The 143,485-nt window shown below is 39.3% G+C and overlaps 9 protein-coding genes across 18 annotated transcripts in view; 7 read left to right on the forward strand and 2 right to left on the reverse strand.

The window, feature by feature from the left end:
- Positions 1-8,837: 8,837 nt before the first annotated feature.
- Positions 8,838-19,643, forward strand: fermt1 (FERM domain containing kindlin 1). Of its 3 annotated transcripts, none has more exons than XM_088403257.1 (17): positions 8,838-8,992; positions 9,354-9,412; positions 10,557-10,711; positions 11,030-11,127; positions 11,999-12,134; positions 12,213-12,350; positions 13,026-13,209; positions 13,298-13,400; positions 14,436-14,543; positions 15,694-15,825; positions 15,967-16,016; positions 16,314-16,438; positions 16,518-16,624; positions 17,135-17,359; positions 17,618-17,742; positions 17,817-17,958; positions 19,174-19,643. In XM_088403257.1, exons 1-17 carry the CDS (start codon positions 8,897-8,899, stop codon positions 19,345-19,347), a joined length of 2,157 nt encoding a protein of 718 aa, XP_088259383.1. In that variant the 5' UTR covers positions 8,838-8,896; the 3' UTR covers positions 19,348-19,643. The 3 variants fall into 3 exon arrangements, with proteins under 3 accessions (XP_088259383.1, XP_088259385.1, XP_088259386.1); XM_088403259.1 differs by having other exon boundaries at positions 8,901-8,992; positions 9,313-9,412; XM_088403260.1 differs by lacking the exon at positions 8,838-8,992 and adding an exon at positions 9,096-9,138.
- A 393-nt stretch (positions 19,644-20,036) lies between these two features.
- trmt6 (tRNA methyltransferase 6 non-catalytic subunit) lies at positions 20,037-29,097 on the forward strand. 2 transcript variants are annotated; one of them, XM_088403498.1, is made up of 13 exons: positions 20,037-20,118; positions 20,203-20,320; positions 20,508-20,641; positions 20,800-20,909; positions 21,882-21,973; positions 22,055-22,138; positions 22,226-22,350; positions 22,694-22,858; positions 24,396-24,538; positions 25,393-25,478; positions 26,814-26,916; positions 28,378-28,464; positions 28,545-29,097. In XM_088403498.1, exons 2-13 carry the CDS (start codon positions 20,214-20,216, stop codon positions 28,689-28,691), a joined length of 1,383 nt encoding a protein of 460 aa, XP_088259624.1. In that variant the 5' UTR covers positions 20,037-20,118; positions 20,203-20,213; the 3' UTR covers positions 28,692-29,097. The 2 variants fall into 2 exon arrangements, with proteins under 2 accessions (XP_088259624.1, XP_088259625.1); XM_088403499.1 differs by having other exon boundaries at positions 20,071-20,320.
- chgb (chromogranin B) lies at positions 29,013-35,926 on the reverse strand. Its single transcript, XM_088403497.1, has 7 exons — positions 35,820-35,926; positions 35,677-35,723; positions 33,629-33,719; positions 31,596-33,555; positions 31,396-31,492; positions 31,205-31,297; positions 29,013-29,518 (listed from the first exon to the last, which is right to left on the reverse strand). The coding sequence occupies exons 1-7, from the start codon at positions 35,866-35,868 to the stop codon at positions 29,441-29,443; spliced, it is 2,415 nt and encodes an 804-aa protein (XP_088259623.1). The 5' UTR covers positions 35,869-35,926; the 3' UTR covers positions 29,013-29,440.
- A 3,694-nt stretch (positions 35,927-39,620) lies between these two features.
- LOC148407371 (solute carrier family 23 member 2-like) lies at positions 39,621-50,133 on the forward strand. Of its 3 annotated transcripts, XM_088403323.1 has the most exons (13): positions 39,673-39,750; positions 45,078-45,109; positions 45,258-45,407; positions 45,491-45,648; positions 45,763-45,922; positions 45,991-46,172; positions 46,909-47,029; positions 47,092-47,248; positions 47,391-47,644; positions 47,940-48,104; positions 48,185-48,293; positions 48,425-48,520; positions 48,604-50,133. In XM_088403323.1, exons 3-13 carry the CDS (start codon positions 45,258-45,260, stop codon positions 48,801-48,803), a joined length of 1,752 nt encoding a protein of 583 aa, XP_088259449.1. In that variant the 5' UTR covers positions 39,673-39,750; positions 45,078-45,109; the 3' UTR covers positions 48,804-50,133. The 3 variants fall into 3 exon arrangements, with proteins under 3 accessions (XP_088259447.1, XP_088259449.1, XP_088259448.1); XM_088403321.1 differs by lacking the exon at positions 45,078-45,109 and having other exon boundaries at positions 39,621-39,750; XM_088403322.1 differs by lacking the exons at positions 39,673-39,750; positions 45,078-45,109 and adding an exon at positions 44,041-44,083.
- Positions 50,134-53,698: 3,565 nt separating this feature from the next.
- Positions 53,699-68,027, forward strand: gpcpd1 (glycerophosphocholine phosphodiesterase 1). The gene is made up of 20 exons (XM_088403665.1): positions 53,699-53,937; positions 54,288-54,353; positions 54,458-54,548; positions 54,638-54,722; positions 55,678-55,753; positions 56,680-56,721; positions 57,426-57,549; positions 58,639-58,897; positions 58,967-59,129; positions 59,192-59,321; positions 60,252-60,306; positions 60,388-60,483; positions 60,742-60,816; positions 61,556-61,595; positions 61,673-61,731; positions 61,813-61,878; positions 61,957-62,093; positions 63,235-63,370; positions 63,466-63,626; positions 66,915-68,027. Exons 2-20 carry the CDS (start codon positions 54,296-54,298, stop codon positions 67,117-67,119), a joined length of 2,058 nt encoding a protein of 685 aa, XP_088259791.1. The 5' UTR covers positions 53,699-53,937; positions 54,288-54,295; the 3' UTR covers positions 67,120-68,027.
- Positions 68,028-68,482: 455 nt separating this feature from the next.
- napbb (N-ethylmaleimide-sensitive factor attachment protein, beta b) lies at positions 68,483-72,371 on the forward strand. Its single transcript, XM_088403671.1, has 11 exons — positions 68,483-68,710; positions 69,223-69,302; positions 69,493-69,609; positions 70,547-70,593; positions 70,753-70,830; positions 70,910-70,965; positions 71,196-71,280; positions 71,533-71,637; positions 71,715-71,783; positions 71,901-71,951; positions 72,114-72,371. The coding sequence occupies exons 1-11, from the start codon at positions 68,610-68,612 to the stop codon at positions 72,213-72,215; spliced, it is 891 nt and encodes a 296-aa protein (XP_088259797.1). The 5' UTR covers positions 68,483-68,609; the 3' UTR covers positions 72,216-72,371.
- A 793-nt stretch (positions 72,372-73,164) lies between these two features.
- gzf1 (GDNF-inducible zinc finger protein 1) lies at positions 73,165-78,600 on the reverse strand. The gene is made up of 8 exons (XM_088403664.1): positions 78,341-78,600; positions 77,008-77,825; positions 76,591-76,774; positions 76,180-76,343; positions 75,823-75,917; positions 75,592-75,759; positions 75,356-75,513; positions 73,165-73,927 (listed from the first exon to the last, which is right to left on the reverse strand). Exons 2-8 carry the CDS (start codon positions 77,814-77,816, stop codon positions 73,379-73,381), a joined length of 2,127 nt encoding a protein of 708 aa, XP_088259790.1. The 5' UTR covers positions 77,817-77,825; positions 78,341-78,600; the 3' UTR covers positions 73,165-73,378.
- Positions 77,787-121,225, forward strand: trib2 (tribbles pseudokinase 2). 5 transcript variants are annotated; one of them, XM_088403667.1, is made up of 8 exons: positions 77,787-77,819; positions 80,306-80,401; positions 81,482-81,569; positions 96,835-96,913; positions 98,929-99,089; positions 112,261-112,483; positions 114,176-114,468; positions 119,342-121,225. In XM_088403667.1, exons 5-8 carry the CDS (start codon positions 98,992-98,994, stop codon positions 119,793-119,795), a joined length of 1,068 nt encoding a protein of 355 aa, XP_088259793.1. In that variant the 5' UTR covers positions 77,787-77,819; positions 80,306-80,401; positions 81,482-81,569; positions 96,835-96,913; positions 98,929-98,991; the 3' UTR covers positions 119,796-121,225. The 5 variants fall into 5 exon arrangements, with proteins under 5 accessions (XP_088259793.1, XP_088259792.1, XP_088259794.1 ...); XM_088403666.1 differs by lacking the exon at positions 77,787-77,819 and adding an exon at positions 78,709-79,135; XM_088403668.1 differs by lacking the exons at positions 77,787-77,819; positions 96,835-96,913 and adding an exon at positions 78,709-79,135.
- Positions 121,226-128,545: 7,320 nt separating this feature from the next.
- klhl29 (kelch-like family member 29) overlaps positions 128,546-143,485 on the forward strand; it is a 222,498-nt gene continuing 207,558 nt past the window's right edge. The window contains exons 1-2 of the mRNA XM_088403994.1: positions 128,546-128,855; positions 142,646-142,718. The gene's annotated coding sequence lies outside the window, so the exon portion shown is untranslated. The remainder of the gene's footprint in view (positions 128,856-142,645; positions 142,719-143,485) is intronic.

The raw sequence follows: 143,485 nt of genomic DNA on the forward strand, positions 1-143,485 counted from the left end.
CACATTTAGAGATGCTTTTTTTTTTTTGAAGGCTTGTGTCTTTAAACCAGTGTTTCTCAAATAGTGTGGCGGGACCCTCTGGGGAGGGCGCGAGGCAATGCCAGGGGGGGGCACAGAGGACCTCAGGGAAAGGATTTGGTTTTGCCATGTGTCGTGTAATTATGATAAAATAAAGAGTGGCATCTTTATTTTCAGGCACTTTGATGCACTTGGGTTTTTTTCTGCTTAGACAACACTTTTACCTGTATAAATGATCTAAAAACATATTTAACAGTTACTTAAACGTTTATTTGATGAATACAGTACTGTATAATGTACTTTTTTGCTTTTTTCAATTTTTTTACATTTTTGCTCATTTTTTAAATGATTTTTTATTTTGAAATATTTTTAATGGTTCCTGGAAAAAAACGCAAAGTACTGAGACCCCAATATCTGAGACCGCAAAGTAGGAGGGATCACTGTATATATTTATATATATATATATATATATATATATATATATATATATATATATTAAAAAAAAAAAAATATATATATATATATATATATATATATATATATATATATATATATATATAAATATATATAAATATATATATATATATAATATATATATATATATATATATATATATATATATATATATATATATATATATATATATATATATATATATATATATATATGTACACACACACACACACACACACACACAAAATTTAGTTGTATAATTCAATTCTCATGTACTACGATTTAAATGGATATAATATGTCCCTAAATAGCTATTGTGTATACAATCAAATCGATCCGCTGCCTATCGGCTTCCGTACTATGTTGGAGGCGCACTGTGCCATGACGTTACCACGCAGCCCGTTCTGGAAAGTCAAGCCTGTGCGGCAGGAGGCAATAACACTAACAATAGAGGAAATTCAACTGCCAGACCTCATTGAAAGCTGTCTTGTTGCATTTTGCAAACTTGAGTGACGCACAAAAGCCACATGGCCGCAAATGTAAATGCAGCAATTCACTCCACTGCTAACTAATGGAGATCTGTTCTTCATGGATTTGGTGATTTGTAAGCATTAAAAGTGGCCTTTCCCTATCGCGGGTCCCAATCACTTTGAAGCAGTTATAAATATTTCTGCGCGGCTGTCGTTGTTGATCGATTTAATATTCAACAACTACACCATGACTATCCCCACTCTCTTGCACGCGCACATGAATTGAATGAGCTAACAGGAACAAATAATCACACAGAACAGACAGCAAACAGACTGTAATCAACACAATGTACCAGGCATGGGCAAAATAAAGCCCATGGTCCATATGTGGCATGTTAAGCTTTTTAATATGACCGCCGAATATGAGGAAATTATTAATCAGAAGGAGACTAATTTCAATAAATAGTTCAATACATCGGACTTGAATAACCCTGTTGTAATACTTTTGTTAATTTTCTTTTGAAATTAAAGATATCCCACATGTTTTTCTCTTATGAGGTGGATTATCAAAACACTTCATTCATCTGCTCCTGGTCCGGCTCTTTTGACAAATTTTAGAGCCCTTTGCGGCCCTCGAGTCAAAAAGTTTGCCCACCCTTGGTCTATACTGTATGAAATAATATGTTACAATAGTGACTGATAATGCTCCCGATATGCTCAGAGATAAACTGGCACACATTTCATACTTGGCCAATAATTCTCAATTTAGCTGCTCACTTGAAAAAGCCTACATTCATATGTTTTGGTACTGCAATTTCCTGTGAAATGACAATCTTATCTGAAATGAATGTTTTGTTCTAATCTACCGTGTTTCAGTTTGTTCATTATATATTATGCTGGAAAAGCTATACAATTTATAGGTAGCTTCAAAGACTAACAGTTGTCCACATGCTATTTTGTGGTAAAAGGTATGTTCCTTAAAAAAACAAAACTTAATACATTTTGTCTTCCTGCAGACTTGAGTAGGATAATGATTCACGCATTTATAGATTGATTCAAAAGTCATTTTTAATTTACTTTTTTGACTCCAAAACGACCATGCAGCATTGAAGAACAAATTGAAAATTTGCCTACTTTTATACAACGCTAGAGCGAGACTCGAACAGGCGAACCTTCGGTTACTGGAAGTGACGAAAGTGTTGTAACATTTGGCTGACTTACCGACGATTACAATTAGGGCTAAACTTCCAAAAACAACAGAGCGACGACAACGAAACTTCTGACTGGACTGCAAATTATGTAAAATGTGTGACGTGGTAGTGGCTTGGCTGTCGTGCTTGTGCAATCTACACTCATTATTTTGGTTATTATTATTATTATTTTGTCCAATCAGATTTCAGCTTCTATGTGTAGCTGTACCAGCATAAAATTCCCTTAGCATTCACACTGAGGTTTGCAGGCCCGATGTAAATGAAACAACATAATGGACATTTTTATTTTTGTAAGAATTTGAACATCAGCACTTTTGCATCCTCTGATTTGTTCAGAGAGACTCCAGTGAGATTTATTGCTTAAAGCGAGGAGCGGATGACCAGTCATGACGGCCATACACAACTGTATTATAAAATAGGTGGACTTTTCAAAAGAGGGAAGGAAAACTTGGACAGTGTTGTAATAATTCGGACAATGCTTGTAGCTAGCTGGCCGCTTGTTTATCGGGTAAAAGATTTATTTGCCACTTTTACTGTGACAACAACTAAAAAAGGGATGTACATAGTTTGTGGGCTGCGTCTTGGCACGGCACACCTCCAACGTAGTACAGAAGCCGATAGGAAGCATATTGATTTCTTTGTATCTATATAAATTTAGTGATGCTTTGAATTGATTTAAATCGTGCTAAATAAGAATCACGATTCTTATTGTGATAATTTTTTTTGGAACACCCCTTGCGTTTACTAGTGGAGCGTGCCCTCTGTTGGAAAATAAGCAACATTTTTATAGCAGTTCAAACTCAGAATAGATACCTCTAAAGAGTCTTCTTCCAGCTTCCCGTTTACCAGGAGATTGACCCCTCGTGGCTAGAGAAAAAAAATGCAGATATGCCACACTGGAGTAATATAAACTGCATTGTTCAGGGTGTGAGAAAAAGATAGCGGCTTATAGTCCAAAATTTACAGTATACAGCAGTGGTTCATTTTAGATATCAAATGAATAGCCAACTTCAAACAGTAAGCTAGGTGCTAATGAACTGGATCCTGACAGGGTTTGCTTTACGCCCCTACAATGGCTCCATTCACAGAAAGCCGGCTACGGAAAGTGTCGGTAAAGTTATCCCTGCTTGAGTTTATGCAACCTTTTCTAACCCTCAGTACATCTTTCTCCGCGCTCCCGACCCCCAGTTCTGGGCCTTTAAGGTCAGGCCAAAGACAACACTAACCAGCATCAGCTGATACAGGCAGAGGCTAGCCACATTTACATGATTCAAAATGGCACCCATTCATGGCCGGTCGGAAAAGTGGACGTGCAGCGGGAAGCAGCGTGAGGCCCCCACTTCCTCTTACACTCTACCTGCGAGATTGGTCACGGCATGTCCGAGGTGTTGTGGGGTGGACTTCGTCCACAGCACAGCAGGCGGTGGCACGGCATCAAATCGCTTCCACACCATTGCCTCTGAAATACAGGCCCTGCAGAGGAAAAGGTGGTATTTTAAAGCCATTAAAGGCGCAGTGTTTCCTTCTCTAGTCTCTTAGGACTTTGACAAAGCTAATAAAAGTCACAGGGGCGCATATGGCTTCATTCAGCACACCTGACGTTCACACGGGGACAAGAAAAAAAAAAAAAAAACGACAACAGACTTTCTCCTCATGCTGGCTGACAGTGACGACGTAAGAGAGCGAATTTGAAGGTCATTACGCGCAATTTGCGTCATGCAGTCAGCCAAGAACAGGACTAAGGTGGATGTTCATCATCTCTTACTTTTACTCAGAACTGGAGAATGGCACGGATCTGCCAGGGACAGGTAAAGTGATACTGGCGGTTTACGGTAGCTGCATTTCCCAAAGAGGCACCGTATTACATCCCTTGCCATAAACCCCGTCTCCAGAACAGCCTTATACATCGCTGACAAGCAGTATTTACGACAGCCCGAGCAGGCACTATGAAACTTTTATTTCCATCAGATGTTTCCATATGGAAAGCGTTGTGTAGAAACTACAGACATCAGGGGTGGCAGCTATAGCGTAAACCGTACAGTGATGTAATTCCCATCATACTCTTACCCCCCCCATCTTGCTAGCATTTGTTTGTCCTTTGACAGAAGCAGAAGGCCACCCTACATGTACAACTTTTCCAATATGCTGTACCGCAATGGTCTTGTGTGTTTACTTTTCAACTGAGTTTATCCAAAGGGAGATGGAGGGATACAAGATGCGGTGCCACAAGAAACTGAAAATGCGACCACTCCAAATGCGTTTATATACGGTCCACTTCCACAGAGAATGATAGCAATTATTTTATTATAATAGGAAACAATGAGAAGCATAGATAATATCGGGAATGAAGCTGTTCAGAGTTATTTTTTAGGTGTCACTAAGATGGATATGCTTAGAAAACAGTTCAGCCAAGGTGAGATGTTTTGGGGGGAAAGTTAGAGAAAGACAACTTGTCCAATGGACTCAACTAGGTTATAAGAACTAGTACATAACTCTTGCATTTACAGAGAGGACTGTGTAAATTGATTTTTTATTGTTTTTATTAATTTTTTTGTGAACTTAGCAGAGAAGAGAGGTTTTCACACCTTTGGACTTTCCATAGCATGGAGCTAACATTTTTATAAGGCGCAACGGAAACCTGTAGATGTTTCCATTAATAGAAGGGCCTGAGGCTCCACACTCATAAATAAACAATTAACCTGGAAATAGAGGAACCTTTATTCTGAACTTATGGTTGTAGGACAAACAGTCCATGTGAAGATACTGTGATATAGTCATTAATTAGTTGGCTTTAAGGCAATCTTTCTAAACTTACTTGCAAACCAAATAAACTAGTGTGCATGTTCTACTGTGCAGCAAGGGATTTTATGACCTCTAAAGAGGTCGAAGGCTTCCGAAAAAATAAATTAAGAAGCCGAGACTGGAAATGTATTTTCAGGAGAGCAATGAATCTGAGTTTTAACACTCGGCAGGGCCATAGGGCAGCGCCCCGTTCCAGTCCCCAGAGTCAGGTGCTGTCAAGAGTTTCTCTTTCCGTGCAACTTCTCAGGCCTCCTGACTGCCCCTCGTCCCCCTTTCTGCACTATTCCCACAGGAACGGGCCCGGCGGTCTCACCAGGCTAAAGAGGTGAGATCGTCCAAGGAATTGGGGGCGGGTTGGTAACGTTATGAAAACAACACTTTTGAGCTGTGTTTACCTCTGTACCCATATTGAGTCATGAAGTAGGCCTCCGCCGAGCCATCAAAGCGAGCGGTGAGGTAGTTCCTTGTTGCATTCATGACTCCCTCACGTCTATTCCCACCGCCCCACTAAGTCTCTGGAAGAACCCCCACCGCCACCCCCAAATCTTCCCCAAAGCACGAGCCCCGGCGGTATGAATGGGTCATTGTGATGCGTCTCCGTCACGGCAGCAAATGTTTTCACTTCCATTTGATCCATAGGCGAGGCTGCTAATTGGGTAAGCGTGTTCCCAGGTCACCAGGAGGTTTTCCCTTTCCGTAAATACGGAAAGTCGTCAAAAAAGGCCCCCACAGATGCCGTTTCCCACTGCCTTCCATTTAATTTATTGTGCCTCAAAAAGTGCACTTCATCATCAATATTCAGTGTTTCCCACCACTCACTGCAGGTGTCGTGGGGACGTGGACTCAGTCTGACTGGTTATTTTCCAAAGCTCGGGAGTTTACTTGTTTGTTTTTCATTCCCCTCCGTACAATTTACATTTCCTCTCACAAAGGCCCACTGCAATGATCTAATGTCCCAGCGTGACATACTCAGCATGTATGTTTTGGGCGTGGGGTATTGCAGCCTCATGGAGACTGTGGAGTCTAAATGGAGTGATCGGTTTTACACTTCCACATACTACCACCTGAGTACATCTATAAAAGTGTGAAAGCACTGCCACACTGAATGCAAGAAAACATGGTCTCCTGTATTCACTTTGGGACAAATATTATCTAAGAGGAGACTAAGGGCAGAAAGAAAATGGCCACTGCCCAAACTGGAAACTCTGGAGAACAATACTGCATCATCCAGTGATAAAACAAAGCAAAAGGGCAGGGCAATGTTAAACAAGGACTCAAATGGGCCTACAGGAAAAAACATCCACAGTGGAATTTATACACCCCGGTACTAATGATTTCAGGTTATTTTGTATCTGTATTTGTAAATAAAAATCAAATATGCTAAACAGGTGAGAGTAACAGAGTATTTATGACCACATATAAGAATTACAAAAACTATTGTCAAGTTGAAGCGTCAGCGCTGGGTTTTATCACCGTCTTCCATGGTATCAGGAAATCAGGCAACCCCACTCAGGAAATAATTATTTATTAATCTGTGTAGGTTCCTTCTTTCCTAGGAAACGCTGGTTATTACAAAATACTTTTGTATTCCTATGTGATTGTACGATTTAGTCTTATCAGCAAAATAATGAGGGGTTTCAAACCTCACATTAGCACAGTGTTAACCCCAACAAACATTAACTGCTCAGTGGTTTGGGCTTGAACTTCCAGTTCTTCTGTAGATAAAATATGTGTATTATTTCCCACTGATAAATGTACAATAAGCTCCCTAGCATTGTTCACTTAAAACGGATACGAATTGCTAGCCTCTAAAGCTGGGGTGGTGTGACATGTCCGCCCGTTTTCTTCCTTTTAGGACTACATAATTTGGTATTACTGTATTATTTATCAAATCCTTCTAGCGGGTTTGGGTTCTGCACTGACATGGTCTACTGGCGCCACCGTGTGGCTATAACAGTACTACCATTTTGGAAGCCCACGTAAATATAAATGTAAATTACTTTAATTTATATAGGCATTTGTTTTCCAATGTATTCTTTGTGCGTGTTGGATGCTTGAAAAGTGAACTTGTGATTTTAGTCATGCTCTTGTTACTCTGTGACTAATAAGTCACTGTCTCTTCTAGCCATGTAAATAATTAGTCAACTGTCTGCAAAGAGTCATAACTGAGTTTCCTGATAGCATTATGAAGAATTTAGTCGTGTCTTTACTATACCATAAATCGTCTTCGGATCCTGCCCTATAAAAATCCTAGTAAGTAAAAAAATAAAAAAATTCTAAGAAAACAGAAAAAAAAAAAAAAAAAGTTCCACAGGTTAAAAGTAAGATGACCATAAATCCTCTCTAAAGGTTGTCCAGGTAAAATAAAACTACACTATCAGGAAGTCCTCAAATACAGATTAAAGGAAAATTTAGTATAAAAATACTGTGCAGATTAAATTAAAATGATCAAAATGTTTCCAGATGTTTGCCAGGACAACATAACTATTGCGAAACCCAAAATGCGTATCAAAATGAAGCTCCAAGTATCGATTTACTAATTGTTTTAAACAGTAGGAACCAGGGAAATTCCTAGTGGCATAAAAATGATTGACTAATGCTCTTCTGAACTAAAATTATTTTAAAACTAGTGTTTAGAGGTTCCAATATAATCCAAAAGGCAGTGTTTCTTTCTACATGTGAAAAAAATGAATCCCGCAGAACCAACCTGTGGGTGCAGAAGAAAAATAGTGTTGATTGCCAGTCCCTCAATAAGCACATTAACTACTCAAATTAACACTACTTGTTAATCACCTTATCTTTTGAAATGGCCAAAAAACGTTTTCTCTACTGTTTATTGAGGATATTTAACTCACGTAAAATCTTTTCTATTGACACAACAAATTCAACTTAAGGGAAACAAGCTTTAATTATCATTCAGCCGTTTAATTTTCTCAACCACTCTGCCTCGGTCAAATGACGCATAAAATGTTGTGTACTAGCTTAGGTACAATATGTGAAGAAACACTGATGACGCAGGGGCCAATATATGTCAAATAACGGTTCTGCAATTGCGCTGACTGAGCTGACGGGGATGACCATTGGAGAAGTCCCCCCCCACACACACACTGAAGACGCAGTTGGAAAAACCCTATCACCTCCATTTTAATTTTGATAATCAGTTGGACACTTAATTGTCCTTGAAAATGAAATGGTAACAATAATGGATGGATTGATGGATTGAGTTAACACTTTACATATTAGTATTTTTTTCAACAAACAAACAATTCCGTGCACAAGAAGCATGAGAGACATTGATGTGATATCAGCTAGTGCCAAATTGACTTATTGTTTGATATTTGAATATGAATTGTGCAAACCTTCATGACATTTTAACAACCATGACACAAATTGACTCGTTTATGAGCGCGTCAAAACAGTAATTCACAGTCAGTTACTCACAACCTGGCGTACATTTGTGGCTGCTTGCAACAACTCCAAATATTATTTTCTGCCTTGTAATGCTCAATAAACAAAGATGTGAGAGTTATAAGTTATAAGATGAAAATATAAGGTATTTGTGAGTCAAATAATACTGCCAATAATCATCATGTTGTCAAGCAAGCTAGTAGAGGTCACAAACACCTCTCGGCACCATTTACCACTATATATGTTTGTGTTGTACTTATTACTCAATATTTCTTCAGACTTATGTCATTTTGAAGTGGTTTCCAAACCCATTTCCAGTGTAACTCATTTCTTGGACATTGGAGCAGCTATATTATTTTTATGACCTTTTGTTGCACATATAAAGTAGTAAAACATTTCACACACACAAAAAAAAACATGAGTCACCATGGCAAATAAACACTTAAAAAACATCCGTTGGGGAAAAGTGACTATGTTCTCCGTTGAACTGGCGATACCATTATGTGATTCATTCTGATTCACTCACTAGGAAGGATGTGGGCAGGAGACAGGAGCTTGATTCAGCTCAGGTTCCTTAGATTTGCGGGAATCTGGAAAACCAAAACAAAACACGAGAACACCTCACATTTGGTATGTTCATTTTTCATCCATTATCCCGAGGGCTGTAAATTAATCGCAGTGAAAATTTGGAGGTAAACGAGCTAAGATGCTAACTTAAAGCAGCCACCTGTATTGAAGCTAACCCGTTAAAGTTCATTTTATCACTCCTCAAACTGGTGAGTGTACGTTTTAAACCCTGGTGGTTGCGCGTTATGAATCAAAACGACGGTTGCTATAAACATAATTCTCACTTTTATTTCTCCGGCGGTTGAGCAAAGCGAAGACGGTTGTTATCTTTGTCAATAAAAAGACTACCACTTTCTGCTGACGTCACTTACCTGGCTGCAAAGGGGCGTGGCTTTCCTTTGAATCAAGCTCTCGTTGCCTTCAGCATCCTACCCCCACTTCTCACGAGAACTCCACCAAAGCGCTACAAGGTTCCAAATCCAGGTAGGACGTTTCTTAAACTGTTTTAAACAATAATAATATTGAATAAAATCTGATTATATTGCGTGTTTTGTCCTCTACGTCTGTGTTAAAGAAGTTAATGTTTAATTTACTCCTTTTCGCAACAACAAATCGAACCGTAGCACAAAAATGCAATATGTTAGGTTTTGTATTTATTTATATATTTTTTTAAGTTGTAGGTGACAGTGTCATGGTATTTTCTTTTTTCTTATACCGGAGTTGGCTGGAGCCGTTGTCCCCGATGTGCGTTAAAGCTTAGGAAAAATCAATTAAAAATAACAAGCGTACGCATGAGAGTAAAAACAAACAAACAAAAAACGATTATTCTTTCTGTGATCTTTTGGAGTTTGGGTTAATTAGAATAGAATTTTAGCATTAAGGCCAAAAGAGACGCAGGCTCACAATTCACAGTACTACACATTCGTTTTAAATCATTTGCCCATAGTTATCAGAACAAATGTATAATAATTATTATATTAGTCTATTTTGAGAGGATGATTGAGTTTTTAGCATTTTCCTGACTTCCAAACAACAGATTTGTGCCCCGTGAAGCACTTTCGTGTCCCTGCACGTCATGCATTCCAGAGCGGAATCCTCCCTGATCCTCCTCCTCCTTCTTGTTTCCCCTCATTACCTGCCTCCCCCCGAGTTTTTCATCTCTTGCTTAGAATATTAATAAATGTTCAGTAGCAGAGTAGACACATGAGGTTACAGTGACATTAAATGGACCAAGAAAAATCATAATAATACAGTACTGAGAAAAATTGTATTTATTTTTGCATTGGATTTAGTTTCTGTTTTTGTTCAGACTTTGTAAGTCTTTTTTTGTTCATTGTGGCCTCAAGGTTGTAATGTTTATGAGCTGACAGCCATATTAATATTGATGTTGTCACAGGAAGTTGGGAAACATCGTAGTGTTTTGTCCCAGCTGTTGCCCAATATTTCCATAGAATCAAAACACCGTAGTTTAGTGGAATTCCCCCAAGCAAGCACGTCATTGTCATTTTAATTGGCTTTACTGTATCTACATTTTTATTGACTTTGAGTATTTGTATATCATACACATCTAATTGTAATTTTTGTATGCATGTTTCATTTCATATCCTTGTCTCTGTTGTATGTTCAGAGCTATGATCACAGCAGCCGAGTACGGGGAGACGTCATGGGAGCTGCAGGTGCACGTGGACCAAAAAGAGAGCGATGAATCCATGCGCTTCAAGCTGCGTGTGAAGGGTGACCTGCACATCGGTGGCCTCATGTTGAAGCTGGTGGAGAAAATAAGTAGGTGTCAGATGCTTCTGCAGTTGAATGCCATCTGCTTATAAACCTTGTAGTACTGTTTGCCAGGCCGCACCTTTGTTTGGCCTGCATTGCTCCACACTCGAGTGCCATTGTTTTTAACCACAATTGCTCATGTTACCCCAGGGCACAAAGTTCATCCGGGATCTAATCTGCTACACGGGCTTTTCTTCACAGAATAGCTCATATGGAGAACACTATGCTGTTTTGGTTGTGTTCACATGTTTTAGCAATTATCTCCAAACATTTCTAACATATTTAGAAGCAAATCTCTTCAATGTGTGGTGCTTTTATTTGTAGAGGCTCCCCAGGACTGGTCAGATCACGCCCTGTGGTGGGAGCAGAGGAATTGCTGGCTGCTCAAGACCCACTGGACATTGGACAAGTATGGAATTCAGGTAGGACATGAAAGAAAATTAATAGGATTGTACATCCATGGAATATAGATATACCGCAATGTGTACTTTTTTTCTGTGTAATACCTTTAAAAGGACATGCAACATCTAAGCATTTGTCAGCAGAAAAATCAATCAGAATATAGTAATTTGGCATCAGTGCTATATTGCAAAAATAGAAGTCAAGTTAATCCAGAAAATAGTTTACAGGGGGAAAAGGATCACACATAAACACAAAAAATGCCATGAAAAAACATAACAACCAGTGTTTGGAAGAGTCATTTAAAAAATAATGATTTTTTTTTTTAAATTAAAAAAAAAATCTCCCAGAAAACATTTGATAATGGTACAATATGTGCAGTTTTATTTTTTCCATTCTGCCTCATTAGTTTTTTATTTATTTATTTAAATCCACCTTTATTTTATCCACCTAAATTATTCAATAGTCCCTCCAGGATTCCACAATTGTGGAATTTACCACTAATTTCAAAGCCCCCCATGGAATTCAAACCAGTTTGCGGAATATCGTGTGAGGTGCAGAATATACAGCACAGCACACCGTATTACATTTACAGCTTGATTTCAGTGAACTCAATTCACTGACCGATAGACTGGATAAAATGCTGTTGTACTATGTTCATTTTTAATCAAATCAAATTTTTTTCCCCACAAAATTCACATTGCATTTTATGAAACTGATTTGTGTAAACATTCACGATTCACTATAAGGAGTTAATCAAATTTGCAAACACTCACTACCATTGGCACCTTAGCTGAGTAAGACATGGATATTTCAGTTTCTGTGATTATGATTATGATTACTAGTACTTATTCAGGTTTTTATGTCATCCCATATACTCAACTCTCCACAAAGGCTGATGCGGACCTGCGCTACACCCCCCAACACAAAAGCCTGCTTTTGCAGCTGCCAAACATGAAAACCATTAAAATGACTGTAAGCTTCTCCTGCGTGGTCTTCAAAGCCGTGGCAGAGATCTGTCAAATCCTCAGTGAGTGTATCCTCCCTAATCTTTTTTTTCTCCTTCAAATTTGGTTGAATTCATCTTAAATTGTCTTCTTGTTGTCAGACATCAGGCGGTCTGAAGAACTCTCCCTCCTCCAGCCTCCTGATGATCCCTCCAAGAAGAAGAAAAAAAGAGGCAAAAACTCTCAAGTGGAGGATATCTGGGACATTGATTTAGTCAGCGGTGGGCCAGGGGGCTCAGGTACTGGAAAAATACACCTAAACGCTCTGGCCCAAATACAAAATCTTTTACTTTACACCCGAAACATTGCCACCAAATCCTTAACCTTGCACCCTACTGTCCTAACCTTAATGTCTCAAACCTAACCTCAACCCCCCATTCATAACCCTTAACCTTACTAGCCTAAACCAAAGTCCCAAACCTCTGGAGCCACATGAAGACACTTCAGGGGGTTTCTGCAGCCACCACTAAATCAGATGTAATACCTTTTATGCTGTGGCAGTAACAGTATTTTTTTTTTTTCAAATTAAGAGGAAAATAAAATGAAGCATGAAACAATTCATTGGTAAATTGTGTTATAGTGACTAATTTTTCTCATTTTTTTTCTCATTTTTCAAATGATTTGTATAAACTCGAAGACATCAGTTTCAAATTCTTCAACTTGATTAAACACGCTAAAATCAATCAAAATCAAATAATGATGTAGTAATTATATTCCTTTGTTAATGCTATATGCCACAACTTTCTGTCAAAGGGGATAGGACCAATAGTTTAGAACATTTTTCAAGATTCAAGACCCAACCATAACCCGAACATCCTAAGAGTAGCCCTAATTGCAACCCTAACATAATTAACTCAAGCTCAAGCCTGACTCACATTATGTACTGCATTGTGTATCCCTTCTCCTCAAACAAGGGCCCATGTGCAGCAAGACCATGACGGCCACTTACGACCCAGAGAACGGGATGCCAGTGTCGGCCACCAGCCTGTGGTTCGGGGAGAACCCCCTCGCCGACTGCCAGCCCAACCTGCCGCCCGCCGAGCTGGCCAAGCTCTACCAGCCTCTATCTTTGGAGGACAAAGCCATCAGAAATGCTGGGTAGAAGACCTCATATAGCATGACTGTATATGATTTTTGCTCTACCGCTATCCATTTTGAACTACAGTGCATGACGTGTCATTGACAGGTGGCTGGACTCTTCGCGTTCTCTCATGGAGCAGGACATTCAAGACAACGACAAGCTGCTGCTGCGCTTTAAGTACAACGTCTTCTTTGACCTCAATCCCAAAGTAAGTCAGATGCAGTGCTGAAGCCTGTTAAATTTGTTTTCAACCATTTGAACAGTCTGAATGATTATGCAAAAAAACAACAACAACAACAACAACAAAAACAAAGCCTTTTCCATGGGGTCATCCGCGCCCCCTCCCTAACATCACCTCACGCCCCTCTAGGGGGGGGACAGAAGGTATTAAATATTATTCAAAGAACACTTTGGTGTCTCAGACTTTTATTTTGTGGCACTTTGATCTAGTATCAAAAATAATGTAGCTAATTCTACTTAATTCATGCAACCTTGTTACCCTAATTTTAACCCGGTTACCATATTATTATAATTGAAAACAATCTTAAATTTCTTAGCTCTAAGGGGTTAGACTCCTTTTCCTTTAAAGGGTTTGTGCAGCCATATGCAAACGTTGTTTGAATAAATAGTGTACAATAAACGAAATTGGCAAAGTAAAACATACGTACTATTTTTTTTAATTTAGGTGAGACAGCTTTTGAAATACGTATAAATACATTTAAATCAAGTCATTTGTGAAATCAGTTTATTATCATGACAGAATGGTACTTTGGGTAATGGAAAAGGAATTATGTTTCGGAAATCAATTATGTACTTTTTTCAGGTTGCTCAGTGTTGGTAACGGTGTTGCATCAAGTACTGTAAACAACAAATAAAACATGTACTAAAAATTGCACGATTGATCTGAAAGTTGAGCTAATCAAGCCTATGGTAGTTTATTACCTATTATTGATGATTATATAGCAGAAAATCAGAAAAGTGAAGAAAAGTTATTTTTCAAGAATTATTTGAGCCTAAATGTCCTCCAATTCTGGAATGTCCCACATCATTAGTCTAATCATTAATAATGGGCTCAAAATTACCTGTGTATTTGATGACTTTATCATTTGGAATTAAGTAAAGAAAAATTCCGCCACAGGGCTGCACAAACCAACCTGGAGGGCTTGATTTGGCCAAAAGGCCTTAGGATTTGTATTACCGCCTTATCCTTTTGGTAAATGAATGCATGTTTGTTACGTTTCAGTACGATGCAGTGAGGATAACGCAGCTCTACGAGCAGGCTCGCTGGTCCATCCTGCTAGAGGAAATCGACTGTACTGAGGAGGAGATGCTCATGTTTGCGTCGTTACAGGTGAATGTTGACAGGATCGCACGTTGAAACGGGGTTCATATGATCGTAAGGCTCGAAAGAAGCAGTTTTACATTGCTGTTTGTGACCTGCATTTTTGCTAAAGCAAGAATCAAACACCTGCCTTTTGAACCACAGTTCATTTGTGGTCAGAAATGGCAGGTTTTTTCAAGGGAAAGAAGAAAAGAAGAAGTAAAAAAGAAGACACTATTTAATTAGAAAGTTGCTCCTCACATTGAGTCAATGATTCGCAAAACAGCTCTGCGAAAAAATAAGTATTTTGAGCCTTGTTATCGGAAATTTCTGTTTGTTCAGGGATGTTTCATTTTCAGTGAAGAAAAGTGTGTGACAATGACAGTGAGGAAAAAAAAGTATTGGGACGAACTACAATATCAATGCATAAGGGGTCGGTTAAAATTCCTTTTAATGTTATTTTTTACATTTTTGTCCATTTTGCTATTAGTGGAATGACAACTTGTCTGAATATTTTTTTGTGCATAGACTGCAAGGATTCTCTCCTATACCTTCTGGTTCCAAGGTCTCCTTTGCAGGGGAGAATTGTTAATGTGGTCCCATTCATAATCCTTCATCAAAGAAATTAACAAAACTCAAATGAATTTAACTATATTTCCCCATGGTCGCATGCACAGTGTCTTTTAACTGCATTTCTGTGAACAGAGAGAAGCGAGTTTCCAAAACTAAAGTTTGGTTGCTATTATTATGATCATTCAAGAATAAAAACAAATATATATGTATTAGTGGTTTTAATTGTGACTGAAATCAGACACCATGAGCCACGGTACTGTTTTTTTTGGAAAATTTAGCCAACCGGTGTTTCTTGCTCAACCTTTTTGTCTTTGATGACCTTCACGCGTCCTCATGAAATACGTCATTGGTGCTAACCATCTCTGCGTGACACCATGAAGGGAAATTATAATAAAGTGTCTTATCTGCCAGAAGCTGCTACCTCAGCACTCCTAAAACTGATGATATGTGTCGAAGAAGGAAAGGAATCAAACCTTCTCAGCTGGACACGTTTATATACACAATTCCATCATGCGTTACAAAGCTCATCAAATCAACTGAACGCAGAGTGAATTAGCATCCTTTTCCAAGCTTTCTGGACTTTTTTGTTTTTGTCTTGTCTTTGTAGTATCACATCTGTAAACTGACCATGTCCAGTGAGCCAGTGGACCACTCCAACGAGCAGGAAATTGATGAAGTCGAAGCCGCCCTCTCCAATCTGGAGGTGACGCTAGAAGGTGGCGTCTCGGACAGAATTCTGGTAAATGTATTTCAGAGCTGTCATTTAATCTTTTGGAGTAAAAAAACAGCAGTGGGGTTTTACCAATGGGCCTCTTTTGATTGCGTGTCTCAACTTGGCCAGGATATTAGATAATTGACACGTGTTTGTTTCAACCCCCAGGAAGACATTACAGACATTCCAGAGCTGGCAGATTACCTCCGCCTTTTCAGGTAAAAACCCACCTGGATAAGCACCTATTGTCTTTTTCTCTCTTATCACTGTCAAAATTCCATCTATGGCTGAAAACCACAGATTAAAAAAATCCCCAGATTAGACTGCCGACATTTATAACGGTCATACAAGTGGGGTACAAACTATATAAAGAAGAATATAAAGATACCCACTTTCAACAGTCATACGAGTACAAAAATATTAACGATTGTTTTAAAAAATATATATTAAACTGAAAATATATACAAATGGATATACAATTGTAAAAATTGATTAAGAAATCTTTCCCAACTCAGACCTAAACGACTGACATTGCGGCCTTACAAAGAATACTGGTTTGTATTCAAGGACACCACCATCTCCTACTACAAGAACAAGGAATCCGCCGTAGGAGAACCCATTGAGCAGTTTCACTTACGAGGTAACTTGTGATTTCAAGGATTCATTCCTGATAAATACGAATACGATATCTTAATCTAACGTTGCCACATTGTTCTCAGGCTGTGAGATCGTCCCTGATGTCAATGTCACGGACAAGAAGTTCGGCATCAAACTCCTTCTGCCAGTGGCGGATGGTATGAACGAGGTGTACATCCGATGTGACAATGTAAGCTCTTTTGCTAAATCAGGCTTATGTCACAGGAATAAGTTTTGAGTTATTGATGAAAATACTCTACATCATTATGACAAACATGTTCATTTTCAGGTTTCTTCAAAAATAACCTCCTTAATGTCCCTATTTTAATTTCCCAGCAGCACAAATCTTTGAATTGTAGTTGGAAGTTTATGAAACATGCATTTTAAGCACTTTCAAACAACCACGGCTGACCAAAGTCCTGTACAGAGAAATAAAAACATGGTAAAAACAGACACAACTGCTCAAGGACATAAAACGCTAACTCTGATAAGACAAATGAGTAAGGGTCAAAAATAGAATAAAATGAAGGATAAAAAGAATAACATAGCGAATAAAAATGATAGGGATAAAACAATTATATATATATATATATATATATATATATATATATATATATATATATATATATATATATATAAAAGACCTCCCTTTTCTACCATAATAAAAAGTTTATTATGAACCATGGTTTTGTGGCTACAGGAAACGCAGTACGCCAAGTGGAAAGCGGCATGCATTCTGGCTTCGAAAGGCAAGACCATGGCATACAGCTCATATAAGTCGGAGGTGCGCAGTATTCAGTCCTTCTTGCAAATGAAGAGCCTGGCACCCCCTCCGGGGCAGGCAGCGCCTGACCTGGACGCCATGGAAATGAACGCAGAGTGTTTCGTCTCGCCACGCTACGCCAAGAAGCACAAGACAAAGCAGGTTGGTGGGCGGGGCTAGCACTCACACTTACACATTCAATCAAAGATTTTGCATCAAGTGAAAGCAACTGATTCAACTCCTGCATAGCTAAAATTGAAAAACATACCGACTTTTACATGTGCTTGAATAAGATTTTGGAATAAGAATTGGCTAGAGTTGTGGTTTACTATCTAAAGGGTGACATTTATTATTCACAGGAAGTTTAAGTATAACCTTTATTTCCCAACACTGATAGACATTGATTGTTCTTGTATCAAGCTCACAGCACGTATCCTTGAGGCCCATCAGAACATAGCACGCCTGTCCCTCATGGACGCAAAGATGCGGTTCATCCAGGCTTGGCAATCCCTCCCGGAGTTTGGCATCAACTACTATATCGTCAGGTAATTTGTTAGGCAAATAAAAGAGAAATGTCACTCATGAGTCATCATTCAAGAAGCCCACATTATTGTAACAGGTTCAAGGGCAGCAGGAAGGACGAGATCCTCGGCATCTCGTACAATCGCCTGATCCGTTTTGACATGTCCACCTGCCTGCCTGTCACCACGTGGAGGTTTGCCAACATGAAGCAGTGGAACGTCAACTGGGAGATAAGACAAGTGAGTTTTGACAAAATAAGATTAGACAAGTGAGAGTTTGAAGTGACTGTTTTAGCGTTGTTTTTTTAGCAGTTCACAAGAGACGTTACATTGGAATTTATATAGATTTTGTCCAAAACTTTAACAAAGTCCATTACAAAGTCCATCCATCCATTTTCTATGTATGCTTATCCTCACTGGGTTCAGGCAGAAGGCGGGGGACACCCTTAATGTGTTGCCAGCCAATCGCAGGGCACACTGAGATTAACAACCATTCACGTGCCTATTCACAGCTAAGGACAATTTAGTATTTCCAATACATCTGCCATGCATGTTTTTGGAGTGTGGGAGGAAGCCGGAGTGCCTGAAGAGAACTCGTGGGCTCAGGGAGAACATGCAAACTCCACACAGGAAGGCTGGAGCCCGGTGGATTTCAACTCGGGTTCCTAAACTATGAGGCGGACGTGCTAACCACTGCGCCACTGAGCTGCCACTTTAACCAAATTCCATTCAGAAATTCAAACCCTGAGCTCAGTTTCATTTGGCACAATGAAATTTGGTAGGAGTATCTGTCTCGAGCAGACCCACAAAAAAGTCTCAAGGTATCCAAGCTATAAAACAAATTGGATATCTTTTTAGGCTCAATTTGCCAATTTTCCAGTACTGATTTATGATTATTATTTTTTTCAGGGTTCCCAAATTTGAATCACGTATACTAAACACAAGGACAATTCTAAAATGCAAGACAATATTTTGCCATACTTGAGCTTAGCACTGCAGCAAATGATGATTTGCTATGAAACATAGAACTCTAATGAGTTCTTTTAAATGCCAAGGTAAAATTTGTCTATAATGAGTGAACCCACAAGGACTTTTCAAGAAGCTATTCCATCCACAAACATAATATCTTCCATTTTGTTTAAAACTGATGATTTAAAGTGTCTCCCTCAGAGTTAAAAAAAAAAATCCAGTAGACCCACAAAAAGTCTAAAAAACCAATACTCTTAAAAAAAATCAGGAATTCTGATACCGTGGTCCGAAGAGGCGTTTTCATAGTTGATTTTATTTGAGGGGTTCAAATTCGTTGAGATGACTTCTGCATTTAACTCACTATACAAAATGGATTAGAACTCACAAGCATCCCCCACAAGAAAAGTCTACAATAGAAGAAACAGTGCAACTCGTCTGCCAAGGTACCCCGATTGAGAATAACAGCTCCATTTTGTATAAATGCAGGTGACCATTGAGTTCGACCAGAATGTGACCATAGCTTTCTGCTGCCTGAGTTGCGACTGCAAAGTGGTGCACGAGTTCATCGGTGGCTACATCTTCCTCTCGACGCGATCCAAGGATCAGAATGAGACCCTAGATGAAGAACTGTTCCACAAACTGACCGGAGGCCAAGAATGAGACAAGACAGATGACACAGTCATACAGGGCACAGCACATATGGAGCATTGATACATTTTTCATTTTTTAAACATTTTGATGAAACATAGTTGGTCCATGCCAGGGAATCAAAGAACTGAACAAATCAACAATGTCATGAATTTTCAAGTTGTTATTTATCTTTTTTATAAATCTCTTATCTTTTGTAGCGTTTTGATCTACAGTCAAGGCAAAACCTTGTTTATGTAAATAATCTCAAACTGTGTATGGAGGAAAAAAAACATTGTAAGATTAAATTTCTTTTGATGTCTTTATTACCTCTTTGTGACTTCCTTGTTGTCCTTAATTGTCTCTGCAGTGTATGGCCACATAAAATGTAAAAAGTGATGTTTGGTTTGTTTATGCACAGTTTAACCTTTAAATCTTAAATTTAAAACAAGATTTAAGGTCAAATTCATTTTCATTATTACGGGTCAAACCACTGAGAAATATACGTACTGTATTCCAGTAGCTATTTATTAAAATATTTGATGCTTTTGATTATTTTATCTGCCATCCAAAAAAAGTCGCAGTAAGTACTCTTGTACAGTAAGTGGCGGTATGTGTCTGATCGTTGCTTGCAATCCGCCAATGATTGAAAGAGAGAAACATTGCTTACGCACCCTATTGGATGACGAGAGTCAAATTGGACCAATCGCCACAGACAATGAGGAAAAATGCGGAAGTCCATTCTACGTTTTCTAGCGGCTGTCGCTGTCCTGACACGGAAAATGAAAGACAACACGTGGGAATGTGAGAATAACATACGATACAGATAATTTCATGAATCATTTTGATTTTTGTTTATCGAACTGGTTTTGATATTGAATATTCTAGCTTGATCGATAATGGCGAACGGCGGAGACGACGACTCCCAGTATAAAATCAACGAGGGAGACTACGTAATGCTGAAGCGTGGGGGGATCTACAAAGCCGTGCAAATACAGTCGAGGAAGTGAGTCTAAAATGTTTAATCCCCACCGTTGTAGTCAGAAGTCTTAAATTTCGAGCTCATGTGGTATGTCATTATTGAGTTTAGTCGTGGTTTAATTCAGTTTGGTTGTTTTCCTATTAGAGTATTGTCAACAAGAGAAATGACATAAGTTGCTATTAAACTTTATATCCCCATCTTGTGACAACAGGAAGGTGTTGTTTGAGAAGCAGTGGTTCTTCCTGGACAACGCTGTGGGTCACTTGTACAGCACTGCTTTTGAAATTGTATCCGGAGGACAGTTGCAGCCTGCGAAACCAAAAGATGCCCCAAGTGCTGCATCTGGTAGTTTTATTTGTGTATTTTTGGTTGTTTTTTTTTCCTTTCAGGGGGTTAAAAAACAATAATATCAAGAGCTGTTTGAAGAAGAGCTTGAACAACAAAGAATGTAAAACTTGTGCATTGAACCACATGCTGCTTCACAACCACACTTTCTCCAACAGAAATAAAGGAGGCAGGTACAGACAACCGGAACATCGTGGACGACGGCAAGTCACAGAAGCTGACCCGGGACGATATTGAGACGCTCAAAGAGCAAGGCCTGAAGGGTCAGGTAATGATGGAAACTCGATGATGTGCATGAAAACATTGTTTCCCTCCTCAACTTGTTTTACTTGATGTGTATGGTACATTGACAAGATAGGGTAATATTACCTCAACATTTAAATCTCAATTTATTTATATATTTTCAGAAAAATCAGGTTAAAGATGATTCAATCACTATTTTGGGATTTACTTTATTTTTCCTGATGCAAAACTAGATTTTTTTTCCCAAGTGGTAACATGCATTAACCAGACATATTTTTGGGGGCCAGATAAATTTATGGACAAAAAGAAACCGTAACAAACGTGATGCAAGCAGTTTTGGAAATGTTCTCGTGCCCAGCAGGGGTCTCTTACTTTTATTTATATATGATAGTATCTGTTAAAAGTTTGGAGATACCCTCTAATTCAGTTTTTTTCATCATTTAAAACATTCCCGTTGATTATTCTTTGTGTCATCAACACAGTGAAGAAATATTGATGGAACTATTTGGCAAAAAAAAAAAAAAGTTAATCAAAACAAAATGTTTTATTTAGGGCAGGCATGTCCAAACCCAGTCCTCGAGGGCCGCCTATCCGGCATGTTTTGGAGGTTTCTGTCCTCCTAACACACCTGATTCAAATGATCAGCTCATCAGCAAGCTCAGCGGAATCCTGACAACAAACCTGATCATTTGAATCAGCTGCATTGGATGACGGAAACATCAAAAACATGCAGGATAGGCGGCCCTCGAGGACCGGGTTTGGACATGCCTGATTTAGGGTCTTTGTCGAATAACGCTCCGTACTTGTTGGTATTTTATCAGTCAGTTTTATGATGTGAATAATTTTTGATGAGTTGTATGACATTTAAATTACAGCTGTGCATTATGAAGAGTTAATAAATGGAATTGCCTGACCTTAATGCGTTTGTAGAATCAGAAGGTGTTTCCAAACTTTTGACTTGTACTGTATTTCAGCATCTTGCTTGTTATCTTTGCAGGAAATCATCCAGCAGCTCATAGACAACAGCTCCACCTTCAGGGATAAAACAGAATACGCCCAGGACAAGTACATTAAAAAGAAAAAGAAGAAGTGAGCGTGAGCCATGTCACTCCCACATTATTTAAAACACGTTGTATGTTTAAGAGTGGGATCTGATGTTTTCTTTTTCAGATATGAAAACACAGTGACCATTCTCAAACCAACCTGCCGAATCATGGCGCTTATGTATCACGGTCGAGAGCCAGGAAAAATCTGGTATATTTATTTTGTTTGCTTCCATTCCATAGAATAGCACAGCGGGGAGAGTAATGTGTATGTTTGTGTGTGGTGTGCGTGATCCAGTCACTTGCGATACGACACACTGGCGCAGATGCTGACCTTGGCCAACATCCACGCTGGCAGCAAAGTGCTGGTGTTTGAGACATGTGCTGGGCTCGTGCTGGGGGCTATCATGGAAAGAATGGGAGGTGAGTATGTTTTTTTCATCAAAAACAGTGTTTCCCGAGGCACATATTTTGCATTAGATAACATTTCACGGTACACCAGCATCAACAATCTGATCCCCACTTCTGTTTTATGAAGGGTAATGAGTAACTTGAAAGCATTTCATTGTCATTCATGTCCAATTGCCTACAGAAATTGCTTTATTTTGTCCAACTTTGAACAAATTCACGGTCGCGTGATAAAAATGACATTGCAATAAAAATGTCGCCATCTGGTGGCTCTTAATGCAGAATAAGTGCTTTCTCATTTTATAACCTTCTCTGTGTGTTTAATGACCCAGTTTCTTTTCCTGCTCCTCCTGTTCAGGCTACGGATCAGTGATTCAAATGTACCCAGGAGGTGGGCCGGTCCGGGCAGGAGTGGAGAACTTTGGCTTCCCCGCTCACTTCCACGACACACTGCATGATTTTCCCATCTGTCACGTCAATGCTTTGCTCGCAGGCACGCTGGACACAAGCCTGAAAGACCCCGGTACTGGTAAAGGTGCACATTTTGTGCACATCATTATTTTGATATGCTAATTTTGCCACTTTGGTAGCCACATTCACGTTCCCCTTGAGCCACGATTCTCAAATGGGTACGAGTACCACCTCGGGTATGCAAAGGCCTTTCAGTGGGAATGTGAGATTTTTACAGAGCTACTGCACGGATTAGCAAATATAATTTATTGTCATGATAGGAACAGATGATTTTTCTTTTCAGATTAAGAGCAAATTGATTGGAAAACAACTTAATGCCAAATTGTGGTTCATGGCTTCTCTGAAAAACATTTTCTGCTATTTTGTTATTGTAATTTATTTGGATTTCCTTAGTTCCTTAGATCTCTGCGGTTTTTGCAGTTGCCAAATGCAGATGTAGTTCATTTTACCCAGTAGGAATGGGATGAAATCATATTCTAACCGTATTATAATCTTTAGCAAAAATATCACGGTGTCATAATATTCACATTACAGTTCTAAAATATGTCATTTTAAAATGTTTTTGTTAAATAGCCTTTTTCCCCTCCACTTTAAAATTTTTTTTTCTAAACAAACTATATAATGCACAATTTCTTACTATAACAAACATCTACCATGACATATGAAAAAGCTGTAACTTAAATCAAAACAAACCTTCAGTGACCAAAAGGGGGGTTTCGCGCAACAATTTCTCATCACATAAAACGCTCCGCGAAAGTAGCATATTATAGCATGTTCACCATGTTACCCGCAGCAGTAAGCTGGCGAAGATGAACATGGTTGACTGCAGCTGTAATGTGATTGGCTGCTGCGGATGAAAAGGACTAACGTATGATACTCAATGAGAGGAGGCTTCCGCTGCACAGTGCAGTTCCCCTTTAAGGCAGACGACACAGGAATAAAAAGAACGTATCTGGTTTTGACGAATTTGGATGGTTTGAAATTACCATGACTTTTAGGCTCACAATATATTGTCAATCTGGATATCGACACGTGCCAGTTTTAAGCCCCCCCCCCAAAAAAAAAGGCTTTGCAAACCACTGCCCTCAGGTAAAAGTATGCATTGCTTTTTTACAATGTATATTTACTTATGTAGCATTTAAGTAACAAGGGCACATATGTAGTAATGCACTAACTCCTTCAACAGAGATGTCTCACTCAATTTATGTACTTTCCCTCCAGTCTGTTGAAGCCATTTACACTATAGAAATATGTAGACTTTACAAGGTTGCAGACATTTTGACATGCCAACTTTTGCTTGGCTTACATTTTTCAGGTGTGTAATTAAAAGAAACGTAGCTGCTCACTCAATCAACTTTCACCTAGTCTGATTTAAAAATATGCATGTATCGGACAATTAACAGGAGAACGTGCAAATTTTTGACAGCTCAGGAGAAGCTTGCCCCATCCACTCTGCCAAAGCAAATGTCACTTGAGGAATAATTGCTAGTCACAGTCATACAGATGTATAAACTTTTACACCCTGGGCAATTTATACCATTTACTCTTTTTAGTTTGTGTTAAGTATGTCTGTGGATACAACTTTTCAGAGGCAGCTCATCCCAATGTGGCCGTGGAGGGGCGGTCCAAGGTGGGGGAAAATGACACCCCTGAGCAGACAGAGAACATGGAGACAAATGTCAGTGTGGAACAAAGCGCAGATGACGAACACGAACGTGGTAAAGAAGTGAAGGTATGTCAACCGACTGGGTATGAGTAAAAGGTTGATGGTCATAATGGTATTTTAAAGGACTTAGATCATGATAGTTTTACACTGTCAACAGTTAAATATTTGCATACAAATTGCTTTTGGCAGATTGGTGTTATAATTTCCGTATCTTATTAAATATTAGCGTTACGATCCTAACATTTCTAACCAGGAAGGTAAATGTCTCTTTGGCAAGTTGCGCTTCTTACCGGCTGCTACATCCTATTTCTGATGTTGTTCAATGCCGCCAGCCACGAAATATACATCCTGCCATCATCTTGACCGCTTAATCTCACGAGAGTCGCTGAGTGAATGAAGGAGCCAAATTCAGATATTAAAATGCAAAACAGTGTCTATAGATCACACTCACACATCCTCCTATCAAATTGGTCCCCATGGGAACCTAGTATTCATAACAAGCGTTCCGCTTGCGGGTGACTGACAATAATTGTCATGCTGTGTGCTTCCAAACACACATTTTCGCCACTTTGGCATTTTCTACTGTAAAACGTTGCAAATAATAAGTGAAACAATTCTGCTTACTTGACCGACTTGGTGCAAATATCTTTCCTCCTCAACTCAACGCAGAACCAAAACCAAAAGATGTGGATGTGGTCGGGTTGTATTTACTCTCGCGCGTGTGGTGTCGTTATAAGTTTTTGTTTATCTCCTTGGGCGGGGCCATTGTGAGAGTGCAGAATGCTTCGAATTAATAAATTGCATAAATAAATGCAGAAAAAAACACTTTGGGGTTGTTTAGGGTGAGAAATCCTTATTGTAACATGGTTGAAAGCCCCAAAAAGTTGACTTTTCACTTTAAGGCTCCTTAAATGTTTCAGGCTCAGCTCAAGAGAGTGAAGCAAGAGGAGAAGCGCAAGAAGCTAGAGGCGGCAGCGGCGCAGTTAGTGGGCAAGAATGCAGATGGGTAAGTGTCATTTTTAAACAATGGGTTTTGATTATTAATCTTCTTTTGTTTCTTATATCTGCAACAACTACTTACATTTTAATGTTACAGGACCAAAGATGTACCATAACTTTGCCAGCACAAATAACATCACTTCTTTTGTTTTCCTGAAATCTGTTGGGATCTAAACTTTTTGGAGTCAGGGACTCCTTTTAGAAAGCAAATTTTGCAAGGATCCCCCCCTGCAAATTTTTACAGAAACAAGACAAAAAAAAACATTTCAGCCAAAGCGCCCTTTTTATTCAGCAATATATTCAATTCGACCACGAATAGTTGACAACATATTTGTTACTTTTCAGCAATACTGAAGTTTAGAAATTGCAAATTGCATGCCTCCTTATTACAAACCGGTCAATCCCCCCCTGATGCTTTATTGACATCATGAGTATTTTCACAATGTAATATAAATAAAAGAAAATGTACAAAAATATATATATATTTTATTAATAACCCAATGTTCTATCCTTCCTAGATGTTCAATTGGCTTCTCCCTAGGTACTGTAAGCAGACACCAAGCAGCAGATGAATTTAACTCTTTAGTTTTGTCAGTAGAACAGCTCTCACTCATTTATATTGTAAAAATGACACCAAACATAACTCGGGTAAGTCCCTATTGCAAAAATGATATACACTGTATCTTACTGAAAGTACACAAATTGCATAGATTAAATCAATCATATAACTGAATTACCCTCAATTAATGACATATTTTAAAACCTTTTCAATCACCATATAATAATACTCAAAGTAATAACAATAATAACTCAAAACTCAATAGCATATTAACTCAATGTTAATATGAACAACCTTGTTCAACTGTAAACACACAAAAGAAACAGGTAACGCTTACTTTATCAGTTCATTCCCCATCTACCAACCCCAATGTCAATATTGATCCATACTGTATATTATGCGCACCATCAGCTTTTTAAAAAAAATTAAGGCTTTTAAGTGCGCCTGATAGTGCGGAAAATACGGTACTCTAGATGTATGCTAACCCCAGGAACCTAACTCCATCCACTTTCCCCAAGAGTGCAGTCTTGCTATATATACACAAAGACGGTTATTTGTGAGGCACAGGCTTCTGATGATTGATGAAATGTCACATGGGTGTTGACTTATTGAGTCTTCTTCTTCTTTATAGCGGCTATATCATCAACGTCTTTACACCGCTCCTACTGTGTCCCAACTAAATCACAAGCTTTTCGTATTAGGCAAAATGACGGCATTTCCAATAATGATGTATCGATGGCGCAATTCATCTTTTGCTTGGCTCATCTTGTTTTGCCTCCACAGATTGGTCATCGCCTCTCGCTTCCACCCATGTCCCGTCCTGTTGTGCCTGCTCAGGTTCTTGTCTCCCTCCAGGCCCTTTGTGGTTTACTCGCAGTATAAGGAGGTAAGCTCAAAACAAATTTTACGATAATTCCACTGAACAAGAGTCATTATTTAAGGCAGGTTTTATTACTGCTAGACCTTTTGGGAAATGAGCTTTCGGCAGCAGGAAAATAACAAAGAAAACGGCTTTAATCTGCAAGAAAATTAAATGGGAACAAATGTATTATCAATTCAATACTAATATGCTCTAGCTTTAAAACAGACATTAAGAAGAATAGTAGGCGGATCTTGAAAGCTCTTTATGTTCAAATACTCACAAGCCAAATGCAATGTAATGTGTTCTAAACAACTACTTGTTGACCATTGTGTCAGCGTCAACGCAACAATGTTAAATTTGCCAGCCTGGAGACTCTTACATCTTTCTCGCTTTATTTTTACATGCTATGCTTTATGGGGAGTTAGTGTTTATGTTTGAACATGCTACCTTTGTCAATTGTGAAAACCTTATGCCATTCACTTTGCCCCACAATACTTTTTTAAGTGTTGGGTTGCATGTCTTGGCACGCTAATTTCGTCAGCCTTGGGAACCTCACTCCGTTCACTTCGCCCTGCGTCTACATACAGTGATCCCTCGTTTATCGCGGGGGGTTTTGTTGCAAAAATACGCGCAAAGTGAAATCGGTGAATTAGTCAGCTTTATTTTTTAAAATATTTTACAATGCAATATACAATATATTTTATAGCCCAAAATGTATTTAAAACAATCATTTTAATATAGTAATACAAGGTTGGAAACATTGTCATTCACGTATTTCACAGTCCCAGCTGTGCCGCTCCGCTTTAGGGTCTCTTTCTACTGAAGGCGTATTGTTATGGGTAGTTGTTGGCGCTCTTTCTTTTTCTGAGCAAGAAGATTTTTATAAACGCATATGCCCAGACATCGAATTCATGTGAAGCCTAATACACTTTAAATTTTAATTTATGACAAAAGAAATCTAGGTAAAAGTCAGATTTCCAAAGCTGCGCATTTCTCCGTTACTGTCTGTGTGCCTACATTAGTGTGTGCGTTTGCTTTCAGCACGCCTACGAGTCACATGATCGGCTCCCAGAGACCAAGGTGTCAATCAATGTGCTTACTCGCACGTTCTTAACGTGTGCGCACACAGGCAGTTACTGGAGAGACACAAGAGAGACGAAAGTGAGCTTTTGGATCCTTTTGCCTTTTGTGATAAATTGACAAGTGAAAAACCAATACAGTACAGCGTCAATATTTCATTTCCAGACAACAGTAAAGCCCCTGAGCCAATCAGAATTCAGAGCACAATGCGCTGTAAAAAATATCCACACTGTAAAAAAATTTCGTGAAGCAGCGAAGCCGTGAAATATGAACCGCGATAGAGCGAGGGATCACTGTATATGTAAACTGTGGGATTTTTACCGCTTCGTGTTGCCGATATCTTGGCGTGCTAGCTTTGCCGGCTTCGGGAACCTCACTCCATCCATGTTGCCGTTTTCTCTGCAGCCGTTAGTCGAGTGCTTCACCAAACTAAAGGAGCAAGGCGGCACCGTCAACCTCCGCCTCACTGACACCTGGCTGCGGCATTATCAGGTCACATACTGCCGCGCAGCGTTACCCTCAAGATCTCGTCATACCCGTAATGCATCCTGACTGGAGTTTTGTCCCCTCAGGTACTGCCCAACAGGACGCATCCCATGCTGCTGATGAGTGGCGGAGGCGGCTATATCCTCTCAGGCATCACCGTGGAGACAGAGAGGTCGGAACGGACTAACTCAGAAGAACCAGAGCCAAAAAAACAGAAAGTAACAGAAAGCTGAAGGGCTCAAGACCTCGCCAATTGGGTTTCGGGTCACATCAGCCACAGGGATGACGGGAATGTCTGTTTGGATTCATCACAAACCCGTCTAGGCAGTTACACAAGGAAAAGTCTCAAAACAGACGCCCCCTTGTTTTTTTGTCTGACGTTTCGGTCAGCTTTTTGTTTTATTACTTTTTACTGTGTATATTTTAGTTTTTGCAAAATTATGACTGAATCTTCACAGAATTACAACACATTCTAACGTTCACATTCAAGCACCTCGTTTTTGCGGCCATGCGTGCACAAATGGCACAAAGACAAGGCAGAAGAGTCCAAAGTGTACAATTTAGAACACATTTATTTTCACTTAAATGAATTGAAAGACTTTTGCATTTAATTTGTCATAAAATGCTACTCCAACAGTATCACAATACTCCATCATTATTAAGCATTCTCATCCTTAGTAAATGTGTTGAAATGGGACTGCAAAGGATTAAAACTGTATTTGTTCCTAGAATAACTCTTTTATTGAGCACAAACACTTGAAAGGACAACTACATCATTCAATACTGGACGATTTCTATATATAAACATCAAAAAACATTCCCATGCGCGCGTTCAGAATGTCACATACAAATAGCACAAATAGAATAATAGGGTCATTAGTTATTTTAAGCAAGGCTTCACGGTTGGGATTTTACTTTTTATGCACTTTACCTTGGTACACGTAACAAACAACATTTTCGTTTCAATGTAATCTCTAATAGCTCATTCTTTATCATGCACCTTTCCAGCGATTTTCTTCATCTCCGCGTCCATTGCCGCCAGGTCTTCCAGTGCTTGTTCCTGCCAAAACACAGTTTGACAAGAGTAGTTATTGGATCTATAAATTTCTCAGGGCCTTGTTTGGTCTAGACATACACGCTTATATTTGATAGCGGTCAACAATTTTTTTTTTGTTTGTTTGTTTTTTTGTGGCTCTAATCGTTTCAGACAATCCTACCAAATTTCATGTTATGCTATGTGAAACATGCGTTTGATGGGTTGAATTACCAAATTATTCTTTAGGGGAGCAATCATGGGAAAAGCCCTCTAAAGTGTGACTAATCTGGCCTTTAAAAATAACAGCACTGCCAAAAAAAAAACAATCCAAGCAATTCCACAAGTCAGCGAATAAAATCAAGCCTACTATGTTTGGCATATGGTGGTACAAGCCATTTACTTTGGTTTTAAATGTTCGTTTTGCTCTGCATCGTGCATGGGAGCCACTGCTTGCGTTTTAATGGAGACGTGATGACTTTGATGGCCCCGGGAGGTCGTTACGGTGCGTCAAGCTTGGCAAGGAAAAAGCCGCGCCAGATAAAAAAAAAAAAAAAAAAACCTGCTCTGCCTGCAGCCATTGAAGGAATAATTTGCTGTGGAAAAAAAAGAAATAAAAAAAAAATGCAGGCTGCACTACGGTGCCTACGTTCTACTGTTGAATATTAGTAGTGTTGTTCGTCCTGAGCCAAGTTGTTGATGTGCACTCATACGGCAAGCTTCCAGCATGTCTGTATGGAATGGACATTTCCATAATGAGCTGCCCTCTCCCCCCAGCGAGTTTGTGGGGGAGCGACTGGGTGTGCTTTGCGGCTTTAGTGGGTCAACGAGCATGAGATGGAACATAGTTTACCCACAGAACATCACGTTATCAAACTCTGTCTGCTCATTTTCCCACTGTAGAATGTTGCAACAACACCCAGATAATCCAGTGCTCCTCAAATAGTATGGGGCACGGATGACCGCAGGCAAAAGGCTTTGTTTTTGTAATGTGAAGTGTAAATGCAATAAAGTCAGAATTTTTTTTTAAATGATAATTATTTTTAGTTACAGGCACTTTGATGCATTTGGTTATTTTTTTTCTGATTTAGACTAAGCTGTAACCCATATATATGCTGTAAAATTAACAGTTGTTGAAAGTTGATTTATATTGCTTTTTTACTTTTTTCTTTTGTAATGTTAAAAAGGATACAGGTTCAGGTATACTTATACAATTTTTATAGATAATCTATAGTCAATGGGGGGGCGTGAACGGTTTTCACTTTCTCTAGTCTAGGGGGTGTTTGGCAAAACATAATTGAGACGCACTAGCCTAACCACAGATGCTTAAAGGGATAGCGTGTAAGATTTAGACCGTTTTTCATTACGGACAGCAGAAGGTGCTGCATTTACCATTGTCCGTAGCTATAACAAACATGGCCGCCTCCGGAGAAGTTCCACCACCCCATGCAATATAATTTAATAACTAAACCTATACTTATATTTAAAACATTTTGTTGGTCATTGAGAACACATTCATTTGCAAGTTTTTAAAATTTACAATCATTTATGTATTCCTTTTCAATGAAAAACGAATCTAAATCTTACACACTGTCCCTTTAAACAAAGAAATTTACGTATTATTTCAGTTTTCAGCTACAACTTTTTCCTAACGCTGAATAATTTTAAAGTCCAATCAGTGTTTGTAATGTTTATAAACGGCCTTTGACGAACCTCATGCGGCGTGAGCTTCCTCGGTTTCATGTGTCCATCTTGATCGGCGAGCTGGTTGATCTTGTGACTCAGCAACTTGGCCGCCTCATCCATCTGCATACATTCAAAAGTTAAAACCGCATTCCAAAGTCTTGATCCTGGACATCTGGAACTGAACTGCTCTGACACTTCTCTGTGAACATCTGGTCTACCTTGTTTATGGCAACATGGTCTTCTGGATTCCTTTTGAACCAGGCGGGATGATAGTAGGCCCTGTAGATCCACGGGTTTCGTTTCTCAGCCAGAGACCTGTAAAAACAACCACCCAGTTAGACTTGAGCAGGACCAGTAAGCCTTCATGTCTACACCTTCTGAGAACTTTTCCTTGTGATCTGGTTGAAGGATTATATACCTCAGAACTTCACTTCTGTCCTCTGGATTGTCAGAATCATCCCTCAGGTCTTCATCGTCAAACAGCTCCTCACCCTGGTTTTGGTATTTATTCTTCTGGCTGTAATGATGTGATGGCTTGTCTTCATCATGTCTCTTGTCAAAGCTCCAGTACTCCTGACTGCGGTCTCCGTCTAATTCCTCTTTCTTCTGCGCTGGGAGTTCTTCGTCATGTTTGGGCTTCTTCTGATAGTATCTCCAAGGTTTCCAGGCTTTCTTCTCTTTATCAAAGTCCCAGGATTCCTGGCTACGTTCATCATAGGGTTCCTCCCGGGCTTCCTCTGAGAGTTCCTCGTCTCGCTTGTGTCTCCTCTGGTGGTATCTCCCAGGTCTCCAGTCCCTCTTGTATCTGTTGCCGTCAAAATCCCAAGATTCCTGGCTACGTTCCTCATCTGGATCCTCTGACGTTTCCTCATCTCTCTTGTGTCTCCTCTGGTGGTATCTACCCGGTCTCCAGTCTCTCTTGTATCTGTCAGTGACAAAATCCCAATATTCCTGGCTGCGTTCCTCATCTGGATTCTCAGAGAGTTCTTCGTCTCGCCTGTGTCTCCTCTGGTGATATCTCCCAGGTCTCCAGTCCCTCTTGTATCTGTCAGTGTCAAAATCCCAGTATTCCTGGCTGCGTTCCTCATCCGGATCCTCTGATAATTCCTCGTCACGTTTGTGCCTCCTCTGGTGGTATCTTCCTGGTCTCCAGTCCCTCTTGTATCTCTCAGTATCAAAATCCCAAGATTCCTGGCTACGTTCATCATCTGCATCATCTGTTTCCTCATCTCGTTTGTGTCTCCTTTGATGGAATCTCCCAGGCCTCCAGTCCTTTTTATCTCTCCCAGTGTCAAAATCCCAGGATTCCTGACTGCGTTCCTCATCTGGTTCTTCTGAGAGTTCTTCATCCCGCTTATGTCTTCTTTGGTGATATCTCCCTGGTCTCCATTCTCTCTTATATCTGTCGGTGTCAAAGTCCCAAGATTCCTGGCTACGTTCCCCATTCAGATCCTCTGAAAATTCTTCATCCTTCTTGTGTCTCCTTTGGTGGTATCTTCCAACCCTCCATTCCCTCTTGTCTTTCTCGTCGTCAAGCCCCCACGACTCCTGGCTACGTTCCCCATCCAGATCCTCTGAAAATTCTTCATCCCTCTTGTGTCTCCTTTGGTGGTATCTTCCAACCCTCCATTCCCTCTTGTCTTTCTCATCGTCAAGCCCCCACGACTCCTGGCTGCGTTGATCTTCTGGTTCCTCTCTAGGTTCGTCGGACAGTTCCTCATCACGCTTATGTCTCCTTTGATGATATCTCCCAGGCCTCCAGTCTTTCTTATCTCTACCAGTGTCAAAATCCCACGATTCTTGACTTCGTTCCTCATCTGGTTCTTCTTTGGGTTCCTCGGGTAGCTCTTCATCCCTCCTGTGTCTCCTCTGATGGTATCTCCCAGCCCTCCATTCCCTCTTGTCTCTCTCATTATTTAGCCCCCACGATTCCTGGCTTCGATCATAGTCCTCCTCCTCCCCATCTCCCCGTTTGTGGAATGTCTTCTCCTGGTGGTATTGATGTGAGGGCTTCCAAAAGCGCTTGTCGGGCTCCGCTTGGCCCAAATCCCAGGACTCCTGACTGCGTTCTTCATCCCCATCCTCCTCTTTGGACTCGCCTCGTTTGGGCTTCTGGTGGAACCTTCCCGTCCTCCAGTTGCTTCTCTTCTCCCGTTCCCCCTCTTCTTCCTCACCGCCGTTTTCCTGTTGTCTTTTCTCTAGACTCCAAGATTCTTGGTTGTCTTCGCTCTTTGGGGTCTCCTGGTTGGGTTCCACAGACCCCAGGAGTTCTTGAATGTCTTGTGTATCCTTGTCCTTGGATTCTTGTGGATGATCTGTGGCCTGCTCTTCAAAGGTCGCCTCGTTGCTCTTTTTGTCCGGCGGCGCATGTTTAATTCCTGCAACAAGACAAAATGTTCATGTTCTGTTTTTTTTTTTTTTTAACCTGAACTAATGTAACATGGCACAAACCTGCTTGGAGAATGTCCTTGCACTCTTGATCCAGATGGGCGTCCGGTTGAGAGAGCGCTTTGGAGAGAACCTCCACCAAACATCTTGTCACCTGAAGAAGAAATAAGGTTTGTTTTGATTTTATGCTATATGCTCAGTACTCTGCCAAGGAAGTTTTCTTAGCCCTTTGCATCTAGATACCTTTTGGAAGGATATGCCATTTATTATTAAAATTATAGTGTGATGATTTTTGAGGGAGAAACTATGACGATAATAAAGTGTTTCTTTTTTAGGAAGAACTTCTATTAGGTTTGTCACATTAAGATGAGTTGTATTTTTAAAGAAAAGTCATCATGATACAAATAAACATTTCCTTTACAAAAATCATCCTTTAATGTATGTTTAAAAAAAAACTCAAGGGAAAACATTTTTTTTCTTTGAAAAAAGCCTTTGCCACTTTCAATTGCTTTTTCCTCATATAGCCTTTTAATTGTTTTTCATTTTTGATCATTTTAAATGTTTTGCATAAGATTAGCGGATATTATTTTTGATATAATTCCTCAAGTGCGTTCTAATTGCTGAAATTTAGAGTTCATTATGGACACAGTGGGAGTAACAAAAGTCATTTTTATTAGGATGGCGCGCAAATGAATTTTTCTGGCATTAAGCCGATCTGACAGTTGATGTTAATAATCACAATTATTATCAGAAATTAATGCAGACTAAGAAATTATCCAGTACGAGCCTTTAGTCTTGGAGATAATCGACTCGGCTTCTTGGCGCATGCAATGATCTGCCTTTGGCTTGTGTGTCACTGTCATATACAGTAACAGGTATATTATACGTAGGTATATAGCAATATCAGAAAATGGAATCGTATAACACCATCGTTTTTATTTTTGTCTCATCTGATGGGAAATTGTGTCACTAATGACAATGCACATCTATATAGAAATGAACAAAATAAAGCCATACAAGATTTTGCAAAGTTGTCACTGTGACACATTTTAGCAATAAGTAGCTTCAGGTTACAGTTAAATTGCTCTTAATTTGAAAACAAAAATCGATTTTTTTTTCCTGTCACAAAACGCATTAAATTAGATTTACTCTGAAGTGCCTGGGGCGCTTGTGAACTGCAATATTGAACTCTTTCGGTGTCAGGAACGAGAATGTTCGTCATGTAAAATACTTTTTTTTTTTTTTTTAATGAATGGATACGACACTCGTGCCCAGCGCTCCTCTTAATTGTATACCAATCGAGCACTGTTAAAATGTAGTTAAATACATACGCATCAAAAACGCATTTTCATGTTTATGTTTTATCAAAGGCAAGGACTTTTTATATGTTTCAGATGCTACTAAAAAAATATTTGTGTCAAAGTGTCTCATTTTGTCCAAAATAGCTTGGTATGACTTCAAATTGATTTTCAGACCGTGATTACTAAAAAACGGAATAAGGTAGAATCTTATTTTCTTTTCCTATGTAAGGAATGGAATCCAATCTTTCATATGGTGTCATCAATGTCTACATGATCATACAATAAAGTATTCCGTCGGACTTGAAAAATGCGTCAAAATGCTCAAAATCGGCTGGCAGGTTGGTTGGCTATTGCTTGGCACTGAAAGAGTTAATAACATAGTCTCTCAGCTTCTTTAAATGTTTTCTCCAATAGACATCCTTTTACATTTGTAAGACAGTGAGGAATAGGCGCAATATCACTTTCTCCATTTTCTTAGGTGCCGCTCGAACGGACATGAACAGAGTGAGTGATGTTATTAGGTCGTCTTAACATCTTTTCGCACTTATATTAGTGATACAAATCTGTGTAGCCTGTTTCCTGAATAATGGTTCTTTTTTAACACTTTCACAACAACCATTTTTTTAAATAACATTAATTCCTTCAGAGGAACACATTGTTTCCTATGTGAGTTCCCTCATGCACAGTAATGTTATGTGCATAAACGATTATGATCGCATGTGGTTCTTTTCTGCACGCACAATAAAGTACAGTATATATATAACTGTGTCTTATGCATGCATAGTGATTTAATATAGTACAAAGACTTACCACATCCTCTCTTTGACCAGGCTTCCCTACTGGAAATGCTTCATTCCCTGCATGGGAGACAAACATTGCTCACGTATAAATGAAAAGAATACAACAAAGCAGAGAAAAGTGCAGAGAGTCACTGTCCATGGTGCTGAACTCACCTAAAATGACAGCGAACCCAAGTAGCAGAAAAAGAGTAGTAGTAGTCATCTTGTGGAGTCTGGTATGCCTCCCAATGCAGCGGGAGGGATGCGACTGCTGGATGGGGAGAAACACCTCCAATATAAAGGCGCTCGGAATGGAGGAGGATGGAGAGACAGCCAAAGAGCGTGGGAGGGGATGCTCGTGTCATGACTCATTAGACCTGCAGGGCTAAACAGCAACAACTCCTTTTCTATGTCTTCTCCCGTGGATGAAATTAACCATCACACAGGTGATGGTCTAAACATTATTGAAAGGAACAGGATGGTTGTCCCCGGGTGGGGGGTTAATGCTTCGAGCCGCCCAAAGGCGTGACGATGATTGGCAATCACACACTCTACAAACTTCATTATCAGACCCTCGTTTTAGCTCCGTTCCTATAAGATAGCGTTGGAACCGGAATGATTGCATACATTGTGAAGCTTACAGTATGACATTCACTTTAAAAGTGTTTTTATTCATGATTCAGGACCACGCTAAAATAAATAAAAAAACACAATCATCTTTTTACATCGACAAAACATTAGATAAGAGCAAAATTGCAAGTATTGGATGCATTTCAAATATACAGTGCAATCATAATATGTAAAGGTGTAAAATATGTGTGTATATATATATATATATATATATATATATATATATATATATATATATATATATATATATATATATATATATATATAGAGAGAGAGAGAGAGAGAGAGAGAGAGAGAGAGAGAGAGAGATAGATAGATAGATAGATAGATAGATAGATAGATAGATAGATAGATAGATAGATATTGAAAGAGTGTATTGATGAATTTATTCCATCCCTTTTCTATAGCCGCTTATCCTCACTAGGTGCTGGTGCCTATCCCACCTGTCTATGGGCAGTGGGTGGGGGACACCTTGGACACAGAGACTTACAACCATTAACACTCAAAATCATACCTAAGGGCAATTTGGAGTCTCCAATACACATACCATGCACATTTTCTGAATATGAGAGAAGACCCAGCTGGGGCAAGCTAGAATTGACCTCTGAAGTGTGAGGCAGACATGCTAACCAGGCTTCCACCGTGCCGCCCTGTTTCAATTTAATTACTTCAATATAATAATAGTATAATAATAGTTTTTCAAGTTAAATTCATTAAAGTTACGTACTGGGGGGGAGGGGGGGCACCATATAATACACAATGTCTACTGTATCTTTTTAAATAAATAACTTCACAAAATAAGGCCAAAAAAAACACCCCATTCCCATACCCTTTACAGATGACAGAAAAGTATGGATTTACATTTTTCATATCATTAGCACCCAGTTTATTATGCTTTGTTTGCTGTTTAATCGCCCATGTACTAGCTCTGGGTAAGCGAACTGCAATACTCAAAACAGATGTTAATTGTACAAATTACAACTGCTTTCATATTGGCACAGATGTAGCTAAAGAAGTTTCAGATAATTTTCAACCAAACATTAGCTTCCACGTCAATAATTCATCTGGGGGTTTTAACACAGGACGGTCTCTCCTGGAGGTTAATGAAACACCGGATCAATAGCACTGATATGAAATCACTGAACAATCACTTGACCTGTTTTCAACAGTACAACATATCAGTTTCAAAGCACGTCTCTCTGCTTAAAGCTTTTTTTTTTTTTTTTTTTTTTTTTTTTTACAAAAAATAAAGAGCGCAAAAGATGGAATGCAAAATAGCGAGTGAACAGTGTGTGTGAATATATATATATATATATATATATATATATATATATATATATATATATATATATATATATATATATATATATATATATATATCTATATATTAGTGCTCATTTAATCCAATAATCCATCCATTTTGCTGGAGAGAACCTACACGGGCACTGGGAGAACATGCAAACTCCACACAGGAAGGCCGTAGTGAACTGAACTTTGAATATAAACCAACCGGCCCGATCCCTACCCCTAGCAAATGAAGGCCCATTATGTTTACTTTCACTCTACGGGTACATTAATGTTGTCTTTCAGGGGCAAAATATCAACCCTTTGCCCTTTTAAAGTTCTTCATGATGGTGCTCCTCTAACACATATTGCATTAAGTGACCTTTTACGTATAGACCGCACTCACATTCAATCTTATCCGGACGCCAAAAAAAACAGCGCTGCGTCCCATGGGGCCTAACATGGCAGCCAGCCGTCAGGGGCCCCGGGTGAGCCGACGTCCATGTTTATTAGGAGAATTGTGCATGTAAGTAGTGGGCTGGATTTCAGTAGAAGAAAGAGGAGAAGGATAAAAAGGGGAGGTTGTAGCCTGGGGCACTCAATCATCCACGCCCGCCACACTCTCATCAACAGTGTGCGCTCATATGTGACGCCCCCTGATGATACTCTGTGGCCTTTTTCTATATTAAAGGAACGAAAAAGGGGAAAAAAATACAGCAAAAAGCACTACACTAAATCACACTTTATCCTTCACTGTAATAAATAAAGCCGGCAATGGATAAAACACGATGTGCTCTGCAAAAATTATTATTTTTTTTTTTGCAGTCAAAAATTGGATGTTTACGCTCGTGTTTAATGTTTTTGTGCTCTGAGCGTGACAAACAGCCGGGAGGCTATAAAAAACGGATGGATGAATCATCAATGGTGGAATTTGGAGAGCTAAATTTGGCTAAGTTTTTTTTTTTTTTTAAGGCGGGGGCATGATTTCAAAAAGCTCGAGAGCTTCTGAGATATATATATATATATATATATATATATATATATATATATATATATATATATAAAAAAAATAATTAAATATAAATATACATACATATATAAACCATAAACAATCCTTTTTTTTTGGTATTTTTTGTGTATTTTATTTCCTTTCTCATATTATTGAACATTACGTTATCCTTATTAACATTATTAACATTATTGTATATTCATGAAATAACTAATATTACTTAGTTTGTTGAGAATTTGTTCTCAGGACTGGTTATCTGCACCAAAACTCCGGTGAGAGAGTACGCAAGTCATCACGTTGAACTTCACATTTATTTTGGCTCATGTATGGTGTATCATGTATTACCTGTTGAATAATAAATAAACAACAATGTTAAAGTCAGTCAACTAACATATAAACACTTGCCGAACTTTAATCTATGAATTTACTGTAATTTTAGCCGACATTAGCGGGTTAGCAGCAACTAACAACAACTACTAACTATAAAGTGCAACCTCTACACAAACAAACACATAAACAGAATAAACACTCATCGCTTACTAAACATGGCAGTAGCGTGTGTTATCAACATAAATGATAATACTGTATATATATATATATATATATATATATATATATATATATATATATATATATATATATATATATATATATATATATATACTGTATATAGATAGATAGATAGATAGATAGATAGATAGATAGATAGATAGATAGATAGATAGATAGATAGATAGATAGATGGATAGATAGATAGATAGATAGATAGATAGATAGATAGATAGATAGATAGATAGATAGATAGATAGATAGATAGATAGATAGATATCACTGGATCTAGAGTATTCCATTCCTTTTTTCCTCTCTCCATTCACTACAGCCACGTGATGCAGGTGGGATGACTCAAAGTTGGACCTAACAGAGCAAACATTTGATGGGGTACAGTGCTTTCAATCATTAGCTGCCAGCAATGACAAACTGTGGTGCACTTAGCCAACATCATTTCACTAACCCAACAACGTGTTTGCAGTTGAAAAGTTGACAGTGCAAAGTGATTGCAAAGCTCAACCATCTCCTTTTTCTCCCTCTTCTTTTTCCTCTTCTGCTGCTGCAGGAATGTATAAACAAGGGAATTCGACCCGGAGACCGGACAGCTCCTCGCGCTGCCAGAAGTTTATTTGGGTAGGTAAAGCTGGAAAAACAATGGATTACAGCGGAGTATTTCAGTCACTGTATTGTATGCACAAGTGTGCATGAAAGCACCTGCAGGAACAAGTTCTTGTAACAAACTTTTTTTCAGATGTATGACCAATAAGTGAGGTGGAAAGGGAAAAAAAATAAGTTAAGGATCTTAATGAGCTCTTTGGGGAAATAAAAAATGCTGGGGAATAAGTACCATTGAGCGAAATTCTTTGTGGGTAAATAATTAATGCTCATTTTATGGATATTAAGTCGTACTTAGGCCCCTTGTTGCATTTAGGAGAAGAGAGTAAAATAAAGTCATTTTATGTGTGCATTCACTTGATGTGGCTTTCAGTTAAAAGTCAATTTTTGCGACTTCTGCAGGTTCTTGAAGCGTTCCTCCATATTGTAACCTTTTTGTTTTACGTGACATTGATGTTAAGTGGTGTTCACATGGGTTAAAGGTCAGCGAGACACAATCCAATTTTTGACGATCGTTTCTGACCTCGAGTGACAGCTGTCAATCAAGTCCGGGCCTGCTCTTATTGTTGACGCTTGATCGAAGAGGACGTTGACCTTTATTTCAATGGATAATTTTATTATTTCAATCAATTACAAAACTTGATCAGGACTGACGATGCTGCTGAATTTATCTTGATTTTTTTTTTGTACTTTTCTGCTGTGTATTCAAACTGTTAAGACTATGCAGAATGAACCCTTTATTGTTATCACAGCAAAAATGTGTTGAAAGACAAATCTTATTCCTTCTTTGAGCTAGTTAATTTATTAATTTGATTAAATGTGTGTTTCTATAGTTAATTAGTCAGTTTATTTTGGTTGAAAAAGTGATTATTTACGATGGTGACTATTATTTTTGTTATTGTTTAATTCTTGGTTAGTTACTACTACTAATAGTGGAGTTGTTTAGGTAGTTTGTTTATTGAAAAACAAAACTTATTTCTTACCTGAGCTAGTTATTTAGATTGATATTTATATTTTTGGAACATTGTTTGGCATAATCGGAGCATAATTTGATTAAATATGTGTTTTTATACTTAGTTAGTTAGTTAGTTAGTTAGTTAGTTAGTTAGTTAGTTAGTTAGTTAGTTAGTTAGTTAGTCAGTTAGTTAGTTAGTTTGTTTGTTTGTTGGTTGGTTAGTTTGTTTGTTAGTTAGTTGTTGGAAATGTGATTATTTCGATTATCATTATTAGTTAGTGTTAATTTTGAGGTTTGCTTGTTGGTTAGTTAGTTACTAATGGCGGAGTTTGTTAGGTAGATTGTTGGTTTAATAGTTACTTTGTTGTAAAACAAATCTTATTTCTTCTCTAAGCGAATTGATTTGATTTATACTTATGTTCTTGGATTGTTGTTTGGCATAATTTGAGCATAATTTGATTAAATGTGTGTTTTTGCAGTGAGTTAACAAGTAAAAATATTGTTTGTTAATGATCTAGTGTTTAGGTTTGTGTGTTTTTTAGTTACTAATGATAGAGTCTGTTGGTTAGTTAGTTACTTTTCTCAATAGGAATACGTTCATTTCACAAAGTAAATGAGGTTGTTTATTTCTTGTTTCGTAAAATAGCAATTTTGCACTTGACTAGGACAGAAAGATTACACAGGTAAAAAAATATGTGACTTTGTACAGTTGTTGGCTTGTTACTCTCTGCAGTTTATTTTTTTGCGAGTTAAAAGCTAGCTAGTTAGCTATCTGGTAAAGTAGCCGTTTGTTGTGTTATGTTCCTGGCCTGTGTTACTGTTTATTTGACATACTTATTTTTCAGTTTCTGTGGTTACCTTTTGTGGGCAAAGTCGGTAGCAATGGAAAGTTGTCAGGTTATTTTTTTTGCTCACTTCCCCCTTGTGAATTTTTCCAAATGTATTAAGGTTATTATAGGGTTATTATAGGGTTTTATTATATACACTACTTTATTAAAGTTGTATCCTCTTAATTTATAGAATTTGGCTATGCTGTTTGTGTAAATTAAAGACCAGTGTGTTTTGATATTGTGTTGTGGTCCGCTTTGGGATCCTTACTTTACGTGTACACACAAACATTCCTGACATTTTTTTTAATTTAATTATTTCTTGATTAGTTAGCTCCATCCATCCATTCAGCCATCCGTCTTACACAAAAACTATCTGACCAACTTGTGTAAACTTTCGCTTTTACCCTTTCACAATTTGTTTGTTGAGTAGTTGAATCGTTGTTTTACATATATTTTATAGGTTCATTGTTCATATTTAAGTAGTTACTTAGTCAGTTAATCAACACGGTGCTATAAAACTAATGTACAGCTGTTCTGTAGCATATGTGGTCCTGATGTTGTGATAAAAATCTTTTGGCTGTATTTTGTCCCACCTTTTATTTTATTGCCACATTGGGCGCATGCTGAAAAACAAAGAACGTTATGAGGTCTGGTGTGTGAGACTGTTGGGGTACAATAATAAAACGGCTCTATGCACAAATTACCTCTCTAATCTCCCAACATGAAAAATTAAACTCCAATATCATTAGTGGGCCGGCAGACTTTTAGTGTTATTATGCAAAGAGGCGTTTTGATATCATAACTCAGCTAAGAGTGGTGAGACACAGAGAGGCACACTATAGTAATTATAATTTTAAAATACATACAAATATGCTATATGTGTTCTACTGTAGATGTAAATATGTGACCTCAGAAAAAGCATGACCAATTTTCACATAATTGTCTAAAAAAAGATGTTTTATTTTTATGCATTTCACCCCCTTTACCTTTGCTTTACTTTTAGCTCACTGTGACTTTGCGAGAGAGAAAAAATAACGTAATTAGACTTACTCTACAATCATGGTATATTTATCATCCAATTCCATGCAAATATTGCATTACATTTTGAGCCTTGGCTGTTGAACTTTTCCTCATGACTTTTTTTCAGTTTTGTCATTGGCCAAAAGTACCACAAAAGCCACAAAAGCAGAGCCTACTTAATGTACCTTGCAAAATATTCTTATAATATTCACATTTAATTTGATGCTCATTAGATGTATTTTATATGAAAGACAAACATGAGGTAAGCATTAATCTACATAAACAATTACCAACCTATACCTTCAAATCATAATATACGCCAAACTCGTTTGTACATCCCACGAACACATTGTAATAAACATGTTTCTAGTAACTCATCAAACTTGTTTTACCAATAAAATTACATAACACTCAATGTACATGCAGGCGTTGTTTTTGAAGGAGTTTCACTCAGCTCGACTCCTTCTTCTTCTTCTTCAGCCCAAAGAAAGTCATGTCAAGTCATGGTTGGGTTTTGTCTTCAGAACTTTTCATTAAAAACGTCCGATCAAGAACCGTGATTGACAATTAATAGGGTTTATTTTTTTACACATCCTACCTGAAAGTATCCTTATTTTAAGCTTCATACGGTTGGTATACTGTACCATTTTCTCATCATTTTCTCTAGAATCACACATTATCGGAACATTTTGGGGGATAAAAATCCAACACAGCTTTTTGGGTTATTCATTCAAAACAAAATGTTATGTTAAATGTGTAATCCACAAAAGCCCCAAATTACACTCTAAAAACAATTGGGGTTAAAAATGATCCAGTTTTTGATCAAAAACGGACTGTATTTCTTTATACCTATAATGGGGTTATTTACCCAACTTACTGTAGGTTGTTTTTTGTGTTACTTATTCCTTTTGATTCTCAGGGAATACGAATAATCCCCAAACTCTTATTTAATGTAAATTACTTTCACGTAGCTATATTCCAAATGACCACACATTGATTGAAAACGAGACTGTAAACTTGTTGGGTTATTCATTTTTTCCAACAACTTGGGTCATTTTAACCCAAAATTTAGGCAATGAATAATTGGGTTGAACCCAAACTTGTGTTGTTTTGAAAAACAAATTTAATTTGTTGTTTTGTGTTGTTTTTTTATTTTGTTTTGTGTTGTTTCATTTGTCCCAAATTTTAGGGTTAACTATACGACTCCAAAAAATTGCATTGGTCTCTTTTCAACCCATTTATTTGGTTATTTTCGATCCAATTGTTTTCAGAGTTCATTTGAGCATCATCTTCTTATTTGCCCTGTGCCTCACACTTTGGCGCATGGAGAACTTAGTTTTGTCAGTGAAAGTTTGTTCCTCCTCCCTTCCGTGGTTTGCTGGGGGAGTAGTCTTAGTATAGGTGGAGGTGGAGAACTAAGGTGGGTCAGGGTGTTGTGTTAGTCGTACTCTGGATACATTAAAAGGACTTTTCAGTCCTTTACTAGTGTATGCTTGAGTTTTTTTTTTTTTTTTTTTTTTCCTGAGTCCATCAATTTTCTTTGCTGGTAGGTTTATAGTGGAGTTTGTTTGTATTTTAGTCCAGTCATTTCTGGTGAGCGGTTAATGGGTTCCTTGGGTGGTATGTGTAGCTATATAACTTTATATTCCAGATGTTTGTCTAGTTCAGAGGTTTTCAACCTTTTTTTAGAGATGCATCCCTTAGATTTTTTTGCAGCCTTTACAAGAGTGCTGTGTCATCCATGTCTGATTTTTAAAACTTTGGAACGGTATCTGTTGGCGTATTTTACTCAGAAACTCCAGAAGATAGATCGTGTAACTTGGTCTGTTTTTTCTCTGGCTCGTCTAACAGAAAATTGTATTACTAATGGCAATGTGCATCCCTGTAAAATTTAACAAAATAAAGGTATACACATTTTGCTAAGGGAACACTATAACACAATTAAGCAAGATTTTACTTCATGTTGTAGTTGCAATTGTGGTGTTCTTGTGACAGCATTAAAAAGAATTAGATTCCCAGAAGCCTTGTTAAAGGTTACATATCTACTGTCATGACATTAAATTAGACTTGCTTATCGCTGTAAAAGCCCTGTTAAAATCATGACCTCATGCTCTTTTGTTTTATAACTCCATCCCGCCTTTTCAATGTACTGTTACTGCTAAGATTTCAGTTCTTAACCTGAGCTAAAGAGCAAAATAAACCGAGCAAATGATGCATGAGATCAGGCAGCTTGAAAGTATGAAATAAAAAAATAAATAAAAAAAAACTGGATTAGTCACCACTAATATAGATAGGCACAGCAAGCCATATATTTAGGGCATATTTGAGGTAAAACAAAAACAAAACAAAAAATCTAATGATGGACACATTAGTTGTGCATAAACAGTGATCCACTAATCTCCAACTATTAACATATATCAAAAAGCTTCGACTTTTCACACACGTGTATCAAATAATTTCATGAAATCTTTCTTAAATGCACTTGAGCACATGTATTTACTTGAGAAATTTTATGATATGTGCCGTCATTGTTTCTGCAGGTCCCGTGCAAACTTTCATTCAGCATACAAGGGTTGGAAGCACTTTTTATTTATTTATTTATTTATATTTGAGTCTATGTGCTTGTGGGTAGCCAGAATAACAGCATGTATTGTTTGAGCGTTGGGGAAGGTTTTTTATTTGTCCGAGTGCTCTTTGCGTGTGTTTGTGCACACATTTAGATGGATGAGGACAAAGTGCAGCCCAGCGGCGAGCCCCTTAAGCCTTTTATCGGTGAGAACGATGGCGAAGTGGACCTTCGCAACAGGGTAACAGTGTACAGCGTGACAGAAACCCCGCCCTGGTACCTGTCCATTTTCTTGGCCTTTCAGGTGATTCAAAACTCTTTCCCTAAAAAAATTGCCTTTTGTGATATTTTGGTCCAATTTACCACAGTGTTGTATGTGCTCCGCAGCATTACCTGACGGCGTTTGGCAGCAACATCGCCATCCCGCTTATCTTAGCGGATGGTCTGTGTTTGCAGCATGACGGCTTGACCCAGAGTCAACTCATCAACAGCATCTTCTTTGTTTCGGGGCTGTGCACCATTCTGCAGGTCACCTTCGGCATCAGGTGTGAAGATGCTAAACATTAGGGTTGGAACATTCCAAGAATTGACAAAATGAATGCTATTTTCTCATGCTAATTAGTCAGCTTAAAAATGAAAATATGACTATTGGTTGTTAGGCTTCCCATCCTGCAGGGGGGTACATTCGCATTACTCACTCCAGCGTTGGCCATCTTGTCCGTACCCGAATTCCAGTGTCCCTCCTGGACCAAAAACGCCAGCCTGGTGAACACGTCCTCACCCGTTTTCATCGATCTTTGGCAGACCCGAATGAGAAGGGTGAGCCGTCTCAAACAATCTCATATATAATTGAATAACCTATCAGTTTTCCATTTTTTTGCTCCCAGCTGCAGGGCTCCATCATGGTGGCTTCCCTCCTGCAGATCCTGGTGGGATTCTCTGGCCTGGTTGGCTTCCTCATGCGCTTCGTCGGCCCTCTCACCATCGCGCCCACCATCTCGCTCATTGGTCTGTCCATATATGATGCAGCCGGACTCAGGGCCGGCAGCCACTGGGGAATCTCAGCCATGTGCGTTTGCTACACTTGAACCAGAATGTCTCTTTGTGTGTTGAGCCTGGGGTTATCAAACATTATAATTTGCGATAAATTATAATATCGTACCATAATTTTTCTTAAAACGGGAATTCCTACATATTGGATTGGGCATGTCAATAAGATCAGTCTCTTGACCTTAGCAGTGGTGATAATTAGCAGTGATTGTGAGGTATCATCACATACATCTGAAATCCCTCCATGAATGCATGAATACGCTGTAAAAATTGAGTTAAAAAAATAAATGAACTAATAGGCAGGTACAATATTAGCAAATTTAATTTCATGCGCTTTAATGCCACAGCAAAAACGGTTCATTTTCTTTTCTCTGTAAAAGTAGTTCTAGACTTTATATCATCAGACAGTTTAATTAATCACACAGGATGTCATCCAAAAATGCTTTGCTGTACTTGTCTGAAAAAATATTTCCTAGGGGGTACGTCACTGAAAAAAAAAGCTTGAGAACCACTTCTAAAAAAAAGGGGTCAATTCTTGTAATCTGATTCAATGTATTTTTAATCCTGTGACATGAACACTTGCAGCCTCCTTTCAAATTAAGATAAAATGAATTGGGACATGATACAACTAAATTGTGTTAGAGTGACTCCTTTGCAAAATCTGGTATGCCTTTATTTTGTTAAGTTGTATCTGGATGCGAATTGCCTTTAGTTCCTATGACATTAAAGTGGTCTTTCTTTTCAACTATGTACAGGACTGCGGGCTTGATCATCCTCTTCTCACAGTACATGCGAGGTATCGGCGTACCAATCCCCGCGTACAGCAAGGCTAGGAAACTGCATACCAAAAAGTTCCACCTCTTTCAGACGATGCCCGTAGGTCCTCAAAGATGCTACGCTGTAGTTAGCGTACAATGCTAAGAATTGATGTCCGTTAGATTCTGCTGGGGATCGCCGTCTCCTGGTTAGTGTGCCACCTGCTCACCATCTACAACGTGCTTCCGTCTGATCCGGACCAGTACGGATACCAGGCCCGGACTGATGCAAAGGGGGACATGGTAGGTCAGGCCCCCTGGTTTGTCCTACCTTATCCAGGTAAGCTTTTCCATCGATCCACAAATCCATTTTATTCATCTCGAAGGGGTTCTCAAATGTTTTGGTTCAAGTGAAGCTATGGTTCAACAAAAGCTTGACCACAGGTTAGAAATCCCTAATCAAGAACCGCTGTTTTCGCCAGGCCAGTGGGGCACCCCGACAGTGAGCGTGGCAGGCATAATTGGCATGATGGCAGGAATTGTGTGTTCCATGGCTGAGTCAGTGGGCGACTACCACGCTTGTGCCAAGCTGTCGGGGGCGCCGCCCCCGCCCAAGCACGCCATCAACCGGGGAATCGGCGTAGAGGGGATTGGCAGCTTGTTGGCGGCGTCCTTCGGCACCGGTAACGGCACCACCTCATTCAGCGAGAACGTGGCCGCCCTGGGCATCACCAAGGTTTGAAAGATATCGATACGTCATTTGATGTTTTAATTGTGCACTCTATAGGCTGGTACTATCGCAGTATTGAACAGTTAGATGTTGGATTGCAAGATTTTCAAGTTGAAAGCAGCATTCAACATTTTGTTATTCACAGCAAGTTGTCCCGGTCCTGAAGGAGCAAAGCTCACTAAAATACACTATTTGACTCATGTCATGATGGTCTTTAACATTTTGGAGTGAAAAATAGGCGTAGCTTTTTGTTGTTGGATCTCCGAGTTCTTGAAAGTTTGGTAGTGTCACCGTGGCACAGGTGGGAAGTCGAATGGTGATTCTACTCAGCGGAGTCGTCATGATACTGATGGGGGTCCTAGGTAAAATTGGAGCCATCTTCTCCACCATCCCCAACCCTGTAATCGGAGGGATGTTCCTGACTATGTTTGGGGTCATCGCTGCGACGGGGATCTCTAACCTGCAGGTGCCCTGGAGTGATTTTTTTTCCTCTAAAATAAAAATGTCATCCAGTAACCTTTACCTTCCTTTTTGCGGTTGTTTTAGGCAACAGATATGAATTCCTCCAGGAACATCTTTGTGTTCGGTTTCTCTGTGTTTTCCGGATTGGTCATTCCCAATTGGATGGCTAAGAATGCAAATATGTTGGCCACAGGTATGAGTCACGTGTTTCTGCTGCCATTTTAAGCCATGAGTTTTCTAATTTATTGCTTTCTGCGGGGTGATAGTACCAGTACGCATGAAGCCCCCGAACTCCAATTTGCGAGCCTTTGTGTTTTTCCATAGGTTTAAGTGAGGTAGACGCAGTGTTACAGATCCTTCTTACAACTCACATGTTTGTCGGAGGCCTCCTGGGATTTGTTTTGGACAACACTATTCCTGGTAAGTTTAAACTAAAATCTACTCACTTGTCATCTCGCTTGTCGTCCAAAAGTTTTTTTTATTTATTATTTTTTGTAATACAGGTACCAAACGCGAGCGTGGACTGTTTGTCACAGAGGAAACACAACGGCAGGCTTCCGGTACATTGGAAACTGAAGACATTTACAACCTCCCTTTTGGCATCACAAAGTTTCTGTCGTCAATGCCTTGGGTTCGCTACATCCCGTTCTGCCCTTGGGGAGGCAAAGAGGCCCAGAGCAAGTCAGACGGAGAAACGGCCTAGAAGAGACGGGGTAGGAGCTTCTTGGACTCTCGTCTTCGGGTTTGCCTACAATGTACAGTACCTATGAAAATAACATGACGTCATTGGGGTGGCGGTACTCTTTAAAGGGACAGTGTGTAAGATTTCGACTGTTATTCATTACAGACAGCAGGAGGTGCTGCTGGTGCTGCATTTACCATTGCCTGTAACTATAACAAACATGGCCGCCTCCAGAGAAGTGCCACCCCCCATGTAATATAATTTAATGATAACTAGACCTATGATTATATTTAAAACATACTGTTGCTCATTAAGGATGCATTTATGTACATGTTTTGTGAAATTTACAATAATTTAATTGAATTCTTTTGAATGAAAAACACTCTAAATCTTACACACTGTCCCTTAACTTCAATTCTACATTTTAGACAAACTGCAATAATTGGGTGGTACCCAGAAATGTTCTGCTTTTGTATGCTTGACTGTTTCAGTTTTTTTGGTGCATGTCATTAACTTTAAAGCTTACACCTTATCACTCTCATAAAAAGGGTTACCATGCTGTTACTTGGCTTGTTACTCACATTACTTATACTACTCTAAACCATACTCTCCTTCAAGACCATACCTGCACAAATGTCAAATCCTGGTCATGTATTATGCATTCCTATGCTCCGAAAATGTGTATTCATGGCTTGTCACTGTAATTTCCTCTGTTGTTTTACATTTTGCTTTCAAACATATCTGAACAATTTTAGCCCCAGAAAAGCTACAAGCATTGGTTTGGTTCAGCAAAGTTCTACTGTTGTACCGTATACACTTTTTGGGGACATACCTGTAACGTTTTAGCCCTCAGAGCTTCTATTTAGCTATCCTAGACTTTTTTCCAGACCATATATTTAACTATTTGGCATAAAATAAAGTTATACCATCAAAGGTTTGCTGACCTTCCCTTGAATCTTCTTTGGAGCATACCTATGGTTTCTTGGCAATGGAAAGGGTATAGACTTAGGGCAGCACCCTCAAAGGGTTCTACCCCTGACATTTCTTTGGAACCTATTTCTGCACAGTACTTTTTCGGGCCTGGAAATCACAGACAGGGATATGCGTAATCAAGGGTTTTTTAGGGAACATACAGGTACTCTTTGGCACCTATTTGCTGTTCAATATTTATAGATAGTCATCCCTTTTTTGTACTTTTCACACTTTCAACTGTTAAAAACTTACTGTGACTTGTAATTTTGAACTATTGGGGCTTCTTTTACATAAATGGTTTCCTATCCGTTTATTTTTCTGACAGTGTACCGGGCAACTGAATATGTGGCTAGCAATAAAGTTTTTATTGCTGCATTCACTCAATCTTTATTATATTGCACTACAATGATTCCATGAGTGATAACAGTAACAGAACGAACAGAAAGCAAATAACTTTGACTTTTCTCACAATCCAGGAAGCTGTAATAAGTTGGAGAGACATTCAGAAGTGACCCAGGATGTACCTTGTGGATTCTCTGCTATATTCACAAGGTCCAGTGACCATGACGACAACCTGACTTTAAAACTCTAACTAAGGAATTAAACACTAACTTGAGGGTAAAGGTAACCCTGACATGAATAATTCGAAACTAATTTGAAACACTAATCTATCTGAAACGCAAACCTTGGCCTGAAACCCATAACCAAAACATTTTTCTGAAGCCTGTCTAAAAAAACATAATAGATATGAAACCATAACTTTGGTTTCAAATATGGCTTGAAACCCTAATCCTGTTGTATAATCATATCTTCTGCTTCTTTACCCTTTAACCCGGACTTGAAACCTTAATGTGCAACCCTAAAACTGGCTTGAGACCCTCATTTAAAACATACATTTCAGTTTCTTTTCATTCAAGCTCATGATCACTCATCAGTTCTCAGTAAATGACGAGCATTTGGGTTCGACAGATCCTTTTATAAATTTCCAAATCAACATTTCATCAGGCTGCTATTGAGCCATTAGTATGATCGACGAGGTCCTTGTGAAAGCTGTCTAACGGCGCCTTTCTGGTGTGAACTTTAATGAAAATGTGGTTAGGAGACTCCAAGGGAAAACGTGAGACAGAAAAGACAAATTGGCATATGATATCCACGACATCACACCGAGTTATAACACATCAGTCAGGTCGGATGCTTGTACATACCATTTAGTTCTCTCAAACTTGACATTTTTATCCCAAGCGTGAAACGGCATATTAATGAGCTCCTTGCCTTGATTTTTTTTTTCCAGACCCATTATGCAGCTGGAAAGTCTGCCACGCTAACTCATAGCAATAACATCTGACAAATGAATGCACAAAGATTATTATCATAAGATGAATCATTTTAGGTTTTTGTGGGCATCACAGATGTAGATCAGCGTGTACGATGAATCCACAGAAGCTCATTAAAGTCAGATAATCATGGAACAGATATTTAGTTATTTTAAATTTATGGTCGTTATCTCACTGGTTTGGAGCAAGTTTTTGTGCAAACTTCAAAGCCTGACGTCATGTAAACGGATTAACTTCAACTAAATGTTGTATTTGTGTACGCTAATGAGAACTTGTAGATATGAAACTGGGAGGTTGAAAGTGTGCGCTTCCTTGTGTTAGAACTTAAGAAATACACTAAAATATTCATATGCATGCTGCAGTTTTCACAGCCCCCCTGCGAGCCTTCTTTGACTACACTTTGTTTTTCTTTACACACAGCAGTGGGACAGGACTCCATGTTTATTTACACGACAGATCCAGTCCTTCCCTGCAGATGGATGACACAGTAATCAGATGTAGAATTCAAATGAGGATCTCTCCAGTTTTTTGGGCTGGTCTTCTCCAAAGTATAATAACTGCAATAGTTTCCTCAGCCGCCAAAGCTTGCAAGTTGCAAGCATGCAAATTCGGCGTTCGGGAAGTTGCAGTATCATTCTCGAACACTAGATGATAGAAAAGACCCACTTTTGGTTTGGAAGCGCGTCAGAGGTAAGTAAACTTTTTTTTTTTTTTTAATGTGGACTTGGGTTTGCGGCTCAATTTGCGAATATCACATGACCAAACTAACAAAACAGGTAGCCTAAGCCGTGTTTGGTCGTTGCTGTGATTTTATTTTCAGTTGACAACAATTGTCAAAACTTCCGCCCCCTGAGATGGTTTAAAATTGGTGGTTTTTGTTGCTTAATTCACACCACAAACACCATATTTATCCGTGTTAAGGCTAGCGGGGGTTCAGAGAACATGATATTATTGTAATTATCATTTTAATGGACTTTTTTATGCGATTTGATGATGGTATGATATACTGGCTTTGAGGACTGAAATTTCAAGCCACAAAAAAAAAAACTTTCTATGATTACTCATCAAACTGAGCCCTGCAATGAAGTCAATTTTCTCCCAATTTTGAGTCAGAAGTAGCTTGGATAATGGATGGCGGGATACAAAAATAATCTCAGAAAGGTTTTGAAGGACCACTGTAAATAATGCTAAAATGACCACAGAAACCAAATATTTTTAGACACTTTTTTGGGGTCTAACCATGACAGACATCCACACCTATTTTAATGATGTGAAGTGGTTCGGCGTTTCAAACTCATGAATTTATCAAGAACTGTTGGAAAAAGCTCCCCAAATACCCTTTGACCGGTCTTTTAAAGCAAAATAACACATTTTTTCAGCATGACTTATTCATATTTTGTGGTTTTAGTCATATACTTGTCTACAAAACTAAACTATGCCGCTGTTCTTATCATTTGGAATTTAAAACTCTGAGGTCAATCATTTCACCAGTTTGCAAATACAAAGCATGACTGCGTTGAGTTGAATGTAGTTCGTAAAACACCGTAAAAATGACTTCTCTCAGGTTCACTTCTAACAATGATAACTATTTTAACCATTACTTTGGCGGTCAATGCCAACTAAGCATTATTACGTCAAGTAAGTCCAAAGTGTGCGCACTCCGATTAGGAAAAAAAGGAACGTGTGGTTTCCAACAACGGCAGACGTATCCAAACGCATCACTATCACCGCGACCCTTGTTTATAAACGAAAATGGCAGAAACGTCGACAGAAAGATGCAAAAAAAAGAAAAAAAAAGAATGATGGATCTAGAAAGGGGAAGAAAAGGGGAGACTTTCCCGTTAAAGGTGTGAGAACAACTCAAAAAACGCAAATGTTGTTGACCGGCCCAGTTATCGAAACCGGAGATGATAAACGGTATCCAGTAGTGATGTATCGGTCGTGAACGAGCCGGTACAAAGAGCCGGCTCTTCGACGTGAACGATGAGAGCCGGCACCCTCCTTCGAGAGCCTGCTCTGTCATTTTGTTGCTTGTTTATTGTTTAGAGCATTTTAAATGTTAAATTAAATAAGTGAAAACTGTTTTCTTTGCTTGATAGTCGTTGCTATTTGCAGTCAGTAGAGTGTAATATATAGTTCACCAAGTCATTTATCAAAATGTATGCTAAATTTGTCATAAATATTTTTTTTTTTAAAAAAAGCTTAAGTTAAAAGAGCCGTTTGAGAGCCAAAAAAGAGCTGGTTCTTTTCACTGAGCCGATCCAAATAAACCGCATCACCGAAAAGAGCCAAAAATCCCATCACCAGTATTCAGCCAGTATAGGGCGGTTTGAGCTTGTTTACACATTGTAACAAGGAGGGGACCGGAAAAAAAACAGGACACGTGTCAACGTTTGCATTCAAAGTAAAATACACAGTGTGTTGTTTTTATAGAATTAGTATGAGTAGAAGGAAATATTTGGAAAGGCTTTTCATTTATATTTATTAATATTTAAAAATTATTTGTTCTTGAAAGTACGAAAGCACAAGCAAATATATATTAGCGTTGTAGTTGTCTTAATTTGAAATAGAAATGTGTACATTTTCGCTAACTTGTAGTCTGCTCCGCAACCTTCTTGGTAGTCAAAGCGCATTTTTTGTTTGACAAGCTTTGCGGTTTTGCCCCACGTCACCGACTTTGAAGCGTTGACGTTGATAAGTAGTCCAAGTACATTTTAGCAGTAGTATTCGGTGTGGGACGGCAATGGCTCTTTGCAGGCTCGGGATTAGGCTCGTGACCGTTCATAAAGATGCCTTTGTAACCTAGCCAACTGGCTTTGTCTCCATCATGAACATTCCCATCTAAGAAGGTAAATAACGATTTGGTAAGATGCCAGACTAGCTTTGCATAAATGTTTTGTAATGTGTCACTGTATTTAACAGATAAACGTCACTGACATCAAACCCGTTTACTTTAGAGACATACTTGTGTGAAATAAAGTGAAATTTGTCGGTTTATTAAAAATAACCTCGTCCTGCATTTAAGTGTTCGATACTTTCCAGAATTTGGATCAAATGTATCCGTTTACCAAACATTCTTCAGCCTTAATGCCCATCTGGCGGTACTAATGACAACTAAGCATTGTACATGCGAGCATTTGAGTGACATATGCAAGCGAAATCTTGTCTTATTTATTTTTTCCTTGTTAACACGTGCCAGTCGTCAGTATGTCAACAATGGAGGTGTCCCAGGTGACCCTGACTCTCAGAGGAGAAACGTGCCCAGGTTTGTTCAACTTAGTCGACACAAAGTGCTGTTGCTGTGTAAATACTATTTTCTGTTGAGCCTTTAGTTCATATCTCGAATTTCCAATCTTAAATGTTCTTCAGGCGAGGAGATTGCCGTAGTTGGGAGCTGTGAGTCCCTTGGCAACTGGAGCTACCAAAAAGCAGTGGTGTTGAAAACCCTGGGCGATGACGGGTTTGTGAAAATTTGACTTTTTGCACAAAGGCTCAAAAGCACAATTTTGTTTTCCATCCTGATTGTAATGTCTCCCTTGATGTCACCAGGAACATATGGACGACAACGGTCGCCATTCCCAGGGGAATCAAAGTCGAGTACCGCTTCTTCAAAGCCTTCTTTCTGGAGGCAAAAGTGAGTCGTTTATAATACAACACATTTCACATAATTGTGTAGTTGTAATCAGTTCACTCATAAACACAAAGATTGAAACATATTTTCAAGAAAATATGTCAAAAGGTTAAGTCTACTAATGTTATTGCTGTATAGCTGTAGAGTAGGAAATGTACAAAATGTTAACTTTGTTTTGTGTGACAAGTGTTCTGCCAGACACATCAAAGAAATATCCACTGCCTCTGTGTGCAGTTTGGCAATTCACAATGTAGCAAGTCATCAAAGGCCAAGTAGTCTTTGTTTTTGATTAGTGCTGTTTCATAACATAAGCATTTGAAACCCCCCAGTTTTCTTAGTTACTATTAAAACTTATCATTAAAAACTACAGCTGTTCTCACCCAGCCACTCCCTGTTCCTTGCCCGGAGCAAAAAATTTGTGCCAACAATGACTACTCACACTAGTTTAGGGTTAGGGTTGTTTTTTTTAATCTTGTGATGTGTACAAGGGCAGTCAAGTTGATTTCATATGTCCTCTGGCTTTTTTTTTTTGTGTGACTCAAGCTTGGAATCATCGTCCACAACTTGTATTCTTAAAAATTGACCTTCACCTTCTTATGAACGTCTGAGTAATTATCTAATCTAGTTATTCTTGCAGACTCGGCTAAAAGTGGTTAGGATTTTTTGCTGCATGTGTACTTCACTGCCATAAATTGCATGATAAGCTAATGTTGTATTTCGTTGTATGAATGCATGGAGTAAATTGTTGGTTTAAAAACAAATATTGGCAATTCGTTGAGGGTTGATATTTCCATGTTTCCAACTTTAACAAATAACCCCTTTTCAGATTAGCACCCCCTGCCTCAGGTGACTGACGTTTGGTCCAGAGATGACTTAAGGAGCAGACCAAATCATTTTACTTATGCTGTTTGCATTAAAACTGTGAAAAGAAAAAACAAAACAAACATTTTACTTGCAGAGTGCGGGCGATCCTTGTCAGGTGATAGTCAATGTGTGGGAGAGCCATCATCATCCCCGCACCCTGAGCCCCACAGGTATTACAACAGGTGCACCATGTGCTTGGCTTGGGCAAAGCGTGTTGTAGAGCTTTAAAAAAAAATGACACCTGTCACTAGTTCCCTAAAGCACGGCCGTAGAACATTCAGCACGTTAGCTTATGAAAGTGATGAGCTAGGATTCTGGAACCATCTTTGTCACGAAGTGAACACTGCTGCTGTTGCTTGGGGTAACAAGAGTAACACTGTAATGTTTGCTCTATCAAACCAAACTAGTTCTAGTTAAGCCCACAGCACAAACAGCTTTGTCACATTACCCTTTATTAGTGTAACATGATAATGCTTGGGTTTCAAATACTTTTTCTTTGGCATTACCTGGTGGTGGTAGTGGTTGCAAGGCAATGAAGTTGAATGAGTGCTCTCATTCACTGTCAATAAAACTGGATTTTTAACAATAAAGCCATCAATAGCAGTGAATGAGTTAATTTTCTTCCACAAAATGGCACACGGGCCAGCAAAAAATTGGAAAATGCTCTCTTGGGGCGGTGACGAAGCGTTCGCGGAAGCATGGGTAAAAACAAGCAACGGACAAGCTTGAAGTTCGGTTGTGCTTGGAAAAAAATAAGACGGACTGGGAATAACTGAAGGGGGCCCAAGACTTACTGTCTTAGAGACTAACTGTGAAATACCCGCCACAGCATTTTTAATCTTTGGGACAGGTTGAATAACTAACTCACTCACTGATAACCCAGTAAAAAGAAATTTGGAACAGCTAAGACCAGAAAAAAGATCTTTTGGAAGTTCCTAGCTATCTTTGGATGTCTAGACCTGTCATTGGCAGTGAATGAGTTATCAAACTCCTCTGATATTCTACTGTATTAAAGTAAAGATTGATAGGTTTTAATTTTTTTTTACTCATTTTTTTTTATCTCTGCTTCCTCTAATGCGGTTTTCCTTCATTACAGCATCTCACCTGAGTGTCAACAATGGGCAGTTTGGAATTCACAGTAAGTTGAATGGAGCAAAACAAAAAAATGTAACCTTATTTCATATAGTACTTAAAATAAGCACCATCCAATGATTCATCTACTTGGATTTAAAAAAAAAAGCTCAACTTTAATTGATTTTACTGTCTTAAGAGATATAATTTTCAAAGTTTTTTGTTGTATGTCATCAAAATGGAAATTTTATTGGAGGCATTAACACAAATGCATAAATCCAAACTACATACCAAAACATCCTAAATTTGTTTGTCAACCCATGCTCTGCAAGCCCAGTAAAAACAGCCGTCAATGGCAGTGAATGAGCAAAATGTCTTTCCTATGATTAAGTTATGACAGTATTTATTCAAGCAATACATTTTTATTCTTCATTGTGTGCCAGCAATGTATCGTGACAGGTAGATTAATGAAATAATTCTTCTCAGACTTCTATCAATGGCAGTGAATGAGTTAACGTGTAAATGTCTGCGCATGTGACCAGTCAAATAAGACGTTTGTTTCAAATCAAAGGCATAGTTTTGCATCCTAGGTTTTATGTTCTTTTACAATTGCATTGTTGCATTTAAAACAGTACCTTGAATGAAAACAGAACTGAAATTAAGTCAAAAAAGATGTCTTCCCTAAAAAAAAATCCCATCCGATAATTGTCACAGTCAGCAACTGCAGCAGACAATGTGGGCACTTATTTCCTGTATCCTCCCACGCTATAGATGGGGTCAAGTGCGTTGACAACGGCTGGCTCACGTGCCAGACAGAGATTCGCCTGCGTTTGCATTATTCCAAGATGTCTCCAGTATCCATCACCAAGAAGAAATTCAAGAAGTCCCGCTTCAGGTAGGTTGAAACTTAACACAAGACACACCCACCTTCGCTCTTGGGAGAAAGCTTTAAGCCCAGAGCGACAACATGAGCTGTTAACTGTATGCCAAGGCTGAAACATTAGTCTCCCTCAAAATCATTGACTGGGAAAGGATGTCGGGAATATATTTTACGTTGTATACAGTGAGGCCGTCGCTTCTTCGCGCCTCCCATATCGCATCCTCAGCGCATCGCGGATTTTTTTTTTCATGGAAAAAAAGCTAAATTGCAAAGAAATGCGCTGTGAAGGTTCCTTGCATGCCAGCCAGACAAGTTAACTCTAAATGTGCATGCCACGGGCACTCCTCAGAAACCGAACTACTGCAGTACACATATTTACTTAAAGCTTAAATTATTAAACCCTATACAGTAACTATAGTACTGTTATCCCTTCTGGTTTCCATGTCTTGGCTGTACGTAGTTGGGATCACAGTGAGCCGCACTTGCCCTACGAATAGGTGCTCGGACGTCTATAGAGTATTAGAGTGAAGCAAGTAGCTGACCAAAAATGATTAAAAAGAAGAGTTTACACTTGAAATTCGAATTTATTACAAAAAGTAAGAGGATCCCAAAAGCATTGACAAAAAAAGTTCTCAACTGACTAGCCAGGCAATCTGTCAATAAGCTCAAGGGGCACAACTACAAGACGCAGACATGAGGAGTGGATTTCAACTTTCGAACGCCTGCCCTCATTGGCCGATTGTCGCGCCGTGAGCCAATCACTATCCTGTAAAAGTGCCCCTTGTTACTCTTTTTGGTCTGTTGCATCACATGTCAGAAAATGGTCAACTATATTTCTCAATTGTTTTAGAAAATATAAACAGACGTTTGTAGAAGTTTAATTAGTTTTGATTTAAAACTTGAGGAAAGACTTAATAAATCTGATGGTACAAGCTGTCGAAAGGCTGGAATTCTCCAAATTTGTGCAATTGTATCTCACTAAACAATTGATCATAAAAATATTTACCATAAAATTGAAATATCAATTAGATGGCGGTTAGTTGTTGCATCTCTAAAAAGGGCTATACCGATTGGTATTATAGCAGCATTTGCCAATCTGTTCAGGATCAAACTGACGCTGGAGGGCGTTGAGGAAGAGGGCGAAGAAGATGAAGACGGGGAAGAGGAGGATCACTCACGCAACATTTCGTCCCCGCGTAAGGTGCCAACCACCCTGGAGATCAGCATGATCAGCCCCAAATGCTACAAGTCGCGCCACTCGCAGCCCGAGTGCGGCTACGCATTGGAACCTTCGCAGTGGACCGAGTACAGCATCCATAGCATGGACCCCGACAACCTGGAGCTTACTTTTGAGTTCTTTGAGGCAAGAATACCCAACTGGGGGGAGGTGATGAGCATTTTGAAATGCTTCTTCTAATTCCGAGACTTGCAGGAGGATCTTAGCGAGCATGTGGTCCTGGGAGATGCTCACCCGGGCCACGTAGGCACCGCCTGCCTCCTCTCCTCCACCTTCCTGGAGAGCGGCAGAGACAACGGTCTGGTCACTTTGCCCATCATGGGGCGCAACTCCAGGCAGACCATCGGCAAAGTGCGAGGTAAGGACGTGGAATGTGAAATGATAAATTAGGATGAAGTCCAACCATCTGTTGTGTTGCAGTGGACTACCTGGTCATCAGGCCCATCCCGGGGCTGCAGTGCGACATGAGTGCCACCTTCACTAAGTACTGGAAGAAAGGAAGGTCCCTGAACGTGGGCCACCGAGGAGCAGGCAGCACACACGCCGCCAAGTAAGTACAGTGTTGTGTTCGCCTGAGTGCTAGCACATGAAAGTCGTAGTTGGTTTCAAGGAAGTGATTTGTAATGATAAACCTCAACTAGTCTATAAGAAGTTTGAAATATTAAGATTGTTTTGGAAGCTTAAAATTACCTGGGGGTAAAAAATGTTACAAAAGTGTGGAGCTGCCAACATGGAATTTGACTGGCAAACTCCTACTTGTTTGAATGCAAACATGTTCGAACGTGCTTGTAAGGTAGATGCTAAAAAGAACAATTTATCCCATAATTCTTATTACGCTTATGCTTGTCAATAACTCATGGCCTTACGAGAACAATTGCTATGTTTTTAGCATTTAGCCTACAAACGCATCCAAATGCATTGACAAGTATGGTCAGAAGTATTTGAAAAGACTTTTCAAATATTCTGATGCACTTGCAATACATTTGGACATACGAGTTTATAGATCTAAGATGTCCGGCTTTTATGAGAGTGCATTTTGGATAATACCAGATGTTTCATGTATGCACTGACGCACAAAATCTCAACAATTAGATCAGTTGAATCAGGGCATATAGTTTACATAATAAACTAACAAACATAACAAAATTTCATTGCACACAACTAAAGGAGTCCTAGAAAAACTAGCAATAGTTAATATTAAATATGTCTTCCCAGTTTACTCAAACATTTACAGTGTCACAAGCAATGGGTAAAATATTAGTTTTGTCTTAGTTTACTCACACATTTACTTTGTGTCATATCTGAGCTTTTTTTTACTTGGATACCAAGCTATACTTGTATTAGGGAAGAACATTTAGGTCATTGACTGTTCGTGTCATCAAGGATCCATTTTTACTGGGCTGCCCTGAATGAATTATAGCTTTGACAGGCTATCTGAAAGCCTGTCAGCTTCTCAAATTGCACTATTTCTGTTTTTCAGGCATCACAGAGTTCGAGAGAACACCATTGCTTCATTTAAGAGCGCCGCCAAGCACGTATGTGTCGTCGGATGGCAACAAAAGCAGCGCGACCTCCTGTACACTGTTAAAGAACATGTGTTTTGTGTGAACTCGCAGGGGGCCGCCTATGTAGAGTTTGATGTCCACCTCTCGAAAGACGCCGTGCCCATCGTGTACCATGACCTCACGTGCTGCATCTCCACCAAGAAGAAGGTAGTAACAACAACTTTGGGTCTAGGTTACAAAACACAATGGTAGCACAAGTGTCACGCCATAACATTCCCTTGAATGGTGCAAGCATTGCCCAAGGCAACAAGGGCGGAGGTTAGCTATGTCTACGTACAAACAGTCTTGCTCATGCCCTACATTCTTCCATACTGACAGTGACTTTTACTCTTGCCAAATTGGAAAAACAATACTTTATCTTTACTTTTATGCCTTGTATTTATGTATGTATGTATTATATTTCAGAAAAATGACCAGACTCTCGAGCTAATCGAGGTGCCCGTGAAAGATCTGACATTTGATCAGCTGCAGCTTCTGAAGGTTAACACCACACACATGCCCCACATGATCACATTGCTCAGCTTATGGCAGGAAATGTTTTTAGGAGCCTTTAAATGTCTTATTTCCCACCTTTGTGGCCCAGAAAAATGTCTTCATTGACTAATTCATTGTAGTTTTTAACTTAGGGGGCATTACAGTGTTACACAATCGATAATTAAATCAAATTAATTTGATTATTTCATCATTTTCAAAAATGATTAATCTAGGGTTTTACACAAATAGCGATGTGTTTACTATAATTAGCAACAAAACTGCCATTTATACAATTAAAAGCAATTGAATGTTAGGTTTATGTTATTTAAAATCAGTGTCAATTTTACACAGATATATTTTTTGACTAAATCAAATCTTTAATTGCATTGAAGCTCAATGACTGATTAATCAGAAAGTAATGAATTAGCAATACATTTTTTTTTTTGTCCTCACTGAAAGCAGAATGATTAGCATTGTGTTGAATCATAAAACATTTATAACATCTGGCTGTACTTTGGAAAACAATGATTAACATTTTTGCTAAACCAGCAACTAAATCATAACAAAATTTAGGTCTGTGTTCTCTGCAGTTTATTTTTAAATAAAGATGAAAAATTAAATATTTGCAAAAACAATTATTCACCGATGACTAATTTTTTGTTTTTGACAGTTATGTTGTTGGTCAGTGTTAAAACGGACCTGTGTTTTCAATGTGTTGACTTGTGTATTTGCGTTGTTTACTCAGCTGGCTCACGTCACCGCCATGAAGGGAAGCGATCTCAAAGGTCTGTTTTTTTAACGTTGAATGGGACACTACAGTGAATTAGCAGAATTCAGCTGACTGAGCGATGTTTGGTTTCAGACGTGATGGAGGACGAGGACGAGATTGACGAGCATCAGCCCTTCCCGTCGCTTTCGCAGGTGAGGACCCCCCCCCAATTGAACAAATAAACTAGCATCAACCAATTCTTTGAGTGATTGACCCCGTCCCCTCCTCCCCAGCTCTTCCAGGCTCTTCCAGAACACGTAGGCTTCAACATCGAGCTCAAATGGATCTGTCAGATGAAGGTGAAGAGTCTTACGAACAGAAAACACATCAACCAACCGCCCTGAAAAATGTTAATTGTTCAAGGTTTACTCCGACAGGACGGGTCATGGGAAGGCAACATGTCCTCCTATTTCAATATGAACAAGTTCATCGACATCATCTTGTCCTGCGTTCTGCGGGAAGGAGGCAAGCGACGCATCATCTTCTCCTGCTTCGATCCTGACGTCTGCTCAATGTAAGATTCCCTCCAACCAGTGACTGACTGACAACTATCTTCATCAGTCAAACGAATGAATAAACTTCACCATAATACTAGCTCAGCAAACCTTACTCAGCTAAATATTACTAGTTTTAATTAACTAATGATCTTAAATATCATACTATTGAACTAAAAGTAACATAAGTTATCTGTCTTAAGTCAACTTAGAAGCCAGCTTGATTGAACTAACGAACTAACTTAGCATGACTTGACTCACTAACTATTGAACTTGAAAGACGTAATCGTAACTGAACAACGTTTTAATAGAGTAACTCAATTTAAGGTAACCCAAAAACAGTAATTTTACAAAACTTGGCAAAAGAATCACTATTTAGTTATTAAAGACTAACTACCTGGCAACTAACACATTTACGGTAATATTAACTAGTTTCTAAGGTAACCTAAAAACAGTAATTTTACAAAACTTGGCAAAACAATCACCATTTGTTATGGTAATATTAACTAGTTTCAATCAGCTCATGTAACAGTAAGTCATCTATCTCTTATTTTAGCTTAAATTAAATGAACTAACCTTTAACTAACCAAGTGACCAAGAGATACTAAACTTAGCCTTTTTTTATCAGTATGAAGTTAATATTTTGCTTATAATTTCATAACAAATGTTTTTTTTATGTGCAATTAATACTTTTTCAAACACATTTTAATTCAGTGAAAATGCCATTGCATGTGCTAAGGCTCAGGTAATTAGAGCACACTTGTTTTCTGGGTCAGTCACGTGGCGTTCACAAGCAGGCCCACGATTGGTTGTTTCCTGAGCCATGAACAGGAGATGTCATTTTCAGTTGGCAGAAAGTGGTTAATTGTACAGGAAGGATTATTTTAAGTAATCAAACTAATTATAGACAAACTATTAACTTGTTACAGAATAAGAAATTCACTGTGTAACACTACAATGCAAATGACAATAAAACTCTTGAATCTTAAACCATCTTATTCCTCACTAACTAAATGCTAAAAGCATTGAACGAACAGATTGACTAATGGATTGACCTGATGACTTACTTCCAACGATAATGATAAGTAATAACCGCGGGATTTGTGGTACAGTAGAATCCCATCAAGTCATGTGAATGTTTACACCTGCGATTGTCCCTAGGGTGCGCCGCAAGCAGAACAAGTACCCCATCCTTTTCCTGACGCAGGGCATCTCTGAAAAGTATCCAGAACTAATGGACATCCGCTGCCAGACCACCGAGATCGCCATGAGCTTCGCTCAGAGCGAGGACATTCTAGTACGAGCCCCCTCATTTTTCTTTTTACACTGAACAAACACTATCCCTCGTTCTGGAGATCAGGCTCAAAAAAATCAACAAATGTCTCATCCTAGGGCATCAGCGCTCATACCGAAGAGCTGCTGACCAACGTGAGCCTTATCGAGGAGGCGCAGAGCAAAGGCCTGGTGGTATTCAGCTGGGGCGACGACAACAACGAGCATGACAATAGGAGGAAGCTGAGGGAGCAAGGAATTGACGGACTCATCTATGACAGGTAAGACAACCGGTCCCTCTGTTTTTGTGCACACTAGATACCTCCCAAGCATGGGGCACATTTGGAAAAATAGCCAGGCAAGTGCAGGGAGAAAATACAACACCACACAGGTTATTTTGCATATAAATATTGACAATAGTTAATAGCTAAGATGTCTTTTGTTCTTGGTTTCATCAATTGCTATACAAGAACTTGCAGGGTTCATTTGAAACTTTTTGGTATTGCTGTACACGTCAAGGAGTGTCACTTGTTTGGGAATTGGGTCTACTTAATTATACAAAACTTGAGTAGTAATTGTTTTGTGTTTTAAATCTTGAACTCGACAGATGCTCCATACATTTAAAAAAAAAAAAAAAAAACATTTAAGTAACCTTGTTTTGGGGGGGAGGGTTGTCTGCGCTAAAAACTAATAAAACTTAAAAATACAAAATGGACATCCAAAATTGTGACCTTCAACTTGATGGAAGGAGCTCAGATTCGAACACATTCCTCAGCAGCGCTTACTACTAGTCTTCCATAAACATTTTGTGGTTTGTGCCTAAAATTACCGTATTTTCCGCACTATAAGGCCCACCTAAAAGCCTTATTTTTTTTTAAAAGCTGATGGTGCGCCTTCTAATCAGGTGCGCCTTATATTTGGATCAATATTGACATTGGGATTCGAAAATGGGGAATGAACTGATAAAGTAAGCTTTACCTGTTTTGTGTGTTTACAGTTGAACAAGGTTGCTCATATTGACATTGAGTTATTATGCTGAGAGTTTAGAGTTATTATTTCAGTTATTATTATTACTTGAGTATTACTATATTGTGATTGAGAAAGTTTTAAAATAGTCATTAATTGAGGGTGCGCCTTATCCAGTGTGGCTTATTGTGTGGAAAATACGGTAGATACTTTTATTGATGCTAAGTGAGAAAGTGATCGACTAGAAGCAGCAAATTGCGGTACTTGAGAAACTTGTTGAGTTTCTGATGATCAAAATAATAAGGCAGGCCTCTGCTGTTGCATTTGATTGTTTATTCATTTTGGAGCACGTTAAAGAGTTGTCTAATGGAGAAAAAATGCACGCTCACCAGTGTTTTTTCCACGTTTGCCTTGTCCACACACTTTCTCCACATCTTCATGTTCTTTCACGACAACCTCCTCACATTCCATTTTGTCTAGCGCCACCACATTTTCCACAGGCATTTTTCTTAACTCTTCTTTTTTCCACCCCCCCCCCAGAATTACAGACGTCTCACTTCCAAATTCAGAGTCGAGTCCCTCAGATTGCTGTAAAGTCTTTCTGGCATTTTAGTGCTTGCTCATATTTGAGTTGTGAAAGCAGAAGCTTCTTCCATTGGTCCTTGATGATAATACAAGACAGTTGACCTTTTCATACTCACCTCAGGAATGAAATAGAATTATTTATTAACCTACAGTTGTCAATAGAATTATTTATTAACCTGCAGTAGTCAGTTGTAACTGAACCAAACTAAAAGGTTGGTCAACTGCCCTGATGTATCATTTCTTTTGGCCAAATAAGCTAGCATGACACCTCCCACCCTCCAATCAGTGGCTGGGTTACTTCACATGTTCAATGGCTTTGAAAATGGCTTTTGCATGGCAAGCTTTGGGTACCGACAAGAGTCTTAAAGAGAACTTGAAATGCATGCCAATGCTACATATGTAGATTTAACAGCAATGGGTTTTAGTTGCACAAACATTAAAGAACAAGCACTCGGCTTTGATCTGTGCAGCATGTGATCCTCCTTAAAGGGATATAACAACCTCGCTTTACCGTGAAAGCTTAAAGGCTAAGCAGCCTTCTGCTTCACCATATGTGATACTTACCTGTCACACTGTTTTAAAAAAATACCTCCTAGCTTTAGACAAAGATATAAAATATGCATTAGGATGTTGACTAGGTGCATACTTACAATGAAAACTCACAATCAGTGCACCTCAGTCCTAAGATGGCTTTTCTGAAACGAAATTAGTGCACTGTTGATGTAACAGATGGGATTTTGGCTAGCGTGTGCTTTGGCACAGTGGCAAGGCATCCTGCCATCTGCTAATTATGATAGGCATTTGGTGTGACGTGTCAAACACTTGTTGGATAGCAACCATTGTTTTCAGTGCTTTCAGGTGGAAGAGTTTGCGTGTTGTTCTGACACGTAAGCACCAATGGCTTGGTGGCAGTGGTTTGCATGGTTTAGGCTTCAATTTTGGGATAAGGTTGGGTTCGGCTTTAGGTTTCAGCTGTGTTAGATTTTTAGTGAGTTTAATAGTCAAGGTGTTGAGTCAGATCCTGTGTAGACACCGACATTTTGAACCTATACTGATTGTCATTGTGTTGAATCAAAATAAGACTTTTGCAAACATCTGCTTTCAATTTGAAAATCTATTCTCAATATTTATGCCATTTTTTGACACGTGACAGACCAAACCGGCAACCAAATCATTCAGGGGGGAAAAAAAAATCACCATTGCGAATTAGCAAAGAAATGTCTTTTTTTGTAATGGTGTGGGAATTTAAATATTAAAAAAAATAATAATAATAATAATAATCGATTAATTTTAAGTAGTGCAGCTCTAGTTTAGGTTGTGTTTGAAGTTTGAGGTTCGGGTTTTGGTAAAGGTTAGTATAAAGTCAGGTTAATTTCATGATTTTTTTTTTTTTAGGGTTCGTGTGAGGACAGGTGAAAACAAAGTATCGAAAGGGTTTTTTAGGTAACGATAAATGTTCAGATATAAAGGGTAAATTTGTTTTTTTTCAAACCAAATTTATTTCAATTTTTTGCCAGATTTTTCAAAATAGTAAAAGCACTGTAAATATTGAAAATCAGGTGAGAACCTCAACACCATTTCACACTGGTAAATAACATATTAGGGTGAGAAAATAAGAGGCAGAAAAAATATGGCAGTTGTCATGCAAAAATATGGGAAACTTTGGGGTAGGATAACAAAGCGCTTGATTTGACATGTAGAGATGCCAACCTTTTAAATGTTAATATCGCCGAGGATCAGTTTAATTAATCATGGCAGCCAATATTGTGATCGCGAATAAAATACGATTAATTGTGCAGCCCTATAATGCAGGTTTGTATTCATTGTGCTAATAATGTCAACAAAATGGTGCCTGATCATGTTATTTTTTGTTTTGCCTCATTTGCATTTTTTTTGTTTGTCTTTAAATACAAACTGCTGTGGAGCTTCATAAAAAAAATCACGCAAATTAGAATGTGTTCACATTGCTCGTAAAAGTGATTCTTGCACTTAAATAGCAAACTTTTTTTCCCCTCCAGGATCTGTGAGGACCAAGCGGAGCAGCCTAACATCTTCCAGGTGGAGGAGCAGCACTCCTTGCGGGAGGTCATTACAGAGGAGACCCTCAAGAGTCCCGCCTGCTCTTGTTACTCCATACCGTGCTCCATGGCGCCATGCATCGCCAACAAGGAGCGGGCATGCAGCGGAAGTGCCGAGTCAGACTCGGGGCTCAGCTCCTCGTAACTTCTTCCACTTGTCACAAAAACAAACAAAAAAAAGGGATTGTGTATTTTGACTTCAAACTTTTCAAGCACCTCCGCTCATGCGCACAAAATGATCCACCAGCACATTTCGCTTGCAGCCATACCTTTGCGTCTGCGTTGGAATTTCAAGCAGGGATATTTAAGAATGATATAAGCCAATATGCATTGGAATTTCAAGCAGGGATATTCAAGTATGACATTAGCCAAAATGATGCATGTAGTACATAATATACTGCAGAGTCGTGATGCACCGTTTTATCACAGTTACCTTCTAGATCCACCTTTTAGTAAAATAGTCATTTTAAGTCAAGAAAAATTGAATGGAAAATTACTTTTGTTTAGACCCTTGTTGAGTACACAGAAAAGGTTAACAACTCAGTGATTATTGTGGAACCAAAAAAAGTGGACTGCAATAGAACGGTGATTGCTGTAAATTTCATATGAGTGTGTGCCAATACTTTACTTTGCACATGTAGCCATTTAAAAGCAGTCGGGGCAAGGAACCTTTTTTGAGATAGCTTGCTAGCTGTCATTTTTGTTTTTCTTTTTTGCAATTAGAGCTTGCAAGTGGCCTTTTTAAGAATTTCAGAAGTGGAAGGTAGTCATTTTATGGCTCTTGAAAGACTACTCATTTGTTCACTCCTTTTTGTGATTTATTGCATTGGGTCATAATTCTAAAAAATGGGAAGCCTTATGGTGGGGAACTACTTTTTGCCTTCTGTTACACAATTTTTTATAGTTCCCCACAGAACGGTAATTTATAGCCCCATTACTGTATGCATGGCGGTGTGTATCACAATGTCATGTAAGAACACATTCACACAGAAGTTGTTGCAACATGTTGTGAACAAGTGTGGTAATAAGATTAAAAATCAAGATGAACTGGTACGACATGTTAAGGTGTATGTTCTTCCATGTCCAGAACCACGTGATTGAGGATTATGCAAATTTAATTCTTTCAAGTGTGTCCCAACCAAACATTTTTCATGCATGACTGCACCCCAAGAAAGAACTAAGTGAACTAACTTCTCTCGATGGTCGGACTTGTCCTCCATTTTTGTAAGGTTTTATATGACCAGGTTTTGGAAACCAAAATCACAGCATCCAAGAGTTATCGTCTGGCGCCATCTGCTGGCAACAATGGTTGCTTTGACACTTTTTGGTAGCGGAGTTTGTCACCCTCACTGATTTCTAAAACAGTCAAGTATAAAATAAAACAAGATCAATGGAAAATTTTGATCGTCGCTTCCATGCAGGTTAAAACCAATTTATTTACGTTGAACTGGGAATTGTAGTTTTCCTCGCTTTAGAGGGCATGCGCAGACGCTGGAAACAACTACAACTCCCACAATGCGCAATCGAAGCCACTGACAGGCAAACGTCTGCGTAAACCTCCGCCTGTAATCCCTGGGCAACTCAATCCTCTGCGGTTCTTTTCTGCCTTTAATCACAAAAATCATCACCTAAAACATGGACAACAGCGGAAAAGAAAAGGAAGCAATTCAACTTATGGCCGACGCCGACAAGAAAGTCAAGTCGTCCGGCTCTTTTTTGGGAGGGATGTTTGGCGGGTAAGGAAGCAGTTCCGCGTGAAATATTACATGGCAACATTATTGGTATGCCGCCCGTTTATTTACACAAGGAAACGACGTGTCGGTATATCAATTGGCAAATAAAATGCAAATGAAAATGTAGATATTTAACCAAAGGGGCGTCGGCGCTTGTTATTTATGCTAACTCACCGGTTAGCGTCCCGCTACTTTAAACAAGCTAGCTTGTCATTTGTTTAATATTTCTCCTTCACGACATTTTTGTCTACTTTTCAGCAGTTTTCTAATCATTTATAGAGAGTTTTGCATCACTTTTGTATTAGTTAGCCGCCATGTAGTTTTTAAACATTACAACGTTATTCAGCATTTTAATGGTTGTTTGAATTTCTGAGGTAGAAATTCCCAAATTATGTACTAACGCTGTTATACCTGTGGCTGACCACGCAGTGATCATGTATTCAAATGAATTGATTACATTTTGCAGGGTCCTTCTGAAACGTCATCACATATCACTCGCTATATTTTCTTTACAGGGGACATCACAAAGTGGAGGAGGCTTGTGAGATGTACTGCAGAGCGGCCAACATGTTCAAAATGGCCAAGAACTGGAGCGGTGAGATAAGAATACGAATAATAAACACAAAAAGCACCCCCCCCCCCCCCCCCCCATCCCCAACACACACACCTGCAAGGGTACCTCTTATTGCACAGCACAGCACTATGTGATGGTGCTGCCAAGTTAATGCTGACTCAGAGTACTAAATGTTAAATAACTCTTTTTTCCCCTTTATTATTATTTTTAGCTGCTGGTGGAGCATTTTGCAAGGCTGCACACCTCCACATGCAGTTGCAGAACAAACATGACTGCGCCACCAGTTTCATTGACGCTGGCAACGCATACAAGAAGTCTGACCCCAATGGTGAGCTGCTGGACCGATGACGACGACTCTGAATGCTTAATCTATGAAATTAGATCAGCACAAAATTACTCCATTAGGAAATGAAAAAAGGAGGGATTGAAATAAACTGCTCCTAAATCCACTTGCGGAGGTCACACTAACTTTAATAATGGTACAAGAATGGTCCAAGTAACATTTTGCAAGACTGGTTTAACGTTTCGGTGAATATCAGCATCGTTTTTTTTTTGTTGTTTTTTTTTTTTTTTGTAAAATTCCGATGGGTCATTAGATTACTTTAATATTGTGTTAAGTATTTAATTTAATGACATTTTCAGTTTAATTTATAAGTCAAAGTCATGTAAGTTTATAAGAGATTCTGCTTACCACGGAACACTCCACACTTTTTGTTTTTGTTTGAAAGTAAAACAAAGATAAATGAAAGATTAACATGTCTGAAATACTGGAGAATCTGAGCTATTTAAATAAAGTTTCATTTACCTTATTCAGACATATTGTTGGCTTGGAGAGCTAGCTGAACCTTATGTGACAATTTCATAACAACGATTTATTTCTAAAATTAATTAAAACATAAAAAAAATTAATAAAGCGAACCTGAAAACCTTTCACCAATTGTAAAGACATTTTAATAAAGCTAATCGTTTGAGTTTGTAATTATTTTGTTCTTCAATTTTAATGGTTATAAGCCTCCTTTTGATGAGTAATAATCATCAGCTTTGAAAAAAAAAAACTATCTATAACCATCTATAATTGTATTAATTTTTAACTTGTTGAAGTATAAGTAAAATAAGGTTTAATTTACCACTGAATACAAGATGTTTCCCAGCAGCCATTTTATGGGTTCTGCTTTTTAACTTCTGTCATGTAAACTAACACTTTGTATGTCTTAATATTTTCCTCCTCCTCCTCTTCCCTTTCTTCTTCTTTATGCTGCCAAAAGAGGCAATCAAGTGTTTAAATGCCGCCATCGATATTTACACAGACATGGTAAGAAAGCAGAGTCAGTACTAGATAACCAGGCAGCTCATTAGGTACCATGATATACAATACATGTACCATCTCAAAAGATGATGCTAAATTTTGATTGACACTGAAGGGGAGGTATTCATTACTACTAAATCATTAATTTAATTAAATCCGTTCCAGGGAAGATTCACCATCGCCGCCAAACATCACATCAGTATCGCTGAAATTTACGAGGCAGACCTGGTGGACATCGAAAAAGTACAAATCTAATTTATTCTGGAATTATGTTGCGCTATTGAGTGATGTGATGTGATAACAATGTTTTTATTTTGCAAAGGCGATTGCACATTATGAGCAAGCGGCGGATTATTACAAGGGAGAGGAATCTAACAGGTATTATACATTCTTATGATATATGCAGTAAAGCTCAATAAATATCTATATTCTATCATAAATAAAATTAAAATACTGTAATTACTTATTACTGCAACCTCTGATGATACATTTATTTTGAAGGGGTTACCATTTGAAGAAATAGGGTCTGGCCAGTACGAGTTTTATTTTAGCTGTGTTTGATGACATCACATAATTTTAAAGTTCAGGACTTCTTTCTCCTCTTGCAGTTCGGCCAACAAGTGTTTGCTGAAGGTGGGGGCCTACTGCGCTCAGTTGGAGCAGTACCAGAAGGCCATTGAGATCTATGAACAGGTAAAAGCTTAGCCAGACAGTCTGGTCAAAATGGAGCCTTGCATTGATCCTTGTGGGACACCAATGACTATGCGCTGGTGCCGCTGGAGAGCGTTGAGCTGCGTGAAATTCTTGGTGCTGTGGTATTTTTGCTCAAGTGTATCATACCGTCAGAATCTGATATTGTTCCATGCCTTGCAATTAGTGATGCCATCGAATGGCGCGGTGGGAATAAGGATTCATGACGTTTACAAATATTATGTATGTATGCAGGTGGGCGCCAACACAATGGACAACCCGCTGCTTAAGTACAGCGCGAAGGAGTATTTCTTTAAAGCAGCACTGTGTCATTTCATTGTGGATGAGCTCAACGCTAAGGCAAGTGTGCTTCTTTAGGGCGACCTTTATACTCCATGAAAGATATGAATCCATCCCTCCTTGGTTCCCTTCCACAGATTGCCGTGGAGAAATATGAGGAGATGTTCCCGGCCTTTTCCGATTCCAGGGAATGTAAACTGTTGAAGGTGGCCACTACTCAGCCTGTTTTTTGGTTTTAATTATATATATATATATATATATATATATATATATATATATATATATATATATATATATATACATACTTTTTTTTTCTTTTTAAGAAATTGCTGGAGGCACATGAGGAACAGAACAGCGAGGCCTTCACAGAGGCGGTAAGTCTGTTTAGGGAAGCTCAGCGGCCATGTTTGATTTTTATTGAGATATTATTTAATGGAGGGATGGGCCATTTACATTTTCTCCTTTGTCACCGCGTTCCTTTTCTTTGTGGCTGCTTTTTGCTTCCTTGACAATGGCGCTATGCTGTCGTGGTACAGGTCAAGGAGTTTGACTCTATCTCACGTCTGGACCAGTGGCACACCACGTTGCTGCTGCGCATCAAAAAGACCATTCAGGGTGACGAGGGAGACCTCAAATGAGAGAGCGGACATCCACACAGACAGGACAAGAGAGTCACGTGCATGGTTCCCCCCCTCACACACGCACACACAGCACTGCTTTGCAGTAACCCTTCCCTTCAAATCCAGTCGGAATGTAAAGCATCTTCACGTTTACTCCCTTTGCGTGGAGGACTGCTGCGTACCTTTTTACTAACGATATCATTTTAGTCCTTCATGTTTGTCACTTTTAGTCATTTTAATTCCATGTTGTCTAACAGGTGTGATCTTAAGAAACGAGACCATTGCAGCCAAAACATGCTTTTTAATATTTAATGTGGCTAATTCAGATGAAGTTTTCCTGACGTTTTTTCAGGCTTTTGCAGAGCACACGATAATTTAGTGATGATCCAAAAATAAATATTTAAATCTCGTTTGTCACACCCACAACATTGGAGTCCTTGTTTGCCACACAATGGTGGTTAAAAGAGGTGCTCTAAAGCCTTGCAAAAAGTATCTAAAATTGCTAGTGTTAATCACAAATTGAAACCAATTAAAAAAAATGCATTATATTTTATTTCCACATACATTATGACGACGTACTCGCGGCTTCGGACAGTTCAGAAACGCGTTGAGACTGTTATGCATAACATAAGCCCACTTGATTATTTCCTTACCGATCGGTTGTAATACCTCAGGGTAGTTTGATTTAACGATGATGATTGATTTGTTTTGGTTTGAATGCTTACTAACGATGAGGCTGCCATTTTGGGAGCGATGTCATTTCATTTCGCCCATAATTTAACACCCCCCTCCCCATTGTTAAGCATGCCCCTTTCCACCAGTGTCACTTCCAATCACTCATCCATGTATCCAGCTTCTTCCAGATCTTTGGCGGAAAAAAAAAAAAAAATCTTTGTGCTTGTGCGAATGGACAATAAAGTTGTAATCTATCCCTACTAAGATCCACCGCAATAATTTATGCAGCAAGTCATGCAAGTACATACCTTTAATGAAATTTTACAATATATTTATGGTTAAACTGATAATGGGAAAACGTACAAAAAAATTGCTTAATGCTAGCAAAAATTCCTTTGTCCGGGACTAAAATGTATATAGATATTTTTAATACAGCCATGATTATGAAATGTGAAATATTCCAACAACAGGATTTATAGTTTCACTCACACTTTCTGGAAATTCACTTAGTCCTCGTCTCCTTTCTTCTCTGGTGTACTCTGCGCCATTTGCCCATCTATACAGTTGTCAGACACAACTACCGTTAGAATGTCGAGCTGCGCACCTTCCACTTCAGGAGGTAGGATGGTAACAGGGGTAGCTTCTTCCAGAAGGGTGGTGCCCTCATCTTGGAGCTCCTGAATATTCTCGGAGGAGTTTGACTCAGCCGGCATCTCAAAAGGTCTTTTCAAAGTCATGACGTCACTGCTGCTGTCCGAGATCACTACCTGAGCACCGGTTACGACCTCTGTGCTGATGACGGTGAGCCCGCCCAAGTGGCCGTGACTCACCAGGGTGACGGCCCCCGGCCCCGCCTTCTTTGGTGACAAGGCGATTGGCTCAGTCGGCATCAGGGCGACGGCGCTGGCGGCATTGTTGTTTTTTTTAGAAGCTTTTCTGGAGGCGATCTTTTTCTCCTGCGCTGTCTCCTTGCTTTCAGCTTTTGGTTTCTTCTCCTCCACGTTGCCCTCCAAGACCACTAGGTAGTTCTTCCACGGAGCATTGGCATCATGGGTCTAAAATTGGTATAAAATGCAGAAGATGTTTTTTTCTCCACAAAACAAGGCTTGTGTCAGCAAAATGAAACTTGAGCTATTTATACTGTATATTCTATTTCTAAACATTTCCCAAGTTGCAGCACTTGTTGATGTTGAAGTTGGAAGTTACTAGTTAAATAACCACAGGAAAGTACTGTATTTCTCTGAGTACAAGTACAACCCTAACCCTAACACCAAATTAGGGGGGTCGACTTATAACCGCATAACTTAAAACAGACCCATTTTTTCCACATATCTGTGAATAACATCAATTTGAATGCGAAATACGTAATATATAGTTACAGCATTTGCATCTACGCGGACGCGTACATTGCCTTGCGGTCTTAGGTTGTTTCCACCCCCTCCCCTCCATAACCAAAGCAATGCTATACGATATACAATGAAAAAAATGTGTCTAATAGTCCTGTAATTTTGTCATTTTAATAACATACACACCATGTGTTTTAACTGGATAGCCATAATCTATGTAACCACTAAAGTCGGGGTAGACTTAAAACTCGCGTTTTTGTAAAATTCTCCCAAATTGAAGTAAAAAAAAAAAGGGGGGGGGGGGGGGATGACATGTAATCTAGTACAGTAATAGTATAAAGTATATTTTTTAATTTATCTGAGTTGGGCTTGAGGAGTGTCTAAAATGGCTAATTAGTTTAAAAATTGTGTTTTTGACTTTGTCTTTGCTTGTATGTCAAGGCTGACTTTTTTTTTCCCCTTTAACTTATTGTTTGTTTTCAGTTTTTTAATTTGGTATCAACTAGGGATGGGTGAGTCCCAACTCTTAGTATTGATATTGGGACGATACCTGGATTTATTTCAAAGTATCGGGACTTGTGATAGGTAGTATCAGCTGCTCTCTTGGAGCAGTTTTGCGATCGCAAACAAAGACAAATTAAAAGAATGGAAAGTGACGATTTCTTTGAATTAAGGGTATGCTATATCGGAATATATATTTCTATTTAAAATTGTTTCTTGGCGGTGGGTTTGTCAAAATAATGGTGGTATCAACTTCATCGTCATCAGTGACTACTGAAAAAAGTGGTATTGTGCATTCCTACTTTACTATAAAGTGGCTGACCTTTGTTGGATAGTCAGTGTGTTATTGTCATTTTGTTTGCTATTTTTTTAACCCTTTGATTGATTTGGTTACTTCAGTAATGAAAGATCATTACTCACCATAGTGCAAATAGGCTTTAGTGGTTGTGTTTAGTGGTGTTTAGAATTTTCTTAGTTCGGTAGTTTAGCTGATTCAGGTTTTACTCAAGGTATTGTTAGTTTGTCAGTTTTCTTTCATTTTGCCTTGTTTTTACAATCAATTTAGTAGCTGGCTATTTGTTAGTCAGTCTGTATGTCAGTGTTTTCCCCCTCTTTCTTTTGTGACGTGTTACTCACCGCGGTGTGCCGACGGAGAGTCGACTTGTCGGTGAAAGTGCGGCCGCACAAACCGCACATGTAGGGTTTTTCGCCGGTGTGAATGCGCTGGTGCCGCTGGAGAGCGTTGAGCTGCGTGAAATGCTTATCGCAGTAACTGCAGGCATAAGGACGCTCGCCTGGGGCAGGGTCAAGGGTGTCAAATGAACTCAGGTTTCCAAGATGGGAACTACACATGATCAGGATTGAATGCTCACCTGTGTGCACAGTCAAATGCTGCCGCAGGGAGTTCCTCTGGGCAAAGCCGCGGCCGCAGTGCTCGCACTTAAATGGCTTGGAGCCGGTATGGATGTTGGAATGGTACCGCAGGTATTCCTTGGAGGCAAAGCTCTTCCCGCAGGCCTCACACATGAAGGGCTTCTCACCTTGAACAACGACAGAATTTGAAAATGATGCTGTAGAAGACTAAATCATTGTTGCCGTCTTACCCGTGTGGGAGCGCATGTGATAGGCCAGAACGCTTTTCTGAGTGAAGCGAGCGTCGCACTCGTCGCAGGCGAAGGGTTTCTCACCAGTGTGGATCCTAAACACAACCACATTCTGATGTCATACATCACATGACCAACAGACAAATGGCATTCAGCTGAAACATATTGGTGAATGTTATTAAAGAGTGAATTAAAAAAAAGGTGTCTGTGTAGTCATCCTTGTGGGACACCAAAAGATAAAGCAAGGATTATTAGCAGATTTGATTTCCGTAATTATGCCTGTCACATATATTGTTTGTTGTAAACAAGTATATTGGTGCCTTGTGCGTTTAATATGATGTTTGACTTTGTTCATACCTGTTGTGCATAGTGAGTGTCGACTTCTGGGTGAAGCGCGAACCGCACTCGGTGCAGGCAAAGGCTTTGATCCCGCTATGCGTCCGCTTGTGTAACATCAGCGATGCCTTGGAGCTCAACAATTTGCCGCAGTCAGAGCACTGGTGAGCATGCCCACCGTGCACCTGAAAAGTCAAGGCGGACAAGTTAGAAAATGCGGTGACGAGAACTGGGTTTCCGGGGTCCTTGGGTTTCAAAATTTGCAGAATTTCAAAAGTGTCTGCTTTGAGCTTTCGGTTCCTTTTTAGTAGTCATTCATTACATGGAAAGTTTTCAAAAGCCCCGTGCTGAACCTCTCAGTGGAATTTTCCAGAAACTTGGCATAAATTCGCAGGCCTTTTTTCACCTCTTTGCAACCTAATTGTTCCTGACCTGATTTTGGTGGCGGACCACATCCTTCTTGCGCTTGAAGGGCTTGGCGCAGACCTCACATGAGAAGAGGCGCTCGCTGTTGTGGACATGCTTCTCGTGGATCCGAAGGTTGGCGCGGTTGCAGAAGGTCTTCAGGCAGGTCTCGCAGCGGAAGATCGGCTCAGCTTTGACATCATGGTATGTGCTGTCATGAAGCAAGAAACCTGGTTGAGGAACTCATTAAAGACTGGAGTCCTTAAAACAGATGTTCGTCAACTTTTTGGGGTCCAGGGAAAATTTTCCAAGGAGCACCTTATAATGTCTAAAGACAAGTAAACATAACTACTGAAAAACAAATTTCCATGGCTTGGTTCTTTTTCCTAACCCCCGCTGTAATGCAACAAAATGTTTGAGAATGATTGACATCTAAGCACTTACCTCATGTGCTTGATGTAGCTCTTCTCATAGTGGAAGCTCCGCTGACAGTTACTGCAGAAGAGTTTCCCCTCAGCAGCGCTTTTAGATGCCCCGCCAGCATCTTCCTCGTCCCCACCTGAGGACAACTGCAACGTTTCCTCAGCATCATTCAGACTCAACGTGTCCTCATCCAAGTGAGGCGAAATGGGCGAGGATGCATACATGTAGTCATCTTCCTCTTCAGCATTAAACGTCTCACTTGCAGCTGGGATTCGCCTCTGCAAGACTTTGCAGCCACCCAGGCTCAGTTTGAGCTTGGTGGTCTTCATCTTAGGTTTTTTTGAAAGCTGCTCTGAGTTCTTTGGCGTCAGTTGACGTTTCATTTGTGTCTTCTTTCTGCTAGCCTTGGTCACCTGTGACGACTCCTTTATGGCAAGTGACCCAGAAGTATAAATCTTGCTGCAAACCTTGACCAGCTCATCGCATTCCAAAATGTTGGCTGCTGCCTGCAGGTCTGCTATCCTGCTCTGGGCTACTTCTGCCTTACCCGTGTACACAAACTCCAAAAAGTCCAAAAAGATGCCCGGATGCATATTGGAGAGCGGAATCGAATCTGAGGTGGCATCTGGTGACAGGAAGATGTTCCTGAAGTAGCCGCTAGAGGCGGCCAGGACCACTCTGTGAGCCTGGAATGTCTGTGATTGACCCTTGAAGTCAACCTGGACTGTGATGTCAGTTAGATGTCCCTGCAGCCTCAGGCGGTGCAGTGCGTTCAGGATATTCTGGCGGTGCTTTTGGGAGGTGAGCTGGAGCACCGCCATGCCTATCATGAAGTGAGTCTGATAGAAACACAGTTGTACAAGGCACGTTGAAACATTGGAAAGTGATGCTTTGAGAAACGAGTGACGGAATACGAGCTGTCGCTGTTTCATTCCAATCTCACTTAACGTTTATTGAGAATCGCATGTTGAGAATTACATGCTGTGTGCTTAAATGAAATCACATATTGCCCTAAAGTCTGTTATCTTCACTCTAACACATTTAAAATGTATTATTTATCCTCTGAGAAGAACGATTACTAGTCATTTATAATACCATGTACAGTTCAATGTAGCGTTGCTTAGTGCATCATATTAAATGTGTGAGAACACGATTAAACGTAGATCATGGCCATTGTTATTCTAAGCCTTAGGTTGTAACGTCCATCGAGAGACAATATAGTAACGACTTTAACCCGTATTGTTTTTACATATTGCAATTTGTAAGGGGTTTGTTTGTTTGGCCTTTACGGCATGTGAGCACAAAACGGTTTTAAACGAGCGAACAAAACGTCGAGACAGAGCTACTTTCTTACCGTAAGGTCGCTAAAATGGCAGCCCCCATAAACAGGAGTGAACGCAGATCTCTGCTTACTCAAAACGCACACGGAACTTATCCGCAAAGGAAAGATGGACGGCGACTCCACTGAGACAAATGCCACAAAGGCGAATAATACATGGGAATCCAATTAATAGTCTAAACTTAAATTAAATCGTTGCCATTCAAATCTGTATTATTTTTAAAGAACTATACTTGTTTAAAAAAATTTTAGCGGCTTTGTGTGGTTCTTTTCGTTTTTCATCTACGCTTAAACCAGGTTTGTCACCAAAGGCTTCCGTAAAAGATGGCGCGCGTGCTACGCATGCGTATTGTGTTTTTTCCCCTCGTAAATTGCACTCTGATGAGCCATTATTGTAAGGTTGGCATTCGACCTAGTGCTATTTTTTATTTGTTCTAAGTTGGAACAAACTCCAAGTTTTTTTGTATTAGCATATCAAAACTAAATAGTAAGTCCTTGCGCGCCCACATCCCGGACAAGAAAAAATGACGGCTGTATTTAGTTCTTAAATTTGCACCTGCTCGTCTTCTCTGCGAGAAGTTCTGCGTTGGTATATTCGTATTATTTTTTTTCTTACAATTCACTCGAGATTCAACGACGAGAGACTAGTTTTGTCAACACGTTGTCCACACGATGGCGTCATTGCCTAGCTTCTCAAAACCACGATAAACTTTTTTTTTCCCTCTTCAGAATATGCACAAGACAGTCGTATACAACGCTGCCTCTTATCCCGTTTAGGTTTATAACTTCGGTCATTCCGACATCCAGCAGGTAATTAGTTCTGCATGTTGTCCATCAAATGAGGTGCATACGTAGTCAATTCATATTGCTATATAACATGGTGGGAGATAGCTGATACACTCCCACTTAAAAATCGTTTGTTTAGGTATTCTATTCATATTCAGAAGGGCGTAAATCATCCTCGGATATGCAAAATACATTGTAAGCTATCAGTCAAAGCTACTCTTACGGGTGAGAGGGTGTTCTGCTGTTGCCAAGGTTTCATGTCTCCTCCACAAAGAAATCCATACAGCTCCCATTTATCATAATGAATCCTCTAAGCCTGCAGTGTTGCATCTGTTGGTGACTCATACTGCACACAGAACAGGAACACAAATGCATATACTTTATTATTTTCTCTGTATTCAAGGGTTGCCCAGTATTTAGTCGAGGACAGCTCAAGGCGCTCGAGTTTAATATTAGTACATCAAACTTTAATCTTTTATTTTGTTAATTTAACACGCGACCAAAATCTTGCTGTTGGGTGAGACATTTCCACGCCAGTCCTGTAGTGAGCAGTAATGTACAAAGCTAATCTTTTTTAACTTTAGCCCCATCTGCTGGAAATATAGTGCCACTGCCCCAACAAGCAGACAAATTTATCAAACGTGTAAACGAAACACCTGCACTAAAATAATGTTAGATTGGATTCAGCGAATCCATTAGATGTCCTTGTGAGAACGCCGTAGCATCTCACCAAAGATGACTCATACTCGCAGAAGACGCTACTAAGCAAATCAGCGGAGAAGCAATGGCGTATGCGCTCTCCAAGAACCGCAGTCTTCCCTTTGTACCAGACGAACGCGATGGGGCCGTTCCAAAACCCACTGCACTCGATCCAGCTCTGTGTTCTGCGGTGGTTTGGCCTTCCGCTCCCCTCAGGCTTGCTTGACAATAAACGTCAATCATCTATTCTTTTTTTCTTCAGCGGAACCGTGCGTGCGTGTGTGTGTGTGTGTGTGTGTGTGTGTGTGTGTGTGTGTGTGTGTGTGTGTGTGTGTGTGTGTGTGTGTGTGTGTGTGTGTGTGTGTGTGTGTTTAGATCAACCTTAACGCTTTGGAGTCACTAGCCAAGCAAGGAACGTATAGACAAACAACCATTCGCTTTCATGGAGAATTGAGAATCGTCAGTAAACCTAACATCCATGATTTTGGAATGCAGAAGGCAACCGGAGCAACTGGCGAGAATCCACGCAAACTGATGTTAAACGCTCACAGGAAGTCCAGAGCTTGGAGTTGAACCTTCAATCTGAGAAATGTAAGACAGATGTGATTACAACTCACCCAGCATTTAATATAATGAGACATTATTAATTAATTGCAACTTAATGGACCACATTATGTAGGGTTTCAAAACACATTCCTTCCAATGTCTTTCTTTCTTTCTTTCTTTCTTTCTTTTCATTTTAACTACAATGAACACAACTTTTAGGTTACCAAATTTTTAGTTTGGAGGGGGGTAAAAGTCATATTTTTTATAACTTAGTAAAAGCTGACAGCAATAGAACTGTCGATCTGTCATAAAAATCCCTCCCTGGCCACATTGATTGATTGAACAGTACATTACAATGTTTAAAAAACAAATAGGAAGAAAGCAAAAACGCTCATCATGGGTGTCTTGTAATCAGATTTTAAGAAACCACCATGCTTGAAGAAAAACAACCAATCAGAGCCATAAGGCTTGACCAAAAGGTCTTCAGAATATTTTGATTCAAGCAAAAAAAGGATCCTCCAAACAATAACTCAAGTAGTGGAAAAAAAAAACTACACAAGTATCGAATAGCTGAAACATGAAAACAGTGCAATTTCAGCTTTATCTATGTAAAGGCATATGTATAAAACAAAATAATAAAAGAATGGTTGTCAATTGCATTTCTAATGGACAAAAATAGTTTTTCGCGACCAAAGACTTTCTAATTATCGTCACTATGTTTGCATTGGGCACATGATTTTGCTCAGGTTTGTCGAGGTCATAGCCAGCATTTGCACACGCACACACACGCACACACACACACACACACACACACACACACACACACACACACACACACACAAGAATCCAGGCCTGTGTCAAGTGGCTGCATGCCACACCGCTCGAGTCGAGACCTGGCGGGTTGAGCCAAAACCTTGAGAACAAGATGAGGACACCACAAGGTTGAAAGCAGAACTTCATAATTGTGGTGAAATTTTGTTGGCCTGATGAGGTTTGATGCCTTTTCCAGGGCCAAAGGTTTCCTTCCATTACCAGGCTTTTTGCGGTTCTCTGCTCCACCAACTATTGAACGACTGGTCATGTTTTTGTCATGTTGATCTCACTTGTTTTGTGTCTCCTTCGTAGTCGGAAAGCTAATAAACTGGACAAGGTCACAGACAAGGAGTGGCAGTATGAAGCATTCATTTCAGCTAATCAGATAACATCTAAACAGGTCAGTTGTGAAAAATGTTTCGATATAAACTAGAACATATGTCAGTGCCCGATTGCTGTTCTGAGGTCGATCTACCATCGCTGAAAATCAAAAGCTTGTTGCACAGAATGTCGCAAATTACTAAAATATTCAACAACAAAAAAAGACAAAAATATTATGAGGTCATTGACACAAACCGTGAAAAGAAAAAATTAACAATAAAAAAAACAAAAAAAAACAGGGAAAATGCCAAATGTAAGAGACACAAATGTGTACACAAATGTAAGAGAATACTAAACAGAAAATACTAAAGCATCTATTGGATCAAAACAGAAATTATTTTAAATGTTACAGCAATATTCAATGAAAACTACAATTAAAAAAAAACAATGTGTTTGCAGAGGATTTTACAAAATACAGTGCCTATTTTTTTAGCCCTTCACTGAGCTAAAATTTCACAAGGGACACCACGTTAGTAATATATTTGATAACTTTAAATGTCCAGCTGCAGTATAGTAGTCATGGTCATTTCCAAGTGACTCAGTCAACGGCAGTTATATAAGTTGTTTTTGCAAAAGATAAGGAAAATATGCTCTAGTAATATTGTCTCCTTACATCTATCGCAGGGATGTATGAACATGAGCGTTGATTGCTTTTTGCTATGCCACACATAACCAAATATTAATACCCTTTTCCGGGATTTTGACTGTTAAAAAAATGAAAATAAATAACAATATTATTGCCACACAAGTAAATATTAATACCTCTTTCTGTGATTTATCATACTTATGTTTGTGACTGAATTCATAGTGTCGGTGCAGATTGTATTCTTTGAATACAGCCACCGTTTCTTACCGTTTCTTTATTTAAGACAAACTGCCTTTTCTTTGCATTGTACAAACAAATAATTGTGTGTCCTCTCTCTTATCTAACCATTTTGCCAACGTTACGTTTGTTTTAGGGGTGTGTCCAGTTTTTTTTTTTTTTTGCTGCAGAAGTGTGGGATAGAATGTCACATTTTATGCATGTGTAAGTGTCGACATCAGGAAAAAAAAGTGAATAGTATTGTTCTGGGGACAAAATGCGGAAGCGGGACGAATCTGGCCTGTGACTATCGATAGTTGCTAAGATCCTGATTTCAGTTTTTCAATGTTTTTGCGAGATTTAGAGCATAAAGAAGGTTGCATTGTCTCCTTAAAAACCAGGAAACACTTCTGAATCGAATCCTCTTGTTTCGCGTCCTTCAGAGGATTTCATCGGAAAGAACTTGGCTTGCCAAAGCCACATAATGACTCAATACATGGCGAGCAAATGTGCAAATAATAGCGTGGGGATGCGCTAAACAAAGACGATTTCATCCCATGCCCGCAGATTCATTTTCAATAAATGAAAGACATTAAAAAGAGCACTTTTGGATGTTCCCTGGCGTTTCATTGAACAGCTTTGCCTCTCTAGCCTTCCATTGATGAAAAGATAGACGGAATTCCGAGATGGAATTACTTTGGCCTCTGACTCACCGCCTGTGTTCCTCGTGGCTCCCTCCCTCCCTCCCTCCTTCCTGCCTTCGCCTCCCTCCTCCTCCTCCTCCTCCTCCTCCTCCTTCATTCGTCCTTGCCAGTGTTCCCTCTGCTGTAACCGAATCCCGCACTTGAGACGCCTCAAGGACGACTGGCCGCCCACTGCAACGGCCGCCGTGTTCAGAAATAGAGGGCTTACCTACTGCAGTTAAAATAGATACCAGCCTCAATAAGTGACTCACACGCTTTTGTGGCACGCTCAGTCAGGCAGGTGTTTTCCCACAATGCAACTGTTTCCTTAGCGCATTTTCCAGAGCCCTTCCCTCCCGTCTCCTCCTTTCTTACTTTATGGAGATCCTCTTCAAATGTTCTTTGAAATGCAAAGATGTGCAAAAACATCAGATGCATATTAGAAATAATGGAAACGTATTCTGAAAATCTGCAAAATGATGACCAAAATTTGAGAAAAAATACACGGATAGCAAAAATAATTTAAAACGACATGAAAAGCAAATAAACCAACAATATAAGTTTCGAAAAGAAAAATATTAAAATATTGCACAAAATAATAAAAAATCAGCCATATAACATTTAAAAAATATGACTTAAATCAAAATATTATACAAAATAAACATGACATTAACACATCATACAGAAAGACAGTAAAATACCAAATATTTCGCAGGGTAAAATCCTAGATAAAAAAAAACAAATTTATGGTTTTAAAATCAAGTTAATCTTTAATAAATATTTATCACAAGAAATGTTCATGCAGAAATTGTTAGACAAAAACATGTAAAAAAAACATATTACAAAAAAAAGGTATTTTTGTAAAACAGATTAAAAACTACGAGACTTGAATGACATATACTAAACAAATGAGTAAAATTTCACAAAAATACCCGTAATTTTGACCCTCACATTTTCCAACAGAAAAAAAAAAAAAAAAAAATATATATATATATATATATATATATATATATATATATATATATATATATATATATATATATATATATATATATATATATATATTAACATCTGGTTAAAATTCACTAAACTGAGATCACGATACAATAGAAAAAACCCCCACAATAGATAGCAACTGATGGCACAGCACATTTGCCCCCCCAAGCTACCTTACTTCCTTCCTGGCCACCGTCGCCATGCTTGTGTCCTCTCTGGCTTCACTTCCTGGGAATTGCATCACTCTTCTCCCACATATGGCACACACGCACTCCCACATTCACCCGTTATGTGGCTCCATGTGGAATGTTACGCTTGGTCGGTGTTGCCGGATTCTGGAGGTGTTCCCAGCTTTCCCGGCCTTTTCCCATTTTTCCAAGCTTCAACCCAAACGGAGCCACGTGAACAGTACTATAGTGATTTAATATGATGTGTTCTGGACAAAAAGGTTAGAAAATCAAAAGAGGTAACTATATACGGTATGTGACATTCCACAAATTATTCAAAAATAATAATTACAGAGCCTGGAATTTGTTTTGAGATACTTTTAAATATGCTTTGTGTTCATTTCTGAATACACATGCAAAGTCCTTAAGTTGTGAAGCTGTCATTTGAATACTTTTCATCAGTTGTTTCTCTGATACATAATATTGTGCAGCTGTCCCCATTTTTAAAAAGACAACACTCACTTACCGTGATCTATAGTTTCAAGTGTACAGTTAAACTTAATGTGAGAATTGTAAAACGCAGAAATCATAAGTTCCCATCTCCCCCGTCACACGGGGTCAAGCAGGCTATCGGAAAGCCAGCGTTCATCAAACCGACTGTGTCGCCCATTCATTTTATTTTTTTGCGTGACAACCAAAGCAAATATCTTCCTTCCTGTGGTGAGGGCGACCGCAGCCGCATTGTTAACCCTCGGATGCACCGACTGGGCTCTTGTGAAACGTGGCAGAGCTCCAGCTCCGGCTCAAGTCTTGTGTAATAAGAACAGGGAGGTTGTGCTGCAGGAAATGGATGCCAGGACGGGAAGTTTTGTTTGTGTGTATTTATACGTGTATGTGTGTGTCTGTCTGCTTTTTTTTTTTTTCTTCAGATGGAAAGAACCATGAAATTCAATCATAAAAAAGTCTCAATGACCTATTACAGAAATTGAACAGGAAGTTTAACATGTTTTACAGCAGCCATTTTGGCGTAGTTAAGCCTCCAAGTTTATCCAATCAATCCATTTTCTGCAGCTGCATCCCTCATTAGGGTTTTCTTTCAAAATTCTTCCACCTAGAAAGGTTCGTAAGCAATGTCGGAATTTTATCCTCTGTATGTGTTGTAAGATTTGCAATCAAATGTGATAAAGGGCCACGCTGCTTTCTTATTGTTAATAAATTACATGCTTCTTCCGGTTGGTTGTAAATAATTTCAAAAGAATGTTAAAACAAACTACAGATTGCACTCCACATTTGCAAATTCAGTCTAGGCAGGCTTGTTTTTTCTTCATCTTTTCCAAGTGTTTTAATAGCAAAATATGCTCATAGAATCCTAAATGATAAACCCCCAAGCTGAGCAAACCGGCAGGCGTGGTGGGGGCGAGATTTCATAGAGATTACCGTTGCGCTTCTGAAGCGGTCGAGGAACGCGACTCCCAGTAAAATAAACGGGATTCGCCGTTTCACGAGAAGAGCGCTTGTTGACTCAACGGCTCAAGGCAAATTGCTTTTCATCAAGTCAAATATACCGCATCTCAATATACAGTGTCAAATGAACTCCCACACGTTTACTTTGGGTACGTTTACCTCGGAGGAGACCACACGTATTTGAAAATGATACGAGCCGCTGCTCCTTATAAAGAATTATGAATGAGGATTTGATTGTTCTGTAGAGTTAACCACATGTTCAGTTTCTTAGCACCCTTCTCGGTGGTCTTCGAACTGGAGTTCAGGGAGGCTAGCAGCTAAGTACCGTTGGAACAAAAAAAAACAACAGTATATACAATGAGGAGCAATCACTCAAACAAATTCAATAAACTACACGAAACTACACCTCACTACTTTGATTGATTTTCATATTACATAAATCCTTCATGAAATCCCTCCCCAGTAAAAGATCCCTGGGTTCAAAAAAATTGAGAACCCCTGCACTAGGACACCAAAAACACAGTTAATGTAAATGATAAAATTCCATCTAAATGCTTGCAAAATTCTGGACAGGATCTCCCAGCTTTGCTCTCGGAACCACCAACTTCTTTCAGCAGTCAACATCTGTCTGAATATGACCAAAAATGGCGCGGGGGAGAGCGAGTAGGAGCTTGTGGTTGCGGGAGGTGGGGTGGCGAGACATAAGACTGACACGTTTACACGGAGGAGTGAGACAACTACGTAAAGCTTTTGAGATGTGGACAAGATAGAACTCATCTGAGCTATTAGACCTTCCTAGATGAACCAAATGCAGCAAAAGTTAATGCAGTGATTGGCTGGAGCCCTCCTGTTAAGCTGTGGGTCAAACTGGCCCATTTGAAAGTTACAGTAAATGTTGAATGTACTTTTTGTAGTGACTTCTGCTTGGCTTATTATGTAAAATTAACATATCCAATAAAAAATGGCTCTTTACGTCATTTTTGTTGGTGTATTTTTAAAAGTTCTTACTTAAAACACGGGTTAATATGACCCACAAATATCACTGGTGTTCCATGGGTAGGAGTGGGGGTGGGGGGGTGTTACAGTTGCACAATTTAATGGTTACATGCAAAAACAATTGTTTCTGATAATTTTGGAAAATTTACACCAGACATTATTTTCTTAAAGCAAAGTATTGGATTTTGGTAACGTGCATTTCATTAATTTAACCTCCACTTCGGTCAATAAGTACTAAGCAGATACTTAAGTTGGTCATTTGGTTGTCACTATATAGGCTGTAGCTCAGTCAGTAAAGGGATAGGATGAGATCTTTAAGGACAAGATCTCGCAAAATCTATTTTCCTTTCATTTCTTCTTTTGTCAGTGGAATACATGAAGGACTGTACTACTTATTAACGCTCTACATGACAGTAGAACGTGATTCCGAAAGTGGTGAGTCAGCCAGCCAACTTCAAAATAAAGCTTACCTTACCAAAGTTTATATTTGGACAACAATATCTTTGAATGCTTTTATTTTCAAGTTTTTTTCTGGCGGCATGTTGTGACAGCAACAAGCTTGACTTTTCTACTGCACAAACTGTCGCTCCCGGAGTGAGTCTCCACCTAAAAAAAACAAACAAAAAGTTGCTCTGAAATCACGTTCGATTGCCAATTCAGGGCGCTAAAAAATCGACTTAATTATATTCACATTTTATTGTATGGTGCCTGGTATGTGTTTAGCGCAGTTTCCAGTATGTGAGTGGTTAGCTAACAGCGTCCAAGTGCTCAGAATTGCCACGCAAGAGCAGTTGGGTTAGTTTTCAAAGGCAGTTTAAAAACTCTCTATGATGATAACAACCTGACACAGTTGCTGTTCCTACTGATCACTTTTAAACAACCCATGGATGTACAGTCGTTCTTACGTCACTTTGTCTCAGTGAACAAAATTTGAGGGAGGAGAGTTTTCTGTGCAAAAGATACAGCATATATATATCCAAATTCCAAAATATTCAATAGCTGCAGTCCTGCAGGAGAAATGACATTATTTCTTTTAAATCACCTGTTTGGTAATATTTTGGTTTTCCAGTTGAAGAAAATAAAGGTAAAATGTTGGCAGATATGACAAATACAGTTTTTAAGCACCACAAAAAACTTTGCCATAACCACAGCTTACATGATCTAAACTATTCAGTAAGAGAAAAGGGTTAGCTGAAAAATGGGCCTGACTTTCCTTTCATATTTACATTTCCGTCTAGATCACAGGTGTCAAACTCAAGGCCAGGGGGCCAGAACCGGCCCGCCACATCATTTTATGTGGCCCGCCAAATGCTGATTTGATTTCAAGTTTCTAGCTAAACTTGCAGGTTTTCTTAATAAAAAAAAAAAAAAAATCTGTTCAAGAGCTATTTTTTGAACAGTTTTTACCAGCCTCTGATTTCAAAACTAGGTAAGGATGTAAATAAGCGAAAATTGTGTTTATTAGACATGTTTTTCTATTTTAAAGTCCTAATTTTAGAGAAATTCAGGGGTACGTAAAAATTTAAGCAATGACTGACTTTTTTAGACTGTTTTTAGATGTATTCCGGCCCTCTGACAAAAACTATAACTACAATGTGGCCCACGATAAAAATTAGTTTGACACCCCTGGTCTATATCATGAATTTTCTTGCAGTCATCTCAGTAAGAAGAAAACATTTTGAAAACTGGAAAATTTCTATTAGGCATGAGGTCGTATTATAGATATTGTGAAAATCTCATATTGTCTCATTTTTAAATCTCGTGAGACATCTCGTTTTGGGGGGTTTGTGTCTAATCCCATCGCTATCCAGTAGATACTGTAAATACGTACAAGTCTTACTGGTTGGAAGGTCAGTCTGTAATAATATAGGTGCAGTATATCAGTTAATAACCATAGGATGGTTGGTTAGTCAGTCACTATGTATGATTGATACTATAGGTTGGTTCATAGACTAAATACAATTTCCACCGATTGTTGTATACCTGGTCAGTGTTTGGGTCATTAAATAGAGTAGATGTGTCAGTAAACTCATAATTAAATAAAATTAAGCTGTTTTCTTCTTAAAATATCCAATTGACTGGGTTTATATACACTTTAAAATTAACACAGATACTATTGCATCATGGGCGATTCAGCTCAGTATTCCAATGCCCTATTCCATGTCGGAAGCATTGTGGGGTCACCTTGACTTTATCACCGTGACATCACAAAACAGCAAGACTGCGAATGCCAAATCGTTTTGTTTGCCCGAAATGCAACGGTCCCTCTGTGGTTGTCACCTGGCGGTATGCCCTGGCTTTGTCAAGTGTGTACACAAAGACCATCACATGGACCTCAAATGACGCCTCATTTGAGAAAGGGTAAAAAAAACATCATGTTCTAGTCAGGCCGGGTTGCCATGGAAACTCAGTATCGCCGTTGCAGACTTTCCACGGGGATCTTTGTCTGTCTGTCTCTTCAGGGACCCTCGCATCAGTGATGTTGTGCACCGCCAGCCGATGACTCACCGGCGTCAGTTTCAAATTCACTGGACGCTGCATTTGCTATACCTGAATCATAGAATGACATCTTCTACATATTTTAGTTCACACATGGGTTTTTACTGAAAAAGAACCCTAAAACCTTTATGAAAGGAATTCATTTATATTAAATTACTAGATTAATATAATATTAAACTAAATCAATTCCTATCTACGGTTCGCGACAAAATTCTGCCTTTATAACAAAATAATGTTCACTGTTGGCTGGCACTTGTAGAGAAATACTGTATGTTTGTTACATTGGTAGTTACGCTGGATAGGTAATTCCGTCAGTCATTAAGATATGAAGAAAGGTTGGTCGAAGGTTTGCTTGGTGGGTCATTTCATCGACAGGTAGGTTGTCAGTAGTGATGACGTAGTGACGAGACAGATTATTGGTCATGGCTAGGTCACTTGTTTTGGTAGCCTTGTAGGTCAGAATTATACAAACTGGTTGCTCGGTTTCATTTAGTTATCCAACATTCGGATACTGTGGGTTGGTACTGTAGGTTGTTGTGTTGGATTTGGTTGGTTAGTTCGTATATATTTCATTGTCTTTATGTTGGTGGGTCCAGTTAGGCCATAAATGTTTTTTTTGTTGGGAGTTATCCGCATGTCAATTGGTCATTCACTTGCTAGGTAGGTTGATCGGTTTGTGTGAAAGGAATCATATATTAGGTTGCTATCAGTATGTGTTTATTTCTTGCCTAGAATAACATGCATTGCTATCCATCTATGCAGTCCTAGTTCATCTCGCCCTAGTACTTAGATAAAGCTGTTGACACAGGAAAGTGTGAGATGAAACCATGGCCCAGTTGCTGGCGGTCCCCGGCTGGCACGTTTTGTTATTTCTTGTATTGTATAATGCTTTGCTGAATGAATAAAAAGCAAGCGGGGACGGCTGGGCTCCGACGGCTCTGAGGCAAACACGACAGTGGAAGCCGAGTCCTCCCTTGCGGGCAAAGAAAAGTCAATCTCGGTTGGTCTGAGTTACTAGTTTGCTGTTTAGCATTTGGGCTCGTCTCGAGTCTTCTATGTAGATTTCTCTGACAGTTTGGTCATTCAGTTGTTTGATAAATAAATCCATCATCATTATGCAGGTCGTAGGATGGATATAAACTGTATGTCACTTAGGTGGGTAGATCTGTTGGCAGGGTTGGTTGCAGGTTGCAAGGTATGTGACAGACCATTTGCTGCGTCTTGCTGTCACGCAAGACAAGTGTCGGGTTCAGTCAAACTAGAACATATAATAACACACAAGGAACGAAGACGAGCGAACAAAAAACATGGCATCTAAAAAGATGTTTTTTGTTCGCGAGGAGGACTGACAGAGATATGTCTGGAACATATTCTGTCTAGTCCTCTTTTCATTACAATAGCCCCTAGTTACTCAAACTTTGCCGCATTAAAGGTTTGGCAGAGCACACAGCAGCAACGTGACGACCATCACTCCATCGCGGTTCGTGTGTGTGTGTGTGTGTGTGTGTGTGTGCTATCAGTTCTCAGTTCACACAATTGCTGCTTTCTTCTTTTTCAAGAACATAACGGCCATCCATGGACCGTTCAGTCCTGTGGTCAGGTCACGGTGCCTCCTATCTTTTTGTAGCAGCATGAGTCATGTGCCTTCTTGTGCTTGCTCCTTTCACAGACAACTTTCTCTTTCGTGATTCAAACAAGGTTAGACTGTTGAAAAAAAATGCTTTGCAATGCGATAAAGAGTAAATAAGGGATAACGTACGTATGTACATTTATTCTAACGACAAGCAGGAGTCTCCTCCACCTGACGGCTTTGGCTTTAACAAAATTAATGAGGTGTGATGTTAAACCCCCTACCCCCCACCAATCCCCTGTCAAATGAAGCGGAGGCATCAGCATCAAATCAAACATCAGGTAACCAGAAAAGCACAGAAGGTCTGCCAGTCTCACTGGAGTTTTTAGTTCATTGGTGCACGGCTGATGACTTTTCCGACCGCAACCTGGGGGAGTTACCCAGCCCATCGGCAGAGCTCATTAAGAAGCATAGAAAAAGCTCTTTTTGTTTTGCTCTCGTGTGAGCGGCAGCATGAGGATTTTCCCGACGCGATGAGCGATGAGTCACGGACACCCCGAGGAAGCGCATCCAATCGAGGAAATGTCGTACATTCACCGCCAAGATTGCACGCAGAGCACGTGTCAGGGTGTTTTGTTTATCCCTGTGGGAGGTATACAGTATACGCCGGCATCATCGCCGCAATTGTACACGGCATTAATCCAATGGGATTCCCTGGGCTGTAAAAACACGCTTCAGCCTAAATTCACATGACTTAATGCAACATGGCTAAACAGCTGAATATGTGTGACGCCGATCCATCCATCATTTTCACAAAATCAACCTTACGTCTCCAAAAATAATAATTGAGATATTGCTATATTGTAATTCTCCACTTTTAAAATTCCATTTAAAATTATTTATAATACACAGTGATAATTCAAAAATGGATGAAGTTACAGCAATGTTTGTTGCCCAGTTGAAATCCCCATATTATCTGCTCATCCCTTATTTTCATTTATTTCGATTAATTTGAAGCTTTTGGCTTCTGGAAAAGGAAAGTCAACACCTTTAAAGAATTTGTTTTTGTAGACATGCCAAAATCAACATCTCTGTTAAAAATTTTAATTTTCATCAGTAACTCAAAACTAATCTGTGACATAAGCCTGGTCTTGCAGCTCTCTCTCTCTCTCTCTCTCTCTCTCTCTCCCTATATATATATATATATATATATATATATATATATATATATATATATATATATATATATATATATATATATATATATATATATATATATATATATATATAATATGTGCACAGATCTACAACAAAATATTTTCAGGTGAATTTATTCAATTCGGGTTAATTCAATTTGAAGTTTGATTCAGTTTGATTCAATATGGTACGTATTGAGCTTATGTCCTGTAACAATATATAAAAGCTTTGCAAAGACTTAACTATTCAAGTGAATTAAGTTCAAAGAAGCAACAAGCCATCAGCAACATCAAATTTATTTATATTGTTCTATACATGGCATGCGTCTCGCATAAAACACAACTTTTTACAATATGCTACATTTTAACATGTAATAAATGTTTAGTTAAAACATTGGTTTCTAACACTCCTTGTATATATATATATATATATATATATATATATATATATATATATGTATATATATTTATATATATATATATATATATATATATATATATATATATATATAGGGAGAGAGAGAGAGAGAGAGAGAGAGAAATATTTATTAATGGGTTTCTGTGCTAACTGATCATTTAGTTCACTAAAATGGCGACACTCAACATTGACGTGTGCGTTCATATGTAATATCTCAGCAGGTTGCACTCACAGCTCGGGGAGACGAGTACATCATCTCCGCTATCCAAACACCCCCCAAATTGTGTGCCCAATCGAGTGATGAAACTCGAACCCAAAGCCGGAGGCCTCCGTCGAGAGAAGCGCGTCGGGCAGTCTGATTGGTTACATAAGCGCACAAAGGGAGCGCACACACTCGCGCAGACCCCAGAGGCCTGTGTTTGCCTTTCCTGTAATCGGAGCATCCGTTCTCTGAAGGGTGATGTAACCCGACGCCAGGCGAGCCAGCCGCTCAGACGTGCCGAAATATAGGCTACCCCGTGTGCAAATGCGTGTTCTTTAGATCGCGTTACATCACCTGCGACACGATTTACGAGCGATTGCGAAAGTCGGCGGGTAGACAAAACCGGTCGGCCCCACCGACCCCACCGGTTCGCCATCCGGCAAGCACCGGCTTTCCTTGCGTCACGCCACTTTGCCAATGTTTCGACAATGGATATACACGTTGCCATGATTTAATTCGTAAAACATCTTGTTTTCAAATATTTGTCCATTTTTATAACCTCCGTATTTGTTTTTTAAATGTCAACTTCATGTGAACTTTTTTTTGTTCTATCCATCGTTTTTGGCAGGTTGTTTTGCGTGTTTAAAATATTTGACTATTTTTGTCATACAATAAGTTTTTGATCAGCCATCTTTGTTTCTTTGTGTCCATGCAGTGTTCTTCACGTCTGGCTTTCATTTAACTTCTGCGCCTAGTTATCGAAAGGTTTTTTGGCCGTCTTCCAAAGATTCAAAATACAACCCGGCTTATACTTTAACAGTACGTGTTGCAACACACGGGCCATATGGAAAACAACTGTGTGTCCGAATAAGTCAAGGCCAAAGCGCGTAACGCTTTAACAGTGCCGGCTTCTCCGCATGACCCATTTGCCGACGGACCGGTGTTTCCCTCTCACTCTGGTTCTCTCGCTCTGCCGTCGTTGCCATGCCAACATCGCCGCTGGCAAGAAAAAAAGATGAGGACTAGCTGGCTTTTTCATCAATGCCGGCATAGTTCTTTTAGGCTTGTTTAAAAATGATTAATTTGTAGTGATATGTCTCAAAAGCACCTAGCTTTGATTGTGGCTAAGAACATCTAGTGCAAAATGAGTGACCAGGCCATTGTTTATGTTCATGCGTGTGTGTGTGTGTATTACAGTATTACTATCTTTCAAAGGGGAAAAGGCTAAAATGTAAGATGTTTGGAAAAAATTCCCCTTTCCTTAAGCCAAACGCCAAAATCAGAGACTGGCCAATAACACTGTGACTCAAAGGGAAGTATGTATTCCACTTTAGATTTTGACATGTTCACATTATTCGGGTTCTTTTTCATTGTTGGAAACAATGTACCAGGTCTGAATCTATCATAACCTTGTCTCAGCAAACCTCTTTGTTGGCCACAAAACAAACATTTGATTTATCTTTCTTTTCACATGTCTTCACTGTTCCAGTGTGATCTTAATATTATTGTATTAAAATATTAATTACCATTAACTGAATTCTTTCAAGTACTTGTTACAGGCGGATACTTCAATCATGTCATTTGAGGTCGCTTCAACTTATGTCAGCTGAAGAAAGAAAAGCCTCAAAATGTATATTCCTCTTGCCCCGCAGCAGTTTATTGCGATCTCTATTTGCAGGATTAGGACAGTTTACTTTTCAAAGGTTCCATACTCCCTACGTACATCGCCTGGCGGGCATAGAGACGGAGTACAAACCATAATACGGTGACTTGGGGACAAATGCAGACAGGTACCATGATAACTCATCCATAACTCTAACCTGGCACCAAAACCCGTTTCCTTAATTCCCCAGTCCGTTTAAAAGCACCCTTTTATTCACGAGAATGGATGGCTGCTTAGTTTCTGCATTAGGCCACCGTCCTTCCTCTGGACGCCTGTCGCATTTGTGTTATTTACGATGCTTTCTGCCACTCTTGACGCTCTTAAAGCCAAGACCGCAGTGAGATAGCACTCTTGGTAATGTTTGTTACAGGAAGCGATGCTCACAAAAGGAAGGGCCAGTTGGAACGTCATGGGCAGTTTCTGTATCTGACAATCAATAGACAAAATGATTCATTTAAGCATTGGATCCTTAGTTCCACACCTAAATATTACACTTTTTATCTAAGAAAGGCATGTTGGACTATTCAATTGTTTTGGGTAAGAGTTGGAAGAAGTGTCAAACCTCATGAACTACAAAATTCATGGTGATCCAGACTCTTTGAAGATGTTTCAAAAATGGACTAATGACAAACCATTAGCTTGGAGTTTGGTTCAGGGTTTCTTGCACAATGGGATACATACTGTATCTCTGAATCTTGTTTTTATGTGTGTATAGAATGAATGGTCAGGTCAACAGACTGGTAGCGTTATCATATTGGACTTTGCTGTCTACCTTCTGACTAATGAGCATGCATCTTGGGTTAAAAACCCTTAAGGACAAGTTACCCTTTGCAGGGAGTTTGGTCTCACCCTGAATGAACGCAAGAGTGGCGCAGACATCATGGAGAGACTTGAATGTCTCCTGGACATGTTCCTACTTTTTGGGGGAGGGAAAAACTAAATATCATGGCAGATTTAGAACATGGAGGAAGCCTTTGTTGGGCTGGAAGGAACAAGCGTTCCTCAGTAAACCTAGGAAATGTTGAGATAGTAAAGTGTGAGCTTCCTGGCTGAGCTATCTACCTCCATGACCGACTGTCTTAAATGGAATTTCCGGGTGTGTCCAGACAGGACAAAACGTCGCGGTAAACTTCAAACATGCTGGAGTGCCCAGCAACAACTTGGTGTTTTTCAGTGAAACAAGGGAAAATAGCCATAATCATGCCTTCATGACCAATTGTTTTTGATGAGAGTTCTGGTCCAACCAGGACAAAACCTCATAGCATACTCTCGTTATGCTGGTGAACCTTCAGGTTGCTGGCAAATGAAAAACTTGGTTTACTGCTGAAGACACGAAAGACCAAGCATCCTTTCTTACTTTTCTTTTTCTGAATTGATTGAAGCATTGCACTCATGTCAAACCGAGACAAAACCTTATGACAAACGAATATGGGCATGCTAGATGCTATTCTTAATACTGAGCTTGGGAATATTGCTTTTTAGTAGACAAGCACAAAAATAATGGTCCTCAGTCTAGACACCCATGATCCTTACCATCATTTCTCATCTATCCAAGGAGTTATGCTCTTAATTAATTAGCTGCAGAAAAACTGCCCCCCCACCTCACCCCAAGGCTTCATTACCAGGGTATTAGATGGAGATTCTTCGATACAGCGATGTTGGGATGGAAGAGGAGTGCAGATAGAATTCTTTGGAGGATTTTGTCTCTGCGGGCCTTTTTTAATGCAATTCAGCAGGGTGACGATAATGTGCCCCTATGCAAAACACAGGCATGCCAATGTGTGTGTGTGTGTGTGTGTGTGTGTGTGTGTGTGTGTGTGTGTGTGTGTGAGATGATTTAATGGGGTTCGGCCATGTCGCACCTCTCCAAAAACTTTTTAAGACTGTCTCTTGCTGGCTATTGGTCTTCTTTTTACCGCAATGCAGCAGATCTTCTGGGCAGCCAGAGGAATCAAAGCTCTTATTTTGTCTGTGTTAAATACTGAAGGGGACTCTTCTTAACCCTTCAATTCACTGAAGCATGCTGATTTAAACATGAATAATCGGCGAGGATAGACACATCAACTTGGTTTTGACCGGAACAAACTCACGTGGCCGACTAATTGCATGTAAAATTCTTTTTTATTCTTTTGTCAGCCCACTTTCCCAACGCGCAAAAGAGGCATTTGCTCGCGTGCATTCCTAATTAGGAGCCAATATGCAAAGCAGATCAAAAGCTGTATTTAGTAAGTTTCCCCATTCGCACAACAAATTAATGCCTGCGACGCATTATCCACCCCCTTCTGCGCATTCACTCGCATTTCATTAGCCAACATCAAAGTTGACCCCGAAAGTACAATTTTCAACCCGGCCTACTGGATAATTTACAAAATAAGTCTGGTTCTGTTGTTACTTTTAATAATCAATCTAGTTGTCCCCAACTACCAGTCCATTTGGTAAATAAACAAATATTTTGATTATTCATTTTTTGTTTTGTTTTTGCATCGGGAGGTATTTTCAAAGAAAAGCCCATGAAAACTTTCCTCCTTAGTATGGCGGACTATCTAATCTAACGATTTCGTCTTTGTCCTGGACGCCAAATCTTTCGTTGTCATTGACTTTTTTTTTTTTCGTGGAACCGTCTTACAGTGTTGCCGAGAGTTGCGCGCACAAACCCCTGGGGGTCACGGGATGTCCTTGATGTCAATTCCGTCATTCGTCCTCCAAGGTGAGCTCCCTCCTCTCGCTACTCCGCCACGCGCCTGTTTCTCGCTCGCCGCCCGGCGTTGCGTCATGTTCCGATCAGAGCCACAACAAGAGACGCAACACTGAGAGGCAGCGGGACGCTGAGCCTGAGGCAAAACGCCGCCAAACTTTGCGTCAGAACTTTTTTTATTGGGTGGGGCATGACCGATAAGGCTGAAACACAAAGTTTATTTGAGGGTATTGGCTATCGACTGATCTTTGGCACAGTTTAAATACTTCTTTTGGTGCTGCATTCAAGATGATATTTTTTGGGTATCTGACTTTTTACAAACAAAGCATAGCAAACAAGTCGATGTTAGCCACAACTGCTAACGTCATGATATATATTCTGCCACCAATTGGTTTCTCAAATGAACATTTTACGGATGCATTAGCCAGCTCTTTACTGTTTTTCAGAAATATAAATTTTTTTTTAAATTACCTTTAAGCACGATAGTTGAATTAACCATTCATTAATTTTAATCATTTTTACGCAAATATCTGTAATTACTATAATTCCCCGAATATAAGATCCACCTCTGTAAAAGACACACTCTTAATTTTAGGGTCAAATTCTGGTATTTTTTATGTTACCGTAAATAAGACACACCAACACTTTGGCACCAATGTAAAAACTATAGCAGAACAATACATTTTATCTTCCTAAACTCTTCATATTTTCTTGTGTTCATATATATTTGTAGTGCGTTGTGTATCACATTTCCCACATTTAGAGTGGTCAGTGAACGGTAATGTTGAATGCGCTGGAAGTAATTGTTTTTCATTTTCTTTGCGACACAGCCCGAGTTCATTTTACCTTAAATACCCGAAATTGCGGCCCACCCGTGTTTCATCAAGTTTATGATTGTGTGTTTATGCCATAAGACCGCAATTAATAAATGAGTCAAATGGAATACCTTTCCGTGTTCTCTAATGGTAACAACCTAACACAAGCTGCTGTTATCTGCTAACAGCTAATTCTAGCTCGTCCTGTTATGGTGTGTTTAATATTTGAGAAATTATGATCTATTAAAGTTTGGCGTGTGATTATTAGTCTCTCTGTCCTCTCATCAATGCATGATTTATAAATGAAGACATGTGATGCACAAGAGACGCCGATGCTTGCCGCTTCCTGTCTTCCAGTAAGGAGGTATCGCGTGACCTGCCCACCATGTGACAACAGTGACGACCAATCGCAATTAACTGGCCTTCTGAATTCCTTCCTTTAGCACCATCAGCCCTTTTCCCCCCCTCTCTTAAAAGAGCGCAAAGCTGTCATTTTACTAACAACTGTTAGTAGTTTGCACCCATATTTTTAAACTTCACTTGACCACAGTCAAGGCCAAAAAAAGGAGATTTCCGTGCTTTGGATGACACAAACAAGCCAACAAGCATACACAAAGACATCAGCCAAGGCTTACAAAGGTTACCACAGCTCACAAGGGAGCAGTCAAACAATTTTATCATCAATAATTTATTCTCATCATAATTTCAGTTATTTAAATGTTTAACTAGGAATTAAAATCCCCATTTTATAAATAAACAGTTAAACCAAAACAATTTGACTATTATTTTTTATGTGAATTGGAATTGTTATATGGAAAAAAAAAGAAATAAACAAACATTAAATAATTTATTTTTCATTTAATAGCACGCACAGAGGAGCAAATGTAATGAGCAAAACAGAGCTCACAATTAAATGTAATTAGTTGACAACAGCAAAAAAGCATAAATTAACATAAGTATAAATGTATAATCACTGTATTAGAGATGTATTTACTGTATATATTTATTTCTTAGGTTATGTGAAAATATTGGAAAAACAAAACAAGAAATCAACTAACTATAGCTCAATAAATATTCATTGTGAACAAAAATGAGTAAAAGATGTACAATAACAAAATGTTTAAATATTTAAATGTATGCTATATGAAAATGTAAAATATAAATTAAAATGTAAAATAATGTTTGTCTTTTGTTTGTTTTTGTTTTCTTAAGAAATAAAGCCCTGTGAGAATGAAAGAACCTTCAGGCGATGGTTAGCGATCACGGGAAGATCACATGAAGCATCTGTGTCACATGCTAAGCCGTCACATGGGGCAGGAGCAGACATGGCAGCCGGTCCAAACTGGTTCTTGGCGAGGGGATGCTACTTCCAGGTATCACGCTGGCGGGAAATTGCGCTCTTGCGCTTTGAACCTGCGTGCCATGCAGCAGCAGCCAAGTTTGGAAGTAATAACATGTTTACGGTAATTGATAAGAGGAAAAACTTTGTTCAACATTTAATACAGTTAACTATTTCGATTGCTTTAATACATGCACACGTTCAACCTGAAAAGAAGTTCATTCACTATTGTGGCTCCTTTGGCTAAAACTGAACTTCTTAGAGTGAAATATTTTTAAAAAAAGCAAAGAATAACCAATAATCAATACATTCATTTCGTGCAATGATGCCACTAAAAATCCAGGTAGACTTAAGGTGTTTAAAGAGCAACCGAAGTCATATGTGGATGGAGTAATACATGCTGACTGCTTGAACGAAATCATGTGCAAGTCCCCGTAATTGCCTTTCTTCTCCTTTTCATCATTTGTGTGTGTGTGCGTGTGTGTGCATGTGCGTGTGTGCCCTCTAATGTAGCATAAACAACAGCTTGCGCAACACCAGGTCAACTGGAAACAAGATGGGGTTTGCTCTTGCCCCACTATAGCGCCATGATTTTCCACCCTCCTCTCTCCTGCCTGCCTGAAGTGCTTCACCAAATACACACCTGCACAGACACACACACACACAGGCACGCGCATACACACTGGGAGCGCAGGCCACAATGGAAACTGTGAGTCACCATGTGCTCTCCTTTGGTATTGTGATCCGAAATCATTGCAGCGTTGAGTCACTACAGGCCTTCCTTTGTGTTTGCGTGTATGTGTGTGTGATAGCTAATTAAAAGTGTGTGTAGTAGTGTGTGTGTTTATTTACACGTGGCTTGCCTTATTTGCAATGATAATGCAAGCAGTGCGTGCTTAAGGGTAGTCATGACATATTCATTATACACATCAGTATACATTGCGTGTTGCTTATATGCATAATGACAGCATGTTTTATGCATTTAGATACCCAGAACATGACAACAACAACAATGAGTGAACCCTTACTATTTGCGGAGGATAGGAAGCAAACCTCATCCCTCCAAAATGAAATGTTTTCAAGGGCGACTTCACCTTTGCTGGGCACGGTCTCAGAGTCAGTCGATAGCTAGTGTAGCTGCCAGGATATAAGTTTAGTTTCATTACTGGTATACGTAGTGCGTAGCGTCACACAAGTATGCTTTGACTGCATTGTTAGCGTTAGCATTGCTTTTTAAAAAAAATTTACTGTATATGACCATGCTAGTGACTAATGTAATTGATTGCTACCTCAGGGAATTCCGCTACAGAAAGTCTTGCCTTTCAGAATAGGAGCATAATACAGGAAGTGTTGAATGTGAAACAGCCATTTTGATAGTCGTGAACTCGTGAGTATTTTCGACTCTTAGCAAAGAAAACATTGTTTTGCTGAGCTTTATTTTCAGAACTGGGCAATCTGTCGCCAAATTGACCCGCCTCTGAGGAAATGGACACCGTCAACTAGCGCTTCTGCATTTTTGGCATGCGCTTAATGATGCTAAGGCACCGATTTCAGCTGATTTCTGTCAGTCAATCAGGGTCAGCACTGTCGTCTTTCTCTGTCTGGGTGTTTTTACGTGTTTTCGTTCGGCAAAAGTACGAAAGCGCTCGCTGAATGTGGGCTTCCGTCAGAGATTTGGCAACGGATTGTCTAGATCTGCATCGACGCGCTGATTCCTTAGCTAACAGCCAATCAGAGTGAATAGATGTCACAAACAGCAACAACATTTTGGTTCAATGGCTCATTCATCCATCTCATTCAAGACACAAAAATCGCTTTCACTTGTGGCAGTTCTAAATGTTGCTACATAACATTATTTTGTTCCCACTTTTGTTATGTGTGTACGATGTGGATACATTTAGATGTTATTTCATGATAATGACTTATTGGTAATGTTTGTTTGCTATGGTGTGAAAGTCATGATTTTGATTGATGTTTACAATATAAAAATCAGATATTCCCTATTTAACACTATTTCACAATCCTTTGATTTTACATCAAAGGCATTTCCCATCAAACAGAAAGCATTGAAAGAAGACACAAGGGGAGCTGAAATTACACCCAGATAGTGACAACATGTCAAAGTTGAACAGGGCACAACCACTTAGGTATCACATTACCAGGAGTGTGCCATCCATTGGCTAATATACAACAACGATGTGGAAGAAAATGACCCAAAAATGGTCAAAATACTTCACAAGGGTCAAGGCAAATTCTTTTAGAGTTTGCTTTCAAATCAATTGTATATTCTTTCTTTAAATAGTATGCAGTACATATAAATAATTTGTGGCAGAGTATCGAGGGGTGGAAGAATACTGCATCCATCTGGAAATGGCAGAAAAATCAATTATAACAAAAGATTTGCCACCACATACTGTAGCTACTCTCCCTTCCCAGACAACTTCCGGACAGATTTCTAAATGTCCAGGCATTGTGACCAATTGTCATGTCAAGAATGTGACCAAAGATAGCTGATGTAGCACACACACTTGTCGGGATTTAGGAGAAGCACAGAGGGCAGATTGACCCGAGCAGCGCTCAGCCGGGTGATAAGCGGAGTGAAAATGAAGCTGATAAGATTTTAGCTGTGAATCTTTTCTAGACAGGCGTCACGGCAACACAATTACTACAGAATTTAAAGATAGCTCTCACAGGGACGGCCGCCGCCCGGATCTGTTGCACTTCTTGGCGACTTGGATAGTTTTGAGGAATGAGCTTTTTTTTCGTTGTTGTTGTTTGGCAAAGTAGTCCGGTGGTGGAGTTCCAGCCGAGCTCCTTTCCCAGTTATTTGGAGCAGTCATATGCGAACATGTGGACACCAAATCATCCCCTGCGAGACCGCAGAGGACCATCTACAACGTTGCCAGATTGCTGATCAGAAGTTGTCCCGCTTGGAATATTTTGTCAAAACAACTTTCCACGTTCAAAAAAAAAAAGTCTATAGTAATTATATATAAATAAAGAATCAACATGGCCGACTTTCTGTTGGATTTTTTTGCTTGGGTCCTTAAGACTTTCGTTGTGTCCTGAGATAAATGTTTCCACCAACATTCATGTCAACAAGTTTTGGATTCTTTCTCATGGTGAAACCTTAATTTGACAGTTATCTTTTTCATTGCCATTTCAAACTGATCTTTGATGTCTATCGCTGTCGATGTATGCCTCTTGCTTGTGATTTTCATTTGATTTCTTTCCAGACAAATTTCCGAGAAGGAGTTTCTAAGAACGCCTAGAACTCATCCGAAATGGTTCCTTCAAACAAAATGGACGAATTTCTGTCCAACATGGTTCCAATGCATTTCAATGGGCCTCAATTTTGAGCTATTATTGACTGTTCTTGGGCTAGTATGCTCCCATTTTCTTTGCAAATAGTGCGGAACTACTGTACTTTAAATCAGCAATTTGGTTAAATGAATTGGTTCATCTCACCGATCAGGTATTGGCTGCAAAATGCTGGTCATGTAAAGCCTAACTAGAAATAAGGTCTAAGGGGGGCCTTTATGTCCCGAGTGACTAATTCACTAGATCCACTATCCTCATGTTCACCTCTGCTACCATACTAGCGATGGGAGCTATAACTTGGATATATTTGCATCGTGTGTATACAAGTGGACAGCAAGCGATCGTTAAACATCTGCCTCCCTGAATCACAAAAAACTACAGCGGCTCAAATAGACTTGGACCTGAAGCAAGAGAGCTTGTTTTTTTTGTTGCGATTCTGTTCCACTCCAGTCCTCTCAGTGGCAGTAATTCACATTAATTGCCACAGCAGGACGTCCAGCAACAATTTGTTTCCCGTTTACAAGATGGCTTTTTCCCCCTCCCCCGCTAAGGGGGTAATGAAGATCCGTAGGAGGGCGCACAAGGCAGGAAGGTGGGAGGTTTGAAAGTGAAAGTGGCCCAAATGGAAATCGGATGCTAGGCGCAGCCAGCAGTCTGAAAGCTTCTGACCTTTGAGAATTAGGCGGATGTGGAAATTGTTGCTTAGCAGGTTTTCTGAACCCACACACACGTGCACATACTGTACACCCATTTTGACTGTGTAAGTGCACACAGTTACTGGGCTCAGGTGACAGTGCAAATAAATACATGGTGCGTACTGTAAGAGACTGCGCAGGCGATGACTCATCCGTTCATTGATGAGCTTAACAGCCATCCACTCCACTCCGGGGTTCTGCCTGGGCTCGACTCCCTCGTGGCTCAAACAACCCCCCCACCTACCCACCGGCACATCTCCTTCCCTTCAGCAGAGCTGCTTAAATTAGAGCTCTGGCAAGAGGCCATGGCAGAGTGCAGCACACGCACAGACAGACATTCACACCTCTGGAAATCTGACTCAGAAAAGACAAGCCCTGCTGCAAGACTCGCTTCTCACTTTGGCTGCCATGATGCGTCTCTGCCAAAAGCTGTTTAGGTGCCAGAGCCATTTGCCCATTTCGGGGGAATACGCACGCTTCAGAAATGTGTGCCTCAATGGCACAGGCGAATAACTCCTGGCTTGACTTGTGCCACTAATTTGATTTACGGAGGTACATTGGCCTTTATTGTCACCGGTTCACAGCCTCAGCTGCTTTAACCAATTGCATGTAAGACTGATGTAGATGCACAGTCCCTTTTCAGTGATATCTGTTTGAAAAGAGCTAGGAATATAGTCAGAGACACAACTCATCCTGGTCATCAAGCTTTCAAACTGTTGCGCTCTGGCCGGCGCTACAGAGCTCAAAAAAGCCGGACAAACAGACTCAGTCAGCTTTTTCTTCAAAGCTATTAACGCTCTGAATAACAACAAAACACAGTGGATGCTGTACCGGGCTTTCGTGGCGAAGGCGAAGCTTTCCGTTTACAGGTCGATCTACGATCCTGCCCTCACCTAAGGTCACGAGCTGCGGGTCGTGACTGAAAGAACTAGATCCTGAATACAAGCGTCCAAAATTAGTTTTTTCCAAAGGGTTTCCGACCTCTCCCTAGGTGATAAAGCTCCGTCACCCGGGAGGGACTCCGTGTTGAGCCGTTGCTCCTCCTCATTGAGAGGAGCCAGTTGAGGTGGCTCAGGCATCTGGTCAGGATGCCTCCCGGATGCTTCCCTGAGGAATTCCCATCAGGAGGAGGCCCTGGGATCAACCCAGGACACGCTGGAGGGACTATGTCTCTCGGCTGGCCAGGGAACACCTGGGCATTCTACCGCAGAAGCTGGACGAACTGGTTGGGGGGGATGTAAATCTGGGCTTTCCTCCTTGAGCCACTGCCCCCATTAAAACAAGAATACACTGAAATTAAACATGAAACTATGTTTTTTTTTTTAATTCTAAATATTGACCATTTATTGTTCATATTTATTGGATGTGCACCAAACAAAGCAGCATTAAGTATACCAGCTGTACAAAGAAGCCAAATACATCCTATTCTATTCTATTCTATTCTATTCTATTCTATTCTATTCTATTCTATTCTATTCTATTCGTTTTACATTTTTTACAGTAAAACATTGCAAAAGCATTTAGACTTTTGACTTTACTTCTTTTGGTATGTTTTTCCTTTCACATGCAGCATAACAACTAAATGCCGCTTCACCATGTTTGCTTTGGGTTCCACTAATTTAGCCAAGTCCGCAAACCCTAGAGCCCCACTTGTTTTTTTTCCCATTAGCATTTCTTTTTTGTATTTGGGACCCATAGCATTCAGTGACTTGTGGACCAGTTGTAGAAATGTAAAATCTATTCTTAAGCCTTTGTGACTGAAGTAATATATTTTGATCTCATTGTTTTGGTCAGAACCCGGGCTGTAGCCTTCTGAACTAGCTGCAGCTGTTTGATGTGCTTTTGATGGAGTCCAGTCCAAAGACTGCATAGGCCTCCTTCAGGCGTTTATTTTAGCCAGGTTCAGCCTTGACTCTTTATTTGTTTACTGCTGTAACTTTCCACTGCTAATGCCTTGAATTTCTCTGATCTATTGCACCATACGCTTGCTCAAACTAGATAAAACCAGTTAAGACTGTGAAGTCACACGTAGGAAAAGTACTGAGACATTGTTTAGGCTGTGTTAACCCCCCCGTGAGGCCGTAGAACAAGGTAGGATAAAGAGAGAGAATAATTCAAAGAAAAACATTCACTCTTAAGAAGGATTCATTTTAATTCCTGTCACTGGTCATATGACATTTGATATCGTTCCTTTGTTTTACGCCACCTCCAAAGCGAGATGTGATCTTCCGCCCAAGGAGATTGCTTTTCCATCATAACAGAGTTGCTTATTACACGCCACCTCAAAACTCCCCATTCCACCCCACCCTTCAACATATTGCACAGGTGCTGGAATGCCATCTGTTGGGTTTTGCATCCTTTCACGCCACGGCAATAATACCTTTGCGTTCAAACGGCACGCTCTGCACTCCCAGTCTTCATTCTGGAGTCATTTTGGTTGGACAGTATGTGTACTCACAATTAGCGCTAATTGGGCTGAAAGGTGAACTGCTAATGCAGATAAGATCAAAGATCCATGTGACCATGTTGAGACCCAGAATGTTTTTTACTAGGTGGCTCCAATTGGAATTTTGAATATATTTTCCGAATTTAAACATGACATAACGTCGACATCATAAGATGCAATTTTTAATCAAGAGTATTCAAAAGATGGTGGAGATTTATCGACTGTGTTTGAATGCACCACAGAGTTAGCGGCTAGCGCTAGAGATTAGTTCCTATTCCTACAATGACAGCAAAACTGGCTGGCGGTTTCTTATTGTGCTTGGTCAAAAATTGAATGATTTTTAATGGCGGTGTGTTCGTAGAGCAATAAAAACGGAGACAAAGGAAAGAGTATGGCTGGTAGCAATCACAGCTGTAAAGGCCAAGTTCAAAATAAAAGCAAACTAGCATTGATGCCAATGAATTATTTGGTGTGGTTATTTTGAAGTTGACGTCATGTTGTTGTCTTTTCCTTGATAGTGCATGTCCCGCATAATTACAACAGTAAGTGTATTTATTTATTCAATCAATCACATTTGGGACTCTTTATATCAATTCTGAATTATGGTAAATGATCATTTGTTTCCTCTTTCGTACCTCTTGTTCAAACTGAATGACCCATATACGATAAACACATTTGGTGAAGACTTTCCATAACATCTGCCAATAACATCGCTTCTGCCCAACATTCAAAAATCGGAATCAGTTCAACACACTTCCTTGACACCAATCACTGTTGCTATTAGACTATTATTAGCCAGACCTATGTCTTGTTTTTTTTTCAGCAATAGCTGATTTATATATATATATATATATATATATATATATATATATATATATATATATATATATATATATATATATATATATATATATATATATGTATATATATATATATATATAGATAGATAGATAGATAGATAGATAGATAGATAGATAGATAGATAGATAGATAGGTAGATAGATAGATAGATAGATAGATAGATAGATAGATAGATAGATAGATAGATAGATAGATAGATAGATAGATAGATAGATAGATAGATAGATAGATAGACAGACAGACAGACAGACATGTCTAAAATCTTAAATCGGAGAAATTGCTAACCGTGAATGGGAGGGCGGTTCACTGTAAGCATCCCCAGCCAAATTACCGTAAACTAGCATTCTTGGCATTGTCAAGTGCTAACGTAAGCTAAAAACACCGATCGGTGCCAGCTTCCAATGGCAAAATATGTTGCAAATGCATCATTACTGTCAGTGCTAATGCTGCAAGAGTTGACGGTAATCACAGGCCTTCCAATAGTGTTTTTTTTTTCTTTTTGTCAGGCTTCAAGCTATTTGGCCGGCGGCAGAGGTCTTTAGAGACGACAGTCAAATTATTATCTTAAATAGCGACTAATCCTTGAAGTGGGCATAGCCCTCCCTTTGTGCTTCCATCATGCAACTATTCCGATTGTTTTCCTTTTTTAAAGAACGATGGCCGCTCTTATCTGCCTTTGTCCTCAATCCGACGTGGCCTAGATTCTCATGTGATCAACTTTTAAAGCACAAGCTGTCTCTCTGGTTACGTTCTTCAAAAGTCAACATTGAGAGAAAGGCGATGACGGATTCGTCCATTTGCACCTGCCCCTGGGTGTGTGTTGCCCGAGACAAAACAGGAAGCCGCCGCCAGGATATCGAGATTCAGGTGTTGATGTGCAAATGCTAGAGATGTCTCATTGGCCTTCATTTGTTGTACGGTACAAGATACAATCTATCAGTTTAAAAATAAAAGTATAGGACCATTTTTGCATTATTATGCATTCTTGCATGGTATGAAGAACAAATGGATCTACTGTACTGTATAAGCATGTTGTGTAGAAAGGAGAGTGCCACATTACAAAGAGGTAGCTGGTACGTGCGTAGGTGTACATAATATGTATGTACTGGATGTATACAGTACATGTCCACGCATGTAGTTCTGCAACAATTATTAATGATGAATCTGAATTTTCTGTCATTTAGTTGCTGGATCAGAATTTTTTTTTTTAAGTTTTAATTTCTGAAAACAGGCCAATTTTCCCAATTGACTGAAATAAGACGATATAAGTACATGGCATGAATCAAAAACAACAGATTTTGTTAAAATGTTTGTTTTTTTCAACACCAACACAACTCTTTTCGTGGAAGCAATCGGACTAAAAATGAATTAGACTAAAAAATTGAAAAGTTTAGAAAGAATTCAGAATAGAAATGAAGTATTGATTATCAAAAATTATTATTGATTAATTTAATCATCAAATAGTTGTCGATTAATCAATTCAATTGTTGCATCTGTTCACACATATTCATATACGTATTTATACATTTATACAGGTACCTATCTTGCCAACTAGGACTTCCAATTATTTTTTATTTATATATTATTCATTCTATTTATTGCATATATTTAACAAGGTATTGCAACATTTGTTGCATATTATTGATATGCATCAATCGAAGCAGCTCACCCAATTTTGTTCTATAGAGACAATACAATGGCAACAAAGGCATTCTATTCTATATTATTCTATATAGCAGTCTAACTAATTGTTCTGTGTAATGTGTTTGCATCTATGTTGCTGATGTTCATTAGCAATGTTCCTGCAGGTAGGGATTCCGTCCTTGAGCGGAATTTCATTGCACCCCAACTTTTCCATCCAACACACACCATCACACCATTGTGATGAAAAATGCTGCTGCATAATACACTCGGCACATAAGGAGTCGGTAATCTATTCCTGAAGTGTAAGCAGAACGCCTCGTGACGCGTGGGCCGAATCACGTTGACTGACTGACACCACCGTCATTTTCCTTTCCAAGCATGCGTGACAGGTAACTCTTGATAAGAGCTCTGTGTGTGTGCGTGTGTGTGTGTGTATATTTATATTGTGGTGCTGTATAAAATTTCCTCTGGGATGAAGGAGGGTTGCCATAGCAGCAGTGTGAATGAATGTGTGTGTGTGAGTGTATGTGTGTGTGTGCGTGCGTTTAGATGTGTGTGTGTGTGTGTGTGTGTGTGTGTGTGTGTGTGTGTGTGTGTGTGTGTGTGTGTGTGTGAGAGAGAGAGAGAGCTTTTTTACGAGAGGCCAACTGAGGACAGCGCGTTTGTCATTTTGCTGTCGCTTATCTTGCAAACCGTGAAATTCCATGACATTTTTTTTTTTTACTTGACCTTCTGTATTGTGCGGAGACATAATAGTGACATAATCATACGCTCGGATTTCACATTTCAAGTGCTGGTGTCATATGTTAGATTTTTGGCCATGTGTGGAAGACAGTGTTAGCGTCGACCATCAGAACACATCCCATATGGGGCATTAGGTCAGTGCATAGCGGCACATTCTGTCGCTCAGTTGATGGTGAATCATATTAGTTTTCTGCCAGCATATCATCCTGAGATGTAGACTATTTATTTACGTCCACTGTCGTGGACATTTGTTTTTGGTCAACCTCTTTTGACTTGTTCAAGCCACCCTACCTATTAAGTTATTACTGTATATAGTCCTTAGAGGACACCCTGGCCTTTCTGATGATGTCTCACGTGTTGCGGTGGCATGCAATTAACTTTGCTGTCTTACTAAGACAAAATGGAGACAACTGTGGACACAAATTAAGAGACTGTTGCAGTAAGCTTGCCATTGCATTCCCAGAAAATGCAAGTGTACTGTTAATAACTTAAATAAATTGACTTACACGTAAATTTAAATATACAAAAGATACGTAATAAGTTTGGCACAGAAAGGCTATACTGCAGGAGCTAGATAGGTGCAAGGAGGACACAGTAAATCATTTGGGTGGGCAAAGATTAACATTTTTTATATCGGCCATGTTCTTACTTACAGTACAATAATTACCGGAATGCGACAAATCTGTAACTGCAACACGGGCATTCCGTTTGCACTTCAAACTTGGTAGACATGATCCCGTACGTCTACCAGATTCGTTTGTTTTGATCAACGTTTCCATGCGTGATATTCACCAGTCCAATTCATGAATAATGGCACTATACAAAAACAAAACAGATAAATGCAGATAAACCGTGCTGGACTATAAGCTGTAGGTCTCAAATCATGAGAAAAAAGTTGTGCCTTATAGTCTGAAAAATATGGTATATATATATATATATATATATATATATATATATATATATATATATATATAATATATATATGTTTTTTTTTTGTTTTTTTAATAACCCAAGTTTTTTCACGATCCCCGGAGGGTCCGCGGACCCCACTTTGTGAACCACTCATCTAAGTTACCTGCTTCAGATTGTCTTATTTGTCTTGAATTCCCTTGTCGGGGTTTGTCAAAGTACAAGACTGGAATTTGCCCAAAATGGCTTCTTCAAAGCAAAACAATCAACTTCCTGTTCTAATTAGGTCATGCCTCCTTGAGGGTTTTTCGCACGTCCTGTTTTGATAGACCCACCCGATTTTGGTATCAACAGCAACATAAATTGCCTATATTAATTTTTTTAGGAATACTATTGGGCTTCATGGCACATTCTATATTTAGATTGCAGAAGACTGCAATGATGACATTCGGTACTGAGCTCCAGACCCCTTGAGGCCTGACAGTGGCTCGTTTAGGGTGAGTAATGTCAATGTGAGGATTCAAGAAAGCTAAGCCATCTTCTGCCGGTTGACCTCTGCCAGTCTTCTAGGACACGTCATTCGTAAGATGGCAGCCCTGCAGCATGGGGGGGACGGCGGATGGGGGGTGTGGGATTGTCTGGAAAGCCGATGACGATGATTCCCGGCGGGTTTTTCTCGAGTGCATAGAAGGGATTCTCTATAAGGATTCGTGAGTGGTTTTGCACATCTGCCTCACAAATCAGAGGGTTGTAGAGACCAGCCTTTTGGGATTTGTCTTGTGGCTTGGAAGTTTTCATACTAACTTGGAACGAAAGAGTAGAATTTGAACCAAGTAGGAAGAAACCCGGAATGGGTTGTTGGTGTGGAGAGGCTTTTAAAAAGAAAAAGGAAAAATGTTTTTTGAGTTTGGTCATAAGACCATCACAAGATGAACCGTGATTCCTCATTACCTTAGCCCCAAGCAATCTCATTTTTTGATAAAGTGACAACCCCTCCCCAAGATGGTTGAAAACAGGTCGATTTCATAATCCACAAACAAACCATGATTTTTATTGTATAATATTCATTCTATGTATTATTCATTTCTTTAATATGCACCAATCGGAGCAGCGCTCCCAATTTTGAATACCAGCTTCAAAATGACAACAAAGGCATTCTATTGGATTCGATTATTTAACCTTTATAGCCACTTGTTGCCATTCATCGAGAATGTTGCATTTTTGGTGAATTAAACAGAGCCAAAGTGGCCCGCCATTGTACTAAATTGTTCTCTACAATTGTAGTGTGAACCTCGCCACTCATCCTCCATCCTAATGAGGACAAGTACGATGGAAAATGGATGGATGGATTCTGCGCCTAAAGAAATGGGATATTGTGGTGTGCAAATCCTACTATATTCCTATCCCACGGGAGAGGGAAACACCATTCCCAACCCCCACCCTCGTCGTTCCAAGAGGAAACACATTTGGAATGCTGCGCATACAGTAGCGTCTCCCTTTTCCTCCTCCATCCTTTCCCCGATTTAATTTGCCAGCACGCGATGCGTTCAAATTCCACGTGTCATGTGACTTTCGCTCGTTTGCATATCTAGAAAAAGAAGAGCTGGGCCGCGCCAGCCAATCAAAACCCGTAGTGGCGATGACGTAAGGGAGGCGGGGCAGGAGGCTTCTCGCTTGCAGTACGTGACGTGTGAGTCAGTGTTGCACTGTGCAGCGCCACTCTGTACTGACGGAACCAGGCAGGATCCCCTTCCTCTCTCTCTCTTCCCCAAGCCAGCCTACGGAAGAGGCACCGCGGCGCCACGGGAGAGGATGCCCTGCTGAATCTAGGGATAGGCCCGGGAAAGTCAGCCGGTCCCGTCCCTTTTTCCTTCCTTCCCTTCCTACCTTCACGTAAGACAAGCGACACCCTCCTTCCACCTGGAAGCGAGAGAGAGGACGACGTTTGCTTCTCCTCATAAATCAAGCCACCACCGCGTCCTTCCCCCCCCCCCCCCCTCCGTTTCATGTGCACGGGGGTTTCTCCGCGACGGAACCCTGCGCGTGGATTCTATGGAACAAGGGCCGACCTGGTACTAGTTAGCACGGAGGCTAACTAGTTAGCTACACCTGCTAACCACTGTGTTTTTTTTCCACTATCGGCAGGGAGCAAGTTTGTCTATTCTTTTGTTATCGCTTTAACGAGCATTCATTCAGACTTATTGTTTCTATTTTACGAAACGTGCCAATCTATTTTTTTTTTTACACCGGTAAAAATAAGCTAACACATGAGCAACTGCTCGCGTTTATTGCATTAAAACCGACTTTTTGGGGGAGAACTTTGCAAATTTTTTTGAACGTTTTACCACAATATAAGGGACATTTGGAAGACGTTCACCGTGGGTTTGGGACTTTTTTGCGTTGAATGGAAAAACAAAGGCGAGGCCAGCTCTATTTTGCCCGTTGACCTGCAAGTTGCTTTTTTTATTTAAGTCAAATCCGCTAACCAAGCGGGATCCCCAACCGAGGAACGTGGAGCTATTACGCCAACATTCCCCCATGAACATACAGAGGTCGCGTCCTATTAACATTTCACGTCATGGCAGATCGCGGCACAAATCGCACGACTTCGAAGATTTATCTTGCCTGAGGAGCGCCGAGTCGCACCAGAGCTTCAGCCCCAACCTCGGCTCGCCCAGCCCGCCGGAGACCCCCGACGCGTCGCACTGCATCTCCCGCATCGGGGACTACCTGCTGCTGGAGCCCCTGGAGGGAGACCACGTCTTCAGGGCCGCTCACCTGCACAGCGGCGAGGAGCTTGTCTGCAAGGTGAGCACGCGCGCGCGTGCACAATGTACATGCACACCTCCCCAGGTGCACGTAGAATTCATATTAGATATGCATTGGTGCACAAAGGCCTGCGGCGAGCACTCTGCACTACTTGGCTCGCATTGCAAAAAGCCAGAGAGCAGCCTAATGGAAAAAGTGAATGGGGCAGCATGACGTAACGTTCGTATTGGGGCAGGAAACGCGCACACTGGGTACAATCTAATAAAAGAAACCGGGCATTTTTCAAGGTACATCACAATTTTCGGGTGCAGTCGTTTAGCGTGCTTTACAGTAATATTTCGGTTTTGCTTTGCAATGGTGCGTTGCATCATACACGGTGGCTGTATCGACTATTTTAACGAGCGCATTTCATTTACACGAAAGCAAAACGCTTGACAGGACATCCCACTGACGGTGTCATGCAAAAAAGAGCAGTGCAGTCATGTTATTTGTAAAACCGATACGTACAAGACAAGTTGAAGATCTAAACAATCGGTATTATTTTTTCCATTGTTATTTGTGGTCTGTGGTGCCCTCAGATGGTCATTAAGAGCACTAGCTTTGTCAAGTTAGAATGTTATAAAATGAGAATCTTAAATAAGGCATGCTGCCGAGCATTTCTGCAATTTTTGTTTGAATTTTATAACAAAGATGTCGTCGAAGAACAAACATTGGGCTGTCACTATTATACTTTGCAAATTTTACTACGTACATTGATGTGTATTCAAAGGGTTGGTCTACTCATTCAGTCGTTTTCAACTGTGAAAGGTTAATTTGTCTATAGTTAATTTGATTATTGTACTAGTAATATCTTTTAAAAATGCACTTTCCACTTGTTATCGATTGGAAATGCCATTACCTGTACTCAGGGCTCAACCAATCACAGTTCACCAGTTGGTCATGTGACATGTCCCAAGCTGAGCTGTGGTCTTATACCTGAGCCTTGGGCACAGGTGATGTTATTTTCAGCTCATAGCGAGTGAAAAAAAAAACAAACAAAAAACCGTTTTTAAAGCTGATAAATGAACGTTGTCGTTATGAAATTAGCGATAGACAAAATATTAACTTTTTACTGCTAAAATAAGTGGACTATCTCTTTCAGGGCCACAATTCACCTCGATGCAAAATCCATGAGGCATGCAATTACCGAGATTTGTTGTCAGAACAAGCCCACGTGAATAGCTGATTGTTTTGACACCCCTTTCCCACCCCCATTTTGAGACCTCTTATCTCTTGCTGATCAATCCCTCACTTGTGCTATTGATCCCTCCCGCCCAGACGGCTCGTGGAGGTTTTAAGTTGCGCATCCGTGGGGAGTTTTCCTTTTCCGATTGACTGCGAGCGGTGGAAGCACTCTTACCTGAAGTCAATCTGAGGAAGAGGAGGGCGGGGAGTGTGTTGCCATAGCAACTAGAGGAGCACCGCAACCCGGGGCTGCCGCGCATCGCTAATACGATACACTTTTATTCCTCATCGATTTACCCGATCTCATTTTCGTGTCCCAAGTTCTGCCACAAATAGCAAAAATCAATGAATATTTGACACTCACCCAGAAAGGTTTGGTACGGAAACAGATATTGTCATGCGTAATTTAAAAAACATCCCGGAAATTAAAAGCGATTTTAATTATCAGCGCCATGCATTTTGAGATGCAGGCTTGAGAGCTTCTATTTTATTCCTTCCCTTCTTCAGGTGTTCGAAATAGGCCGCTACCAAGACTCTTTGGCGGCCTACTTCGCCCTGGGCCACCACCAGCACATCAACCAGGTCCTGGAGGTCCTGCTGGGCGAGACGCGGGCCTACGCCTTCTTCGAACGCAGCCATGGCGACATGCACTCGTTTGTGCGCACCTGCAAGAAGCTGCGCGAGGACGAGGCCGCCCGCCTCTTCTACCAGATCGCCTCGGCCGTGGCGCACTGCCACGACGGCGGCCTGGTGCTGCGGGACCTCAAGCTGAGGAAGTTCGTCTTCAAGAATGAGGACCGGTGAGTTGTCTCGTCGAAATGCAACTAAAAAAAAAAAAAAAAAATACATGGCAAGTAATCATTTCAAAACAGTGGTTAGCAGGTAGCTTAATGGGAACGTAGGTAAGGTTAGTAAGGTAGATACAGGTTGGCAAGGCTGAATAATTCTGGAAATCATGATTATTTACCATATTAAAATCATCATGCACATTATTATACACTAAATGCTAATCATAGCACTACACAAAAGTGTCAAGGTAACCTCATGCCTATTCACATCGAACACATATGTATTCTGCTCCCTAGTACAAAATGACCCTTGTTAAATATCATATGAGACTCAAAACGTTCATTTTTATTCTTCTACATCCACCCCAGGTGTGTACCTCAATATTCTTTTAATATCAAATAATTGTTGATTATTTTGTCAATGGATTTAATGGAATCAAAAAAGAGATTTGTATTTCTTACATACAAAAACTACTTTATTTTAAATTACCAATGCAATAAAATAGGTAAAGGTTCTGTTACTGCAGTCTTTCTTAAATGGTGGTGTGGGGGGTGACCACTGGGAAAGTGTAATTGCAATAAAATCAAAATTGCATGGTTTTTTTTTTTTCAGGCATTTTTCAGTTTTGGACTAAGCTGTAACCTGTATAAACGCTTTAAATAGTAGTGAAGTATTGTCATTTGATTTATATTACATTTTTCTTTTGTTAATGTTAAAAAGGATAGTGTTGAAGGTATACCTTATACAATTTTTATAGATAATAAAGGTTTGTTTTTGCCATGAGAAATGTTTTTGCAATGAAGTTAGGGTTGGCATCGTTTTAATTTTTATTTTCAGGCATTTTGATGCACTTGTTTGGATTTTTTTTTTTCTTCAGTTTTAGACTAACCTGTAACTTGTGAAAAACACTTTAAAAAGTAGTTAACAGTTGTTAAAGGTTGATTTATATTTCAATATTTTTGGTAATGATCGAAAGGGTACAGTTTTAGCTATACTTATACAATTTTTACTATTTATAGTCAGTGCATTAAGTGGGGAGGGGGGCATGATAGGTTTTCTCTTTTTGAGGGGGTGCCCTGCAAAAAATAATTGAGAAGCACTGTGTTACTGGTTTGGTCCGTAAAGTTGGAACTTCTTTTTTTTTTTTCAGAATGTAGATTTTTGTTTTTATTTGTGTACTTCTTTGCCAGTTTTATTTATTTTTAGCAAACCTTTGCAAATAATTTGTTTGATTACGTGGAGGATTTCAAAAATAGGAGAATATTTACTGGTAAAAGGGCATTTTTTAATTTTTTTTAGGCTTACTCGATTACCAAGGAAGGTTAACAATCAAATAATCGCTGAATAATCGATAATCATTGCCACCATAATCAACGCCTTTGATTTCTTGCATCTTTGCACACATTGAGGCCTTAAATAAACTCTATCTCTTTATAATATTTACTTAATCTTAGATTATTTTCATGAATTTGGGGATTTACTGGGCTAACCCGGGATTTATGACAAACAAGAAAAAAAAGATTCGATGCCATGCTAGGATGGCGTACACACTTTTTTTTTACCTCAGTTTTCACAGATTGGAAAGAATTTAAGTAGTGTTAAGTGAATGTTGGAGTAATGTTAGCACCCCAAAGTAGTTGCTAATTTCTTTTAGCATTTGAATTGGATAATAAATAAATTTTAGCTTTAGTGCTAGCCATGTTTCAAAAGAAGCATGTTCTGAATTAAAATATACAATGCGTGTAATTCTTTTTGTCGTGGCTAAATGAATGTTATTCTCGGCCGGTTGCGTGGTGAAGCCCAGTGTGCCGCCTTGGCTGCGCTACACAATAATATTCAAATTGATTCCACATGCTCACGTCGAGTCATTAAAAATGCGCCGCTCCATAATTATGTGTGTTGTATTTCTAAACTGTCGACACTAATTTCGGGGAGGGTTCCCTCCATATGGGCCTTTATTGAAATAATCTTATTAGGCACAATGGCGGCGGCAAACAATGCGTCTCCGACACTTTTGAAATGGCATAATACTCCCCATGATACCGAGCTAGCGATGAGAAAATATGAACTTACTTTTTTTTTCTTTTGAAATGTGAATTTTCTTTCCACACAATGTTCAAGAGAGACCGCACGCATCCTCATCTGGCTTAAAAGCTCTTGTTACTTAACAGCACTCCAGGGTATCCTAGCGGCTCCTTCCTGTGAGCTTTACAGAGCAAACACAAGCTGTTCAGGTTTTTTTGTGAGTGTGTGTGAGAGTAGATGGGAGCAGACAATCAGCTCCTGTTATCTAGGTCCACTTTTAACAAAATAAAATCCTCTCCTTGCGCCGCCGCGTTTGTCTTTTCATCTTAACGAGAGCAAATGTCAGCATTAATCCTGAGGAATTACTCGCCTCGCTTCCTCCTGCCTTCAAAAGAACTTGCCGTCAAGCCTAATTACCATGCTTGTGCCTCCTTAATTATCGGCCCCTTTCACACAGCAGGTCTTGTAAACAATGTCGATTCCTTTCTTTTGTTACACTGCTTTGGCATATTTTACTGAGTGTTATCCGAAAAGGCAACCCTTAGAATGCCCGCCGATTTTGAGCTTTTTGACGGATCTTCAAGGTCGACAAAATATCGTGTGCTGTGTCTATGTACACAGAAGAAAGTGTAGATGCCAGTCTTTACCTAGAAAAAGAGAGTAAGATCCCACCTTATTCCGTTCTTTTGTAATCATGGTTTGAATATAGGTCATTTGAGCGACACAAGCTATATTGAACTAAAGGAGAAAATGAGCTTTGTGTGAAAAGATTTTTTTTTTGACTGCACGGTAGTGACTTTTACACTAATATATATACATATAATTTTTTTTGGGGGGGGGGTTAGTGGTATCTGAAACATCTCCACAGTCCTTCCCTTCGTTAAAACATTAACACAAACTTTCTCACTCATTTTCTCTCCTTCCTTCCATCCCGACCAGCTACGCCATCAAGTTAGATAAAGGCGTTCGGCCAATAGCATATCGGCATTTCTGTGATTGACGTGACGCCGGCCAATAGCATATCGGCATCTCCACGAGTGAGACCGGGACTGTCACCGTGACTGAGACAGTGACTGTGACATTGTAAGAGCAATAGCGTTCAGCGTTACCGTGACAAGAGAGATCATTTGATTTCGTTGATGCAGCAAAGCAAAAATAATTGTACGAACACATTGACCGGCATGTCGGATTGTTCGTAAGACGAAAGGTTTGAGCGTAAGATGGGGACAAAAAACGCCGCGGTCCACGCTCGTAAGTCGAAAAGTTTGTAAGAGAGGGAGTTCGTAAACCGGGGGCCCACTGTGTGTATATATATATATATATATATATATATGTGTGTATGTGTGTGTGTGTGTGTGTGTGTGTGTGTGTGTACACAGTGGGCCCCCATGTTACAAGATTAATCTGTTCCGCGGTTGAGCTCGTAAGGCGAAATCACCGGATGCCGGGCAATCCAAACCTATGTTAAATAGCTAATGCGTTTAGAACCCTAGGTAAAAACATTGTACACACATATTAAAAATCGGTACCAAAATAGCTTAGTAAGTGCTACGTATATATGATATACATGTATACAAACAGAAAACATCCTAAATAAAAAATATAGAAAGGATTTATTTACCTTTGAGTGGTGCTTGTAATGCCCATATTCCTTAGTAAGGGTAGACTAGGCTAGGCTAGCTTCATATTTCATGATTATCTCCAGCTTCATTTCCATATAAATCATCTTACTTCTCTCTTTAACATCACGAGCAATCTTGGGACCCATGGCTAACTCATTCAAGTTTGAGTTAAGCAGTACTCGCGATAGAACAAAGTTTTACCATTCCGCCACTTTTAAACAAGTGTGGCCGAACAATAGGAGACCAGCATCTTCGTGGAGACGCCGACCAATAGCAGACCAGCATTATAGTGACGCGTTGCATGGAGGCAGTTAGACCACAACAGAAAATAAGTGCAATTGCCTATAAATACCTGCAGATGGAAACAAAACAACACAGGGTCATGACAGTTGTTTTTGTCGCAAAGCCAGGAAAATACTGTAAAGAGGAGACGAAAAAACTCAATATTCCACATCAAAACATGAAAAAAACGTAACCCAGGGACGTTGTAACGGATTAACCTTGTAACATGGGGGCCCCTTGTATATGTATATATAACATATGTAACATATTCAACCAGTCTAATATATTTTACAAAATATAATTATTTGTGTCTACAAGTGCTTGCTAACAAGCATCGCCTCTTTAGCCATGCCAGCAAAGCTAAAGCGACATATTATTTTATAATGCTATTTTTATTAAATAATTGGAAATTGATGCGGTTTGTTATAAGGAGGCTTCTAAATTTTCTAAACTTCAGTGTAGCTGAAAAGTAACAAATACAAATACTTGAATCTGTTGGTGAATAAATCAGACACTTATTGAATTTTAAATTTAACAACACTTATAAACGTAAAAAAAAATTCCAGCAAATCTTTGTAATGGGGGTTCTTGGAAAATCTGCTTTCTAAAAGGGGACCCTAACCCTAAAAAGTCTGAGAACCCCTGTTTTTTAAATTCCAACACAGACTTTGACAGTGAGAGCACCACTGCACCATCTGGTGCTTTGGATGTGCAATTACACTTCCCAAAAGGCAACCCCACCCCAACCACATTGCCCCATTATTTGACTGCTCTACATATGAATAGCCTTGGCCAATGTTTTTTGATTAATCGTTTTATTATTGAGATCAGAGAGAAAATAACCTTATGGAAATATAGCTTTGCAGCATTACAATATCAAAGGGTGGGAAAGAGACGTTATGTCCTGAGCGTTCTCCTCACGCGATGTCGTTTTGTGCTCCGGTGCGCCGTGAAGAAGTTCCCTGAAGCTGGAGAGCCTGGAGGACACGTACATGCTGGCGGGCGGCGACGACTCGCTGTCCGACAAGCACGGCTGCCCGGCCTACGTCAGCCCCGAGATCCTCAACGCGGGCGGCAGCTACTCGGGCAAGGCGGCCGACGTGTGGAGCCTGGGCGTCATGCTCTACACCATCCTGGTGGGCCGCTACCCCTTCCACGACGTGGAGCCCGGCTCGCTCTTCAGCAAGATCCGCCGCGGCCACTTCAGCGTGCCCGACGCGCTCACGCCCAAGGCCAAGTGCCTGATCCGCGCCATTTTGCGCCGCGAGCCCGCCGAGCGCCTCACCTCGCGCGAGATCCTCCAGCACCCCTGGTTCGCCGCCGCCGCCGCCGCTTCCCCGGGAGGGAGGGGCGAACCCGAGCAGATGGTACCCGAGGTGACCATGGAAGAGGAGCACTTGTTCAGCTGAAACACCCAAGCACAAATGGACCTCAGCTGTAGTTTAGCCATGTTGTTGTTTTGTTTTTCTTTTGGTTTTTTTGCCCCACCCCCACACACAACCCCGGCATTTTCACAAAATTAAAAAAAAAAAAAAAAAACCTCAGTCTGGCATGATGAACATGGGGAGCTGACCCACAAATAATAATGTAGCAACATGTGCTTTTAAAGATTTTTTTTTTAATTACTTGGTTTGATGTGGTGCTCGTAACAAGTAGACACAGTTTTGACACTACGGCAAGCATGAAGGGACATACTGATGACTGGATTCCTCATTATTTACTGGGATTTAAAAAAAAAAAACACATAAAAAAACTTTTTTTTTTTCTCCTCAGCTTTCAGCATTTTTTTTTTGCCACATAATGCAGCCACTACTTTGCTGCGGCGTCCACTTGAGTGTCCCGCTGTTTAAACTAGAAACTTTTTATTTCATATATATATATATATATATATATATATATATATATATATATATATATTTATATATATATATATATATAAAATGTGTGTGTGTGTGTCTATGTATTTTTTTTTAATTGGCAGAATTCAGAAGAATTCATGAGAATAATGGGGATTCTACCTTCCTTCTCTGCATTCCCATTTATTACCGAAAATTCTCGTCAAATGTATGATTGAAAATTTCTGGAATTTTTCAACCTTGGAGACAACTTACAACTGTTACGAGGAATGTTACGAGAAATTCTCCCGCCGTTTTGCGGCGTCATGCACTTAAACGTGTGGCCACCATTGAAAATTTTATATTTAAAGTCTTTAGAGAAATGAGAGTGCAGCGTTTATTTAAATCAAACAGTTATATATAGCTATCTATAAATAGATATAAGACAAAGTATAAATATATATTTAAAAAGTACTACATTGCAGGGTTTTGTTTTTGTTTTGACACAGGACGCTCTGTCTCACGCTCGGAGGCCATCTTGTGTGCCAGTATTCCCGCCGCCACTCTTTTTTACTCGGCGACAGTATTCTCCATGTTACTTGAATTTGTAATTATTATTATTTTTAATTCGTTATCGGCATGTGCCCCATAAATGCTTTGAGTTTGCCTAGAAGCTAGGAGATGGTCTTGTTTGATTTGGCGGTATCGCTTGGGAAGCACCACAAAAATTCTCCCCTCTCCCAAAGAAAGAGAGATTATTATTTTTATTTTTTTGTAGACTGAGCTTCCGTTTTGATTTCGGTTGGTGCTCATTTGGTGCTAATGTTTAGTCCTGAAGAAAGGGATGGCAAGCTTTTTTTTTTTTTTTTTAAGTGGTGCATGGTGGGATATCTGCCTCAGATGCTCTGGTTGTATCGTTTAAAAAAAAAAAAAAAGAGAAAGTGAGAGAGATTCTGGTGTTTTGTCCAAATTTATTATTCCATAAATAAAATTGTGAACTGCGATTGTCATGTTGTGATTTATTTTTAATAGATCAAAATGAATTCATAGACCTTACTTTCAAGTTAAAATGTGTACACATTATTTACGTTCTGTACATGTACATAATATATGTGTGTACTGTATACTGTAATATTAAAATATTAATATTTTTATAATATCAAATTAATTTGATGTATTGCCTAATACTAATGTTGTTAATACAAACATGCATACTCCAGTGACTGACTAAATTGTAATTCAATTCTTATTTAAATCACAATTTTATTCATTACCTCGCAAAACATGTACTCATTTAAATGTTATCCTTCAATATTTAGTATGCATACCCGTTTAATATGGACCATTCCGTGCAGCCTTTTCAATTTCTTTGTATACCAGCTATTCAATGACAGTAAAGGCATTCTAGTCTAGCTCAGTAAAACTACAGTATTTTGAGTGAGGTTATTTTGTACTAAGTACTTTAGCACCATCGTGTGGCCAAAAGACGTACTGCTGCATAGTTTTATTTTGGTAATTGAGTCAAGTAATACCGAAATCGAACAGGACAAATGCACATTTTTAAAGGAGAATTAAGCGTATTCAGCAAATCAAAAATAAATATTATTAAAAATAAACTTATTCTTAAATGTGTGTGTCCTGGTAACTTATTTTTGACCCATTTTAAAGTCATCCTCCCTCCCCAACGATCCATCTTTTTTTTTTTTCACTAAAACACTAGCACCCAATGGACAAATGTATTCAAAAGCCAAACAATCAAGTCATTTCTGCACACACTGAAAATTATTCTACCCTTTTCAGTCCCGTTTATCCTCACTTGAGAATCGCCTTAATCCTTAATCCCCTCTAAATGAGAGTGGATGAAGGATTTAAAGTTTATTATGATTCGTTTTTCATTCATTTCATTGTTATTAATGTTGTGATTTTTATATATGTATGTACTGTATATATATACACACATGTACATATATATATATATATATATATATATATATATATATATATATATATATATATATATATATATATATATATATATATATATATATATATATATATATATATATATATATATATATATATATATATATGTATATGTGTCTGAGTCAGTACCCAGATGTGTGAAGGACCAGCCTAACACACACACACACACACACACACACACACAAACACACAAGCAAACTCACACGCACAAGGGAGCCTTTGGCTAAAAATTTATCACAGATGGCCACCGTTGCTTCTGCCGTAGCGCCATACTGGACATCCGCTAAATATTGTGCTGAATAAGGACTAATTCTGTTATAGTGTTCATGCACCATATTGCCCAATCGTCGAGCCAAAAAGTATTACGTAATGTAGTTTAGTATGTCATACACAATGTGGACTGGTTCTTAAAATATTGCGGTTACGATATTTCAACACTAGAGAGCAGTCAGCCACAACTATGGATTATTCCCTATTAACGCGAACCAGTTGAGTTCCTCTTGATTGATAGCAGCCACCAAACTGTCAAACAAAGAACCTTGAGCGCAATATGTTAAGATAATAAGCAAAATACTTCCACCAGGAGTAACCAATTACCCAAAATTGTAAGCAAAGAAAACAAATAATAGCAATACTGAGATTTTAAAAAGTCACAACAAATTTGAACTCTAACACTGTAATCAGGAGAGGTCACAGAACAAAAACATGTAAAAATAAAATAATTTCATTGGAAAATTAAGTATTATCAGTCACCAAAACGTCAACTCAAATTATGAACAAAGAAAAGTCCCTACAGATTGTTAACAAAACATTGTCACCAGAACGTCACCAAAATGTAAACAAAGAAGTAAGCAAAAATGATCAGATTTTCACAAAAAAAAACTTTGACAATGATCACCAAAGCAAGATTTTTAAAGATTTGTTTTAGCCAAAAAATCACCCAAAGTGTGCACAAAAATATGTTATCCAGATCAGTGTTCCCCCCAAAAAATGATACAGCTTTTTGTGTTGCTTTTGAAGCAAATCCGCTCTGAAGTGATCCACTTATCATATTTGAGTGCCTTTATTGTACAGCAGCTTTTTTGCTGCTCCACAAGCTCCTTTTTATGCTGCTCGTTTATCAAGGACTTAACGTGGCAATAAAGTGTTTCATTGGCGTCGTCCCGCTACCGGCCGCTATTGTGTGGACATCAACTTTTATGTTCAACTATATGTTTATATGACCGCAGGCGACACGTGACATTGTTTGATGGTAACACTGCGCGCCTAATTGCGTAATACAAACTCCCCATGGCCTTATCCCATCACATCATGCCATGTTAAGTTGATTTATGTTATCTTATGTAATGGCCATTCGCTAACATGTCCTCGGGACATATAGTTTATGCCAGAGATTCTTATTTTTAATATAATATTTTTATAATACAATATTCAAATACAATACAAATATATATATATATATATATATATATATATACATTACCGTATTTTCCCCACTATAAGGAACACCCTCAATTAATTACATATTTTAAAACTTCGTCCATATAATAAGGTGCACCAAACTATAAGGCGCACCCTCAATTAATTACATATTTTAAAACTTTTTCAATCACAATATAGTAATACTCAAATAAATAACAATAATAAATCAAATAAAAACTCTCAATAGCATAATAACTCAATGTCAATATGACCAACCTTGTTCATCTGTAAACAGACAAAAGAAACAAGTAAAGCTTACCTTATCAGTTCATTCCCCATCTACGAATCCCAATCTCAATTTTGATCCATATATAAGGCGCACCTGATTATAAGGCGCACCATAAGCTTTTAAAAAAAAAAAAAATGGCTTTTAGGTGCGCCGAATAGTGCGGAAAATACAGTAATCGTAAATCTATTCTTCTGCTTTCGCAAAAGCAGGCTTATGTCGGGAACATTAGTTTTGATTGACGAAAATTCATATTTTGAACAGAGATTTGTGGCATGTGTACAAAACCAACCTCTTTCAGATCGCAACGTCATTGTCAAATGGTTCAGGATGCAATAAAAGTTAATAGCAGACAATGCACACTGGTGGAAGATAAATGTGGCAAAACTTTAAACGCGTTTTCCTACAAACTCGGGATTTCGACTTGCTAACATTCAAATTGCTGTAATTTCATACATTTTTGAGCTACCTCCATACATTACATCATTTGAAAGGAAATTAAGTGTTGAAATAGAATATATCAATATCTCAGTTTTTACATAAGCGTGATTTTCTACAAAATTCTAAAGGATTTATTGTCTGATAGACACAGCTACATAACATATCTTAGTGCAAAAGGGTTCGAAATGTGCAAATCTTGCAAGAGGAAGCATCTTAAATCAGTTTGTGTGAAACACGCCAAGCAAATGCTACTTTGATTTGCCATGAATGTGATTACAATTTAAGACAGGCCACGACTGAGTGCTCATCTCAAATATGACTGTTCATCCTTTCAGCGTGATGCCAAAGCCTCACTGTTACACAGGAATAGTCTTACTTTCCTCAGAGAAAGAATCCAAGCATTATAGCAAGCAATTAACCTTCAAAAAAAAAAGAAGAAAGAAAGAAAAGCTCAGTGGCGGCTGGTTCAGAGTGAATCAATGCCGTTTCATTTCCAGACAGAGATAATGGATCAACGCAGACATACTGTCTGACAGCATTTTTTTTTTTTTTTTTACATCTAATGCCGCTTCCATAAGACCCATGATCTGTCCTGTCTACCATGCAGGACTCATAATCAGGAAGTACTTTGACTAAGTGAGAGTGGACCTCCCAACGCAACGGTCAGCTGCCTTCCGTACGAAATTCAGAAATCAGTAACCAAAGATCAAAATTTCCTGGCAATAAACACTCATACTGCACAGTCATGCGCAATATGAAAGTCAATACCTTTTGCGAATAGTAATAGCTAATGCTCCTCTGCCAGTCAGAAAAACAACACATTGATAAGAAGGCCGATTACCTGCTGGAATATTTCAATATTTTCCCGTTGGATGGGGCATGTGGCGCGATTTACTGTAGTCGCCTTTCTGGAGTGGCTCTGCCTTCATTTGCATTCAGTCAAGTGGGATATTTATAGTCTCTCGCAGATAGGATGACGCCTTTTTAAATACTGTCTGTCCTATCTGGATTCCAGCGCCATCTGAATTCTAAACTCCGGAACCCAACAAAACCTCAGTCAGAAAAGTCAGAATGAAAGCAAGGGCAACCAATAGATTATGTACATATTTTTTTCTGTTTTAGACTAAGCTGTAACCCATATAAACACTGTAAAACACAGGTGTCAAACTCAAGGCCCGGGGGCCAAATCCGGCCAGCTACATCATTTTATGTGGCCCGTGAAAGTAAATCATGTATGTTTCCATGACCCTTGCTAAACTTTACCTTGTATTTTACCTTATTTTTTATATGTATATATATATTTTTTATAACAACCTCTTTGAAAATTTGATATGCTTTACAGTACATGCTCCAATCAATTTTCAAGCAGTTTATATAGGCGCAAAAACATACGGTAATCAGTTGATTTATTCAATCCTTGTGCAGTATTTTGTGTTAGTTATATTTTGAGATGTTTTTTGTTCCTTTCATGTCTTGTTTGTGTTCTTAGTAGCCATGTTTCTGGCCCTGGGTGTTAGTCTGATTGCATCCAAATGTCCTGTCATCCTGCATCTCTTGTGTCTACCAATCAGCTCCCTGCTTCAATTGTTTCTTGTCCAGGTGTTTCTTTTTGTCTCATCAGTTTGACTTGTATTTAGTTCCCTGCTTTCTATCAGTCTTTGACGAATCTTTGTTGTGTTTACCCGCCTACCTGCATTTTGTAGTTTCTTGTCCTGTTTTTTTTTTTTTTTTACCCTGATTCCACTTACCTGTTTGTTTGTTTGTTTGTTTGTTTGTTTGTTTGAATATGGCTTTCTTCATGCACTCCTTGCCTCTGAGCTTCCCTGTATTTGGGCCCACAAGAACGTTGTCCCCTGACAATTTTGACAATTTTCTGGTCATTTTCTTCCACATCTTACAGGCGGTATTTTAGCCAAGAGATGGCACACTCCTGAGAGTGTGATAACTAAGTGTTCTTGCCATGTTGAGCTTTGATTAGTTGTCACCCCTGGGTGAAATTTCAGGTCCCTTAATTCTTCTTTCAATGCTTTCCCTTTGATGTGAAATGCCTTTGAGGTAAAAATCAAAGGATTGGACAAAATGCCGCACGCGGGTTAGAAGGAGACGAGCAATCACTGCGCTATTTTTGTGACACAGTGTGTACCACATTGAACATGGACCAGAGGATGGAAAAGAAATCATTGTCTCAAGAGATTAGAAAAATATTTGTCTTACTGTAAACTCATACTGAAGTAATCTCGAATATGCAGCAACACATAAGAAATCCTTCACTAAAGATAGGTGCAAAGCATTATTCAAACCAAAATATTTTAGATTTTACATTCTACTCACTCTACCAACATGACAGATTTGCACATCTTAAAATTTTCTGGCAAGCAAACACGACTGTTAGCACGCCCGACTCACAATTCAGAGTCCCAAGTTCAAAACTAGCTCAACCTGGCCTTCCTGTGTGGTGTTTTCATGTTCTCCCCGTGCCTAGGTGGGTTCTCTCCTGGCACTCCGGCTTCCTCACACAATCCAAAAACATGCATGATATCCCCTACTGAGGATAAGGAGCTATAGAAAATAAATGGATTGATGGATAGATGGATGGTATTTACTGGCAGCTTTATGAAGCTTGAATCTCAATATGTTTGAGCACGTTTGAATTTTATAAACTTTTGACTGTTACAGTATATTACAGGGTGTGCCGAAACGTTTTACTGTAACATTTACGGTTATTTCCTGATCTGTTTCACTTTGAAAATACACTTCAGATATAAGCTATTGATAATAATTCAGAACTTATATTCCATTCTAATTAACTATGAATTAAAGGGGAAGTCAACCTACTTTCTTGAGATGTAAATGTCAAAATGCTTGACCAAATTTAAAATATCGAAATGTTGATTTCTAACCCAAATTTTAGACCATCCTTACAGTGAAAGAAATATAACATATACAAAACAATTGCTAAACTAAAATGAGGCAATAGTTTACAAGCAATATTATTAAATGAAATGTGGAATTAAATTTTATTGAGTGAACATGAATTAAATGAGACACTTAATAATTAACAATTTAATATGAATAGCGTGAACTAGAAAACAAGATAATTATTTCAGATATTTTTTAAAATATATATTATATAATATTTTAGATAATGTTTGTAATTGAAAATGTTTTATTGGCACTATTTTAACATGTACAATTGTTGTAATTTCATTTCCACTCAATATTTTTGTTTAGATGTTAATTACAATGGTCCTGAAGTGCAAATCACAAAAAGAAATAACTTCGCATAAAAGATAGATACATGCTAACAAAAACACATGCATTACAAAAGACAAAACAAAAATCACAAACAAAAACGTGTTACAAAAACACAAAACACAACTGCAAATCATGAATGAAAATAAGCAAATCTATTTTTTTTTAACTGAAACAAAAACAACACAAAAAAACCCACATTAAGAATATGAAAATCAAAATCATCTCAAAAACAAAAAACCCAAAAGAATATTGCAATTTTTAATATGATTTTGTGTTTTTGTTCACAGAGCTTTTTCTTTTGCATCTTTTGCAGTGCATTTTTGGTTTTGTCTGCGATTACTTTTTTGTTTTTCTGTTTGCTACTAGTTTTCTTTTGTCTGCTTTTAGTTTGGTTTTGTCCAGCTGTCTTTTGTTTCTTTTACTTTGTAAAGCATTTCTCTGGTGGCCCATTTTCTTTGCTTCCTTTTTTTTAATTTTTGTAATTATTTCAGGGCCAGTTAATTAATTAATTAGGTTTTGTTTTCTATACAAATAGTCATATTAAATGAATAAATATTAATGGTTTCATGTAATCACTGTTTATTTACGTGAATTTCGTTGCCTTGTACTTGTGCAGGTGTGATGGCAATAAAGAGCCATAATACAGTCTTATCCTCATTTTAATTAAGTAAACGTGACGTTTTGCTTACAGTGTATGCATTACGAAAAAAAGAAATATCTTCAGAATCGACTCGTTATTACGCAAACTCACTTTAGCCAGTATCTCGAAAAATTCTCAATGAAATCAAAATTTGCAGTCCCCTCCGCCGATCCCCTCTGCACTTCCACCGAGTGAGCTGCGGGAGGCGCTGTCGTGCCTGTGTGCGACTCGAGCACGCGTGCACATAAAGGGGAGGCGCTTGATCCCGAGTAAAGTGTCTTGTACGAGCGAGCCTTCTAGTCTTCCTCCAGTCTTCATCAAGCGCACCTGCGTCACGCTTCATCAGCTCACCTGCGTCACGTTGTCCCCCGCCGCCGGTGACCCTCAACACGGACGACCGCGCTCACCTTTTCGCGACCCTTTTCCGAGTCTACTTGGACAACGATGTCCCAGCAGCGCATCTTCTTTGCCGGATAAGGACCGCGTCGGGAGGGGAGGCGGACGGACTGAAGGAGGCACGGAGCAACCAACTAAAGCCGCTGCTGGTTGTGTTTGTCGGTCGGGACGAGGAAGCGAGGACCAGCGGAGCAGCGAGCGGCCCCGGGAGGTAAGCCGCCCCTGAGTGCTCGTCGGTCGGCCACCAGCTCGGACTCAAACCGGTCGCTTGTCAATGAATAGATTCTAAACCTTGAACCCAAGCTCCGTGACTGACTACAAAAACGCAACTACTATTATCCTTATCATTAATATTACTATTAATTACTCCAGCATGCGTGCAGATGGACCTAACAGGTTAATGGAACAAATGGAAATTGCAATGAAACCATAATTATTTGATTGCATTTTAAATGAATCCATATTAAGTAATGATTAGCCGTAATAAGGATTTATTATTTCCCAAGCACACTGTGTTGAGGTTGCATTGTTTTCGCAATGCTGCTGTAAAAACAATGACCAGACACCTCATTAGAAACACATTGTACCTCCAGTACAGTTCAATAACGCCCCGTTTTGTGCTGTTAATTGAGATATTTAGCCTGTTAACCCGCGTCCTATAAAAAACGTAGTTGCTCGACAGGGTAACATTATTAGGCACTCGACTTCTAACCCCTGCAGTAAACACATTGTTAGATCATACACGTTTTGTTTGTTTGTTTGTTTGTGGAGCAACTTCCTGACTGCGTCTATATTTAGTCTCTGCTAGACTTGGCCAAGTCAGCGCCAGGCGTCATGTTGATTCCAGTGATGGCATTATCATAATCTGGCCTCCATATTTAGCATGATTTATCAAGCCATGCCACCCCCTTACTTCTTGCTGATGCTTTTATAGCTGGGTGAAGCATCGTCTCAAATGTGTACTGTATGTCACAGTAGTGAAGTAGATTGTTCAGGTAACTCCTTTTCGTTTATGTATTTCCAAAGACGTTTTGATTTAAGTCTTTGCATTGATTGGAAAAGTAGGCATCTTCCTTATTCGATCTTCATAATTGAAACATGACGTAAAACAAAAACTATAATCGTTCGCTTTCATCATTTTACCAATCTTTGATTCATAGGACATCCAAGCACGAATGATGGAAGAGATACAAGCTGAGTAAGCATTGTAACAGGTGAAAAGTAATCTGCACACACTTATCTTCATGGCTGACCGCTTCCTTCTGCACCGAAACACAAGCTAGCTTTTTTTTTAAACTATCTTACTCAAATGTAGTGACCTAACTATTTTAAGTCTTTGTTGTCCAAACGAAATAAATAATAATAATAAAAAATCCAGACTTTCCCGTTTACAACACTTTGCAGACTCAGTGTTAAGTCGCATTAATCATAATTTGTTCTTAGGCTGTTTTCAGACTTCTTTAATAATGCGAGTAAAAAAACAAAACAAAAAACAAGAAATTGAGATGGATCAATAGCACCTTTTATTGAAAAAATAACATGGAGTTTCCACGCTCCATTTTTACTTATTTCACAATGTCAATATAGCTATGAGAATTTGATTTTTTTAAAAGAGCATTATAACCTGAGCAAACTAGATAGCTAGCTAGCTGTTACTGTACATGACAACATGTGACATGTAATGTGATTTTCCCCCTCGCCTTCTTGTGAACAGTTTGAAAGTATAGTAAGAACGAATTTTCTCTTTTCCCCATTCCGTTTTTTTCTTAAGAAGATTTAATACAGTGTGTGAATGTCTTTGCCACCTTTCCTGTACGTACAGTACAGTTCAGTATCGTACAATACTTCCCTATTTGCCACTGAGGGTAATCCGTCCTCGTCTTGTGTGAATTACGCTGACCCAGGGACTCGCCTTGGCCGGAGGAATTCATTTCGAGGTCCAACTCGAGACATTTATCCTATTAGCTGATGGCCCCTGTTGTCGCTTTGCTCAGCAAATTACGATGCGCTCGCTCCAGGGCATTTTTGTTGTCGTTATTACCTCCACCAAGCACACAAGTACGATGGGTATGGATTTATGTAAAAACCTTCGGAATAACCAGGTAAATCTGTGGAGGAATAAGAATAAAACAGCGATTTATTTGTCATTTTGAAATCACGTGAATACAACAGCCTTTTTGGTAATTGCTGTATGAACCAGGATGCAAATATAGATAATCACCTCCTTTCCTATTGTTAGTTTTGCTTCTTTGATTGAGAAATTCCCACCTGTTTATATTTAATCTACAACAGAACTACCTCAGAATAGTAATTTCATAGTGTTGTCCAATAGAGGACCATCCCTTAAATCAATTAATTTACAAACAAGGAATGTTTATTTCAATTCAATACGGACAAACAATGGCTTAGTTTTGCTTCTTTTCATGATATCGAATTGGGCTGGGAATGAATTGTATTATCGGTTAATTTGTCATTTTTAAAATCGACGATTTGAAAACAAGCTAAATTGTGAAATGGATGTTTTGATCAAGTGGCAGAATGCTGGACGGGTGATTTACAGGACATGTTCACAATAGTTACTAACGACATAATTGGGGCATTTAAGCGGGTTATGAAAAGCTATTTTTTCACAAGCTAAGTTAAGTTCGCATTCAGACTAATTAATAACCAGTTGACATCAGTATCGTCAACATTTTGCACGTTTTTTTTTAATTGGGTCGATATGGCCCTGACCATTTACACAAATTCTTTAAACAACCAGGAAATAACTAGTAATGAAACAAAACAAACACAATGCTCTTGATTTAACTTTTGCTAGTTGTAGATTTTTTTTAAAATGTCGTTTTGATTTAAAAAAATGGAAGATTCCTTATGCTCCTGTAGCTTGATCTTGACATTTTTTATGTCTCAAGAACTAGCCTGTTTGCTAACATGTGGACACATTCTATTTTCTGTTTTTTTTGTTAACATTATTTCTCATTGTCGTCGTCTCGTTTCTTCAATCCTCGTTTTACAAACCAGGTAGCCTGTTAGCTAACGTCCAGACAAACAGATTTTTTTTTTGTTTGTTTTTTGCTAACCCAGAAACTAGCCTGCGTGCTTTACCAGCAAAACGCTAAGTTTCAGTTGTTGAATTTTGAGCATTCTCCATGGAGACAGCTCTGTAACATAACATATTTTTCTCTTTTTCTGTTTTTGCTGTTGCACTCACAATGGAACCATCCCCCTGTCTCACGATATAATAGTAGGGCCCAATGATGTAGCTTAATGAGTTAGGCTTGTGGTTTGTGTTGTTTTTGATTACAAGATTCCCGGGACATACATCTGTCTTTACAACATAACCGCAATTTATTGACATTTTGCCGGCTCTCAATAATCGAAGTGCACTCTGTTGATTGAACAAACTGCTGTTTTGAGTGTTATGTTTCTGGGCATCCTGCAGCAGTTAGTAAAAAATTAGCGAGACATGGTGCTGAAACTTAATGTGTGTACACGCGTTGTCGCCGCTGATTTGGCCTCAGGTTATGTGCTGTGGTTAAAAATAATAAAAGAAGTGAAGCGTTGCCAGTGCGCCTCGTAAAACATGGAGGCAGCGTGAGATGGCTCGTACGTTTTTTTTTTTATTGCGGTGTGTTTACAAAGCCCTTCTACATCAGCGTCTTTGTAGCAAATTTTAACAAAATGTTACCATGTGGATGGATTGTTGTATGTTCTATTTTCATTCCCTCAAAGGCTTAAAGTAACGTTTTTGTAGTTGTCTGAGAATGTACTTTTTATTTTTAAAGAAAAAGGCAAAGAAAATACATTCATGTCCAGCCGAAACATTTTATGACACTTAATTTTGTGTAAATGTAAAATGTCATCAAGAATTGAAACAATACATTAAAATGAATGCTCTGCATTCGACTGAAAAATGAAATTTAAAAAAAAGGGTCTTCATTATTGTGCTCTGCCGCCTAATGAAGCCAAATTATGCGTGTGATTTTCTTCACTTGGCGCCTCTTGAGTCGTGAAGGGCGTCATGTCTTACTGCACTTCAGCGGGTGCAAAACGCTAAGTGCGATACTTCAATATTAGTCCTTTTGTGATTAGATCTATTGCTTTAATGATTGAAACAATTGATTTTTGCGCAAACAAGCGCCTCAATAGGCAATTCAACAAAGTAAAAGAAGATTAAGTACTTCATTAGCATTAGCATTTATTTTACCCCCGTTTTACTTATTATGCTGTTGAAATGGGGATGGCTTGAGTGAAATGTCAGGGGAAAAAAACAATGTATGAGGCTTTTTAGTCAGCAACTTAGTGGCTGCCTGCACTTAGCCTAATTGCTCCATGCACTGATCGCTTTAGCAGCAATCATTGATCACAACACGTTGTCTGATGCCGCCCGCGTTGATTAGCGCTTCGGATGGAAGTGGCTCGGGTCGGCCTTGGCGTGAGCCGCCAGCCAATAACTTGATGAAAGACTTAGGTGCGAGGCAACGTTGATGGCTTCAATTGGATTGAGGATTTTTTTTCTTTGGTGGGGGTTACAGAAGCGTTCAGGTTGATTAATGGAATTGTTTTGTACTAAGGCTGAACAATTAATGAAACTCAAAGCGAGATTGCAATGTAGTATGTTGTTTCAAATCACAAAGGGTGATTTGGGGTTGAACGCAAAAAAGAAAAACAAAAGTTTGCTTCATTCAGATGAGTTAAAAACAAAAAGAATCCAATCAGTTTTATTTGTATAGCCCTGAATCACAGAAATCTCAAAGGGCTTTACAGATGAAAAGAAGTCATGCAGAGACTTCTTTTCATCATAAATACACAACAGCATTCCCTGAACAAAGCTTCCAGAAGGGGAAGAAAAAACTGCAAAATCCCAATTGGGGAAAATAAGAAACCTTCAGAAGGGATCATAGGTGGAGGAGACCCCTTCAAGGCTCAAGAGTTGGTAGGTTTTATTCATATATTTATTTATTTACATATTAGCTATATATATATTTAGTTCATCAGAATTGTTGTCTATATGTGAACATTATTTGTCGAGACATGAACTGAATTGAAGGTTTGTGACTTCTGATGTATTACAAACCACCTTTATAGAAAAACAAATCCTAAAATAATCAAGATTTTCCTTTATGACTATTAAGACTCGATACAAAATGTCCCAGAATCGGTTTTATAACTAAAAACGAATCAAACAAATCTGCTTTCCCGTCCACTTGCGTGTAACTACGCTACTACGTGCTAACTGCCAAGAAAGACCCAGTAGCATCATGTCACACACTAAGCGCGTTCTGTGAAAGCCAACTGCTCATGACCTGGTGCGTTTAAATGCAGCTGAACATTCAAACTCAAAAAGATAATAGGTCCATCTATGCATTCAACGTTAACGAAAACATATGAACAATATGGTCTTTCTATCAACCTATAAAAGCTGACATAGATCAAGAAGATTAATGGGGTGAAATTACTTTGACATTTTACTTACCGGTAAATGGTTCATCGAGGCACTTAAAGTTTGCAATACCTAATAAAATAAGGGTTCAGTTTTGCAATCTAATGGTTGGAATGTGGATAAAACAAAATCAACAATAGAGGGATTTGCAGTCCAGTTTTTTTTTAAGACACTTTATTACAATTCAAAACTTTATAAATGTAAGAAAAACACTTTAATAATTCCTTGTCATTCTGTTTTGCAAAGCAGACCGGAGAAGGACATGGCGATTCTTTGTACAGCTATCGTTTGAAGCAAGAATTGTCAATCAAGTAGTTGTGAATCAAAAAACATTTGAAACAAAAATCGATTCTGAATCAAACCAAAGAGTCGGAAAAATCTGAATCGAATCTTGAGACAGTCAAGTTATATTGATACCAGACTTGTTTGGTGGAATTTTGTGAAGTGGTTATAGTGGATACTTAAAAGACTATTGTTGAAGTATTTAGTGAATAACAATTCTAAATGAAGCAGATTAACTGTATTTCACACCAATTTTTGTTTAATAATGTAAAATATCGAATTATGTATAATAATTCTGATGTTGTTTGATATTGTAATAAAATAAATTCAGAGTAATTGATTGCTTTTTTTTGGTTCCAAAACACATTAGAGCAATTTTATTGGGAAAAAAAAATGCTATGAGAAAACAACTACTTAGATTATTTTTCAAACTCATTGAACCCTTTTTCATTCAGCACTTAACAACTGTAGTTTCAAAGCCATGGTAGCTAACAATAAACACGACTTTCTGATAACAATAAATGGCCAATAAACTGTTTAAACGATTAATGTACAGTTGAAGTTTTAGGCACTTAAACTAGACTGACTTCCAAAGTGTTCAACCCTGATCTTTATCTTCCACCCAAAAGTTGTGCTGATCACTTGTGATGAAACACCTCCATTTGCAGTTTTTGGTTTCTCATCATAGGGGTTTCTAAACCCGAATTTCACAGACAAGCTGTGTGAGATCCTTTTGCACATCTCGTTAAAAAGTGTACTAGCGTGAAAATAAGTAGTTGGCGGTAAGCATTTTGATAAGCGTAGACGGCAGTGAATGAGTTTTAAACGTCAGCGCCCCAAGCTTGTTTCAATTATCAACATGAAATTTGGTAGGCATCTCTATCAACTCACGAAAATGTCTCTAGAAGTCCTACTTGACAAGGCATAGGAAGTCTTATTTGCGTTAACCATTTGAAATATTTTATTGTTTCAAAAAGGCGAAAGCAGGTACTGTAAAATGCCCCTGGAACACACTTAATAAAAAGTCGTTATCATTTCTTTTTTTTAAATGCTGCGTTTTGCAGAGTTTCTCTTCCAGTACCTGTTTGAAGTCATTATCATCTCCTCAATGCCTACTCCAGCTTCCCGCGATTTATTTCGCAACACTCGGGGGCGAGCGAGTGCCCACTTTGTGGCACAAGCTTGTCAGGCGTCCTCACAGAGGGTGGATAGTGAGGGGCCGGGTCTTGAGAGTCTCGGCGGGGGGCCACTTAAGCCTGTTAGCCTCATATGATGACAAAGCGGCGGGGCCGCACATGTGGGCGAGCGGGTTGGGGAAAACACGTCTGTACTTGACACTTCGCCGCTAATGTCGGGACGCACCATGTTCCGCGCGTTATTATTTCAACTTTGCGCCACATGTCGTACACTATTTATGCTCTACTCCAGGTTTTAAAAAATGCAGCGTGCCTGCAGAACGACACGGATGTCTCATTGTAATAATTCATCGCAAATTTGAATAATTGAGGGAAAACTTTAAATAGAGGTCCACTTAAATGGGATGTCAGGACTTGGCTCCTTCATGTGTCAGAGTGAGGCGGGTGGTAGGGGGCGAATCATTACTTTTAAAAAAATTCTACTCTATCTGTTCACTTAAGAGTTATTACTAATCTTTAATGTCATTGTTTACACGCTGTCACACTCCCACAAACAAAAGAAACCCAGGTAGCCAGACTCAGATTTTTTTTATTTTTTTTTTACGGCCGTCTTCATAAAGAAAGCTGACCTCACCATTGGCTAACTTTTCCTCCAAACTTTTTTTTTTTTTTTTACACAAATCATTCTCCAAAGAGCGGTTTAACCAAACAGCACAAAATTGGGAGTGCATAATAATCATAAAAGGATGCACGCAAAAAAAACCAAACAATAAAAATCTCAGGGGCAGTGACTCAAAATTGAACAGGAAGACAGCGTAGTATTTCAGAAAGATTTGGGGCGTTCTTAATATGAAATCTGTTCAAACTTATTTAGAAGCAGATATACTAGATATGTGGATAATTCAAAATTGCGTTTTTCCCCAGAGCTGGCATTTTCACAATTTTTGTACTTTTACGTTTCGGCATGTTTTCCACTAAGACTTAAAACGCTGTAAAATGAATTCAGACTTTTGTCTTTCAATCCATGATACATGTTTGAGGATCACTGCAAAAATCATGTGCAGAGAGCTATGTAGGATTTGAAGCCCCATGCCGCCTTGGTTGGGATTTGTTCCTCAGCAGTGATTTTTGTGGCTCAAAGATGCTTACGGGTTATGATGATTTTGCAATGTTCATGCTCATTAGTTTTTATAGTCCTTTGACTTATGTATATATATGTATGTAGATATATGTATACAGTGTATATATATATATATATATATATATATATATATATATATATAATATATATATATACAATATATATATTTGTTTTATTTGTTTTATTTTATGGCTCATTGGAAGAATAAAACAATTGGCACACTTTTCAAAGCTAAGTTCAAAGGTGATATTTGTTGTCGATCAGGGCAAAACATCCTGCTTGAGTGACCTCCACAGGGCCTTGCAAACACTGCTGGAGTGTGACGCTGATTGGCCGAACTAAACATAGAACAGAAAGTTAGGGTATTGTTTTTATGAGAAGAAGTATAAGAAAAAATGCTTGTAACCATGAGTCGGATTTGGTAGTATTGTTTAAGTTGTATTTTACTGGACAATAATCACATTAAATGTATTGCAACATATTTGTTGAAATTGGCTGAAACTTTGAAGTAGACAACAGGTATCCCAAACAGATGGTTGAGGTGGCTTCAGTATATTTTTGCTTATGACAGCATCTTCGATTCGTCTAAACAGCAGCACCGAAAACAAATAAATAATAAATAAGTAGATTGCCGCGTGAGCTTCTCACGCAAGCCGTGGAATGCTTGTCTGCCATATGCTTGTCACTTGTAATGAAAAGCTAGCCTTTGCGGTTGCCTCCTATCGCTTGTCCTAATGAAGGCGATAGTTCAGGAAGAGCGTGTGTGGATATGCCATTAGCAGCCAGACGCTACTTGAAGTAATCACTAAGGACAATTAATGACCCATAGTGTTTTTGTGCTGCAGGTATTTACGCAGGCAAAAATCCACCGCCAGCATTAATTTATCAACAGCCGAGCGTGCGTTAGCTCGGCTGGGCCTCGGCCAATATTTCACCACGAAGGCAAACTGGTTGTAAATAAGACACGATTAGAAATGCGCACGCACACCTTGGCGCAAATATGATTTATGTATCCTCTTAAGTCAAGAACCACAAATGCAAATGAGATGTGTTGCCCGAGAAGCTTTTACGTGTTTATTCCGTCGCCGCAGACAAATGATTTAAGGCTGCCGAATGAGATGATAACCCAAAATGAAAACCTTGCTCGTAACTTGTTTGTAAGAGTGATTTAATCTTATTTTTACCTTATGGGATTAATAACGTTTATCTATGCGTACGCAAACTGAGGCTGGATGGCTTTTTATGTTCTATTAGACAGCCAGGAGGCGCTAAATGCCACCATGTTATAAAATAAACATACATTTATAGGAGAACCAAAAAAATAAGATATGTACAACTTGAATGTAAATCAACTAGTGAGGAAATACAATATAAAAATGTATTTTTATATTGGTAACTATAACTGATGACCTTTAGCTTCAGTATTTAACTACATCCGCGTGATACATCTGTAAAAAATGGGAATGAAAATTGCAAAACTGATTTATCAGATGTAAAAAAATGCCATGTTGAAATGGCGAGACGGCACGGCCAAGATGGAGGCTCCTGCTTTGATCAGATGCCAAAGGCTGACGTTGAGTGTTTTTGTTGTCATGAAAACCAGCTTTCAGTTGATAAAGTCAAACAAAATGAACTAAAAGGCTGATTTTACCCTCATGTGTCACCCACAAACCAGTACTTTACCTCGTGTACATCAAGGACTTGATGCGCATGCGTACTCCCGATCAGCTGTTTAACGTGTAGGTTTTTCAACAGTACAGAAGAACATCATTTCTTGTTATTATGGTGCCAGCTAGGTTATATTAGCCCGGTGAGCTGTTTCTTTTCTCGTCATTCCTTCTCAGTTTCATTCCTATTCATTTTGTATTCATTAGGCTCATAGTACAGTGGACCCCTGTGTTACAGCGTCCCTGGCTTACGTTTTTTCATGTTGCGATGTGGAATACTGAGTTTTTTTTTTCTTCTCTTTATGGTATTTTCCCAGTTTTGCGACAAACAACTGTCATGACCCTAGGGGCTTGGCTGTATTTGTGCTGTTTGGTCTCCATCTGCAGGCATTTTTAGGTATTTGCACTAATTTTCTTTTGCCGTCAATGCCTCCGTGCGACGCGTAACGACAATGCTGGTCTGGTGTAGGTCGGCGTCTCCTCACAGAGATGGTGGTCTGCTATTGGTCAGGGTTAGGGTTAGGGGTCAAAATGGCTGTATGGTAAATCTTGTTCTATCGTAAGTGGTTACAAAACCATATTTATTGTGCATTTTAGAAAGAAGAAGCATAAAGTGGGGAGGGAACACTGTAAACATTTTTGCCTAAGCCTAATCTCAAGGGCAATATTAAACCTTTTGAGCTAATTTTGTTTTCTCTGCTTTTTGGTCAAAAACTGGCGTTATCGGGTAATTCTTGTTGCCCTGCAGATCAATTAATAATGGCTAAATTCTTTTCTGCTTTGAGCGTTTTGCTAAGTTTGGTGTCCTTAATACCATGAACCCAATTTTCTGTGGTTCTTGAAAGATCAGTCAAAAGCTGTTAAACAGCTGACATTTTTGTAAGGTGTTGAGCTGGTGGGGTTTTTCTAATATAAAATAAGTGCTTTGGCTCGGTAAGGTTTGGGAAACGCTGTCTTAGACAGATGGATGACGCAAAATTGCAAAAACACGCCGGTTACTTAATCCTGTCTCCTGTCCTAATCGTTCATTATTCAGCCACTCGTAGCTAAACGTCGATAGGGAAAGTCGTGAAGGGTTAGTGCTCGTTCATCGTCAAACACACACACTCACACACACTGTGATAAAGTGACCGATACGGACATCCAGATGCCGTCACACACTTTACGACGTGGCCCGGGCGGACGCAGGATATCGAATATCCCCGCCCAACACGAGGATAAACATTTAAAAGAGGCCCGTCCGCATTGGTGTGAGACTCGAGTGGCATAACCCAGGCCTTAATTGCCCTCTGCTGATTAAAGGCCGCCATTTTTTCCCCCCGGCATATTTCACAGTCGAGCGGCGGCTTGGGTCGATGCAACATTACGCGCATGATTTATGGCCCCCCTGCAAGGCCGTCTAAGCTGCTAAAGTTAGTTAACTGACTTTGTTACTTGAGGTTTTGTTTATCGCGCATAGAGGAGACAAAATATACATCTATAGGGAGAAGTCAATGAGGTTGTTAATGATGCCTGCACTTAATGGGGAAACAGCTCTCATTTCATGGTGGCTACACTTTTTTTCTCTCCCTCAGGCTTCTTAATTCTGGCGCTTGATAAGATTTTTGTCTCCCTGATTACCAGTGATGCTTCTTGCTGTTTTGTTGTGTAACTACTACACATTTACAAACCCCAATTCCAATTATGTTCGGATGTGTAAAACAAAAACAGAAATCAATGTTTTCCGAATCATATTCAACATTCATTTACTTCAATTGCCCCCCCCCCCCTCCTTTGGTGACAGGTCTGGACTGCTGGCAGGCCAGTCTTGCACGCTTACAAAACAGCGCAAAGTAAGCTGGGATATTCCCAATAAAAGACCGGTATGTAGCTTTCATCATTAGAGGTGTGTTCACTGATGTGTAAGATACTCATGCCATGGGAACTCACTCAATACCATCCCAGTTGCTGAGTTTTGAACATTTTGCCTATAACAGGCAACGTGAAAAGTGGTCACAATCCTACTTACTGAAAAATCTTGAAATCTGATCTCAAGTTCCAGCACATGGATTTCTGTATCATTTCGTTTAATAATTCATAATTTTTGGGTCCAATTTTTTGCAACAAGTTCCTTTTTTTTTTCTCCCCTTTTTGGAATGAAGCCATATACTTCCAGCCTGCAACGATCCCCTCGGGTCGGATTTTGCCAGGAGGCACTTTTGTCCTTTTTTTCCTGCACAATCATCACAACCCAGTCGAGAGAAATACGACTTCATCCCGAAAGCCCCCATCCTTCCTCCACACTCTTATTAAGTCTTCCACTTTTAACACTTGGAGAAGTTTTGCTGGGAATCTGTCACCGCCGATACTCGGGCAGCTGCAGATCCTGGCGTCTGACATTCTTATAACACTTAGAAAAAAAAATATTCCACCCTGGTTTTTTTTCCACACTGTCAAACTTGAGCTGCCGAATGCTTCTTATTTGCATTGTAGCCTATTTTTCTCAGAAAACCCCCAAGAGAGAACACTGGAGTCTGTGTTTTATTCGTGCGTAGGTGTAGAAATATGTGTCGAAAAAGGAAACGACTGTGGATTGTCAGTCTTAAGCGAGGAGTAAGACGTGTGTGTGGCGAGCGATGCTTTATTCAGGATCTTCTCGGGGCTGGATGTGGAATTTGTTCGTGATCCCTCCAAGCCTGGAGACGAGCACAAGGAGCTCCCACTTGCTCTCTGGCACAGCCTAAGTGGCGCGTTTTGGCACAGAGTCTTGTTTTTACACCGAAATGTCGTTTTGACACTACATGACGTGTTTCTATGTCGCAATGTCACAATTTTGTCCCATTATGCAATGTTTTTATACTCTGATATTGTACTGTACTGTCAATTTTTTTTCTCCACAGCTATTTTTCCGCAACTCGTGTTTTACATCATATCCTACAAAAGTTCTTAAGTTTGGAAACACCGTTAAATTCAATGTTTTTTGTTATGTTCACAGTAGGGCTGCACGATTATGGCCAAAATAATAATCACGATTATTTTGGTCGATATTGAAATCACGATTATTAATCACAATTGTTCATCATGTTTGGTCAAACATGTCTATCGCCCTTTTTTTAAACAAGCAGTATATCAACATGGCTTCAAGGCTTGATACTTACAAATAATAACAAGAAACTAAATACATAAAGTTAAAAAAAAAAAAAAGCAAATCACCCAAGACTTAGCGAAAACCTGGCATACAGGCCAACAGAGCCAACGGTTGCCAGGTGTAAACCAGGGCAAAAAATGAAGCCTACTTAGAACCAAGCACATTATTTACTTTGAAGCAAATTTTAATCAATTAGCAGTCAAAATGTCATTTTCAGTCATTTCAAACCGAATATTTTCACATTTTTTTGCCGATTGGATTTTCAAAATGGGTCTCAATTGACAGCTAGCACTTTATGAATTAGGAATCAAATGAGAAACTCAATGCCATTTCACACTGGTAAACAATAGGGTGAGAAAGCAGAGGCTTTTGCACTCCAACATGTGGGAAACATTGCCCCCTAGTGGTTAGATGACAAAGTGCTTGATTTGACATAGATACAGTAGCCAGCTATTTAAATGTTAATATCGCTGAGGCTCATCTTAATTAATTGTGGCAACCAATATTGTGATTGTGATTAAAATTTGATTAATTGTGCAGCCCTAGTTCATAATATTTTTTTAATGCCACATTGCCATGTTTTACATACTTACACTATCATAATTTTTTGGGAATAAAATCGTGTTTAACAATTATCACCCCCGCCCCCCCAGTCATGTTTTTACAACACGATGCCAGGTTTTGAACCAACAGTGTTATTTTTATCACCACTAAGCCATGTTTTTGCTCCAATGTTATTTAGATTTTTAGTGTTCTTAAACTCTTTCAACATTTTACAGTAGTTTTATTTGCCTCATGGATACTTCACAAAGAAACCTTTATAGCTGTGGCTCTGCTTTTTCCATTCAGCTTAATTCCTTTAACTCATTTTGACTTTAGTCCCTGAAAGCTTTTCCGACTTCTGCAGCCACACGCCTCCGGTCTGACCTTTTTCCCGCCGGCAAATTGGTCGACGTGGTGCGCTAATATTCAGAGCGCTCACGCCGGCCTTATTGATAGCTTCCGCCGGTCCCGGCAGACTCCTTTATCTAGTCTCCATATTGCCGCGATTGCGCTAATACATCTCCAGATGCAGATTCTCCATTTCAGCGAAAGAGGTGCCTCGTTGTCATCATTCAAAGGCCAACGCTCGGGAGGATAGCGACAGCGACATTTGGATTTGGAATTGTTAACGTCGTCGTCATAAAGTTTTGTTATTTCTGCAGGTGTGCGACGGAAATACGCGTCTGATGTAATTTGTCTGTGATGAGCATCTCCGTCATCCACCAGAGACTGAAGGTAAGATGCATTAAAAAAAACTAAGGCTGCATGCAATGGCGTTGATGTAGATTCTTAAAAAAAAAACGTGATCTTTGTCAAAGAATCCAGTAGAATTTAATGAAGTTTATACTGCAGTTCCACCAAACACTTGAGCAATGAGAAATTTAAGTGTTCTCAAATTACATTCTTGGATTTTTATTTTTTTTTTTTATTAAATCAAAAATTATATTTGAATACCTAAATTGACCTAATGGTTCATAGTGCGGCAAGTGCATGCTACTTGTCAGTGCTCAGGCACTATTCATTTTTTTAGATTCAAAGTTTTACAGATTTACAGATGACTCATCCAAACAAGATTTTTTTTTTTTTTTATGCATTGCTTTGCATCATGGTTGATGTTTTTAAGGATTATGGTCAAGCAAGTGCATGGTATTAGTTGACACTTCCAAACTTTCAGCAATGTCTTCCATCTCACTTCTGGTTTTAAAGCGATAGCTGATACAATATCCATCCAGCCATTTTCTAGAGTTGCTTTTCCTCACAAGGGTCGCAGGTTTGCTGGTGTCTTAGCAGCCTTGGAGCAGTCGGCTGGGGACGCACCGGACTGATCGCCAGCCAATTGCAAGGCACACAGGGACAAACAATCATTCACGCACCCAATCACAGCTAAGGACAATTTAGTACGCCCAATACACCTGCCATGCAGGTTTTTGGAGTCTCCCTTAGCTGATCCAATTCTATATGATATTGGTGAGGTGGGACCAGGTTAGTTCTCTTTAATACTC

This window comes from Hippichthys cyanospilos, chromosome 20 (assembly GCF_059441005.1).
Source record: "Hippichthys cyanospilos isolate Australia breed blue-spotted pipefish chromosome 20, RoL_Hcya_1.0, whole genome shotgun sequence".
In the NCBI taxonomy this organism is placed as follows: Eukaryota; Metazoa; Chordata; class Actinopteri; order Syngnathiformes; family Syngnathidae; genus Hippichthys; species Hippichthys cyanospilos.

Coding starts and splice junctions, on each gene's coding strand:
- fermt1 (XM_088403257.1), top strand. CDS start 8,897: ATGTGGGCAGGAGACAGGAGCTTGATTCAGCTCAGGTTCCTTAGATTT. Junction 9,413..10,556: donor CTACAAGGTTCCAAATCCAG/GTAGGACGTTTC, acceptor TTGTATGTTCAG/AGCTATGATCACAGCAGCCG. Junction 12,351..13,025: donor CGGTGGGCCAGGGGGCTCAG/GTACTGGAAAAA, acceptor TCCTCAAACAAG/GGCCCATGTGCAGCAAGACC.
- trmt6 (XM_088403498.1), top strand. CDS start 20,214: ATGGCGAACGGCGGAGACGACGACTCCCAGTATAAAATCAACGAGGGA. Junction 22,859..24,395: donor CACAAGCCTGAAAGACCCCG/GTACTGGTAAAG, acceptor ACAACTTTTCAG/AGGCAGCTCATCCCAATGTG. Junction 25,479..26,813: donor GTGGGCAAGAATGCAGATGG/GTAAGTGTCATT, acceptor TTGCCTCCACAG/ATTGGTCATCGCCTCTCGCT.
- chgb (XM_088403497.1), bottom strand. CDS start 35,868: ATGACTACTACTACTCTTTTTCTGCTACTTGGGTTCGCTGTCATTTTA. Junction 31,493..31,595: donor GACAGAAGTGAAGTTCTGAG/GTATATAATCCT, acceptor TTGTTTTTACAG/GTCTCTGGCTGAGAAACGAA. Junction 31,298..31,395: donor ACCATGTTGCCATAAACAAG/GTAGACCAGATG, acceptor GAATGTATGCAG/ATGGATGAGGCGGCCAAGTT.
- LOC148407371 (XM_088403321.1), top strand. CDS start 39,685: ATGTATAAACAAGGGAATTCGACCCGGAGACCGGACAGCTCCTCGCGC. Junction 46,173..46,908: donor CACTGGGGAATCTCAGCCAT/GTGCGTTTGCTA, acceptor AACTATGTACAG/GACTGCGGGCTTGATCATCC. Junction 48,294..48,424: donor TGCAAATATGTTGGCCACAG/GTATGAGTCACG, acceptor GTTTTTCCATAG/GTTTAAGTGAGGTAGACGCA.
- gpcpd1 (XM_088403665.1), top strand. CDS start 54,296: ATGTCAACAATGGAGGTGTCCCAGGTGACCCTGACTCTCAGAGGAGAA. Junction 54,549..54,637: donor AAAACCCTGGGCGATGACGG/GTTTGTGAAAAT, acceptor TGATGTCACCAG/GAACATATGGACGACAACGG. Junction 63,627..66,914: donor GACGGACTCATCTATGACAG/GTAAGACAACCG, acceptor TTTCCCCTCCAG/GATCTGTGAGGACCAAGCGG.
- napbb (XM_088403671.1), top strand. CDS start 68,610: ATGGACAACAGCGGAAAAGAAAAGGAAGCAATTCAACTTATGGCCGAC. Junction 69,610..70,546: donor CAAGAAGTCTGACCCCAATG/GTGAGCTGCTGG, acceptor TGCTGCCAAAAG/AGGCAATCAAGTGTTTAAAT. Junction 70,966..71,195: donor AAGGGAGAGGAATCTAACAG/GTATTATACATT, acceptor CTCCTCTTGCAG/TTCGGCCAACAAGTGTTTGC.
- gzf1 (XM_088403664.1), bottom strand. CDS start 77,816: ATGATAGGCATGGCGGTGCTCCAGCTCACCTCCCAAAAGCACCGCCAG. Junction 76,775..77,007: donor AGCTACATCAAGCACATGAG/GTAAGTGCTTAG, acceptor GCTTCATGACAG/CACATACCATGATGTCAAAG. Junction 73,928..75,355: donor CTCTCCGTCGGCACACCGCG/GTGAGTAACACG, acceptor TACCAATTTTAG/ACCCATGATGCCAATGCTCC.
- trib2 (XM_088403667.1), top strand. CDS start 98,992: ATGAAGCATCTGTGTCACATGCTAAGCCGTCACATGGGGCAGGAGCAG. Junction 112,484..114,175: donor GCGAGGAGCTTGTCTGCAAG/GTGAGCACGCGC, acceptor TCCCTTCTTCAG/GTGTTCGAAATAGGCCGCTA. Junction 114,469..119,341: donor GTCTTCAAGAATGAGGACCG/GTGAGTTGTCTC, acceptor TGCGCCGTGAAG/AAGTTCCCTGAAGCTGGAGA.